At 42.3% G+C, this 144,179-nt stretch overlaps 1 protein-coding gene across 1 annotated transcript; it reads right to left on the reverse strand.

Moving 5' to 3' along the window:
* Positions 1-19,115: 19,115 nt before the first annotated feature.
* Positions 19,116-97,514, reverse strand: LOC132835685 (adhesion G protein-coupled receptor F5-like). The gene is made up of 7 exons (XM_060854842.1): positions 97,388-97,514; positions 91,633-91,905; positions 88,212-88,318; positions 81,144-81,202; positions 24,905-25,880; positions 22,119-22,160; positions 19,116-19,148 (listed from the first exon to the last, which is right to left on the reverse strand). Exons 1-7 carry the CDS (start codon positions 97,512-97,514, stop codon positions 19,116-19,118), a joined length of 1,617 nt encoding a protein of 538 aa, XP_060710825.1.
* Positions 97,515-144,179: the final 46,665 nt, after the last annotated feature.

Consider the following 144,179-nt stretch of genomic DNA (forward strand, 5'->3'; position numbering starts at 1 on the left):
TGTGAAGGAATGGAAGGCATAGTGGGTGAATTTGCAGATAACATAAAGATAGGTAGGAATGAATACAGTGAAGTTGGCACAACAAAGATGTAGACTGAGTGAATGAGGACAAATCTGACAGATTAAGTATAATGCTGAAAAATATGAAGTTGTTCACTTTGGTAGAAAGAATTATTATTTAAACAGAACAAGTGCAGAATTCCAAGGTGCTGAGAGATCTAGATAATTGAATGCATCAGTCACAAAACATTAATATGAGATACATCAAGTCATTAAGAAAGGTGATGATGTGCTCTCCTCTATTATAACAGAAATTGAACATAGAGATGTTATGCTCAGTTATATTTGCTGATTGTGAGTGTAGTTTTGGCCTCTTTATTTCAGGAAGAATGTAATTGTGATGGAATCAGTCCAGTTCAATGATACCTGGAATAAACAAATTGTCTTATGTGGAAAGATAGGATACACTGTGTTTATTTCCACTTGCGTTTAGAAAAGTGAGGGGTGATTTGATTGAAGCATGTAAGATCCTAAATGGTCTTGATAAGGTGGACTCAGAAAAAATATTCACTCTTGTGGGCAAGTCCAGAACAATGAGTCACTATTTTAAATTTTCCGTGGTAGAAGTAGATAGGTTTGTGTTAGGTAAAGGCATCCAAGGTTATCAAGGGATTAATGGGAATATGGAATTCAGAACTCAAACAGATTAGTCATGATCTTTTGAATAGCAGGGCTGGCTTGAAGGGTCAAAAGGCTTACTTGTGCCCCTAAGTCATATCTTTCTATGAAACACCCTGAACGAATGACAGGCATATTATAATACTGGTGCAGTACTGCTTGTGCACCCACTGATACCCATGTTTTGTATCTGCAGCTACTCATAGCAAGACCCTGATTTGGTTTAATTTTTAGTATAGGTGTTGCATCCACACCATTTAAGATTTTAAGAAATATCAGGCGATTGACTGTGTGGAGTTTGCACGTTCTCCCCGTGTCTGCGTGGGTTTCCTCCGGGTGCTCCGGTTTCCTCCTACAGTCCAAAGATGTGTGGGTTAGGTGAATTGGCCATGCTAAATTGCCCGTAGTGTTAGGTAAGGGGTAAATGTAGTGGTATGGGTGGGTTGTGTTTCGGCGGGTCAGTGTGGACTTGTAGGGCCGAAGGGCCTGTTTCCACACTGTAAGTAATCTAATCTAATATGTTAAATGGAAATTTCTACTTTAAAATTAGAACAAGAGACACTAAATGAAACAAAAATATCTCTTCCCTAATCTTGGTGCAACTCCTCAATTGTCTTAACACTAAGCTCTTGATTGGTTAAATTCCATCTGCAAGACTGGTGTGGCCCACTCCCTGGACTGTAACGAGATAGATCCTAGAATCCTAGTTGCACAAGAGGCCAGCTGTCCACGTCCAAAGCCTGGACTGAGACTTCCTGCGACTGACTGTGACGGCATTCCCTGACTGACTATCGTATGCCTTGAATAGATTAAGGACTATTCTCCTTGCAACTTCAGACATGGCCATTTAAAGCACTGCTTTGCATTTGCAGCCCAAGCTATTGAAACATGTTGGTGTGACTTTGAAGTAGCACATTATCCTACAATCACATGTCTATCCTCTTTCCTGTACATCATTGACAAACACGCCATACTGCTTTGCTTTCTGATTGCACTAAAATGCAAGTCAAAACAGAACTACAGTGATTTGATGAGTTCTGAATGAGATGGCAATGCATAAAAACATAAAACAATGTAGAAATGCTGTGATTATCCAAGTAGGTATAAAGTGAGTGAATGTTAAGAAAGTCAATTAACAGCCTCGAGATGCACACTAATCCGACGCATGAATTGGTTGCCAAGGCCTGTCTACAGAGTTGCCTGCCTGCAGCATTACAATGTAGGGTGTCGGTGAGCTTCAAACTGGAGTACCGAAGTGCTGGACTGTATTATAAGTGTGTCTGAGATGTACCATTATGATATGGTGAGGCTGGTGCTTTGCTGATGCCAACCTTCGTGGATGGAGGGGGCAATTGGTTGCTGCCCTTGAATTTGCCCTGAGACGTTGGACAATTGTTGAACAAGACCGGTGATGGATGAAGCACTAATGAACTGCAGCCATTAGGTAACCACACTGGCTTTTATACTGAGAATTGTTGCTGTCTCGTTTCTTTCTACTATCTGGAAAATAGCAGCCTGCATATAAATGACTTGAGATTAACTAATAATGAGATGCTAAGGTATGCAAATAGGCACCTTGCCACTCACCAGCAAGTTTCTCATCTACCTATTGAAAGTTCATGTGGAAAATCTAGATTTTTCCCCTCGATTTCAAAACTCTCTTTTCCTCTCTCACCACATTTTCCAACTGTCTCACCATTGCTCACACCATTCAGAGTCTGGCAAAGTTGAATCTATTGGATGAACTGTTAATTTCATATCTTTATTTACATTCACCATGAACTCATGTACCTACAAAAATGGTCCAGGACTCTAGTTACCAGGCTAGTATACTATAATCCACCATCCCACATGCCATCACTCCCAAATAAAATAATTGCCTTTCCCTTCACTTTGTTGTCCCATTGTCAACTCAAGACTTGCAGAAACAATGTGAGTAAAATTGTTTGAGCGGGAACAAATGGAACGTACATTGGGCAACATTAAGGTCCGGCAAATTCTGAGCAAGTGAAGGCAGTCAGCCTGTGTTGTTCGTATTACTTATTAAAGAAAATGCAGCTTATGCTCTTAAAACCAAAATGTAAACAGAGGATGCTGGAATTGTTTTAGCAAGTCATCTAGCTAATGTAGAGGGAGAAACGGAGTTAGTGTTTGTTTATTTATGGTTGTACTGTCATGATCCATGTGCAGTAATTTTTCTGTTATTTTACGAGGTGTGAATGTCACTGTTATGTAAGTATCTGTTGCCTATTTGTAATTGCCCTCAAGAAAATAGCTAACCAGCAGCATTACATGTCAAAGCCCTGTAAAAGCCATTCTTCTGATGGTGATTGGTACTATATTCGAATTATTCACAATGAGTAAAGATGAGACAGTTAAAATTTTCGCATCTAGGATGCAATACAGGACAGCAATGAATTTGAATCACCAGGGATTAGAGACCTGCAGTTTTGTTTCCTGTACTGTGCATGAATCAGTGTGTAGTGTTCCTGTACTCTAACATGTTTCATATCAGTTGGTCTTGAAGCCTCCTCCCTCACAGGTCGAGACATTTGCCCCAATTGCTGCAGGTGGGATTTCCTTCCATATTGTTTATGGAAAGACAATGTCAACCAGGCCCCAAACATCAAATTCCCCTTCCTGACAGCCCTGTGAACCCCACAGGTTTCACACCTCCCCAGATCATAGCTCAACCCATCCACATGAGCTTGCACCTGCCCACCTTTCGCCATGCCAGGTACCCTTGCCGCTAGGGTGTTCCTGGTTGGGGATGTGGATGAACCCTCCTCTTACATTGCCCAGTTTTTATCCATATTGTACCAAATTGTTCCTTTACAAATACTTCACGATTGTAATCCCCCTCTTGCCAGAGCCTGAAGCCCAATCTCACAAACTGGTTCTCAGTTCAGCTTCCTACAACAATAACATCTCACTTTGTTCTCCCACACCATTCCTCCTCTCCCCCATTTTCTCTGAATGGACCCAACTGATAACCATGGTCCACCAACCTAGAAAGACTTCTCCAGCTGAAAAGTACCTAGACCCTTGAATGATTGCTGGACATCTCCCAAGAGTGGCCGCTGTGGAACCACAGCACTTACTATGATGTATTTTTGAGACACCAGAGGCGCAGACCCCTGACCAAGGTCATCTCGATTGGACACTGAACATGGCCAATCCACTGGACTGATACTGGGGACTGTCCTTGACTTACTGATGGCTGTCTCCATGGATGTCGATAAGAAATATCTCATAAGATTTTCAGACATGGCTACTTACTTACCATGTATTTGGCACATTAGCTGCAGGCATGAGATTGGCATATAGATTGGCATACACTGCTGTACAGAAAGATACCTGTCCTCATGACTGAAGACTGCTGACCAGCAAAGTAAGCCACCTGGTTGCTTGACTGCACTAATTGGCTCGTTAGGCAGGGATGCTGGATACTTGCAATAGATACCAAATGAGCAACAGCAATGAGTGTGAGCGAGCCACCCTCAGATACAACCTGGTTCAATCTATGAGCTGGATGTCTGCCCCGTACACAAAGTGATCATGCAGCAGCCTAATGCTAGTTGTTGATGTGCCCTGAAATGCAGGTGTCAACTTCCTAAGCATGTGTGGATCAGAGAGGATCCTGAGTGACTGACAATTATCAAATGCCAATATCTGGGGTCGGTGTGGATGGAGGGGATGGTTGTGGAGCTGGTGCCCATGGATTATGCCCTGAATTCTTGTTGTGCGTTGAGCGCCATGGAGGCTTCTCACACCCTGTGGTGAGCTGAAGTTGCCAGATGCCTGCTAAGACGTCCACATTGAGAATTCTCAGCATCTAGTTTGCTTGGGGCAGATGGAAAGATAAGAAACTGCTTATTAATAAGGTGAAGTGCACAGTTAGTAAAGTTGTTAACAATAATTTCCCCGTAATAGGACACTCACTACTGCCTGGTGAGGATTTTGCCTTGATGCCCTGAGCACAGTTAAAAGAGGCAGCAAGTTGCTCCCAACAATGAGTTAGGCCTCTCTGTCTTCCTTGAATGATGCTGTGATATTTCTTGCTGTTGTTCATGTCATTCAGACCTCAATGATTCTACACCCAAAAAGATTACAACACTGAAGGATATAATTGGTCCAATGGATTTGAACTAATGCTTTATTTATTCAGGGTGTTAATGACTAGCCGAGCATTTATTGCCCATAAAAAGGTTATGGTGAACTTCTGTCTACAACCACCGTATTCCATCAGAGCTGACACACTATTAGGGAGGGATTTCCAGCATATTAATCCAGCTAAAATGAAGGAACAGAGATACAGTTCCATATTGGGATAATATGCAGCTTGGAGTGGGTTCTGCAGCAATGCATCTTGTAGAAGATACTCAGTGCTGCCCCTGTGTTTTATTGTGGGACAGAGTGAATGATTAAGATCGTGGGAGGAGTGGCAAGCAAGTAGTCTGCTTTGCCCTGGATGTTATTGAGCATCAAGTGTTGTTGGAACTGCATTCATCCAGTCAAGCAGAGAACATTTCATCACAGTCCTGACTTCTGCTATGTTGATAGTGGAAAGGCTTGAGGAATATGGAAGATTTGCTTGTCACAAACATTCCAACTCCTGTCCTGCTCTTATAGCTTAGATTAGATTAGATTCCCTACAGTGTGGAAACAGGCCCTTCGGCGCAGCAAGTCCACACCAACCCTCCAAAGAGAAACCCACCCAGACCCATTCCCCCTTGACTAATGCACCTAACACTATGGGCAATTTAGCATGGCCAATTCACCTAACCTACAGGTCTTTGGATTGTGGGAGGAAACCAGAGCACCCAGAGGAAACCCACGCAGATGCAGGGAGAATGTGCAAACTCCACACAGTTGCCCAAGGTGGGAATTGAACCTGGGTCCCTGGCGCTGTGAGGCAGCAGTGCTAATCACTGAGCCACCGTGCCACCCTCTGAGTGAAGTTACGTAAGCACCATATCAATTGATATTTTTCAATTACTGATACTTATACAATTACGTTCTGAATTATGTTATAACCTCCACTTCAATATCTATTTGCAGTAAACAGTTCCTTGTTTTATCATCTCTCTTTTAATTTCTCTTTACATTCATCTAGTGATAATCCTATATCTATGATGAGGTTGCAATTTTACCACCAGTGGAAACAATACTTTCACTGTTCATCTCGATTAACCTTGTGCAATTTCAGAAACTATAGTGTAATTGGATTTTGCCTTAATCTTCTCTTTTCCAAAAAGGAGAAAAGCAAAACAAATGAAACTTCTTATTCCTGGTTTATCCAGTGAATCTTCATGATGCCCTTTTGACAGCTTAGAAATCTGACTACAACAGATATTCAGAATACCCACACAGTGATTTGACTAAACTCTTGTAAAAATTCTATGTCAATATTGTGTTTCTACATTCGAGCACAGTTATTTTGTTCTCCAATGCAATTATTACCATTGAATTTCCCTCTTATTTGTTTTTTAAACCATCCTCAGGCTCACTATTACATACTATTCCATTCCAACTAGAGACATACTATTCCATTCCAACTTCTGTTGAATTTATTGATGGGCAAATTGAACTTTATTACAGTACTTCATTGTTATCAATTAAAACATCTGCAACACAACATAATTATAGAAATGGTAAGTATAGAATAATACAGAAACATCTATATATTACATAATCATGCTACTCAAATTACAGTTTTTAGGAGGTGATGGCAGTGTGGTAATGTCAATGGGCCAATAACCAAGATCCTTAGGTTAATTTTAGATTAGATTACTTACAGTGTGGAAACAGGCCCTTCGGCCCAAGTCCACACCGACTCGCTGAGGTGCAACCCACCCAGACTCATTCCCCTACATTTACCCCTTTACCTAATACTATGGGCAATTTAACAAGGCTAATCCACCTAACCTGCACATTTTTGGACTGTGGGAGGAAACCGGAGTATCCGGGGGAAACCCACGCAGTCACGGGGAAAATGTGCAAACTCCACGCAGAGTCGCCTGAGGTGGGAATTGAACCCAGGTCTCTGGTGCTGTGGGACAGCAGTGCTAACTACTGTGCCACCATTAATGAGTGGGCACAGGGATTCAGAATCTGATCATGGCAGATGATGAAATATGAGTGTACCTTATATAAAAACTAAAATAGAGAGCTGGCTTAATGACAACTATGTGTAACCATTGTTGAAAAAATCCATCTGATTCATTAATGTCCTATAGGAAAGTAAATGTGCTGTCTTACGTGGTCTAGTCTACAAGTGACCTCAGACTCACAGCACTATATTTGACTCTTAATTGTCTATGGGACGTAAATACTGGTTTAGCCAGTGACTCCCACATCCTGTGAAAGAATAACAAAAGTATTGCATTCATGTGGCAATAATTACATTTAGTGCATTAAATGCAGTTTTTGTTTATTTATCTATGCCACTCCTTCCATACTCAAATCATCAATTAAGTCTTCACAAAGGGTTGTATCTTGTAAGCTTCATCAGAATGAACAAAGAAAAATCACAATTGCATATGATGATAATTTCTAAACACCAATTGTACACAAACAACTTGTATTTCTGTCAATAATATACTCACAATCTTTAAACCAAAATTACTTCTCAAAATCCTTTCCTAAGGCTTAATGTGTTGTTTAATTTTTTAAAAAACCATCCAAGTAAGAAATACATTATAACAATCCACAAATGATTTTTACACAGCAACATGCAACAATTTTACAGCAAACTTATCACGTTAATGATTTATTGCATTGAAACAGCATTTAAAATAGCCATAAGTCTTAGTTACATTATCTGCGAAAGAGTTGAAATTCTTTCTAATATATGGCCTTTAATAAAACATTTTACCCAGTTTTCCTGTGTTTTGAAGTTCATTGAGTATTTTGTACTGACCCAGAGACTATGTAAATCCATTTGATTGATAAACAGCAAGATTTTTTTTAACTTTCCTATTTTAGAACAGAGAACATAGAATAGTACAGGTTCTTGATGTTAGATTACTTACAATATGGAAACAGGCCCTTCGGCCCAACAAGTCCACACCGACCCTCTGAAGAGCAACCCACCCAGACCCATTCCCCTACATTTACCCCTTCACCTAACACTACGGGCAATTTAGCATGGTCAATTCACCCAACCTGCACATTTTTGGATTGTGGGAGGAAACTGGAGTGCCCAGAGGAAACCCACACAGACACGGGGAGAATGTGCAAACTCCACACAGACAGTTGCCGGAGACGGGAACTGAACCTGTGAGGCAGCAGTGCTAACCACTGTGCAACCGTACGGCCCAATGTTGCGCTGACCTTTCATTCTACTCTAAGATCAAACTAACCTATGTACCTTCATTTTACTATCATTTATGTGCCTGCCCAAGAGACGCTTAAATGTCCCTTATGTATCTGACTTTACTACCACTGTTGGCAATGCATTCCCCACATTCACTACTCTCTGTGTAAAGAATTGACCTTTGACATCTCCCCTAAACCTTCCTCCAATCACCTTAAAATTATGTCCCCTTGTGATAGCCATTTCTGCCCTGGGAAAAAATTTTCTAACTATTCACTCTATCTATGCCTCTCATCATCTTGAAAACCTCCATCAAGTCACCTCTCATTATTCTTTGCTCCAATATGAAAAGCCCTAGCTCCATCAACCTTTCTTCATAAGGCAAGGCCTCCAGTCTGGCAGCATCCTGGTAAATCCCCTCTGCAGCCTCTCTAAAGCTTCCACATCCTTCCTAGAATGCGGCGATCAGAAATAACACAATATTCCAAGTGTGCTCTAACCTGGGCACTGTAGAGCTGCAGCCTAACCTCATAGCTCTTAGATTCAATCCCCCTGCTAATGAAAGCCAATACATCAAACACCTTCTTAACAACCCCATGAATTGGATAGCAACTTTGAGGGATGTATCGATGCGGACCCTAACATCCTTCTGTTCCTCCACACTACCAAGAATCCTGCCTTTAACCTGGTAATCTGCATTAAAATTCAACCTTCCAAAGCGAATTACTTCACACTTTTCCAGGCTGAATCCTGTCTGGCACTTATCAGTTTTGTTCTGCATCCTGTCATTTTTCCCATCTTAACTGAAGAAGGTTTTGTTGTAAAGGTTCAAGGATAGAAGGGATGTCCCCAAATCAGCATTTTTCCTCCCCAAAAAAATGAAAGAACTGCAGATGCAGGAAACAACACCTCATTTACCACTTGGGAACACACTTTCTCCCATGACCTTACCCCAACCCTAACAAACCAGGCCTTGTCATCACATGGGCTGCTACTACACACAACCCATTGTTAGCCACTAATAGTCCCCACTAGTAACTATTCATTCTCCCAGGCTGACCTTTACCCACTCCTTTGTCTGTCCAAATGTTTTTCTCTCTCTTTAGGATTTACCTCCACCTATTGTTTACTCCTCCATTCCCCGACCCGGTCTGCTGCATAAAAACCATCCTTTTCCAAGCGACAACCAATGTGAAGAAGGGTCACTTGACCCAAAATGTTAACTCTGATTTCTCTCCACAGAAGTTGCTAGACTTGCTGGGTTTTTCCAGCAATTTCTGTTTGTATTATTGCTTTTATGGAACCTAGTGAATATGTCACATCAAGCTACACAAACATGGAAAGGAGTGTCTATCTGCAGAGATTGGGGGCAGCAGAGTTCAGGGACAAAAGCATTATCATGTGTCCTAAGAAGCATCTTTGGCAGTAGGAGTCAGTAAATGGTGATCAAACTTTGCAGTTATTGCCCCTTCCTTCAATACCAAGGTTTACTCTTATTAACAATTGAATTGCTCCATGCTCACCTGAGTTATGACAGGAAATCAACCCAGTCTATTCATTTCCTGAGGAAAACCTTTGCAAAGGTTTCTATACTTTCAATAAAGTCAAGCAAAATTTCAGTGGCCTAGAGTCATTGAGGCATATAGCATGTAACAGGCCCCTCCCGTCCAACTCATCCATGCCCACTAGATAACCTAAATTAATCTAGTCCCATTTGCCAGCATTTGGCCCATATCCCCCTTAACTCTTTCTGTTAATGTATCCATCCAGATGCCTTTTAAATATTCTCATTGTACCAGCCTCCACCACTTCCTCTGGTAGCTCATTCTAGACACGCACCACTCTCTGCATGAAAACATTGCCCCTTAGGTCGCTTTTATATCTTTTCTCTCTCACATTACACCCATGGGCTCCCCTACCTTGGGTAACGAAGTTGGCTATTTACCCAATCCATGACTCTCATGATTTTATAAATCTCTTTAAGGTTACTTCTCAGCCTCCAATGTTTCACAGAAAACAACCATATTCTATTCAGTCTCTCCTGATATCTCAAACCCTCCAACTCTGGCAACATCCTTGTAAATCTTTTCTGCACCCTTTCAAGTTTAACAACATCTTTCCTATAGTAGGGAGACTAGAAGTGAATGGAGTATTTCAAAAGTGGAGATTAGAGTCGTGCCAGAAAGGTAAGTCAGGCAGCATCCGAGCAGCAGGAAATTCGACATTTCAGGCATAAGCCCTTTATCAGGAATGAGGCGTGTAAGCCAAGGGGTGGAGAGATAAATGGGATGGAGGGTGGTTTGGGTGAAAGGTAGCTGAGAGTGCAATAGATAGATGAAGATGGGGTAAATGGTGATAAGTCAGAGAAGAGGGTGGAGCGGATAGGTGAGAAGGGAGATGGATAGGTAGGACAAGTCATGAGAGTGATTGGATCTGGGATAAGGTGAGTGGAGGGGAATTGAGGAAACTGGTCAAGTCCACATTAATCTCTTGTGGGTGGAAGGTGCCAAGGCGGAAGTTAAGATGTTCCTCCTCGAGGTGTCAGATGGTTGAGGTTTGGTGATGGAGGAGGTCCAGTACCTGTATGTCCTTGGTGGAGTGGGAGGGGGAGTTAAAGTGTTCAGCCATGGGGCAGTTAGGTTGCTTAATGCACGTGTCCTGGAGATGTTCTCTGAAACGCTCTGCAAGTAGATATCCTGTCTCCCCAATATAGAGTACTGCTCCTCAGATGCTGCCTGAACTGCTATGCTTTTCCAGCACCATTCTAATATAGACTCCCCAATGTAGAGGAGACTACATCGGGAGCAATGGATATAGTAAATAACATGTGGAATTGCAGGTAAACATATGATGGATGCGGAAGGCTCCTTTGGGGCCTTGGACGGAGAAGTTTTGCAATTCCTGCAGTGGCTGAAGAAGATGCCGGGAGGAGGGGATGGATTGTTGAGGGATGGGGAGGGGGGTGGGGGGGGGGGGGTCATCCTGACAAGAGAGTCACAGAGGGAATGGTCTTTATGGAATGCAGATAGATGTGGGGAGGGAAATATATCTCTGGTGATGGGATCCATTTATAGGTGGTGGAAATGGTGGAGGATGATGTAGTTGGATGGGTGAGGTTCAAAGGCGGAGGTGTGGGAAGTGTAGGAGATGTGCAGGAGGGCAATATCAACCACGTGGGAGGGGAGGGGAGGGGAAATTGTGGTCTTTGAAGAAGGAGGCCATCAATCCTTGTGTTTCCAAATACATGTACATCCTGTCCCTCAGAAACCCCTCCACAAACAACTTACCCACCACTGATATAAGTCTATAGTTGCCCGCTTTTCTCTACCACCTACCTTAAAAAATGGTACTACATTAGCTATTCTCCAATGTTCCAGGACCTCCCCTGTGGCTATTGATAATATAAGTATTTCAGCGTTGGGTGGGGGCAGCAATCACTTCCCTAGCTTCCTACAAAGATCTCAGATACATCTCATCAGATCCTGGGGATCTATCTCCCTTTATAGTTCAATCTTACATTGTTGGAAACATTTGAAATTCACAAAGACATGAGTACCTAGCAGACCCAAAGCAGGAATTGGCTTATGCGGGGGATGGAAGGAGAGAAAGAAAGAATTTCACTCTAAAAAATGAGCTAAGATACAAAAACACCCTCCGACAATTTATAATGATATTATCTGCAAAACCAGATGATCTGGTTTACTTACATACCGAGGAATGAATAATTCCATTACTATTAACACAGCGTTAGAATGAACTGAATGATCCTGCAACCACTTGGGTGGTATTGTGGCTCAGTGGTTAGCCCTATTGCTCTCCATGTCTGTGTGCATTTCCGTCGGGTGCTCTGGTTTCATCCCATAGTCCAAAGTTTGTGCAGGTTAAGTGGATTGGCCATCCTAAATTGTCCACAGTGTCCAGAGATGAGCAGGTTAGTTAGACTAGCCACAATAAATTCAGGCTTATAGGGATAGGTGAGGGGCTAGGTTTGAGTGGAATGATCTTCAGAATATCAGTACAAACTCAATGGGCCAAATGGCATCTTTCTACATTGCAAGGATTCTATGATTATGCTAAATGTTCTGTTTTTAAGTTGATGTGAACTATAGCCCCAATGAACAATGAAAACTTTGTTATCCCCATTCAATAAATTAAAGGTGTTTATTAGGTGCTTAATGCCACAATTCTTATATATTTCTAAGAGGAACAATAATTTCTTCTCAAATAACTTTTAAAATAGCTTCATATACAGTAAATTGATTTTTGTTTTCTAATTTCTTCTACAGACGAAGAGCAGCAGTATTATCTATTGCGCTCCGGTAGTTAATTCAGAGTGGAACAATAAATATGGGTTTTTATTGTTTGAGCGTGATTCGTGTGTTAAGTTGTAGCTTTCTGAAAGATTGAAGCAGAAAAATTATCAATAAATTTGATACAACTTAGCAACATTATCTGCATTAACTTATAGATTCAGCCATTTACAACACTGAAGGGGGTTGCTCAGCCCATTATGTCCAGCTGGTCAACAAAGGTCTGTCTGTACTAATCTTATTTTCCAGTTTTGGGCACATAGCTCTGGATCCTATGGCAACAATGACTTAGTACCTTTAGATAAAAAGAGGAGTATTTTATGTTGTTTGAGAATAGGACACTGTAACTAGTGGCATGCCTGAGGGAACAGTGCTTGGGCCACAATCATTGACAATATATTAATGACTTGGAAGGGGAAAATGAATGTACTAGCACCACGTTAGCAGATGACATAAAAATAGGTGGGAAGACAAGTCATGAGGATGACAGAAAATGTCTGCAGAGCGATATAGACAGGTTAAGCAAGTAGGCAAAAACTTTGCAGATAGAATAAAATGTGGGAAAATTTGGGGCGATGAACTTTGATAGGAAGAGTAGAGGAGCTCGACTCTTAAGTACTCTTATTTAAGTAGGGAAAGGGAAGGGAGAAGAGGAGCAGAGCAATAGTCATTGGGGACTCCATAGTTAGGGGGACAGATAGGAGGTTCTGTGGGAACGAGAGAGACTCATGGTTGGTGTGTGCCTCCCAGGTGCAAGAGCTCATGATGCCTCTGATCATGTTTAAAGGATCCTTTAGGGGGAGGGAGAGCAGTCCCAAATCATGGTCCAGATAGGCACCAACAACATGGGTAGGAAAAGGGATGAGGTTTTAAGGCAGAAATTCAGGAGCCAGGGTGGAAGCTTAATGTTCGAACAAACAGAGTTGTTATCTCTGGTTTGTTGCCCATGCCACATGCTAACGAGGCGAGGATTAGTGACAGACAGGAGTTGAACATGTGGCTACAAGGACGGTCTGGCAGAGGGTTTTGGATTTCTGGACAACTGGGATTCTTTCTGGGCTAGATGGGATCTCTACAAAAAGAATGGTTTTCACCTGAACCAGAGGGGTAAAATATCCTGGAGTTGGGAGGAGGGGGGGTGGAATTTACTAATGCTCTTCCGGAGCGTTTAAACTAATTCAGCAAGTGAGTGGGAACCAAAATTGTAGTTCAAGTATAAGGGAAGTTGACAGTAGTGATGTTAGAATTAAGATTTCAAGATCGCAAGAAAACACCGGCAAGCAAGAAGTTGGTTTGAAGTGTGTCTACTTCAATGCAGGAGCATCCAGAATAAGGTGGGTGAGCTTGCAGCATGGGTTGGTACCTGGAATTTCAATGTTGTGGCCATTTCAGAGACATGGGGGAGGGCACGGACAGGAATGATTATTACAGGTTCCAGGATTTAGATGTCTCAGTAAGAACAGAGAAAATGGTAAAAAAAAAGGGGGGGTGCAGCATTGTTAGTCAAGAACAGAATTACAGTTGCAGAAAGGACATTTGAGGTCTTGTCTACCGAGGTAGTATGGGCTGGGGTTAGAAACAGGAAAGGAGAGGTTACCCTGTTGGGAGTTTTTGATAGTCCTCCGAATAGGTCCAGAGATGTAGAGGAAAGGATAGCAAAGGTGATCCTCGATAGGAGCGAGAGTGATAGGTTAATTGTTAGTGGGAACTTTAACTTTGAAAGTATTGACTGAGAATACTATAGTTCAAGTACTTTAGATGGGTCAGTTTTTGTCAAATGTGTGCAGGAGGGTTTCCTGACACAATATGTATGCCCCAACAAGGGGCAAGGCCACATTAGATTCAGTACTGGGTAATGAACCCGGCCAGGTGTTGGATTTGGAGGTAGGTGAGCACTTTGGTGATAGTGACCACAATTCTGTTATGTTTACTTTAGCGATAGAAAGGGATAGGTGCATAACTCAGGGAAAGAGTTATAGCTGGGGGAAAGGCAATTACAAAGCGATTAGGCAAGATTTAGGATGCATAGGGTGGGGATGGAAACTGCAGGGGATGGGCACAATTGAAATGTGGGGCTTATTCAACGACTAGTTACTGCGGGTCCTTGATTACTTCCTCCTCGTCAAGCAGGGAGGAAGTTGTCGAGCGTGGGAACCATGGTTCACAAAGCAAGTTGAATCGCTTGTCAAGAGGAAGAAGAAGGCTTATGTTAGGATGAGATGTAATAGCTCAGTTAGGGTGCTTAAGAGTTACATGTTATCCAAGAAATACCTAAAGAGAGAGTTAAGAAGAGCCAGGAGGGGACATAAGAAGTCATTGGCGGATAGAATCAAGGAAAACCCTAAGGCTTTCAACAGGTATATCAGGAATAAAAGAATGACTAGAGAAAGATTAGGGCCAATCAAGGATAGTAGTGGGAAGTTGTGCATGGAGTCAGAGGAGATAAGGGAAGTGCTAAATGAACACTTTTTGTCAGTATTCACACTGGAAAAAGACAATGTTGTCCAGGAGAATACTAAGATATAGGCTACTAGACTAAATGGGATGGAGGTACATAAGGAGGAGGTGCTAGCAATTTTGGAAAGTGTAAAAATAGATAAGTCCCCTGGGGCAGATGGGATTTATCCTAGAATTCTCTGGGAAGCCAGGGAAGAGATTGCCGAGCCTTTGGCTTTGATCTTTATGTTGTCATTGTCTCCAGGAATAATGCCAGAAGACTGGAGGATAGTAAATGTTGTTCCCTTGTTCAAGAAGGGGAGAGAGACAACCCTGGAAATTATAAACCTGTGATCCTTACTTCAGTTGCGGGTAAAGTGTTGGCAAGTGTTATAAGAAATAGGCTTGATAATCATCTGGAGAGGAATAAGTTGATTAGGGATAGTCAGCACTGTTTTGTGAAGGGTAGGTCATGCCTCACAAGCCTTATTGTGTTCCTTAAGAAGGTGACCAAACAGGTGGATGTGGGTAAAGCAGTTGATGTGGTGTATATGGATTTCAGTAAGGCATTTGATAAGGTTCCCTATGGTAGGCTATTGCACAAAATATGGAGGCATGGGATTGAGGGTGATTTAATGGTTTGGATCAGAAATTGGCTAGCTGAAAGAAGACAGAGGGTGGTGGTTGATGGGAAATGTTTATTCTAGAGTTCAGTTACTAGTGGAGTACCACAAGGATCTGTTTTGGGTCCACTGTTGTTTGTCATTTTTATAAATGATCTGGATGGGGGCGTAGTAAATTTGCAGATGACACTAAATTCAGTAGAGTTGTGGATAGTGACAAAGGATGTTGTAGGTTACAGAGAGACATAGATAAGCTGCAGAGCTGGGTTGAGAGATGGCAAATGGAGTTTAATGTGGAAAAGTGTGAGGTGATTCACTTAGGAAGGAGCAACAGCATTGCAGAGTATTGGGCTAATGGTAAGATTCATGGTAGTGTAGATGAGCAGAGAGATCTCACTGTCCCAGCACATAGATCAATGAAAATTGCCACCTAAGTTGATAGGGTTGTTAAGAAGGCATATGGTATGTTAGCTCTTATTGGTAGAGGGATTGAGTTTTGGGACAATGAGATCATGTCCAAAACTCTGGTGTGGCCACATTTGGAATATTGCGTACAGTTCTGGTCTCTACATTATAGAATAGATGTGGAAGCTTTGGAAAGAGTTCAGAGGAGATATGCCAGGATGTTGCCTAGTATGGAGGGAAGGTCTTATGAGAAAAGACTGAGGGACTTGAGGCTTTTGTCATTATAGAGAAGAAGGCTGAGAGGTGACTTAATTGAAACCAGAGGGTTAGATAGGTTGGACAGTGGAAACCTTTTCCCTCAGATGGCAATGGCTAGCATGAGGGGACATAGCTTTAAATTGAGGGGTGATAGATATAAGACAGAGGTAGTTTCTTTCCTCAGAGAATAGTAGGGGTGTGGAATGTACTGCCTGCAACAGTAGTAGACTCGCCAACATTTAAGAGCATTTAAATGGTCATTGGATAAGCATATGAACGAGAATGGAATAATGTAGGTTAGAAATTTATGCAAATCAATGTCCTGCCACATTAATAGGATTGAATACAATTTAGACTAGACTGTGCTTGACAATTGAAGTAGGGGAGCTGAAGCAGCGATAGGTAGAAACACATTTAAGGACAGAGACACTTTTGATGTGAAGTGTAAAACATTTCATTTGAGATGGTCAGGAAAAGCTGGTGTGCTGCAGACTTGTGACTGTCACCCCTAATCCTTCTCAATCACAGGAACCCTCAGAAGATGAGTCTGAGAACAAAGTATGAACCTGCTGAGCATTAAGGGCACTTTCCTTTAGACTTCCACTCAGGAAAAAAGTGAGTGTTTATACGAGGCTTCTCCATTAAAAACTGCCGGGTTTTCAAGTTGGCCCAGAATGAACTCAAATGCAGTTTCCCACCAGATATCTGTTAGCAGTTAAAATTCAGGCTCAAGCTGATCATTTATTATCCAGAACATGAATCCCTTCCCCTCAGTAATAGCCATTAAGTTACAGATAATGACACAGAATATTTCTTTAAAGTAACTTTCATCAAGAAACTATTTCCAATTTTGCTCAGCTTCATTAATATACTTACTCTTTCTAGAATGAAACCAATGATAGGATTTTGGGGGAGATTTTGCATTAGAAGTGCTCTGTAGAGTTTGAAAAGTACAAAGAAAATCATGTGTTAATGTTTGAAGCTGTCCTTGATTATTCATTTTCTTTCTGTACTTCCTATTTCTATGAAGAGTGATTGGATAAGGATCGGTGATCACTGAGACACATGACAAATAATTATCAGCAACCTGCCTGGGGATTCTTGTGACTTGTCTCTAAAAGCACAGTTGCTTGCTGGAGACATAAGATTATGACAATTATTTTTAAAATGAATGATATTCCCAAAGGAAGCCATCAGCAGACAGCTTGTCTCCATGTCATTTTGGTCCAACACTTAGAATTTGAGAATGGCAAAAGTAATTCATTTTTCCTTGCCCTGATAGAAACAGTTCCATTTTCACTTGACTTATCATTCTGGCCAACCAAGATTAGCAAGTCATCATAAAAAGAAACAATAATGTTGTGTCTTTCGTTTATCACTATATAACTTCAACCCATTGTAGTATCTATGATAGATGGAGAATACTTGGAATGATTTCAACATGTAGTAGGATGCTTTAGTACTGTCAGAGGTAATGTAATAGTCGCTAAGTTGCAGTCTCCAGTCATCAGCAATGTTAGGAATTGTATCCACCCATACCTGTTGAATACAATTTGCCATTCCAAACATAATTTAAGATTCAGAACAGATAAAATAGTTTCCATTGGCAACAGACAGAATTCTTTTAATAACTTTCACTTTCTAACTTAAAGTTAGAAATATTACCAATAGATGAAGGTTTCACTCTAGTGCAAAGTACATTTAAACATTTACTTCATGAAATTAGACAGTAATAATATTAAATGACTTATTAGACCTATAAACAATTATATTGGAATAAACATTGTTCAGACCATAAGACATAGGAGCATAAATTGGGCCATTCAGTCAATTGATTCTGCTCCACCATTCAATCATGGCTGATACATTTCTCAACCCCATTCTCCAGCTTTCTCCCCGTAACCCGTGATCCCCTTGATGCTCAAGAACTAATCTATCTCAGTCTTAATCAAATTCAATGATCTGGCCTCCACAGCTTTCTGTGGCAATGAACTCCATAGATTCACCACTCTCTGGCTGAAAAGGTTTCTTCTAATCTCTGTTGTAAGAGGACTTCCTTTTACTCCAAGGTAATGCCTCTGGATCCTAGTCAGTCCTACCAATGGAAACATCTTCCCGACATCCACTCTGTCCAGGCTATTCAATATTCTGTATATTTAAATTAGATCCCCCTTATCCTTCTAAACTCCATCAAGTATAAACCCAGAGTCCTCAAACATTCCTCATTTGTTAAGCTTTTCATTCCTGGGACCATTCTTGTGAACCTCCTCTGAACACACTCCAGGGCAGAACATCCTTCGTGAGATATGGGGCCCTAAAATTGTGCAAAATACTCCAAATGTGGCCTGACTAGAGCCATATAGAGCCTCAGAAGTACATCCCTGCTTTTATATTCAAGCCCTCTCAAAATGAATGTCATCATTGCATTTGCCTTCCTAATCACAGACTCAACCTGCAAGTTTACCTTGAGATAATCCTGGACAGAACTCTCAAGTTTCTTTTCACTTCAGACTTCTGACTTTCTCCTCATTTAGAAAGCATTTGTTTCAATTTTGTGCTACATGATTAATTGAAGTGGAAAATGCATTCCTAATTAAAGTTGCAAACTTTGAGTGACAGATAGCACTTGAATACAGAACAATAAGTTAAGGTTCAGTAAGAATAAGAGAGAAATTCACACTTTCTAAACCAGAACACACAGAGTATAAGTAAATAAGGTTGGCAAGTTACAGGCAGATTGCCATGCGAAATTACTGTGTTGTGGCTATAACAGTAAAGGAAGAAAAGGAAGAGAATTGGTGGTAGTGATAACGGAGAACAATATAATGCTGTAGATAGAGAACCCAAAGGCTCAGGGCCAGAATTAAAGGAACTGGTAGGAAGGATGTACAAGAACAAGTGAGCAAAGATATTAAAGAGATATGCAAACATTATGGAAAATTTATAATGGAAGACTTTAATTATCTGAATATAGACAGGAACAGTGGCATGACTTCAATGAAGCAATAGAGCTGGAAGCCAGCAGTTGGCAGGAGAAACTGTAAGTGAACAGTAGGCTATTTTCAAAGAAGGGATGTTTGGATATCATCAAGGCAGTACAGCAAACACATTCAGAGTTCCCTGGATAAAAAAGGAGATAGAAATTAAGATTTCAAAAAGTGACCCAGAATGATATCCAAAAGGCTAAAATACTTAACTGTGCAACAGAGGTTCACTCGGTTGATTCTAGAGTTGATTGGGTTGGCTTATGAGGAGAGATTGAGTAGACTGTAACTATACCCATTGGAATTGCAAAGAATGAGAGGGGAATCTTACAGAAACATATACAATTATGAAGGAAATTGTTAAGCTCAAAACAGGAATGCTGTTACCACTGGCAGGTGCAACTAGAACTAGGGGGCATTGCCTCAAAGTAAGGGGGAACATATTCAGGACTGAGTTAATGAGGAATTTCTTCACCCAAAGAGTTGTGAATCTGTGGAATTCCCTATCCAGTAATGCAGTTGAAGCTACCTCATTGTATGTTTTTAAGACAAAGAAAGATAGATTTTTGAATAGTAAAGGAATTAAGGGTTATGGTGAGCGGGTGGGTAAATGGAGGTGAGTCCATGAAAAGATTATCCATGATCTTATTAAGTGGTGGAGCAAGCTTGGCTGGCCAGATGGCCTACTCCTGCTCCTATTTCTTACGTTCTCCAAGAGTGCATGTTACATCTTCAAAGAAATTTTAGCAATTTAAGATCTTCTCTAACCAGTCCACGATTTGGACATCCCACTAGTGAAAATCAGATCAGTTGATTGATTGCATATTAACTTATGCTGTTGCTTCAATGAACCACAACTAGCAAATCAGAAATATCCCCATTTGCTCCCTACAAAGGTGGCAGGTGGGAGATTCAGACAATAGGTTTCTGGATTCAAGCCTCTGGAGCAACTTTAATAACAACTAAGAATTTCTCTTCTTTTACAAAAATGATGGAGGAAAATAAACTCCCAAAATTAACTTCAAGGAATTTCAATTTCCCACTACAAATTCCATGTCTGCCTCTTTTCTGATGTGCCCCCAATCCACCTTCATCACTAGAACCTGATCTCCCCTCTCCTCTCCAGATCCTGTGGAATTGAATGCATGGCAAGTTTTGTGAGTGTTGGTTGGAGCTGCACCCATCATGGCAAGTGATGAGTATTTGATCACACTCCTGACTTGTATCTTGTAGATAATGGACAAGCTTTGGGTGTCTGGAGGTGAGTTACTTTGATTCCTTTGACCTGGTGTTATAGTCAATTTATTTATATGTCTAGTCCAGTTCAGTTTCTGGTTAATGGTAATGCCCTGGAAATTGATAGAGGGTGTTTCAGCAATTGCAATACCATTGAATGTTTATAAGACCATAAATGGAGATGGTTCAATCTCTTTTTGTTGGAGATGGTCATTCCCTGGCACTTGTGTAGTGCAAATGCATATATATGCTATTTGCCACTTGGCAACCCAACCCAGATGCTATCGAGGTCTTGCTGCATTTGGAAAAGGGCTGTTTCTGTGTCTGAGCATTTGGAAATGATGCTGAATATTAATGCATTCATCAGCACGCAACTGCACTTCGCACCTTCCGGAGGAAGGAGTGGCTTGGTTTGAGGCACAATAAGTTTTGGAGCCTAAGTCTTCAGTACCAATGCCAGAATATTGTTCGGGTCCACAGCCTTTGATGTTTTCAGTTGCTGCATCCTCCAGCCATTTTTTGATAACATGTGGAGTGAAACAAATTATTTGAAGACCGGTATCTGTGATGCTGAGGATCTCTGGAGGAGGCTGAGATGGATCATCCACCCAACACTTTTGCTGAAGATTGTTGCAAATGCTTTAGCCTTTTCTTTTGCGCTAATATTCTCGTTTTCTCCCATCATTACAATGGGAATATTTGTGGAGCCTTCTCCACCTGTGAGTTAATAGCCCACCACTATTGACAATTTGATGGGTCAGGATTGTCGCGTTTATCTGATCCCTTGATTGTAAGCTTTGCCATCCTGCCACTTTACTTTTGGGGTTCACAACATAGATTGTGAACATTGAATCCATTTCCTTGTTTTGGTTTAGAATAGTCAGGGATTTAACTTAGCTTTGAAATCCTATAAATTGAAAGCTTTTTAGGGCAGTTTTGAGGGAGACCTGACTGGGTCAAAAGCAAATACACTTTCCCTCTTATAAAGGAGTGCCAGGCCTTGATGTAAAAGTTTAGTTTGTTAATTGCAGGCCAGGACTATTAGTTAGAAACCGGTTGATTTCTATAAGACTGAGAAAGTCTAAACTTTCAGTTTTCTGAGTATTCTTGTAAGAAAACTATACAGAGGACAGGAAAGATTTGGGGAGAAGTCGTTAAATTGAATCTAGAAGTTTAGTATAGAACAGTGATATTTCTAGATTTGAAATATTGTAAAGTGATGGTGTTGGGAAACAGATGAAACTTTGTTTAGCTGCGTGGTTTAAGATTTTCAATCTGTGTTCTATTCTTAAATAGCTTGGTTTGCTTTACTTTATCTTTTTATTTCATGTAATGAAATCTATTTTATTGTTAAAGAAAATCTGCAGCTTTATGTACTTTGTGTTGGGGAATGATCACCATGTTAAACGAATATCTGTCAAGCCAGATTATGTTGTGGAATCTTGTCCAGTAGCAATATCGGTTGGGATCAGAATAATGCCACAACACTGGTTGCAGCATTCTTTATATATGACCTTTAACCAACCATTCGTCTTGTTAATTCTCTGAACACTACCTTGGGACACCATGAACATTGTTATTGTCCTTCCATTCCCATTGATTTATTCACTCTGACCAACCAATTCCAACCAATTCTGAGGAAAGGTCTTCCCATCTAAAGCATTGATGCATCTTTTCTTTTTCAGATGGTAACATTGTGTCATGCTCAATTTTATTAATCTCACCTGTGCTTCGGAAGAGGATTGTGACAACATAGACTTCTTCATCAAGGAATGCCGTACCTAAATTAGTAGTGCAAGAAAACAAATTGTTAGATGTTGTGAAAATAGAACATGCCAGACAACTGCTCAAAATAGCATCTGCAGCTTACCTTATTATCTAGCAACACTGCAAAGACCAAAATAAAGAGTCCCTAAAAAAATAAAAAGCAGTTAACCAATGGATCTTTAATTAATTGCAACCACTTATTTAATAGCCCATTAATTATTCCAAATTGACCATTTGTAAATAATTTAATAGAAAATAAAATCCAAGCTTTCTTTAAAGTACACTAACATGTTGATCAAAGCAAAGTTTTGGTGGGTCTGGTGGTCCTTCGGCCACAATGTTAAACATATTTTCACAACATCACTGGCAGCCACGTCTTCATGCTGCCTGAGCCCTAGAATCTGGATTTATCTTCCTATAAGTTCCTTGCTCCTGCTTTTTACCATGAATGGTTATTGAGGAGAAGAGCAGTGACTGGGAAATAATGGGGAGGTAAAGAACATGGCAACTGGCCAAATTGAAGGGTATCCCTACAAGAGAGTAACTGGAGAGCGGAGACAATGTCTGGAGATTGAGAGGGGGAGTAATCGTTGGGAGTGATTAATATTAAGATTGAGGAAAGCAATTATGAAATTTGAATGCACTCTGAGATCACATAGGAGACACTGAACAACGGTGTCAGGAGATGATATGGGGTGAGGGGAGTGGGGTGGGGTGGGGTTAAGGTGTAGATATGACAAGAGTAAAGTTTTGAAGTGAGTGGCTGCACAGATCAGCAATGGAGAACTTTCACTATGGAAGTAGCTGAATATTAGAGTCATAGAGATATACAGCATGGAAACAGACCCTTCGGTCCAACCTGTCCACGCCGACCAGATATCCCAACACAATCTAGTCCCACCTGCCAGCACCCGGCCCATATCCCTCCAAACCCTTCCTATTCATATACCCATCCAAATGCCTCTTAAATGTTGCAATTGTACCAGCCTCCACCACATCCTCTGGCAGCTCATTCCATACATGTACCACCCTCTGTGTGAAAAAGTTGCGCCATAGGTCTCTTTTATATCTTTCCCCTCTCACCTTAAACCTGTGTCCTCTAGTTCTGGATTCCCCCACTCTAGGGAAAAGACTTTGTCTATCTACCCTATCCATGCCCCTCATAATTTTGAAAACCTCTACAAGGTCACACCTCAGCCTACGACACTCCAGGGAAAACAGCCCCAGCCTGTTCAGCCTCTCCATGAAAAATCGTCCAAGCCTGGCAACATCCTTGTAAATCTTTTATGAACCCTTTCAAGTTTCACAACATCTTTCCAATAGGAAGGAGACCAGAATTGCACGCAATATTCCAAAGTGGCCTAACCAATGTCGCAACATGACTTCCCAACTCCAGTACTCAATACTTTGACTAATAAAGGAAAGCATACCAAGCGCCTTCTTCACTATCTACCTGCAACTCCACTTTCAAGGAGCTATGAATCTGCACTCCAAGGTCTCTTTGTTCAGCAATACTCTCCAGGACCTTACCATTAAGTGTATTAGTCCTGCTAAGATTTGCTTTCCCAAAATGCAGCACCTCGCATTTATCTGTGTTAAATTCCATCTGCCACTTCTCAGCCCATTGGTCCATCTGGTCAAGATCCTGTTGTAATCTGAGGTAACCTTCTTCACTGTCCACTACACCTTCAATTTTGGTACCATCTGCAAACTGACTAACTGTACCTCTTATACTCACAACCAAATCATTTATGTAAATGACAAAAAGTAGAGAGCCAGCACCAATCCTTGTGGCACTCCACTGGTCACAGGCCTCCAGTCTGAAAACCAACCCTCCACCACCACCCTCTGTCTTCTACCTTTGAGCCAGTTCTGTATCCAAATGGCTAGTTCTCCCTGCATTCCATGAGATCTAACCTTGTTAACTTTTCTCCCATGGGGAACCTTGTCAAACGCCTTACTGAAGTCCATACAGATCACATCTACCACTCTGCCCTCATCAATCCTCTTTGTTACTTCTTCAAAAAACTCAATCAAGTTTGTGAGATATAATTTCCTATGCACAACACCATGTTGACTATCCCTACTCAATCCTTGCCTTTCCAAATACAAGTACATCCTGTCCCTCAGGATTCCCTCCAACAACTTGCTCACCACCGACATCAGGCTCACTGGTCTATAGTTCACTGGATTGTCTTTACCACCCTTGCCAGCAGGGCAACACATACAAGAGATGGTGCTGAAGTCATCTGGGATTTTGTGCATAAGGAATGATTCTATAAGTATAACTATGTCAGGCTTTTGTGTTGACTGGTTGATCGGACAGTTCCTCCAATTTTGGCACAGCGTACCAGATGTTGATAAGGAGAACATTGCAGGATCAACAGGGCTTGGGTTTTGCCATTTTGTTTCCGTACCTAGGTCAATGCCAAGTGACTCATCTTGTGTCATTTCTTTGTTCAGACTTTGTCGCACTTGATACAACTGAGTGACTTGCTGGGCTATTTCAACAGTTTTTCAAGAGTCAACCACATTTCTGTGCATCTTGGGTCATATTAGGCCAGGCCAGGTGAGAATGGTAGATTTCCAGGTAGGTATTAAGGACATTAGTGAACCAGATTGTTTTTACAACAATGATTTCATGGTTATGATTATGCTAGCTTTTAATTCCAGATTTACCAATTGAATTTAAATTTCACTGCCTGCCTTATGAGATTTGAAGAGCGTCAGTTTGGTACTCTCAATTTCCAATGCAGTGACAATATCGCTATTCCACTGTCACTCCTAATCTACATGTTCAGTTGTTGGTAATGCTTTTTGTGAATTCTATTGCATATTTTGAGCTAACATAAGAGAAGTCAGAAGTTATGAAACATAATTGACACATACCTGAAAAGCATTGAGAATTGTAAATATATAATGGAAAGCAACGGGGGAACCTTTTTGAAAGGCTGGTATTCCAAACGCCCAGGTGAGTCCAAGGATTGGGGTTAGCACAGCAACGCATCTCGCAATCAGTTTGAACACTTCTCTTTCCTGATTATTGGCTCTGGATCCATCCCCAATTGTTGGTCGCAGCAACTTAAAAATGACTATAATCAGAATGATGACATTGATTGCGATTATAACCAATGCAGGTATAACAAATGCAAGCAGAGGGTATTCCATCTCCCAGCCAAGCCAGCAGGCACGTTCTCTGGTGTAACTGTTTCTTGGAAAGGTAACTCCGATTGTGATGATTGAGATTATCAATGGAGGCAGGTAACCAATGGCAAATGATATTCCCATCATAACTGATCTGCTGAGATCATGGAAAGGGAATAGTAAACGATAGACAAGCAGCAGGCCCAGGGTTAACATCCAGAAGAATAAGGCAAGATAGAAAAAATGAGTGAAGAAAGTTGCAGCTGTGCAAGCCTGTGTTCCTGGTTCTACAGCTGAAGCCACAATGAACCATATGTCAGCGACCAGCAGATTTACTGCAATATTCAGAATTCCAACATGGCGAATATACGAGGTTATATGTTTGGTCACATGCTTCCACATTATGGCTTCTATAATAATACTGATTAGTAAACTTCCGATTGAGATGGCAACCCCGATACTGGTGATATAATTCAAAGCTGGGCTGTCTTTGGTATCAGGAGACATTAAAATCGAAAATGATGTCAAGTGGTCACAGTGACATGTAATATTTTCTTCGTTGATTTCAGGCTCACAGCCAGTATCATTCCACGCACCCCTGCCTGTAAAATCCCAAAAGCCACACACTGCAGTGTTGAAAGCTAGTGTGCGATTTCTTAGTGAGAAGGTCATCTTGACATTAATAGGTTCCTTAATGTTTATTACTACTGTCAGGACGAGACTATTAATCAAAAAATTTCCATCAAAAGTTGTGGTATTGGGTAAAATATCAATCCAGGTTGGATATGCAATACCGATAACTGTGACATTTGGTGCCTCATTAGGTTTTTCAGATGAAATGAATAGAGTTGCACTTAAATTGACATATTCTGCAGTGGAAATATTATCAAAGTTTAAATTAATAGATGTTTTATTATCTTGATGGACATTTCTACGAACTTTGAATATAAGATTCTCTTCTTTGATATCTAAACTATTATTCTGCATATTGAAACGAGTGGTAAAATTTTCCACTGACTGTAGTAATCCAAAACTAGGGTTGCGAATATTTTCACTTGAGTCTGATAGAATTTCCCATGTACCCTTTGATGAAGAAGAGATCATTCTGCTCACTGTTTGCAAGAAATTCTGAAAAATACAAGTAGTCTTTATTACTCAACTACTGATTTGCAAATTCGCAGAAATCAAATATTCTTAGCATCTGAAAATTGCTAAAAGATACATATTTGAACATATATAAATTGAATGCATGGATAGAACACTGTCCTTTAAACTTGTTTCACATTCATAAAGGTGGAAAAAAACCTTATTGACACCACCTCCTTGCACAATTATATATATCCTCTGAAAAAAAAGAGACAAACTAAGTGAAGTAAAATCAATTGAGGAAGAGTTTCTTTGAACCCTTCAGGTGATCAAATCACTTCCAGCTGGCCATCTTGACCATATGTACATTAACTATAAATCCACATCTATAGAGAATCCAAAGGTTCACAAACCTTTGAGTGAAGCGATGTCTGTTCTATATGGCTACCTGCCTTGTTTTAGTATTCTTGATCCCCAGCTTCTAGATTCTCTGGTCAGAAGGAATATGGGAGAGTGTGGTGCTGGAAAAGCACAGCCGGTCAAGCAGCACCAGAGGAGCAGAATAATTGACGATTCGGGCATAAACACTTCATCAGGAAGGACTCTGATCTCCAGCATCTGCAGACTTAACTTTCTCCCCAAGGGAATATATTCTCAGCATCTATCTTGTCAAGCCCTTTAAGAATTTTGTATGTTTCATTGAGGTCACCTGTATTTCCACCAAACCAATAAATGCAACCTGTCACTCATCACTTATTTTAAGAGCCAGGGATGAAGTTCATCAAGACCTGGGCACTTCTCAGCCTGCAGCTCCAACAGGTTGCTCAATCTGCTTCCTTGATGATAACAGATTTCATCAGTTCCCCTCTCCCGTCAAATTCCTGATTTTATATTTCGGCTATTTCTCCAATATTTCTTGTACACTTGTAATAGTGGGTCAGATGAATGCTCAATTCATCTACCATCTCCTGATTCTTTTTCCCATTACTGATGGACACATTTTTATAGGTTCAACACTCACTTTTCTTCTTAAGGATCTCTAGAAACTCTTTACTATATGCTTTTAAAATGTTTTTATATTTCTAGCCAGCCTACTGTTCAATGTAAATATTTGTTTAGCCATTATGTTTGTTTTGCTTTTTGTACCTACTTAGGATTCTGGGTAATCCAAGATGTAGGACAGGGAAAAATTGTGGCTGTGAGAACTGCTCCTTTTTTGAGGTATTTTTGATGTTGGAGCTGATTTCCTTGAATACCAGGAGCATTAATGCAGGTTTTATAAGCTGTTTCATTGTTTTGGAACTTTGGGGTCACAAGACCAAAACAACAGCATTTTAAAAAAGAGGAAGACAGACAAAGGCCGAGATTGCATGGGCAGTGAGGGTGAGTGAGATAGAGAGAGAGAGGAGAAAGAAACCCACAGTGCTGACTGACACAGCAGTGAATCTGCACAGTTACTACCTTTGCTGTTTGACGTCAAGTTTTTCTGGACATTGGAATGTGTCTAAGAAAAATTAACAAATTGCGAAATTCACAGCTGACCTTGTAGGAACTTGAGAGGGGGAGCTCATAGCATAGGAACAGATAAGAACATAGTTTTTAAGTGTAACCTTGGTGTCTTTTTTAAATAGTGAGTAGAGTTTTTTTTTGGTTATATATTTTATTGAGATCTGTCTCTTGATTAAAATTTTAAAATATTAGACATAGGCACTAAGTTAGTCTGGAGCAGCAAGAAGTTATAATGGTGTATTGCCTCCCTGGTGCCAGGATTAATTATGTCTCAGAGAGGGTGCAGAATGTTCTCAAAGGGGAGAGGGACCATCAGGAGGTCATTGTACACATTGGAACCAATGACACAGGAAGGGAAAAGGATGAGATTCTGAAGGGAGAATACAGGAAGTTAGGCAGGAATTTAAAAAAGGTCCCCAAGGGTAGTAATATCTGGATTACTGCTGGTGCTGCGAGCTAGTGAGGGTAGGAATAAGAGGATAGAGCAGATGAATGTATGGCTGAGGAGCTGGTGCAGGGGAGAACGGTTCACATTTTTGGATCATTGGAATCTCTTATGTGGTGGAATTGACCTGTACAAGAAGGACGGATTGCACCTGAATTGGAAGGGGACTAATATACTGGCAGAGAGATTTGCTAGAGCTGCTCGGGAGGATTTATACTAGTAAGGTGGGGGGTGGGTGGTGGGATCTGGGGAGATAGTGAGGAAAGAGATCAATCTGAGACTGTTACAGTTGCGAAAAGGAGCAAGTTAAACCGTCAGGGCAGGCAAGAACAAAGCAGGGAACAAGGTAGAACTGATAAATTAAACTGCATTTATTTTAGTGCAAGATGCCTAACAGGGAAGGCAGTTGAACTTAGGGCATGGTTAAGAACATGGGACTGGGATATCATAGCAGTTATAGAAACATGGCTCAGGGATGGACAGGACTGGCAGTTTAATGTTCCAGGATATAAATGCTACAGGAATGATAGAAAGAAGGGGCAAGAAAGGAGGGGGAGTGGCACTTTTGATAAGGGATAGCATTACCGCTGTACTGAGGGAGAATATTCCTGGTAACGCGCGAGGGAAGTTATTTTGTGTGTAACTAAAAAAAATGAAAGTTATGATCACCGTATTGGGATTGTACAACAGACCCCCAATAGTCAGTGGGAAATTGAAAAACAAATTTCTCAGGAGACCTCACTTAAAAACAAGAATAGTAGGGTGATTATGACAAGGAATTTAACTTTCCAAACATAGGCTGGGACTGCCATAGTGTTAAGGGTTTAGGTGGAGAGGAATTTGTTAAATGTGTACAAGAAAATGTTCTGATTCAGTGTGTGGATGTACATACTAGAGAAAGTAGAAAATCTGATCCTACTCTTGGGAAATAAGGCAAGGCAGGTGACAGAGATGTCAATGGGGAAGCACTCTGGGGCTAGCGACCATAATTCTATTAGCTTTAAAATAATGATGGAAAAGGAGAGACTGGATCTAAAGATTGATGTTCTATATTGGAGGAAGGCTAATTTTGATGGTATTAGGTTGATTTCATGTGAATATTCGCAGGTAAAGGGACAGCTGGAAAATGGGAAGCCTTCAAAAATGATATAACAGGAATCCAGAGATGGTATATTCCTGTTAAGATGAAAGGAAAGCCTGGTAGGTGCAGAGAATGCCAGCTGACTGGAGAAATTGAGGTTTTGGTTAAGAAAAAGAGGGAAGCCCATGTCAGGTATTGACAGCAGAGATCGAGAGAATCCTTAGAAGAGCATAAAGGAGTGGGAGTATAGTTTAGAGAGAAATCAGGAGGGCAAAAAGGGCCATGAGATAGCTTTGGCAAATAGGGTGAAAGAGAATTCAATGGGATTTTCTAAATACACTAAGGACAAAAGAGTGACCAGGGAGAGAATAGAACCCATCAAAGATCAGCAAGGTAGCCTATCTGTGGAACTGCAGGAGATGGGCGTGATACTAAAGGAATATTTTACATCAGTATTTACTGTGGAGAAGGATATGGAAGATACAGAAGGTCAGGAAATGGATGGTGAAATCTTGAAAAATATTCATATTACAGAGGAGCAGGTACTGGATATCTTAAAATGCATAAAGGTGAATGAATTCCCAGGACCTGATTAGGTGTACCCTAGAACTCTATGGAAAGCTAGGGAAGTGGGATTGCTGGACCTGTTGCTGAGGTGTTTGGATCATCAATAGTAACAGGTAAGGTACTAGAAGACTGGAATTTAGCCAATGTGATGCCAGTATTTAAGAAAGGTGGTAAAGAAAAGCCAGGGAACTATAGACTGGTGAAACTGACATTGGTGGTGGCCAAGGTGTTTGAGGGAATCCTGAGATACAGGATATACGTGCATTTGGAAAGGCAAAGACTGATTAAGGATAGTCAACATGGTTTTGTGTGAGGGAAATCACATCTCTCCAATTTGATTGAATTTTCAAAAGAAGTAACAAAGAGGACTGATGAGGGCAGAGCGGTGGATGTGATGTATATGGGCTTCAATTAAGAGTTCAACAAGGTTCCTCATGGTAGACTGATTAGCAAGGTTAGATCATAGGGAGAACTAGCCATTTGGATATGGAACTTGCATGCCTGTGACCAGTGGGGTGCCACAAGGATCAGCATTGGGTCCACTGCATTTCGTCATTTATATTAATGATTTGAGTGTGAACATAGAAGGTATAGTTAGTAAGTTTGCAGATGACATCAAAATCGGAGGTGTAGTGGACAGCGAAGAAGATTATCTCAGATTACAACAGGATCTTGCTCAGATGGGCCAATGGGCCAAAGAGTGGCAGATGGATTTTAATTCAGATAAATGTGAAGTGCTGCATTTTTGGAAAGGGAAATCAGAGGCAGGCCTTATACACTTAATGGTCAGGATCTAGGGAGCATTTCTGAATGAAGAGACCTTGGTGTGCAGGTTCATAGCTCCTTGAAAGTGGAATTGCAGGTAGTTAGGATAGTGAAGAGGGTGTTTAATATGCTTTTCTTTATTGGTCAGAGCATTGAATATAGGGATTGGGAGATCATGTTGCGGCGGTAGAGGGTGTTGGTTAGGCCTCTTTTGGAATATTGTGTGCAATTCTGGTCTCCCCCCTATGGGAAAGATGGTGTGAAACTTGAAAGGATTCAGAAAAGATTTACAAGCATGTTGCCAGGGCTGGAGGTTTTGAGTTATAGGGAGAGGCTGAGTAGGATAAGGCTGTTTTCTCTGGACCATCAGAGGCTGAGAGGTGATCTTATAGAAGTTTCTAAAATCATGATGGGTTTGGATAGGGTAAATAGACAAGGTCTTTTCCCTGGGGTGGGGGAGTCTAGAACTAGGGGTCATTAGCTTAGGGTGAGAGAGGAAAGATTTAAAATGGACCTAAGAGGCAACTGAGCCGTCAGAGGAAGTGGTAGAGGCTGATAAAATGACATCATTTAACAGACATCTGGATGGGTGTATGAATAGGAAGGGTTTAGAGGGATATGGATCAAGTGCTGGCAAATGGGACTGGATTAATTTGGGAAATCTAGTCAGTGAGTTGGACTGAAGGGTCTGTTTCCATGCTGTACATCTCTACGTGCAGGGTGGTGGCTTGGTGGTTAGCACTGCTACCTCACAGCGCTAGGGATCCAGGTTCGATTCCAGCCTTGGATGACTGTCTGTGTGGTGTTTACACATTCTCCCTGAGTCTGCGTGGGTTTACTCCCACAGTCCAAAGATGTGCAGGTAAGGTGAATTGGCTGTACTAAATTGTCTGTAGTGTTAGGTGCCCTAGTCAGGGGTAAATGTAGGGGAATGGGTCTGGGTGGGTTACTCTTTGTGGTCTTGTTGGGCTGAAGGGCCTGTTTTCACACTGTGGGTAACCTAATCAAATCGGACTCTACTGCCTAATTTTCTGGCCTGCATAATGCATGCAGTTTCTTCAATTTAATATAATGGTAACAACTGTTTAATGAAGAAAGTTTGAATAATCAAGCCCCACAACTCCAACAATTTCACCACTGGTGTAAGTCTGTTAATTCAATTATTGGAATGACTAATTGCATCTCATTGGTGCTATTATCTAGAATAAAAGGAAAGTCTATCAGGCTTCTTTAATGATCAACCTATTTTCACCAGTCCCAAATACTCTGTGATATATGAATGACCTCAGTATTCATAGATTGTATAGACAACTCCAACCTTTAATTTCTTTGTCAATTCAACTAGTTTAGTATCGGTTGAACTGGGAGAAAGTGAGATCTGCAGATGCTGGAGATCAGAGCTAAAAATGTGTTGCTGGAAAAGTGCAGCAGGTCAGGCAGCATTCAAGGAACAGGAGATTCGACGTTTCAGGCATAAGCCCTTCTTCAGGAATTCCTGGAGAAGGGCTCATGCCCGAAACGTCGAATCTCCTGTTCCTTGGATGCTGCCTGACCTGCTGCACTTTTCCAGCAACACATTTTCAGTATCGGTTGAACTAGGGAAACCAATCCAGGATACCCCCTTCATCTGCTTCCAATGTCACCCTGATCTAATAATATGACGAACCTGATATCTAGTTTTTTTTCACATTGCAGGATTCAATATCCCAGACTAACCCTTAAACTGCACTAACACTGTGACTGGGGAATGCACTGATAACCAAAACGTAATATTCCACCATTTCCAAAGATGGGGAGGTTAGGAGGATTAGCCGTAATAAATTGCGAGAGTGTCTAAGGATTTGCAGGCTAGGTGGATTTACCATGGAAAATGCAGGGATACAGAAACAGGATAGAGGGATGGATCTGGGTCGGATGCTCTTCGAAGGGTCAGTGTGGACTTGATGGGCTGAATGGTGGGAATTTAATGAATCTACAATTCTATGATTTCCATCATTAGGACAAATAATTTGATTTATTTGCCAGCATTGACAATTACTTTTCTTTAATGCTACTATATAACATAAAAGAAAGAGAAAATAGGAACTACAGTAGGTTATTTTCTGTCCTATAGCCTGCTCTACCATTCAATATGATCATGGCTAATTATCCCAACTCAGTCTCCTGTTCCTGCTTTCTACACAGACTCTTTGATCCCTTTAGCTCTAAGAACTATATTTAATTCCTTCTTGAAAACACTAAATGTTTGGCCTTGATTGATTTCTGCGGCAGAAAATGCACAAATCTCTGGTAAAGAAATTTCTCGTTCCAGTCATAAATGGCCAATCCCACATTTTGGACTGTAACACCTAGTTCTGGACTTCTCAGTCATAGAGTCAGAGAGTCATAGAGATGTACAGCACGGAAACAGACCCTGTTCATGCCGACCAGATATCCCAACACAATCTAGTCCCACCTGCCAGCACCCGGCCCATATCCCTCCAAACCCTTCCTATTCATATACCCATCCAAATGCCTTTTAAATGTTGCAATTGTACCAGCCTCCATCACTTCCTCCAGCAGGTCATTCCATACACATACCACCCTCTACATGAAAAAGTTGCTCTTTAGGTCTCTTTTATATTTTTCCCCTCTTATCCTAAACATATGCTCTCTAGTTCTGGACTCACCCACCCCAGGGAAAAGACTTAGTTTATTTATCCTATCCATGCCCCTCATAATTTCGTAAATCTCTCTAGGATAGCCCCTCAGCCTCCGACGGTCCAGAGAAAACAGCCCCAGCCTGTTCAGCCTCTCCTTATAGCTCAAATCCTCCAATTCTGACAACACCCTTGTAAATCATTTCTGAACCCTTTCAAGTTTCACAACATCTTTCCAATAGGAAGGAGGGAACACGCTTGCTGTCTCGTCCTGTTAGAATTTTGTAGATTACTATGAGATCTTTCCTCATCCTTCTAAACTCCAATTAGTGTAATATAACTGATCCAGTCCCTCTTCATATGTCAGTCCTACCAATTCAAAATCAGTCTAGCAAATCTTCATCGCATTTCATAATCAGGACATCTTTCCTCAGATAAGGAGACCAAAACTGCACGCAATACTTGAGGTATGGTCTCACCAATGCCCTGTACAATTGCAGGAAGACATCCTGCTTTTAAATTCCGATCCTCTCACTATGAAGGCAAACATACCATTATACTTCTTCACTGACTGCTGCACCTATTTTCAGGGACTTGTGTATGAGAACACCCAGGTCCAGTTATCCCTTCCCATATTCCAATGTGCCACCATTTAGCTAATAATCTGCCTTCCTTCTTTTACGACCAAAGTGGAAAAGTCTCACATTTATCAACATTATCTTTCAGCTGCCAAGCATCTGCACACTCGCTCAACTTGTTCCTATCACACTGAAGCATCTCTGCATCCTCCTCACAGTTCGGCCTCCCACCCAGCTTAGTCTCACCTGCAAATGTGGAAATATATTTGGTTCACTTAATGAAATCACATGGGCAGCACGGTATCTCAGTGGTTAGCACAGCTGCGTCACATCACCAGGGTCCTAGGTTCAATTCCAGCCTTGAAATGTGTTGCTGGAAAAGCGCAGCAGGTCAGGCAGCATCCAAGGAGCAGGAGAATCGATGTTTCGGGAAGAAGGGCTTATGCCCAAAACGTCGATTCTCCTGCTCCTTCGATGCTGCCTGACCTGCTGAGCTTTTCCAGCAACACATTTTCAGCTCTGATCTCCAGCATCTGCAGTCCTCACTTTCTCCTCAATCCCAGCCTTGGGTGACTGTCTGTGTGGAGTTTGCGCATTTTCCCCGTGTCTGCGTGGGTTTCCGCCCACAGTCCAAAGATGTGCTGGTTAGGTGAATTGGCTATGCAAAATTGCCCACAGTATTAGGTGCATTAGTCAGAGGGGAAAAGAGGTTTAGGTGGGTTACTCTTCAGAGGGTAGGTGTGGACTGAAGGGCCTGTTTCCACACAGTAGGGAATCTAGTCTTTATGTTGTAAATAGATAGGTCCCAGCACTGATCCCTGTGGTACTCACTGTCTGCTATTACATTTATTCATGTTATTTGTTTCCAGTCTGCCACCATCCCAGCTTTAACAAGGGTGACAAAACATTGGTATTTGGAAATCCTGCCCAGTTGAAGAAACTTGCACCTATATTAACAGTTCAGGATATACCCTTGTAGCTTCTAGCTTGTCTTCCTTATTCTGACTCTTGTGTTTGTCAAACAGAGTCCAGAGAGGGCTGCAAGGCAATAATTAACTCGACCTCTCAAAGCTAGATATTCATAATGATTAATGCAACACGATCCATGATCTGAATATGATGATGACTTTTAGCTAAGAGTGAGTTGCATTGAGCTCTTTGGAGGGTCTTTTGCTGTGCAGCCTAACAGGAATTCCGAGCATATCTTCCCAAATTCACCCCAATAATTAAAACCCAAAAGAAGGACAGATGCTGAAAATCCAAAACAAAATCAGAAATTGCTGTAAGACCACAGCAGTTCTAACAGCACCTGTGGAGAGACATACTGCAGAAGGGTTACTGAATACAAAATGTCAACGGATTTCTCTCCACAAAACAGTGTTGATGTTCGGATTTTGTGATCCCCTTCTTCAGAACATCTGTACACAGATGCTGTCAGACCTGCTGTGTTTTTAGAGCAATTTCTGTTTTCGTCATCCCATCACTTAGTTTTCCTCATCCCTATGGTGGACCTCTTGTTCGGCTTTGATCCCAAATTACCTTGTGGGAACAATTGCCACTCACCAGAAACCGGGCAAAAGGTTGATATCCTTGAGGCCTGCGCCATGTTTGACAGGTAATGTTGCACCAGGACGAACAGTGGCATGGCGAAGGTGTACCCTGTCAGTGATATACACAGTGTGGAGCTGCCCCTCCAAGTGACAGACACAGTGTGAAGCTGCCCCTCCCGGTGACATACACAGTGTGAAGCTGCCCTTTTCAGTAATATACACAGTGTGAATCTTCCCCTCCCAGTGATGTACGCAGTGTGAAGCTGCCACTCTTGGTGATATACACAGTGTGAAACTGCCTTTCCTGCTGATATACGAAGTGTGAAGCTAACCCTCTCAGTGATATACACAGTGTAAAGCTGCCCCTCTCGGTGATATACACAGTGTGAAGCTGTCCGTCCAAGTGATATACACAGTGTGAAGCTGTTCCTCCCGGTGATATACACAGTGTGAGCTGTCCCTCCCAGTGATATGCACAGTGTGAAGCTGCCCCTCCCAGTGATATACACAGTGTGAAGCCGCCCATCTCAGTGTGAACCTGCCCATTCCCATGATATACACAGTGATATACACAATGTGAAGTTGGCCCTCCCAGTGTTATACACAGTGTGAAACTGTCCCTTTCAATGATAAACACGGTGTGAATCTTCCCTTCTCAGTGATATACACAGTGTGAAGCTGCCCCTCTCAATGTGAAGCTGCCTCTTCCCATGATATACACAGTGTGAAGTTATTCCTCCCGATGATATACACCATGTGAAGCTGCCCCTCCCAGTGATATACACAGTGTGAGGCTGCCCCTCTCAGTGATATACACAGTGTGAAGCTGTCCCTCTCGGTGATATACAGAGTGAGAAGGTGCCCCTCTTGGTGATATACACAGTGTGAAGCTGCCCCTCTCAGTGATATACACAATGTGAAGTTGCCCCTCCCAGTGTTATACACAGTGTGAAGCTGTTCCTCCCAGTGATACACACAGTGTGAATTTGCCCGTCTCAATGATATACACAGTGTGAAGCTGTCCCTCCCAGTGATATACATAGTGTGAAGCTGCCCCTCCCAGTGATTTACAATGTGTGAAGGTGCCCCACCCAGTGATATACACATTGTGAAGTTGCCCCTCTCAGTGTTATACGCAGAGTAAAGCTGCCACTCTCGGTGATATAAACAGTGTAAAGATGCCCCTCCCAGTGATATACACAGCGTGAGGCTTTCCCTCCCGGTGATATACACAGTGTGAAGCTGCCCCTCCCAATGGTATACACAGTGTGAAATTGCCCCTCTTAATGATATACAGTGTGAAGCTGCCCCTCTCGATCATATACACAATGTGAAGCTGCCCCTACCAGTGATATACATAGTGAGAAACTGTCCCTCCCAGTGATATGCATGGAGTGAAGCGGCCGCTCTCGGTGATATAAGCAGTATGACGTTGCACTTCCCGGTGATATACTCAGTGTGGAGCTGCCCCTCTCAGTGATATACACAGTGTGAAGCTGCCCCTCTCAGTGTGAAGCTGCCCCTCTCAGTGATATACACAGTGTGAAGCTGCCCTTTTCAGTAATATACACAGTGTGAATCTTCCCCTCCCAGTGATATACACAGTGAAATGCTGCCCCTCTCGGTGATATACATATTGTGAAGTTGCCCCTCTCAGTAATATACAAAGTGTGAATCTTCCCCTCCCAGTGATGTTCGCAGTGTGTAGCTGCCACTCTCGGTGAAAGACACAGTGTGAAACAGCTTTTCCCACTGATATACAAAGTGTGAAGCTAACCCTCCCAGTGATATGCACAGTGTAAAGCTGCCCCTCTCGGTGATATACACAGTTTGAAGCTGTCCGTCCAAGTTATATACACAGTGTGAAGCTGCCCCTCTCAGTGATATACAGAGTAAGAAGCTGGCCCTTTCAGTGATATACACAGTGTAAAGCTGCCTCTCTCAGTGACAAACACAGTGTGAAGCTGCCCCTCTTAGTGATATACACAGTGTGAAGCTGCCCCCCCCAGTGATATATACAGTGTGAAGCTGCCCCTCCCAGTGATACACACAGTGTGAAGCTTTCCATCCCAGTGATATGCACAGTGTGAAGCGGCTGCTCTCGTTGATATACACAGTGTGAGGTTGCACTTCCCGGTGATACACAAAGTGTGAAGCTGCCCTCTCAGTGTGAAACTGCCCCTCTCAGTGATATACACAGTGTGAAGCTGCCCTCTCGGTGTGAAGCTGTCCCCTCAGCGATATACACAATGTGAAGCTGACCCTCCCGGTGATATACACAGTGTGAAGCTGTCTCTCCCACTGATATGCACAGCGTGAAGCAGCCCCTCCCAGTGATATACACAGTGTGAAGCTGCCCCCTCAGTGTGAAGCTGCCCCTTCCCGTGATATACACAGTATGAAGCTGCCCTCCCCCGTGATATACACAGTGTGAAGCTGCCCCTCCCAGTGATACACACAGTGTGAAGCTGCCCCTCTCGATGTTATACACAGTGTACAACTGCCCCTCCCAGAGGTATACACAGTTTAAAGCAGCCCCTCCCACTGATATACACAGTGTGAATCTGCCCCTCTCAGTTATATACACAGTGTGAAGCTGCTCCTCCTGGTGATATACAAGGTATGAAGCTGTCCCTCTCAGTGATATCCATAGTGTGAAGCTGCCCCTCTCGATGATATACACAGTGTGAAACTGCCCCCGCCCATGAATATACACAGTGTGAATCTGCCCTTCTCAGTGATATACACAGTGTGAAGCTGCCCTTCCTGGTGATATACACAGTGTGAAGTTGTCCCTCTCAGTGATATACACAGTGTGAAGCTGTCCCTCTCAGTGATATACACAGTGTGAAGCTACCCCTCTCGATGATATACACAGTGTGAAACTGCACCTCCCAGTGATATACACAGTTTAAAGCTGGCCCTCTCAGTGATATACACAGTGTGAAGCTGCCCCTTCCCGTGATATACACAGTGTGAGGTTGCACTTCCCGGGGAAACACAAAGTGTGAAGCTGCCCCTCTCAGTTTGAAGCTGCCCTCTCGATGATATACAGAGTGAAATGGTGTCCCTCTTGGTGATATGCACAGTGTGAATCTGTCCATCATAGTGATATACACAGTGTGAAGCTGCCCCTCTCGATGATATACAGAGTGAAAAGGTGTCCCTCTTGGTGATATACACAGTGTGAATCTGTCCATCATAGTGATATACACAGTGTGAAGCTCCCCCCCCCCACCCAGTGATATATATAGTGTGAAGCTGCCCCTCCCAGTGATACACACAGTGTGAAGCTGCCCCTCTTGATTTTACACACAGTGTACAACTGCCCCTCCCAGTGGTATACAAAGTTTAAAGCTGCCCCTCCCACTGATATACACCGTGTGGACCTGCCCCTCTCAGTTATATACACAGTGTGAATCTGCCCTTCTCAGTGATATACACAGTGTGAAGCTGTCCCTCTCCATGACATACACAGTGTGAAACTGCCCCTCCCAGTGATATACACAGTGTGAAACTGCCCCTCCCAGTGATATACACAGTTTAAAGCTGCCCCTCTCAGTGATATACACAGTGCGAAGCTGCCCCTTTCAGTGTGAAGCTACCCCTCCCACTGATATACACAGTGTGAAGCTTCCATTCTCCAGATATACACAGTGTGCAGCCGTCCGTCCAAGTGACATACACAGTGTGACGCGGTCCCTCTGGGTGATGTACACAGTGTGAAGCTGCCTCTCTCGATGATATACACAGTGTGAAACTGCCCCTCCCAGAGATATACACAGTTTAAAGCTGCCCCTCTCAGTGATATACACAGTGTGAATCTGCCCCTCTCAGTTACGTACACAGTGTGAAGCTGTCCATCCTAGTGATATAAACAGTGTGAAGCTGCTCCTCCCAGAGATATACATAGTATAAGCTGCCCCTCCCAGTAATATACACAGTGTGAAGCTGCCCCTCTCAGTAATATACACAGTGTGAAGCTGCCCCACCCAGTGATATGCACAATGTGTAGCTGCCCCTCTCAATGATATACACAATGTGAAGCAGCCACTCTCAGTGTGAAGCTGCCCCTCTTAGTGATATACACAGTGTATGCTGTCCCTTCTATTGATATATACAGTGAAGCTGTCCTTCTCAGTAATATACACAGTGTCAAGCTGTCCCTCTCAGTGTGAAGCTGTCCCCTCAGCGATATACACAATGTGAAGCTGACCCTCTCAGTGATATACACAGTGTCAAGCTGCCCCTCTCGATGATATCCACAGTGTGAAACTGCCCCTCCCAGTGATATACACAGTTTAAAGCTGGCCCTCTCAGTGATATATACAATGTGAATCTGCCCCTCTCGATGATAAACACAGTGTGAAGCTGCCCCTCCTGGTGATATACACAGTGTGAAGCTGTCCCTCTCAGTGATATACACAGTGTGAAGCTATCCCTCCTAGTGATATACACAGTGTGAAGCTGCCCCTTCCCGTGATATACACAGTGTGATGCTCCCCCTCCCCCACCCCACCACACTGATATACAGTGTGAAGCTGCCCCTCCCAGTGATATCTTCGAGGAGAAAGTGAGGTCTGCAGATGCTGGAGATCAGAGCTGAAAATGATGAAGGGCTTATGCCTGAACCGTCGAATCTCCTGCTCCTTGGATGCTGCCTGACCTGCTGCGCATTTCTAGCAACAAATTTTCACCTCCCAGTGATATACACAGTGTGAAGCTTCCCCTCTCCATGATATACACAGTGTGAAGATGCCCCTCCCAGTAATATACACAGTGTGAAGCTTCCCCTCTTGGTGATATACACAGTGTGAACCTGCCCCTCCCAGTGATATACACAGTGTGAAGCTGCCCCTCTCAGTGAAGTACATAGTGTGAAGATGCCCCTCCCAGCGATATACACAATGTGAAGCTGACCCTCTCAGTGATATACACAGTGTGAAACTGCCCCTCTCAGTGACATACACAGTGTGAAGCTGACCCTCCCGCTGATATACACAGTGTGAAGCTTCCCCTCTCCATGATATACACAGTGTGAAGATGCCCCTCCCAGTGATATACACAGTGTGAAGCTTCCCCTCTTGGTGATATACACAGTGTGAACCTGCCCCTCCCAGTGATATACACAGTGTGAAGCTGCCCCTCTCAGTGAAGTACATAGTATGAAGATGCCCCTCCCAGCGATATACACAATGTGAAGCTGACCCTCTCAGTGATATACACAGTGTGAAACTGCCCCTCTCAGTGACATACACAGTGTGAAGCTGACCCTCCCGCTGATATACACAGTGTGAAGCTGCCCCTCTTAATGATATACACAGTGTGAAACTGCCCCTCCCGGTATATACACAGTGTGAATCTGCCCCTCTCGATGATATACACCATGTGAATCTGCCCCTCTCAATGATATACACATTGTGAAGCTGTTCCTCCCAGTGACAAGCACAGTGCGAAACAGGCGCGCTCGGTGATATACACAGTATGAAGTTGCACATCCCGGTGATATACACAGTGTGAAGCTGCTCCTCCCAGTTATATACACAGTGTGAAGTTGCCCCTCTCAATGATATACACATTGTGAATCTGCCCCTGCCGGTATATCCACAGTATGAATCTGCCCCTCTCGATGATATACAACATGTGGAGCTGCCCCTCTCAATGATATACACAGTGTGAAACTGCCTCTCTCAATGACATACACAGTGTGAAGCTGCCCCTCCCAATGTTATACACAGTGTGAAACTGCCCCTCTCAATGATGTACATAGTGTGAAGCTGGCCCACTCGGTAATATACACATTGTGAAGCTGTCCCTCCTGGAGATACACACAATGTGAAGCTGTCCATCTCAGTGATATGCAGAGTGAGAAGCTGCCCCTCTCGGTGATACACACAGTGTGAAGCTGCTCCCAGTGATATACACCGTGTAAACCGGCCCCTCTCAGTGATATACACAGTGGGAGCTGTCCGTCCAGGTGACATACACAGTGTGAAGCAGCCCCTCCTAGTGATATACACAGTGTGAAGCTGCCCCTCTCAGTGATATACATAGTGTGAAGCTGCCCCTCCTAATTATATACACAGTGTGAAGCTGCCCCTCTCAATGATATACACATTGTAAAGCTGTCCCTCCCAGCGACAATGCACAGTGCGAAACAGCCGCTCTCGGTGATATACACAGTATGAAGTTGCACATCCCGGTGATATACACAGTGTGAAGGTGCCCCTCCCAGTGATATACACAGTGTAAACCTGCCCCTCCCAATGGCACACACAGTGTGAAACAGCATCTCTCAGTGATATACGCAGTGTGAAACTGCCCCTCTCAATGATATACACAGTGTGAAATTGCCCCTCTCAATGATATACACATTGTGAATCTGCCCCTGCCGGTATATCCACAGTATGAATCTGCCCCTCTCGATGATATCCACATTGTGAAGCTGCCCCTCTCAGTGATATACACCATGTGAAACTGCCCCTCTCAGTGACATACACAGTGTGAAGCTGCCCCTCCCAATGTTATACACAGTGTGAAACTGCCCCTCTCAATGATGTACATAGTGTGAAGTTGCCCCGCTCGGTAATATACACATTGTGAAGCTGTCCATCTCAGTGATATACACACAATGTGAAGCTGCCCATCTCAGTGATATACATAGTGAGAAGCTGCCCCTCTCGGTGATATACACAGTGTGAAGCTGCTCCTCCCAGTGATATACACAGTGTGAAGTTGCCCCTCTCAATGATATACACAGTGTGAATCTGCCCCTGCCGGTATATCCACAGTATGAATCTGCCCCTCTCGATGATATACACCATGTGGAGCTGCCCCTCTCAATGATATACACAGTATGAATCTGCCCCTCTCGATGATATACACCATGTGGATCTGCCCCTCTCAATGATATACACAGTGTGAAACTGCCTCTCTCAATGATGCACATAGTGTGCAGCTGCCCCGCTCGGTAATATACACATTGTGAAGCTGTCCCACCCGGATATACGCACGTGAAGCTGCCCATCTCAGTGATATACAGAGTGAGAAGCTGCCCCTCTCGATGCTACACACAGTGTGAAGCTGCTCCCAGTGATATACACCGTGTAAACCGGCCCCTCTCAGTGATATACACAGTGTGAAGCTGACCCTCCCGTTGATATACACAGTGGGAGCTGTTCGTCCAGGTGACATACACAGTGTGTAGCAGCCCCTCTTAGTGATATACACGGTGTGAAGCTGCCCCTCTCGGTGATATACATAGTGTGAAGCTGCCCCTCTCAATGATATACACCATGTGGAGCTGCCCCTCTCAATGATATTCACAGTGTGAAACAGCCGCTCTCGGTGATATACACAGTATGAAGTTGCACATCCCGGTGATATAAACAGTGTGAAGCTGCCCCTTCCAGTGATATACACAGTGTGAACGTGCCCCTCTTAATGATATACACATTGTGAATCTGCCCCTGCCGGTATATCCACAGTATGAATCTGCCCCTCTCGATGATATACACCATGTGAATCTGCCCCTCTCAATGATATACACATTGTGAAGCTGTCCCTCCCAGTGACAAGCACAGTGCGAAACAGGCGCGCTCGGTGATATACACAGTATGAAGTTGCACATCCCGGTGATATACACAGTGTGAAGCTGCTCCTCCCAGTTATATACACAGTGTGAAGTTGCCCCTCTCAATGATATACACATTGTGAATCTGCCCCTGCCGGTATATCCACAGTATGAATCTGCCCCTCTCGATGATATACAACATGTGGAGCTGCCCCTCTCAATGATATACACAGTGTGAAACTGCCTCTCTCAGTGACATACACAGTGTGAAGCTGCCCCTCCCAATGTTATACACAGTGTGAAACTGCCCCTCTCAATGATGTACATAGTGTGAAGCTGGCCCACTCGGTAATATACACATTGTGAAGCTGTCCCTCCTGGAGATACACACAATGTGAAGCTGTCCATCTCAGTGATATGCAGAGTGAGAAGCTGCCCCTCCTAGTTATATACACAGTGTGAAGCTGCCCCTCTCAATGATATACACAGCGTGAATCTGCCCCTCCCGGTATATACACAGTGTGAATCTGCCCCTCTCAATGATATACACCATGTGGAGCTGCCCCTCTCAATGATATTCACATTGTGAAACAGCCGCTCTCGGTGATATACACAGTATGAATTTGCACATCCCGGTGATATACACAGTGTGAAGCTGCCCCTCCTAGTTATATACACAGTGTGAAGCTGCCCCTCTCAATGATATACACCATGTGAATCTGCCCCTCTCAATGATATACACATTGTGAAGCAGTCCCTCCCAGTGACAAGCACAGTGCGAAACAGGCGCTCTCGGTGATATACACAGTATGAAGTTGCACATCCCGGTGATATACACAGTGTGAAGCTGCTCCTCCCAGTGATATACACAGTGTGAAGTTGCCCCTCTCAATGATATACACATTATGAATCTGCCCCTGCCGGTATATCCACAGTATGAATCTGCCCCTCTCGATGATATACAACATGTGGAGCTGCCCCTCTCAATGATATACACAGTGTGAAACTGCCCCTCTCAGTGACATGCACAGTGTGAAGCTGCCCCTCCCAATGTTATACACAGTGTGAAACTGCCCCTCTCAATGATGTACACATTGTGAAGCTGTCCCTCCTGGAGATACACACAATGTGAAGCTGCCCATCTCAGTGATATGCAGAGTGAGAAGCTGCCCCTCTCGGTGATACACACAGTGTGAAGCTGCTCCCAGTGATATACACCGTGTAAACCGGCCCCTCTCAGTGATATACACAGTGGGAGCTGTCCGTCCAGGTGACATACACAGTGTGAAGCAGCCCCTCCTAGTGATATACACAGTGTGAAGCTGCCCCTCTCGGTGATATACATAGTGTGAAGCTGCCCCTCCTAATTATATACACAGTGTGAAGCTGCCCCTCTCAATGATATACACAGTGTGAATCTGTCCCTCCCGGTATATACACAGTGTGAATCTGCCCCTCTCGATGATATACACCATGTGGAGCTGCCCCTCTCAATGATATACACAGTATGAATCTGCCCCTCTCGATGATATACACCATGTGGATCTGCCCCTCTCAATGATATACACAGTGTGAAACTGCCTCTCTCAATGATGCACATAGTGTGAAGCTGCCCCGCTCGGTAATATACACATTGTGAAGCTGTCCCACCCGGATATACGCACGTGAAGCTGCCCATCTCAGTGATATACAGAGTGAGAAGCTGCCCCTCTCGATGCTACACACAGTGTGAAGCTGCTCCCAGTGATATACACCGTGTAAACCGGCCCCTCTCAGTGATATACACAGTGTGAAGCTGACCCTCCCGTTGATATACACAGTGGGAGCTGTTCGTCCAGGTGACATACACAGTGTGTAGCAGCCCCTCTTAGTGATATACACGGTGTGAAGCTGCCCCTCTCGGTGATATACATAGTGTGAAGCTGCCCCTCTCAATGATATACACCATGTGGAGCTGCCCCTCTCAATGATATTCACAGTGTGAAACAGCCGCTCTCGGTGATATACACAGTATGAAGTTGCACATCCCGGTGATATACACAGTGTGAAGCTGACCCTCCCGTTGATATACACAGTGGGAGCTGTTCGTCCAGGTGACATACAGTGTGTAGCAGCCCCTCTTAGTGATATACACGGTGTGAAGCTGCCCCTCTCGGTGATATACATAGTGTGAAGCTGCCCCTCTCAATGATATACACCATGTGGAGCTGCCCCTCTCAATGATATTCACAGTGTGAAACAGCCGCTCTCGGTGATATACACAGTATGAAGTTGCACATCCCGGTGATATACACAGTGTGAAGCTGCCCCTTCCAGTGATATACACAGTGTGAACGTGCCCCTCTTAATGATATACACATTGTGAATCTGCCCCTGCCGGTATATCCACAGTATGAATCTGCCCCTCTCGATGATATACACCATGTGAATCTGCCCCTCTCAATGATATACACATTGTGAAGCTGTCCCTCCCAGTGACAAGCACAGTGCGAAACAGGCGCGCTCGGTGATATACACAGTATGAAGTTGCACATCCCGGTGATATACACAGTGTGAAGCTGCTCCTCCCAGTTATATACACAGTGTGAAGTTGCCCCTCTCAATGATATACACATTGTGAATCTGCCCCTGCCGGTATATCCACAGTATGAATCTGCCCCTCTCGATGATATACAACATGTGGAGCTGCCCCTCTCAATGATATACACAGTGTGAAACTGCCTCTCTCAGTGACATACACAGTGTGAAGCTGCCCCTCCCAATGTTATACACAGTGTGAAACTGCCCCTCTCAATGATGTACATAGTGTGAAGCTGGCCCACTCGGTAATATACACATTGTGAAGCTGTCCCTCCTGGAGATACACACAATGTGAAGCTGTCCATCTCAGTGATATGCAGAGTGAGAAGCTGCCCCTCCTAGTTATATACACAGTGTGAAGCTGCCCCTCTCAATGATATACACAGCGTGAATCTGCCCCTCCCGGTATATACACAGTGTGAATCTGCCCCTCTCAATGATATACACCATGTGGAGCTGCCCCTCTCAATGATATTCACATTGTGAAACAGCCGCTCTCGGTGATATACACAGTATGAATTTGCACATCCCGGTGATATACACAGTGTGAAGCTGCCCCTCCTAGTTATATACACAGTGTGAAGCTGCCCCTCTCAATGATATACACCATGTGAATCTGCCCCTCTCAATGATATACACATTGTGAAGCAGTCCCTCCCAGTGACAAGCACAGTGCGAAACAGGCGCTCTCGGTGATATACACAGTATGAAGTTGCACATCCCGGTGATATACACAGTGTGAAGCTGCTCCTCCCAGTGATATACACAGTGTGAAGTTGCCCCTCTCAATGATATACACATTATGAATCTGCCCCTGCCGGTATATCCACAGTATGAATCTGCCCCTCTCGATGATATACAACATGTGGAGCTGCCCCTCTCAATGATATACACAGTGTGAAACTGCCCCTCTCAGTGACATGCACAGTGTGAAGCTGCCCCTCCCAATGTTATACACAGTGTGAAACTGCCCCTCTCAATGATGTACACATTGTGAAGCTGTCCCTCCTGGAGATACACACAATGTGAAGCTGCCCATCTCAGTGATATGCAGAGTGAGAAGCTGCCCCTCTCGGTGATACACACAGTGTGAAGCTGCTCCCAGTGATATACACCGTGTAAACCGGCCCCTCTCAGTGATATACACAGTGGGAGCTGTCCGTCCAGGTGACATACACAGTGTGAAGCAGCCCCTCCTAGTGATATACACAGTGTGAAGCTGCCCCTCTCGGTGATATACATAGTGTGAAGCTGCCCCTCCTAATTATATACACAGTGTGAAGCTGCCCCTCTCAATGATATACACAGTGTGAATCTGTCCCTCCCGGTATATACACAGTGTGAATCTGCCCCTCTCGATGATATACACCATGTGGAGCTGCCCCTCTCAATGATATACACATTGTGAAGCTGTCCCTCCCAGTGACAATGCACAGTGCGAAACAGCCGCTCTCGGTGATATACACAGTATGAAGTTGCACATCCCGGTGATATACACAGTGTGAAGGTGCCCCTCCCAGTGATATACACAGTGTGAACCTGCCCCTCCCAATGGCACACACAGTGTGAAACAGCATCTCTCAGTGATATACGCAGTGTGAAACTGCCCCTCTCAATGATATACACAGTGTGAAATTGCCCCTCTCAATGATATACACATTGTGAATCTGCCCCTGCCGGTATATCCACAGTATGAATCTGCCCCTCTCGATGATATACACAATGTGGAGCTGCCCCTCTCAATGATATCCACATTGTGAAGCTGCCCCTCTCAGTGATATACACCATGTGAAACTGCCCCTCTCAGTGACATACACAGTGTGAAGCTGCCCCTCCCAATGTTATACACAGTGTGAAACTGCCCCTCTCAATGATGTACATAGTGTGAAGTTGCCCCGCTCGGTAATATACACATTGTGAAGCTGTCCCACCCGGATATACACACAATGTGAAGCTGCCCATCTCAGTGATATACATAGTGAGAAGCTGCCCCTCTCGGTGATATACACAGTGTGAAGCTGCTCCTCCCAGTGATATACACAGTGTGAAGTTGCCCCTCTCAATGATATACACAGTGTGAATCTGCCCCTGCCGGTATATCCACAGTATGAATCTGCCCCTCTCGATGATATACACCATGTGGAGCTGCCCCTCTCAATGATATACACAGTGTGAAACTGCCTCTCTCAATGATGCACATAGCGTGAAGCTGCCCCGCTCGGTAATATACACATTGTGAAGCTGTCCCACCCGGATATACGCACGTGAAGCTGCCCATCTCAGTGATATACAGAGTGAGAAGCTGCCCCTCTCGATGCTACACACAGTGTGAAGCTGCTCCCAGTGATATACACCGTGTAAACCGGCCCCTCTCAGTGATATACACAGTGAAGCTGCCCATGTCAATGGTAGACACAGTGTGAAACTGCCCCTCTTAGTGATATACACAGTGTGAAGCTTTCCCTCCCAGTGATATACACAGTGTGAATCTGCCCCTCCCAATGGTAGACACAGTGTGAAATTGCCCCTCTTAGTGATATACACAGTGTGAAGCTGCACTTCCCAGTGAGATACACAGTGTGAAGCTGCCCCTCTCGGTGATATATACAGTGTGAAGCTGTCTGTCCAAGTGACACACACAGTGTGAAGCTGTCTGTCCAAGTGACACACACAGTGTGAAGCTGCCCCTCCTAGTGATATACACAGCGTGAAGCTGCCCCTCTTGGTGATATACACAGTGTGAAGCTGCCACTCCTAGTGATATACACAGTGTGAATCTGCCCCTCCCAGTGATATACACAATGTGAATCTGCCCCTCCCGGTGATATAGACAGTGTGAACTTGCACCTCCTGGTGATATACACAGTGAAGCTGCCCATGCCAATGGTTGACTCAGTGTGAAACTACCCCTCTTAGTGATATACATAGTGTGAAGCTGCCCCTACCAATGGTATACACCGTGTGAAATGGCATCTCTCAGTGGTATACACAGTGTGAGGCTTTCCCTCTCGATGATATACAGTGTGAACTTGCACCTCCCGGTGATATACACAGTGTGAAGCTGCACTTCCCAGTGAGATACATGGTGTGAAGCTGCCCCTCCCAATGGTATACACAGTGTGAAACTGCCCCTCTCAATGATGTACATAGTGTGAAGCCGCCCCACTCGGTAATTTAGACATTGTGAAGCTGTCCTTCCCGGAGATACACACAATGTGAAGCAGCCCCTCTCAGTGATATACAGAGTGAGAAGTTGCCCCTCTCGGTGATATACACAGTGTGTTGTTGCCCCACTGGACGATATACACAGTGTGAAGATGACCTTCTCAGTGATATACACAGTGTGAAGCTGTCCGTCCAAGTGACCTATACAGTGTAAGCTGCCCCTCTCAGTGATGTACATAGTGTGAAGCTGCCCCACGCAGTGATATCCACAGTGTGAAACTTCCCCTCCCAGTGATATACACAATGTGTAGCTGCCCCTCTCAATCGTATACACACTGTGAAGCTGTCCCTCCCGGAGATACACACAATATGATGCTGCCCCTGTCAGTGATATACAGAGTGTGAAGCTGCCCCTCTCAGTGATATAGACAGTGTGATGTTGCCCCACTGGACGATATACACAACGTGAAGCTGCCCCTCGCAGTGTGAAGCTGCCCCTCTCAGTGATATACACAGTGTGAATCTGTCCCTCCTGGCGATATACACAATGTGACGTTGCCCCACTTGACGATATACACAGTGAAGCTGCCCCTCTCAATGTGAAGCTGCCCCTCCCGCTGATATATACACAGTGTAAAGCTTCCCCTTTCCATGATATACACAGTGTGAAGCTGTCCGTCCAAGTGACATATAGAGTGAGAAGGTGTTCCTCTTGTGATATACACAGTGTGAAGCTGCCCCGCCGAGTGATATACACAGTGTGATGTTGCACTTCATGGTGATATACTCAGTGTGGAGCTGCCCCTCTCAGTGACACACACAGTGTGAAACTGCCCCTCTCGATGATATACACAGTGTGAAATGCCCCTCTCAGTGACATACACAGTGTGAAGCTGACCCTCAAACTGATATACACAGTGTGAAGCTGCCCCTCCCAATGATATACACAGTATGAATGGCATCTTTCAGTGATATACACAGTGTGAGGCTTTCCCTCCCAGTTACATACACAGTGTGAAGCTGCTGCTCCCAATGATATACACAGTGTGAAGCAGCCCCTCTCAGTATATACACAGTGTGAAGCTGCACTTCCCAGTGAGATACATGGTGTGACTCTGCCCCTCCCAATGGTATACACAGTGTGAAACTGCCCCTCTCAATTATGTACATAGTGTGAAGCTGCCCCGCTCGGTAATATACACATTGTGAAGGTGTCCTTCCCGGAGATACACACAATGTGAAGCTGCCCATCTCAGTGATATGCAGAGTGAGAAGCTGCCCTTCTAGGTGATACACACAGTGTGAAGCTGCACCCAGTGATATACACCGTGTAAACCGGCCCCTCTCAGTGATATACACAGTGTGAAGCTGTCCGTCCAGGTAACATACACAGTGTGAATCTGCCCCTCCCGGTGATATACACAGTGTGAAGCTGCCCCTCCTAGTGATATACACAGTGTGAAGCTGCCCCTCTCAATGATATACACAGTGTGAATCTGCCCCTCCCGGTATATACACAATGTGAATCTGCCCTTCTCGATGTATACACAGTGTGAAGCTGTCCCTCCCAGTGACATGCACAGTGCGAAACAGCCGCTCTTGGTGATATACACAGTATGAAGTTGCACATCCCGGTGATGTACACAGTGTGAAGCTGCCCCTCCCAGTGATGTACAGAGTGTGAACCTGCCCCTCCCAATGGCACACACAGTGTGAAACAGCATCTCTCAGTGATATACACAGTGTGAGGCTTTCCCTCACAGTGATATACGCAGTGTGAAACTGCCCCACGCAGTGATGTACATAGTGTGAAGCTGCCCCGCTCGGTAATATACACATTGTGAAGCTGTCCTTCCCGGATATACACACAATGTGAAGCTGCCCATCTCAGTGATATACAGAGTGAGAAGCTGCCCCTCTCGGTGATACACACAGTGTGAAGCTGCTCCCAGTGATATACACCGTGTAAACCGGCCCCTCTCAGTGATATACAGTGTGAAGCTGTCTGTCCAAGTGACATACACAGTGTGAAGCTGTCCATCCCAGTGATATACACAGTGTGAAGCTGCCCCTCCTGGTGATATACACAGTGTGAACTTAGAACATAGAACATAGAACAATACAGCACAGAACAGGCCCTTCGGCCCACGATGTTGTGCCGAACATCTATCCTAGATTAAGCACCCATCCATGTACCTATCCAATTGCCGCTCAAAGGTCGCCAATGATTCTGACTCTACACTCCCACAGGCAGCGCATTCCATGTCCCCACCACTCTCTGGGTAAAGAACCCACCCCTGACATCTCCCCTATACCTTCCACCCTTCACCTTAAATTTATGTCCCCTTGTAACACTCTGTTGTACCCGGGGAAAAAGTTTCTGACTGTCTACTCTATCTATTCCTCTGATCATCTTATAAACCTCTATCAAGTCACCCCTCATCCTTCACCGTTCCAACGAGAAAAGGCCGAGAACTCTCAACCTATCCTCGTACGACCTATTCTCCATTCCAGGCAACATCCTGGTAAATCTTCTCTGCACCCTCTCCAAAGCTTCCACATCTTTCCTAAAGTGAGGCGACCAGAACTGCACACAGTACTCCAAATGTGGCCTAACCAAAGTCCTGTACAGCTGCAACATCACTTCACGACTCTTGAATTCAATCCCTCTGCTAATGAGCGCTAATACACCATAGGCCTTCTTACAAGCTCTATCCACCTGAGTGGCAACTTTCAAAGATCTATGTACATAGACCCCAAGATCCCTCTGTTCCTCCACCTGACTAAGAACCCTACCGTTAACCCTGTATTCCGCATTCTTATTTGTTCTTCCAAAATGGACAACCTCACACTTGGCAGGATTGAACTCCATCTGCCACTCCTCAGCCCAGCTCTGCATCATATCTAAGTCCCTTTGCAACCGACAACAGCCCTCCTCACTGTCCACAACTCCACCAATCTTTGTATCATCTGCAAATTTACTGACCCACCCTTCGACTCCCTCATCCAAGTCATTAATAAAAATTACAAACAGCAGAGGACCCAGAACCGATCCCTGCGGAACTCCACTTGTGACTGGGCTCCAGGCTGAATATTTACCATCTACCACCACTCTCTGACTTCGACCGGTTAGCCAGTTTTCTATCCAATTGGCCAAATTTCCCTCTATCCCATGCCTACCATGGGGAACCTTATCAAATGCCTTACTAAAATCCATGTACACTACATCCACTGCTCTACCCTCATCCACATGCTTGGTCACCTCCTCAAAGAATTCAATAAGATTTGTAAGGCAAGACGTACCCTTCACAAATCCATGCTGGCTGTCCCTAATCAAGCAGTGTCTTTCCAGATACTCATAAATCCTATCCCTCAGTACCCTTTCCATTACTTTGCCTACCACAGAAGTAAGACTAACTGGCCTGTAATTCCCGGGGTTATCCCTATTCCCTTTTTTGAACAGGGGCACAACATTCGCTACTCTCCAGTCCCCTGGTACCACTCCCGTTGACAGTGGAGACGAAAAGATCATTGCCAACGGTACTGCAATTTCCTCTCTTGCTTCCCACATAATCCCAGGATATATCCCGTCAGGCCCGGGGGACTTGTCTATCCTCAGGTTGCTCAGAATGTCCAACACATCTTCCTTCCTAACAAGTATCTCTTCTAGCTTACCAGTCCGTTTCACACTCTCCTCTTCAACAATACGGTCCCTCTCGTTCGTAAATACTGAAGAAAAGTACTCATTCAAGACCTCTCCTATCTCTTCCGACTGAATACACAATCTCCCACTACTGTCCTTGAACTTGCGCCACCCGGTGATATACACAGTGAAGTTGCCCATGCCAATGGTAGACTCAGTGTGAAACTGCCCCTCTTAGTGATATACACAGTGTGAAACTGCCCCTCTCAATGGTGTACATAGTGTGAAGCTGCCCCGCTCGGTAATATACACATCGTGAAGCTGTCCCGCCTGGAGATAAACACAATGTAAAGCTGCCCCTCTCAGCGATGTACAGAGTGAGAAGCTGCCCCTCTCGGTGATATACACAGTGTGATGTTGCCCCACTGGACGATATACACAGTGTGAAGATGACCCTCTCGATGATACACACAGTGCGAAATTGCCCCTCTCAGTGAAGTACACAGTGTGAAACTGCCCCTCTCAGTGATATACACAGTGTGAAGCTGCCCCTCCCTGTGATACACACAGTGTGAAGCTGCCCCTCTCAATGATATACACAGTGTGAACTTTCACCTCCCGGTGATATACTCAGTGTGAAGCTGCCCCTCCCAATGACATACGCAGTGTGAAACTGCCCCTCTTAGTGATATACACAGAGTGAAGCTGCCCCTCCCAGTGATACACACAGTGTGCAGCAGTCCGTCCCACTGACATGCACAGTGCGAAATAGCCACTCTCGGTGATATACACAGTATGAAGTTGCACATCCCAGTGATATACACAGTGTGAAACGGCATCTCTCAGTGATATACACAGTGTGTTGCTTTCCTTCCCAGTGATATACAGTGTGAAACTACCCCTCTCAGTGATATACACAGCGTGAATCTGCCCCTCACGGTGATATACACAGTGGGAAGTTGCCCCACTCGATGATATACACCATGTGTAGCTGCCCCTCTCAATGATATACACTGTGTGAATCTGCCCCTCTCAGTGATATATACAGTGTGAAACTGCCCCTCTCAGTGATATACACAGTGTAAAGCTGCCCCTCTCAATGTTATACACAGTGTGAAACTGCCCCTCTCAATGACGTATGTAGTGTGAAGCTAACCTGCTCGGTAATATACACATTGTGAAGCTGTCCCTCCCGGAGATACACACAATGTGAAGCTGCCCATCTCAGTGATATACAGAGTGAGAAGCTGCCCCTCTCGGTGATACACACAGTGTGAAACTGCACCCAGTGATATACACCGTGTAAACCGGCCCCTCTCAGTGATATACACAGTGCGAAGCTGACCCTCCCGTTGATATACACAGTGTGAAGCTGTCTGTCCAGGTGACATACACAGTATGAAGAAGCCGCTCCTAGTGATGTACACAGTGTGAAGCTGCCCCTCTCAATGATATACACAGTGTGAATCTGCCCCTCCTGGTATATACACAGTGTGAATCTGCCCCTCTCGATGATATACACCATATGGAGCTGCCCCTCTCAATGATACACACAGTGTGAAGCTGTCCCTCCCAGTGACATGCACAGTGCGAAACAGCCGCTCTCGGTGATATACACAGTATGAAGTTGCACATCCCGGCGATATACACAGTGTGAAGCTGCCCCTCCCAGTGATATACACAGTGTGAACCTGCCCCTCCCAATGGCGCACACAGTGTGAAACAGCATCTCTCAGTGATATACACAGTGTGAGGCTTTCCCTCCCAATGGTATACACAGTGTGAAACTGCCCCTCTCAATGATGTAAATAGTGTGAAGCTGTCCCACTTGGTAAATATACACATTGTGAAGCTGTCCTACCCGGAGATACACACAATGTGAAGCTGCCCCTCTCGGTGATATACACAGTGTGAATTTGCCCCTCTCGATGATATACACATGTGGAGCTGCCCCTCTCAATGATATACACGGTGTGAATCTGCCCCTCTCAATGATACACACCGTGTGAAGCTGTCCCCCCCAGTGACATGCACTCTTTTGGTGATATACACAGTATGAAGTTGCACATCCCGGTGATATACACAGTATGAAGCTGCCCCTCCCAGTGATATACACAGTGTGAACCTGCCCCTCCCAATGGCATACACAGTGTGAAATGGCATCTCTCAGTGATATACACAGTGTGAGGCTTTCCCTCCCAGTGATACACACCTTGTGAAGCTGCCCCTCTCAGTGATATACATAGTGTGAAACTGCCCCTCTCGGTGATATACACAGTATGAAGTTGCACATCCCGGTGATATACACAGTATGAAGCTGCCCCTCCCAGTGATATACACAGTGTGAACCTGCCCCTCCCAATGGCATACACAGTGTGAAATGGCATCTCTCAGTGATATACACAGTGTGAGGCTTTCCCTCCCAGTGATATACACAGTGTGAAGCTGCCCCTCTCAGTGATGTACATAGTGTGAAACTGCCCCTCTCGGTGATATACACAGTATGAAATTGCACATTCCGGTGATATACACAGTGTGAAGCTGCCCCTCCCAGTGATATACCCAGTGTGAACCTGCCCCTCCCAATGGCATACACAGTGTGAAACGGCATCTCTATAATATACACAGTGTGAGGCTTTCCCTCCCAGTGATATATGCAGTGTGAAGCTGCCCCTCTCAGTGTCATACACACAGTGTGAAGCTGCCCCTCTCAATGATATACACTGTGCGGATCTGCCCCTCCCGGTATATACTCAGCGTGAATCTGCCCCTCCTGGTGATATACACAGTGTGAAGTTGCCCCTCTCGATGATATACACCATGTGGAGCTGCCCCTCCCAGTGATATGCACAGGGTGAAACTGCTCCTTTTCGTGATATACACAGTGTGAAGCTGTCCTTCCCAATGGTAGACACAGTGTGAAATTGCCCCTCTTAGTGATATACACAGTGTGAAACTGCCCCTCTCAATGATGTACACAGTGTGAAGCTGCCCCTCTCGGTGATACACACAGTGTGCAGCTGCTCCCAGTGATATACACCATGTGAAACCGGCCCCTCTCGGTGATATACACAGTGTGAAGCTGCCCCTCCCAGTGATACATACAGTGTAAAACTTCCCCCTTCAGTGATATACACAGTGTGAATCTTCCTCTCTCGGTGATATACACAGTGTGAAGCTGTCCCTCTCTGTGATATATGCAGTGTGAAGCTGCCCCTCTCAGTGTGAATCTGCCCCTCTTGGTGATATACACAGTGTGAATCTGCCCCTCCCGGTGATATAGACAGTGTGAACTTGCACCTCCCGGTGATATACACAGTGAAGCTGCCCATGTCAATGGTAGACTCAGTGTGAAACTGCCCCTCTTAGTGATATACACAGTGTGAAGCTGTCCATCCCAATGATATACACAGTGTGAAGCTGCCCCTACCAATGGTATACACCGTGTGAAATGACATCTCTCAGTGGTATACACAGTGTGAGGCTTTCCCTCCCAATGGTAGACACAGTGTGAAATTGCCCCTCTTAGTGATATACACAGTGCAAAATTGCCCCTCTTACTGATATACACACTGTGAAATTGCCCTTCTTAGTGATATACAAAGTGTGAAGCTGCACTTCCCAGTGAGATACATGGTGTGAATCTGCCCCTCCCAATGGTATACACAGTGTGAAACTGCCCGTCTCAATGATGTACATAGTGTGAAGCTGCTCCGCTCGGTAATATACACATTGTGAAGCTGTCCCTCCCGGAGATACACACAATGTGAAGCTGCCCCTCTCAGTGATATACAGAGTGAGAAGTTGCCCCTCTCGGTGATATACACAGTGTGTTGTTGCCCCACTGGACGATATACACAGTGTGAAGATGACCTTCTCAGTGATATACACAGTGTGAAGCTGCCCTCCTAGTGATACACACAGTGTGAAGCTGTCCGTCCAAGTGACCTATACAGTGTAAGCTGCCCCTCCCAGTAATATACAGTGTGAAGCTGCCCCTCTCAATGATATACACAGTGTGAATCTGTCCCTCCCGGTATATACACAGTGTGAATCTGCCCCTCTCGATGATATACACCATGTGGAGCTGCCCCTCTCAATGATATACACAATGTGAATCTGCCCCTCTTAATGATATACACAGTGTGAAGCTGTCCCTCCCACCGACATGCACAGTGCGAAACAGCCGCTCTCGGTGATATACACAGTATGAAGTTGCACATCCCGGTGATATACACAGTGTGAAGCTGCCCCTCCCAATGGCACACACAGTGTGAAACAGCATCTCTCAGTGATATACACAGTGTGAGGCTTTCCCTCACAGTGATATACGCAGTGTGAAGCTGCCCCACTCAGTGATGTACATAGTGTGAAGCTGCCCCGCTCGGTAATATACACATTGTGTGTATATCCGGGAAGGACAGCTTCACAATGTGAAGCTGCCCATCTCAGTGATATACAGAGTGAGAAGCTGCCCCTCTCGGTGATACACACAGTGTGAAGCTGCACCCAGTGATATACACCGTGTAAACCGTCCCCTCTCAGTGATATACACAGTGTGAAGCTGTCCGTCCAAGTGATATACACAGTGTGAAGTTGCCCCTGCCGGTGATATACACAGTGTGAACTTGCACCTCCTGGTGATATACACAGTGAAGCTGCCTATGAGAATGGTAAACTCAGTGTGAAACTGCCCCTCTTAGTGATATACACAGTGTGAAACTGCCCCTCTCAATGATGTACATAGTATGAAGCTGCCCCGCTCAGTAATATACACATTGTGAAGCTGTCCCGCCTGGAGATAAACACAATGTAAAGCTGCCCCTCTCAGTGATATACAGAGTGTGATGTTGCCCCACTGGACGATATACACAGTGCGAAGATGACCCTCTCGATGATACACACAGTGTGATGTTGCCCCTCTCAGTGATATACACATTGAGAAGCTGTCCCTCCCAGTGATATGCACAGTGTGAAGCAGCTGCTCTCGGTGATATACACAGTATGAAGTTGCACGTTCCAGTAATATACACAGTGTGAAGCTGCCCCTCCCAATGGCATACACAGTGTGAAACGGCATCTCTCAGTGATATACACAGTGTGAAGCTGCCCTTCCCAATGGTAGACACAGTGTGAAATTGCCCCTCTCAGTGATGTACACAGTGTGAAACTGCCCTTCTCAGTGATGTACATAGTGTGAAGCTGCCCCGCTCGGTAAAATACACATTGTGAAGCTGTCCTTCCCGGAGATACGCACAATGTGAAGCTGCCCATCTCAGTGATATGCAGAGTGAGAAGCTGCCCCTCTCGGTGATACACACAGTGTGAAGCTGCTCCCAGTGATATACACCGTGTAAACCGGCCCCTCTCGGTGTTATACACAGTGTGAAGCTGCCCCTTCTAGTGTTATACACAGTGTGAAGCTGCCCCTCCTAGTGTTATACACAGTGTGAATCTGCCCCTCCCGGTATATACACAGTGTGAATCTGCCCCTCTCGATGATATACACCATGTGGAGCTGCCCCTCTCAATAATATACACAGTGTGAAGCTGTCCCTCCCAGTGACATGCACAGTGCGAAACAGCCGCTCTCGGTGATATACACAGTATGAAGTTGCACATCCCGGTGATATACACAGTGTGAAGGTGCCCCTCCCAGTGATATACACAGTGTGAACCTGCCCCTCCCAATGGCACACACAGTGTGAAACAGCATCTCTCAGTGATATACACAGTGTGAGGCTTTCCCTCCCAGGGATATACGCAGTGTGAAACTGCCCCTCTCAGTGAAATACACAGTGTGAAGCTGCTCCTCCCAGTGATATACACAGTGTGAAGTTGCCCCTCTCAATGATATACACAGTGTGAATCTGCCCCTCTCGATGATCTACACTATGTGGAGCTGCCCCTCTCAATGATATACACAGTGTGGAGCTGCCCCTCTCAATGATATACGCAGTGTGAAACTGCCCCTCTCAATTATGTACATAGTGTGAAGCTGCCCCGCTCGGTAATATACACATTGTGAAGCTGTCCTTCCCGGAGATACACACAATGTGAAGCTGCCCATCTCAGTGATATACAGAGTGAGAAGCTGCCCCTCTCGGTTATACACACAGTGTGAAGCTGCTCCCAGTGATATACACAGTGTAAACCGGCCCCTCTCAGTGATATACACAGTGTGAAGCTGTCCATCCAAGTGACATACACAGTGTGAAGCTGCCACTCTCAATGATATACACAGTGTGAATCTACCCCTCCCGGTGATATACACAGTGTGAAGCTGCCCCTCTCGGTGATATACACAGTGTGAAACTGCCCCTGTCAATGATGTACATAGTGTGAAGCTGCCCCTCTCGGTGATATACACAGTGTGAAGCTGCCCCTCTCAATGATATACACAGTGTGAATCTGCCCCTCCCGGTATATACACTGTGTGAATCTGTCCCTCTCAATGTTACACACCGTGTGAAGCTGTCCCTCCCAGTGACATGCACACTGCGAAACAGCCTCTTTCAGTGATATACACAGTATGAAGTTGCACATCCTGGTGATATACACAGTGTGAACCTGCCCCTCCCAATGGCATACACAGTGTGAAACGGCATCTCTCAGTGATATACACAGTGTGAGGCTTTCCCTCCCAGTGATATATGCAGTGTGAAACTGCCCCTCTCGGTGATATACACGGTATGAAGTTGCACATCCCAGTGATATACACAGTGTGAACCTGCCCCTCCCAATGGCATACAGAGTGTGAAATGGCATCTCTGTAATATACACAGTGTGAGGCTTTCCGTCCCAGTGATATATGCAGTGTGGAGCTGCCCCTCCCGGTGATATACACAGTGTGAAATTGCCCTCTCAGTGATATACACAGTGTGAAATTGCCCCTCTCTGTGATATACACAGTGTGAAACTGCCCCTCTCAGTGACATACACACAGTGTGAAGCTGCCCCTCTCATTGATATAGATTGTGCGGATCTGCCCCTCCCGGTATATACACAGCGTGAATCTGCCCCTCCCGGTGATATACACAGTGTTGAAGTTGCCCCTCTCGATGATATACACCATGTGGAGCTGCCCCTCCTAGTGATATGCACAGGGTGAAACTGCTCCTTTTCGTGATATACACAGTGTGAAGCTGTCCTTCCCAATGGTATACACAGTGTGAAACTGCCCCTCTCAATGATGTACATAGTGTGAAGCTGCCCTGCTCCGTAATATACACCATGTAAAACCGGCCCCTCCCAGTGATATACACAGTGTGAAGCTGCCCGTCCCCATGATATACACAGTGTGAAACTGCCCCTCTTGGTGATATACACAGTGTGAAGCTGTCCGTCCAAGTGATATACACAGTGTGAAGCTGCCCCTCCCAGTGATACATACAGTGTAAAACTTCCCCCTTCAGTGATATACATAGTGTGAATCTTCCTTTCTTGATGATATACACAGTGTGAAGCTGCCCCTCTCGATGATAAATACAGTGTGAAGCTGATCCTCCCGGTCATATACACAGTGTGAAGCTGCCCCTCTCGGAGATATACACAGTGTGGAGCTGCTCCTGACTGTGTGACGCTGCTCCTCCCAGTGATATACACAGTGTGGAGCTGCTCCTCTCAGTGTGAAACTGTCCCTCTCTGTGATATATGCAGTGTGGAGCTGCCCTTCCCGGTGATATACACAGTGTGGAGCTGCCCCTCTCGGTGTGAAGCTGTCCCTCCCGGTGATATACACAGTGTGAAGCTGCCCTCTCTGTGATATATGCAGTGTGGAGCTGCCCCTGCTGGTGATATACAGTGTGGAGCGCCCCTCCCAGTGATCTACACAGTGTGAAGATGGTGAAGAGGAGAATGATGGTGCAATGATTCTCTGACAGAGACTTGGAGGATCTGGTAGAGTTGGTTACCATCTTCCCAGAGAAACAGCGGAAGAGGCCATGACACCACACCCTGGCAGCCACCTCCAAGGTCTCCATCCAACTCAGTGTCATATCCACAGTGTGAAAGAATGGCCAGCAGAGCCACAAGATGTTCAATGACAATGCCACAATCATTATTGCCTGTAAGATTCTCTCTCACTTGCTGCCAAATGACCAACTTCCCACACCATTCATCCTGCATGGACATTCTGCTGGCTACTCATTCCTTCCAAAGACCTATCAGCTTTCTACCTGCACTAGCAATAACATCTGTATCATCCACTTTCATCTCACAAAACCCCTCCCCTACCCCCTCACCTTCTGTCATTGTCAGAGAAAACTGCTCACAATAGGGCAGAAATGGTCCCAATAAGTGGAGGGGTGCCAATATCAGATTCTTCACCCACTATCAGGAGAAAATTCAGCCCTTAGCAGAAGAAGACTTGGATCACTCTTGTGGAGATACAGAAACATCCACGTTCTGCCAATAGATTAAGTGCCACTCTATATTCCATTGCAACTCTTATATTATCCCCATTGTCAGTTGCATGCATTGCACACCACTTTCTAACCATTGTCAGCGACAAAGCCTTCTCTCCCTTTGGTCTTGAAGGTCTCTGGGGATATCTACCACCTAAGTTGCCTCTTATCTGTGTTTTCATATATGTGGACCTCTAACATTCATGCGCAACAACATCTTCAGAAACTGGAAGTTAATGCTGGGAACAACATTTGCACATCAGTGTGCCCGGGCTCACTGAGCAGCTGCATGGCCGCTCGGATCAGAGAAACAGTCTGCCTCTCCTGATGCCATCGCTTGATCTGTGAGGACAAGGGTATTGTGGAGGAAAGAGCTCAGAAAAGCTGCCTCATGTACCCCCAACCAGTTGATCCTGACTTCTTATTAGGAATGTCATACTTAGAAAGTTTTGGAGCACTTTCTTCTGAGTACCTCACTGTGACATTCCAGTCAGGCCACAGGAGAATGCCCCAACTCTGCTGGCACTCAAGAGGACCGATGGAGACCAGGCGAAAGTGAGGACTGCAGATGCTGGAGATCAGAGACAAGATTAGAATGGTGTTGGAAAAGTACAGCGGGTCAGGCAGCATCTGAAGAACAGGAAAATCGACGTATCGGGCCCTGATGTAGGGCTTTTGCCTGAAACATTGATTTTCCTGCTCCTCAGATGCTACCTGACCTGCTTTGCTTTTCCAGCACCACTCCAATCTTGACTCTGATGGAGATCAGGCACCTGCTCAGCCCCAATGCAATAGCAGGTCCTGCAGTATCAGTAATGAAAGACTTCATCCACATCCACAGGAAGAAGAGCAGCAGCAAGCAGGACTGTGGGATACAATGACCTTCATTGCCCAGAAGCTGCCTGAGTGCAGCTACAGTATGGAACACAGCTTTCTTAAGCAAATGATTGTCCGGGTGCCTCCTCGAATGGTTTGACAGCTGCCATAGACAGCCAGACCTTCAGGGTCTGCTAAAGAGGCATACATCCCTGCACTCCATCACTCCAGTACCAAAGGAATGATGACTGGGGACAAGGACCCTGGCTAGTTCTGTACAAACTCACTCATTGCGTATCTCTCATTCTCTCCATCTTTATTGATGAATGTCTGAGACTAAGAATGATTAGAAAATTGTTTGCTAGGGTCAGATCATTCACACTTGCCTTTTAAGCATATATCAAGCTGGGGGGGTTGGAGGGGGGGAGCAGGAATAATCTCTTTACCAGTGATATTGCATTAAGATGCAGCATTACAAAAACTTGGTTTGTTGCTCAGTACATAATGCTAATTGATTTGTTAATATGTTCCAGATATTCGGCTAAACAGTCTCGGCATAATTAGTAATGAATTGACATGGATCATTCCCATATAGTACATGTCTTGAAACAGTTTGCCTGCAGTCTATTGTCAAATGCTCTCTGTTCTGGAATATTAGTACTCATTGTATCAGCAACAGTCATGGTATTTGTATCAATGGAAACCAATGGAAAAGTTGAAAAAGTTGAAAAAGTAATCCATCACATTTTTCCCTGAGGACTGTGAATAGATCAGCTGCCATACTGATCCAAGGAATGGATGGAACATCGAGTGGTTAGAGTGGTTCCCTCTAATGCTGAGCTGAATTTGTTTAGTATGCATCATATTCAATCTTGACCCGCACACAGATTAGCGATCTTATGCATTCTATACCCAAGTTCCCTAGTGAAGCATGTATATGTTGGCATAATGCTTTTGGGACAACAACTTGTTTACCCTTGAAAATGACATGTTGTGATACACCAAGTTTGCTTCCTTATGGACAAAATGACTAATTAATCTCAGCTATTTTTAATACTGAGAGGCCATCCCTGGATAATAATCTTTTGCTGTCTTTTAGTTGCTAATCTTTGGCATTTGCTGATTATGGTTGCTCGTGCTGATTCTGGCCAAAGTATCACAGATTAACTTTGAGAATGCATTTAGCTTCGAAGTCAAGAGTATCAATGTGAAGATCAAGAGGAACATCTTAGTCTTTGTGTGGGTTGTAATGCATGCAGTATGTCAGATATAATCATCCCAAAGTTCTGAAGAACACTCGTACTGGGTTTAAAATATTAACTCTGTTTTTCTCTCTGCAGGTGCTGCTAGATCTGCTGAGTTTCTCCAGCATTCTCTGTTTATAATTTTATTGATATCTCATGTATATATTTCATATATATCACATACATATCGTACCTCATCAAAAATCACATCCTTGGTGATTGTTGACTGATTTGATTGTGTCATGTGTGATCTGTTCTGCCATAGTGAATGGGTTTAGAATATCATGAATTGTGGTGGTAGTGAGAATCTGTGCATACTGATGGTTCTGCTATTGCTGGACCATTGGTATCAACAAGATTAAAGATTTCAAGAAACTACTATAAGCTTAGGTATTGGTACTGTCATGATTTCTGTCAATGCACGGTGTTGATGATCTACACTGTGAAATGGTCTCTAGTAGGGTGTATAATGAGGCATCACTTGTTGAGGTACATATCTTTCAGGATGTGTACTGGTAATATGTTGGCACAAGCTCCCATGTTGTCCTTAGTTTTTAATATCTGTAGACTTGTTTTATCTTGATGGTGATATTGGTGGTTGTAAAAGCTTCTGATCACTTTATAGAACTTACATGGTGGAGGAGTTGAGAGTATAGAGGGGTTGGGCATCTTCTGAAATAGCCTTTCACTTGGTGAACTCTGAACTTCATTGAATGTTTTGTTTGTATAATTTCTTAACATTCCCTTTGCTGCTGATGTATTGGTGTTGTAGGGACTTTGTTGGACAATCTGTGTCTCGTTCTGGATTCACTTTGATCTCTTGAATGAGATTGCCTAGGTGCTCAATGCCTTTTTGTGCCAAATGCTTTACTGATAGCAAGAAAATCTGCACAGCTTCTGAATAGTTTGACAAATCACGTGTTACAGACTTTGCTGGTTTAATGAACTTCACTGACTGCAGCAATGGATTTACCTAAAATGTGATAATTGTTGTCAGTCTGCAATTCCAATTTCATATTTGTGTCTACCCTGAAGTAATGCGTGAATGGGAGGGCATTTTTCCTTACCCAACTAAAGGCTTAATTTAGTGTGCTGATGATGACCAACTCAATAATTCTCTCAGTTTACTTTTCAAAGAACAGTAGAAACAATGTTATGAAGGGGACACATGAAAATTGCATATACATATTGATATATTTGAGTGAAAGAGCAGAGACCTGGCAGTTTGAGTACTATATGGGAAGAGATCGAGTAATGTGAAATTGTTCACATAGTTGGGAAGAATAAAGTAAGTAGAATATTATCTGAAACGAAATGACAAATTCTGAGGTCTAAAGATCATCCCAGCAGGAATTTTATTTAATATTAACTTTCATCAAAGAATTGGAATTAAAATATTATAGCATTATACTGGAAATATGCTCCCTTTAAGTATGATGTCATACTGATACTGTGGACTAAGTGAAACTACACAGTAATTTCACACCATTCAACAACCCTCAGGAACTTTAACCAAGTTATTCTTCTTTACATTTAGTTGGAAATTGACCTTCAATAAGTATCTATTCGTTTGATTCCTGAGAGCTAAACCCAATGTGAATAGTAATGGTTCAAATCACTTGAAATAGACAGTTGTTGAGAACTCAATTAACTATCCTAAACAAAACCTACAATGCAGATGAAAATTAGTGTTAACTTAATTCTAATAACAGCATTAATTAATCAGTGGCAGCAAATCCCAAATGTGAATCACTGATTTTTTAGTTTCTTCTTGAAATTCCCATTGAATTCATGAGTGACCATCCTAAATTATTGTCCCTCTAAATTCATTCTCCCAACAAATGGAAGCATCTAATTTAAACTTACACTATCAAACCATTCAATTATCTTATAGATCTTACTTCAAATCATCCCTCACATTTTCTCAAGAAACGAGCTCTTCTCAGGTCAGTCTTTCCTGGCAGTATGCACAACAACAGATTGCAACTCACTTCAGTGTCATCCTTTTTCTATTTAAATCACACAACACCAGGTTATAGTTCACAGGTTTACTTGGAAGCACCAGCTTTCGCAGCACTGCTCTTTCATCAGCTGGTTGTGGAGCATAACAGCACAAGACACAGAATCTATAGCAAAAGATTACAGTGTCATGGAACTGAAATGATATATTGAACAAACCTGGATTGTTGTTTACTCTTTCATCTTTTAGAATGGGTTGCAGGTTTCAGTTCATTAATATATAAATCCCAGAACTTATTTTAAGTCACCTTCCCGAGATAACTTAAGGTTTTATAACAAAAGGTGACCTCACCGCTCAGATAATGCATTAAAGGTGTGAGGTTGGAGTCTGTCTGCATCCCAAGCCTAAGTCAGATTGGTTCTATTTCCAAAGTGGAATTTCCAAAATATTACATGTATTAACTGCCTACAGTGACTGCCTGCAGATTGTGCATTTTTTGAGCAAAATAGAATGTATCTGCAAATATAATGCTGCAAATACAAAATCACCCCATAGAATTATATGCATGTGCGCGTGCATGAGAGAGGGAGACAGAGAGAGTGAGTGTGTGCATGTGAGAGAGTGTGTGTTTGCATGTGTGAAAGCTTGGTAAAGTGTGTGTGTGGGTGCATTTATATGGGTTTGAAGATAGCACGCATTTGAGAGAGGGTCTGCATGAGTGTGTGCATATGTAAGAGTGTGTGCATATGTAAGAGTGTGTGTGTGTGTGTGTGTGTGTGTGTGTGTGTGTGTGAGAGAGAGAGAGAGAGAGAGAGAGAGAGAGAGAATGTGTAGTGTACTGGGGTCCCCTGTAGTGTGGCATGAACTCAAGGTCCCGGTTGAGGCCATACTCATGGGTATTGAACTTGGCTGTCAGACTTTGCTTGGTTGCCTATCCCAAATCCACCTTGGACATTGGTCACCTGAAGATCCGAAGCCAAATGTCCTTGACCGCTGAAGTGTTCCCCAACTGGGAGGGAACACCCCTGCCTGGTTGTTGTTGCATGGTGTACATCCATCCGTTGTCAAACATTTGCTTGGTCTTGCCAATGCACCATGCCTTGGGGCATTCTTGCCTGCAGCATATGAGATAGCCAACGTTGGCCAAATAACATGAGTACCTGGCGTGTACGGGGTGGGTGGTGTCCCATGGATAATGGGTGTATCCATGTTGATACCCTTGACAACAATCCAGGTGTATTCAATATATTATTTCAGTTGCATGACACTGTAATCTTTTGCTATAAATTCTGTGTCTTATGATGTCATGCTCCACAACCACCTGATAAAGGAACACCACTCCGAAAGCTGGTGCTTCCAATTACACTTATACCCTGATGTTGTATGATTTTTAACTTTGTCCACCTGGAAATTTGTATATTACAATGGAACAAAGCACAACCACCAAATCAGTCACGAGGGTCTGGATTGTCATTTGTGAGTTGCGTGCACAGAGTCAGGCCAGCTCTTGGCTCTGCAAACTCAATTTTTAAAAATTTCTGCCAAAGTCAGATTTTTAGCCCAGGTGAAGAGCTCTATTGGATGTCAGGGTGAGCAACCAAACAATACTGAGGACTACACCATGTGCAGAGGCAGACTGAGCAGAAGAGCTGCCTGTATGCATGGGTGCCATATTGAAGTTTAAATAAAGAATAAAACATAAAATGGCCCTCCAACTCTATCATTTATTCATCCTTAACCTCACACAAACACTCCATGCACCATCCATACTAAGCCATGCCACTACCCATCCCCACTGCTCCTCACATCTTCCATGCCAAGTTACATGCCTCATCTATTATAACAAGCCTTGGAATTCAAAGTCACATATCAAAGATTTATAACCACTCACAGCTGTCTTATGCATATTGAAATTGATTCAAGTGTAGTAATACTTGATTGCGAAATCAGTTATGTAGCACTAATCCAATAATGGAAGCTTTTAGGTTCATGTCAACAGACAGAGGAAGAAAACAAAAAACTATTTTTTAAACACTCCAGACGCTTTTTTAAAAGGCCAGGATTTCTATATACCTTAAATGCTTGATAATTCCCTTTGATGAGTAATTTTGAGCATTCTTCCTCATATCTTTGATAATACCCTTTACCAGGTTATTTGAAACAGGTCCTCTTGATAATTTTGGCAGATCTTCTTGTTATGGGCTCTAACAAATACTTTAGATATTTGTTTTTGGCTTCTTTTGACAGGTCCATTGACAGTTCATATGAACTTGATAATTATGCATAAGCTCAGGAACTATGCTCATTCATGCCTAGTTTTAACAATCCAAAAGTCAACCTTACTTCTCCAATAGCATACTGGAATTAAAGATGTCCAAGGACCATATGGAAGGGAACATAGCCATAATGCCCCTTTGGAAAGGTTATCTAACTAAATGTATAAAGGTCAGTTCAGACTTGCACTTGCCAAGCCTATTCTGTACACTTGCACTTCATGTTCTGGGGTTACTAAAATCTGCTTTAGGTGGACACAGTTGCTGATTGAAATAGCTATCTACCTCTATGAATCATGCATGCATGAATCATGACAGACTCTGACAAATAAAACGTTGTTGAGATGAAAGACCCCTCAGGAAAAGATGAAGAGTTTTGGCAGGTTGAATAAACCTTCATTTCAACTGGTCTCTTGGTTAAAAATTGAACAATCTTGACTACAATAGCACGCCTATGTAGTTTCTCTTAATTATGAATTAAACGTACATGCCAATCATCCTGGACTATATATTGTGAAAGTTAAAATATGTGACTTTCATTTAAACCTCAAAAGAATAATCCCAAAGCATCATTTGTGATCACATATTTCATTCTCTATACAAGCCAGGTAGTGTAAGCTCGAAATGGAATACTCATCCCCAATTTACGGACAGTTTCTACTACGAAAAAAGAGGTGTAATAATCTAAACTTAAGCAAAGTCAATTCTTTGCAGCCAAAAAAAGCACACCTTACTCTATCACATAGGCTCTGGACCAGGCCATTGAGGTAATAGATTAACTTAATGTGTTGTAATACCAAGAGAAGTGATTCTATAAGTAGCACATGCAACACTTCCCTTCCCAAATTTCACTTAATCACAAAACAAACATCATGTCAAAACATGCTATATTGACATTGTTTCTGGAAGATGTCAGTTCTTACCTTCATATCTGTTTCATTAACAGTGGAATTCACAGTAGAAATGTTTGACAGAATATCAACCACAGCTTTGACATTACCAGGGCTGGTTATATTGTCCCCACGTGTGGCACAGGAGAGTTGTTGAAGAGTACTGGGAAAAGTTTTTTCCAAGTCATTTGTTTTTAACTCCTAAAAAAAAGTGAATTAGGAAGTATTACAGAAATAAACACAGTTGGTAGACTAGGAGACAAACAACCTAAATAATAAAAGCAGTCATGGTGCAACTGATCATTATGATCCCTAGTGCACACTTCACTTCCACCCCACTATCTATTACACAATCTCCTCAAAAAGGGGGGAAAATGACTTTTTAAAGCACTGTGGAAGTTTGGGGGAAATATTTGGGAAATACTTCTCTGGTCCACAAGTTCAATCAAAATAATTTTTATTCATTCACAAGATGTGGGCATCACTGGCTAGTTACCCTTCCCTAATTGCTCAGAGGGTAATTGAGAATCAGCCACATTGCTGTTGGTCCAAGTCACATGTAGGCCATAGCAGGTAAGGGTGACAGTTTCTGACCCTAAAGCTCATTAGTGATCCAGATGAGCTTTCTCTGACAATGAACAACAGGTTCAATGTTAGATTTTTAAAAATTGAATCCTATTCCCCGGAACACTACCTGGATCTCTGCCTACCCATTAGAAGAGAGGACAGTGGCTTTGTGATATTTTGTCAAATCCTTCACTTTCTTTTGTTAGGCTGTTATATCAGCCAAAGATAAGAACTCATCCTATTTGAACATGTGCAACAAGTTCACTCGTAGTCTATATTGGTGGCAACATATTGCAAAAACTGATCTCTGTGTAGAAAGAAAGAAAACTCCTCATGTATGAACTAATTCCACTTTTATATTATGATATCTTACTTTCTAGTATAAAGTATAACATACCAATCATTGCCACAGAATTAGGCTTTGAGAGAAGAAAGGTAGTTTAGGGGGTTGTAGGTTGCTGAACCACACAGAACTTAAAGATCGAGACAAACTGTCCTGCACTTAGGCAGAGAAAATTCTGGACTTGTCAATCACCACACAAAATGCAGATGAGACCTCAAACTCAAGATTGAAGAGTCAAAGTGATGAGGATTTAAGCACTTCTGCCACAATTCATCAGTAGTAAAGGGGCTAAATACTGAAGTCATTGGCACTATGCAAGAAAATAATTTTTGTGTTTGGATGGAATTGGGTTTCTTCAAATCCCTGACGTGCAGCCTTCAGAGATTTAGTGAGACTTTGAGGACTCAGATGTAATCATCCATGACCCTGATCAGACAGCCACAATATTAATGCAGCTGGTTCAGTTAAACTTCAGATCAATCAGGAACATTGCAATGATATGACAACTGTCCTGCTCTTGAAAGAGAAAGGAATATAGTTGGCCTTTATTTTTTGACAATGATCATTGTCTAACGGGTGTCTAGCATCCAGATTTGGGCAGGGATGGTATGTTTTCTTCTTCTTAGGCACCCCTTGATTCTGCTCTAAATCAATGAGAGGGCTGATAAATACAATATGTGACCTTCAGCCTCTGTATTTACTTATTTATTCTACTTTCTCCATTTTTGTCAACCACAAGCCAGAGATTCCCATGAGTCAACATACATTTTTGACTTCCTCAGAGGTGCCTTGAGGACATCCCTAAAGCAGTGTCCTCCTTCCAGTTTACTGAAATGTGAGTTCGAAATACAGCAATTGCTTCAGGAACTGGAGTCAAGTATAAGAATGATATATCTTGCCCAGCAAAACAGGATTTGAAGGAGACAGTACTTAATGCTTGGTTTGGGAGAGGATGCTATTGTTGTATGTCTTTCCAGCCAATGGATTTGGGAGATCTTACAAAAGTACCACTGACAGGGTGTTTCTAGTGTTTGAGATGCTAAGTGTTAGATACTTTAAGTGCAGTGGTTATGTGAGCTCCGTCACTCTGTATTATGTAATCCACTGAACAAGGATAAATTGCGTTTCTGAGCAAAATTTGTTTAAATAACTAAAATAAGACAATGAATATATCGGTGCAAGTGCATTTTAAAAGAACAGCTCTGAATGCAGTTTCAATTCCCGTAATTAATACCTCACAGATTCTGTAGATTTCTTCCGATACACAGAAATTTAATTCCTGTTCATACAGTCCATTCTTTCCACATCTGCTTGTCTTCGTTCCCATCATATTTTCACACTGGAGTTTTGCAGCAGTGTTATAATTTGTTATGCCATATTTTTCATCAATGCATGGTATTTTATCATCTGTTTAAAGAAAGCAACATTCAAAAGCTACATAATTTAGTAATTCCTTGCTCGAATCTAGTAGCTTCCAGGCAGTTGGAGATTGGATGTACAATGGAAGATATACATCAGGGCCCCGCAGAAATCCTGATATGCAGACCAATGAGGAAATTGTATGAGAAGTTTCAATGTCCAATGGACTGGTTAACTATTTCCCGAGACCTTGTATGTATGAGTCTCTTTGAGCTCGAGTTGAATTCTTGGGCTTGATCTACATGCTTTGAAAGTTACTCCAGAATTGTTAGACAGTTGAAAAGCTAGATCATCAAATAGGTAACTCCATAATCAACCTTTGACAATCCAACTTATCACTGACTACTTACTCTCCCAATAAGACAAGACTACCCCAACCTAATTACACCGCTGATTGCCCTCAAACAGACACAGCTACTCCATCAACATAATAACCTGCCCAGTCCCTGACAATTAACCAATTAACTCCTGATCAATTGTTTATTCCTGACCTATTCGGACTAGCCACTAATCAGATTTGATCGCTGATCAAATCTTACTACTCCACAACTTCCTGACTAAACTGCACAAGCATCTAACTATCCTTCTGATCCCTAAACTATAGCTCCAACCACCCTCCCACTTTCAGACCAGACCCAAATGACCCTTAACGCTGAACTACTCCTGACCAAATGAATACCTAACCTCACCAACCTAACCTATCTAGCTCGCCAACATGACTACCCATTCACCTTACTCTGACCCGATCATCCTATTCATCTCACTCACCCATCCCTCTTTTCCATTTGCTACTTATGTAGCTACTAACTAATCCACCTCACCTGCCTATGCATCTCACCCACCTTCCCAGCTTACATGTACACTCACTCAGACATTCACAAATATATGATAAAACTGGAGCTTTAAATACTAACCAGAACATGGCTGATAGTACTGTAAAAGGCAGTTGTGTTCTATCCACCCTCAACTCTATTTGATCTGATGGGGTTCCCTGGGAGACACTGCAATGTGCATTTCTTCTTCAGGCGAGATCCGAATACCCCAGAGGAAGTGCACAGTAGCATCATGTTGGAAAATCTTCACTGGCAATAGCACAGAATTACCGCCGACCAGCAATTGTAGGTCATCTGTTCCATACTCACGTGCTCAATGCACATTCAACTACTGAGATGAGAATATGTGCCACAGCGTGAGATATGTTCAGAAGCAGAATGTGGAACAATTAATGATTGTCAAGCATTTTATCCATGAGTATTTTATGAACATCATATGATTCCTCTGGAATTGGAATGAAAGTTTGCCTTTAGGCAAAACTGGTCAACAACAGATGCCATTTCCCTAGCCCTACACTCAACCCTGGAACATCTGGATGACAAGGACATCTACGTTAGGCTCCTACTCATTCATTGCAGCTCCGCCTTCAACACCATAATCCTTTCAAGATTGATCTCAAAACTCCGAGATCTAGGTATCGGCTTCACCCTCTACAACTGGATTCTCACCTTCTTGGCCCACAGATTGCAACCAGTGAAGATAGACAACTGCATCTCCTCCATGATAATCCTCCACACTGATGCCCCCCAAGGATGCATCCTCAGCCCCCTATTGTACTCCCTGTACATCCACAACTATGTAACCAAATCCTGTATAAATGCCATCTCCAAGTTTGCTGACCACACCACTGTGGTGGGCCAGATATCAAACAACAATGACTCAAAAAAGAGAAAAGCAATAGAGTGCTTGGTGTCATGGTGCACTAATAACAATCTCTCTCTCAATGTCAGCAAAACAAAAGAACTGATCATTGACTTCAGGAAGAAAGGAGGAGGATGCACCCTTATCTACATCAACAGAGTTGAGGTGGAGAGGGTCAACAGGGTCAAGTTCCAAGGAGTGACGATAACTGGCAAACTTCCTGGACTTCCCATGTAGATGTGACGGTCAAGAAGGCACAACAATGCCTCTTCTGCCTCAGGGGGCTTAGAAAATTCGGCATGTCCATAAGAAACTGCACCATCTTTTACTGTTGTACCTCAGAAAGCATTGTATCCGGGTGCATAACAGCCTGGTATGCAACTGCTTTGCCCAGGATTATAAGAAACTACAGAAAGTTATGGGCACAGCCCAGACCTTCATAGAAACCAACCTTCCATCCATGGACTCCATTTACACTTCCTGTTGCCACAGGCTGCCAACCTCATCAAAGACCCCTCCCACCTCGCTAATGTTCTCTTCCAACCTCTTCAGGCAGAAGATACAGAAGTTGAACACACTCACCAGCAGGTTCAAGTACAGCTTTTTTCCTGTTGTTATTAGACTGCTGATTGGACGTCTCTAACTTCAAATAATGTTGATTTTGCTTTGTGCACCTCCTGTGCAGCCATAACCTTGGATGCTTCACTTTGTCAAAGCACCCTATGATCTATATATCCTTGTTTGCTATAATCTGCCTGTACTGTTCACAAAACAAAGCTTTTCACTGTACTTGTGTGCATGTGACGATAATAAATCAAATCAACTAAATCAAATCAAAACAGGGAAGAAAAACTAAAAGGAATGAAAGGGACAAAGCAGACTCAGGATACAATGTGAGTGATTTTGAAGTGTGTAATTCAAGGAAACCTTCCTGCCAACTGATGCAGTCAGGAGACATTTTATATCTTAGATTACTTAAACCATTATGGGTGAGCTGCTTGTGCAACAGTAAATGAGGAGAGATGACAGTTTACATTGTAACAAGGTAAATAGAAATAAGGGGAGATGTATATGACAGTTCTAACAGAGGCACAAGACAGAATCGTTTTGTTTTTGAGACCAGGCATTGTGGTAACTGGAAAAGTGGGGATGAACATGCAAGGTATTCATAATTTTGGTGGAACAGACAAAAATAAAAAGGCAATGGAGTTGCATTGCTCATTAAAGAGGAAATTAACACCAAAGAGAGTAAGTATATTAGCTCCAATGATGTGGAAACAGAAAAGACAGAGCAGTGAAACACCAAGGTGTAAAAAAACCTTGAGTGGAAGTTGCACATAGACTCTGAAAATGTAGGGGTGATATTAGGCATTAAACAGGAAATTAGAAACACATGCAGTAAAGGAACATCTGTAATTATAGCTAACTTTAATCTGTATATAAACTGGAAAATCAAATTAGTAACAATATTAATTGTAGAACAGTAATTCCTGGAATGTTTACACAATGGTTTTCTGGATCATGACATTGAGGAACTAATTAGAGAACAGACCATCCTAGACTGGGTGTCATGAAAAGACCTCTATGACTGTAGACTTAGGTAAAGCATACCTGGCAGCCATCGAACAGGATGTCTAGAAGGAAAATTCGTCCTCATAAAATAACAAACACTCAGAACTTAAGCGTCAGCTATTTGAACTGAGCTACCTTCAGCCACATGCATGTTTTAGCAAGAACAACTTCCAAACACCAAAGGAAAAAACAGTTGCACTTAGGAATACAAGTATATCAGTTATGGAAAAATGTGTATAGAGTAGTATTGGGCCAAAACCATTTGAGAGTGCATGTTCCAATTTATCCGAAATGACAAAACCTGAAAATTTATGAAAGTTCAGTTGAATTTCTTAACTTCTCATAACATCCAGCTCCAAAAATTCCCACAGCATAGGATTTTTTGGATATTCAATGTGCATCATAGCTGTTGTGACTCATACCATTCAGCACCCTAAATAAATAAATGTACTGACAATTACACAGTTGGCAAAGTGCTTTAACATGCGATGATACAAATATAGGCACTCCACTCAGCAGTACAACAGGTATTCAATTTCTACACATTTTTAAAATTAAACTCTCTCTAGTAAAAATATTTTATTATTCAAATAACCGCTTACCGGGTAAAAAGCTAATCTTGTAATGTTTTGACAGATTTTGACGGATTGTGGTGAATTGGTTTGCATTAAAAGTCTTTTTAGAGACTACTTGATGGAGTATAATTGTACTTCCCCGTCTAAATTCAAAAGATATGAAAAGGAAATTATTGCAAATATCTTTTAAAGTAAAAATCCCAACTAACTATTAAATAAAGGTGTAAATGAATAAGAGGTTCTGAATTTGTATAGCTAGGAGTAGTTAATGGTTAAAATATAGGCTGCATTTCTTTAACCAGCTTAAAAATGTGACATAAAAATTAAACTCGCCAGCTTGAACCTTCCACTGAAGGTCAGTTGTACTTTAGGCTATTGTCAGAATTCTTCAACCATAAGCAATAGGATATAGAATAAGTCTGCCCACATGTACAAATTATAAGAATATAACATTCCCGTAGTTGAATGCTAAGTGTTTATTTCTGGTTGAACTGGTTAACCAATTGGATCTCTGCCACCAGAGCCGTGATCCAGGATAAAGGCCTCTCAACTACCTGATCAATTCATAGTTCATGCCTTCCTTACATAAAGCTTAATAGCTTTCTTTCCAATCCTCCAGCCTTAGAATAGAAGGCAAAAGTTGAGAATAATGGACACTGCCTGTGATGTCAACTCTATGACGTAGGTTGGTATCTTCAGACCATGTAGTAACTAACACATTTCTCTAACTGCTTCAATATTGATTGAAGTGTTCAGAGCAAATGTGCTCAGTCATCACCAGTTCTTTTCTCTAATCCAGTACCTAGAAATTGGGAAACACACACTTTTGATAAAGTCTGAGTAATCTTGATGTTGGGCCTCACGTCTTACTAAAAGAAAACGTTAAGTATCAGCACAGATTTGGGTCAGTGTTAGGGTGTCGGCTATCCTCAGTTATTTACATCTAAGGGTCAGCCAGGAATGGAAGGTGATAGACTGAAAGAACTGTGGATTATCATCATTTCAGGAGGTCAACAACCTTGGGACAGGGAAATTAGGGCTGGAAGATTTGGATTGGGAGACTAGGGACCAGGACCAGGGGGAGGTCATGGGAAAAACAGGAGGTATGATTGTTGAAAGTAAAAACTGGACACTGTAGACTCTGATTCCATATTCAAATAAGCTATTTTTTTTGTTAAAGAAAACCTCGGTAGCTAATTCCTCCAAGTACAGCTAGCAACAGTGCTGCCTCCTTCAGCTGTTGAAGTTGGAACATCAAGCGGGTTTAAGTGCCTTGTTTGTTTAGGTCAGCCTCCAGCCTGGTTAAAGGGTCCGTCTTGTGTTCTATGAATGCAATATTGATTAGGAGAGTTCACATAGTATCACCCCACCATTTCAGAGTCTAGGTTGACTCAACAAGTTTTTATATATAGATTTTCTTAAATCTCAATACAGGTTCTTAAACTGTCATACTGCAACAGAACATGGCAAACAACCCTAATTTTCTGCATTATTAACATTCAAATACTGACACATTCCAGAAGTGCAAGCATGTCAAACAATGTGACTGCAGAGATCTGAAACTATGCTGACTCATCATTACTTTCCCATATGAAACTAAAGCTCTCACACACTTTACGAGAATACTTCAAACCAGTTTGACAGGTTAGCTTAAAACCCATGCATGACCATAATCGAAGAGAGACAAGTAAAAAGGATTCCTTGTCAGATTTTTCAGTCTTCAAAAACACATGACATACTAGTACCATAATACCTGTCAAACTGTAAGTAAATCATTGGAGGGATTTTATTGTACATTGTATTCCACACAAGTTCACAAAAACAACTTGTCGTATATGACTTGAAGAAATGCAAAGCAAGGGTCAAAACAGTAGAATTTTAGATTAGATTACTTACAGTGTGGAAACAGGTCCTTCAGTCCAACAAGTCCACACCAACCTGCCAAAGCACAACCCACCCAGACCCATTCCCCTTCACCTAACACTTCAGGCCAATTCACCTAACCTGCACATTCTTTGGACTGTGGGATGAAACAGGGAGAATGTGCAAACTCCACACAGTCAGTCTCCTGAGGCGGGAATTGAACGCGGGTCTCTGGCGCTGTGAGGCAGCAGTGCTAACTTCTGTGCCACCGTGCCGCCCATAAATGATCAGAGTAAACTTTGGAGATTTACAGGGGTGTTGATAGGAATGGAGAATTTTATTTGGAAGCAGATAATTGACAGGCTGGATTTGTTTACTGTAAGACAGAGAAGACTAGGTAGAAATTTAATTCAGTTATCTAAAATTATGAAGGGCTAGGGGATCGCAAAAACAAATAAACAGAGCACACAAATGTAAAGTGATTGACAGAATAATTAGAGAATTGATTTTTTTAAAAACATAGAGTTAGTTTGGGATATGAGACTTGCTGTCTGAAAAGATGATAGAGAAAAAGCTTTCAATGAATTTAAAACTATTTGGATATGCATTTTCCATGCTTATTTCCTTAGGGTACAGAACAAGGAATGCAAGTTGAAATTTGAAAATAATAGCTCTTTCCCAACTGACACAAAACATGGTTAATGGCCTCACTTTCTACTGTAATTCTTATTATGTTTTATCAGTATCAATAGCACATAGAGAGGTAGAAGGAATCCATTAACAGCTGCCTTGAAACTAATGCGCAAATTTAGTAAGGGAAAGTCTTTTATAAACTCTTCCCATGTCTAGCACAGCAACACTGAGGTCATGAAATATGCTACACAAATGCAAGCTGTTTCTTTTCTGTTTTCCAAAGACAATTAACAGAACAATTATTTACCATTTTTACTGCCTAATTTAGTACTGCTTTTATATATTAATAAATTATCTCTGTAATTTATCGGCTGCCCACTACATTTCTTATAGCAGTCTATGTGCTCATTCACAAGATCTAAACAATGTTCAGGATGATGATAAATAAGTGCCAAGAAATGAACATTTGCAACAGAAGGGATTCCACATCGGTGGCACAGTGGTTAGCATGCTGCCTCACAGCCCCAGGGACCTGGGTTGAATTCTAACCTCTGGTGACTGTGTGGAGTTGGCACATTGTCCTTGTGTCTGCAAGGGATTTCTTCTGGATGCTCTGGATTCCTGCCACAGTCCATAGATGTGCAAGTTAGGTGAAATGACCATGCTAAATTGCCCATAGTGTGCAGGCTATGTGGGTTAGCCTATGAGAAATGCAGGGTTACAGGGATAGGATTGGGTCTGGATGGGAGGTCAGCGTGGACTCAATGAGCCAAATAGAGTCAAAGAGTAATACAGCATGGAAACAGGCCTTTTCGCCTGCTGACCATGACGCTCACTCAACTAGTTCAAATTGCTGCATTTGATCCATATCCCTCAAAACCCTTCCCATCCATGTACCATTCCAAATGTTTTTTTAAATGTTGTAATTGTACCTGCCTCAACCACTTTCTCTAGCAGCCCATTCTATATATGCACCACTCTCTGCGTGAAGAAGTTGCCTCTCAAGTCCTTCCTAAATCTTTACCCTTTCACTTTAAACCTATGCCCTCTAGTTTTCAATTCCCTATCCCTCGGACAATGACTATATTCATTCATCCTATCTATGCCCCTCATGATTTCATTTACCTCAATAAGGACACCCCCTCATTTTCCTATGTTGCAAGGAATAAAGTCCTATGCTGACGAAACTCTTCTTACAACTCAGGCCTACTAGTCCTGGCAAACATCCTCGTAAATCTTCTTTGTGCACTTTCCAGTTTAACAATGTCTTTCCGAAAACAGGATGACCAAAATTGTACACAATACTCCAAGTGCTGCCTCACCAATGACTTACATGACTGTAACATAACGTCCCAAATCTGTACTTAATGACTCCACTGATGAAGACCAGCGTGCTAAATGTCTTCTTCAACACCCTGTCTGCCTGTGACGCTGCTTTCAAAAAACTATGTACTTGTACTCCGAGGTCCCTCTGTTCCACAACACTCCTCAGGGCCTTACCATTTGTTGTATAAGTCCTACCTTTGTTTGACTTTACAAAGTGCAACACCTCACAGTTATCTGAATTGCATTTACCAATCCTCAGCCCACTTCCCCATCTGATCAAGATTCCTCTGTAATTTTTGATAACCGTCCTCTCCATCAACAATATGGCCTATTTTTGTATCATTTGCAAACTTTCTAATCATGCCTAGTACATTCACATCCAGATTATTTAAGTAAATAACAGATATGTTGGTCCCAGCACCAACCCCTGTGGCACACCATTAGTCATAGGCCTCCAGTCCAACAAGAAACAAACTTCAACCATTACCCTCTGCTTCCTACCATTGAGCCAATTTTGAATCCAATTAGCTAGCTCCCCCGGATCCCATATGAGCTAACCTTCATGACTAACTTGATGTGCGGGACCTTGTCAAAGGCCTTACTAAAATCAACATAGACAACATCCACTACCCTACCCTCATTTATCCTCTTGGTTACCTCTTTGTCGACGATGCTCTCCACCACATCTCCTCCACTTCCCGCTCCTTTGCCCTTGAGCCCCGCCCCTCCAACCGCCACCAGGACAGAACCCCACTGGTTCTCACCTACCACCCCACCAACCTCCATACACAGCGTATCATCCGCCGTCATTTCCGCCACCTCCAAATGGACCCCACCACCAGGGATATATTTCCCTCCCCTCCCCCATCAGCGTTCCGAAAAGACCACTCCCTCCGTGACTCCCTCGTCAGGTCCACACCAACCACCAACCCAACCTCCACTCCCGACACCTTCCCCTGCAACCGCAAGAAATGCAAAACTTGCGCCCACACCTCCTCCCTTACTTCTCTCCAAGACCCCAAGGGATCCTTCCATATCCGCCACAAATTCACCTGCAACTCCACACACATCATCTATTGCATCCGCTGCACCCGATGTGGCCTCCTCTATATTGGGGAGACAGGCCGCCTACTTGCGGAACGTTTCAGAGAACACCTCAGGGACACCCGGACCGACCAACCCAACCACCCTGTGGCTCAACACTTTAACTCCCCCTCCCACTCTACCAAGGACATGCAGGTCCTTGGACTCCTCCATCGCCAGACCACAACAACACGACGGTTGGAGGAAGAGCGCCTCATCTTCCGCCTGGGAACCCTCCAACCACAAGGGATGGACTCAGATTTCTCCAGTTTCCTCATTTCCCCTCCCCCCACCTTGTCTCAGTCAAATCCCTCGAACTCAGCACCGCCCTCCTAACCTGCAATCTTCTTCCTGACCTCTCCGCCCCCACCCCACTCCGGCCTATCACCCTCACCTTGACCTCCATCCACCTATCGCATCTCCATCGCCCCTCCCCCAAGTCCCTCCTCCCTACCTTTTATCTTAGCCTGCTGGACACACTTTCCTCATTCCTGAAGAAGGGCTTATGCCCAAAACATCGAATTTCCTGTTCCTTGGATGCTGCCTGATCTGCTGCGCTTTTCCAGCAACAAATTTTCAGCTACCTCTTTGTCAGACATGACTTCCTGTGCACAAATCCATGCTGATTATTCTCAATCAGACTTTGACTATCCAAATGTTGGTTGACCCTGTCCCTCAGTATCCTCTCCAATAATTTGCCTACCACTGATTCAAGCTCACTGGCCTGTAGTTCCCTGGCTTGTCTTTGCTACCTTTCTAAAACAATGGAACAACATTAGCCACCGTCCAGTCTTCCAGAACTTTCCCAGTGGCTAAGTGTCCTGCTTCCACACTGTAGGGATTCTAACTATTTTCCCCTGTTTTAAAATGATATTTCCATTGATGGATCCATCACATCAACTTTCTAGAGGCTAATGGTGACCAGAAACTGATTGGGCCTTATGGTCAACCAAAAGAAAAATTAAATTACAGAAGCTGGGAATTTTTGAAGTGAGGAACTCACCTCCTGTCTCCCCAATGCTATCAGGAGAGTTATAGAATACTCTCCACTTGCCTAGATGGGTGCAGCTCCAACATTTAAGAATCTAACACACGAACATACAGAATAAGAACAGAAGTAGACCATCTGGCCTCTCAGCCTGCTCTTTTATTCAATAAGATCATACTTGATCTGTTTGTGCCTCAAATTCCACATTCCCATCTCCTCTGGAACAAGAATCTATTCACCTCCGCCTTAAAAATATTCAATGAATATTCATTAAAAAACATTCAAAAATAATCTTCGCTGCCTTTTGATGTAGAGTATTCCAAAGTAGCACAGCTCTCAGAAGAAAAATTCTCAGCTCTGTCCTGAAAAGGTGACCCATAATTTGAAAAAAATGCCCCATAATTCTTTACTGACCAACAAGGACATTCAAGATGATTTTTTTTTAATCTTTCACAGGACGAGGGTGTCAGCATTTATTGTCATCCCTAATTGCCCAGATGGTAGTTAAGTGTCAGCCATATTGCTGTGAGCCTGAGGTCACATGTAGGCCAGACCAGATAAAAATGAAAGCTTTCTCCCCTAAAGGACATTAGTGACCTGGGTAGGTATCATATATCATCCCATTAAAATAGCCTTTGATCAGATTAGATTCCCTACAGTATGGAAACAGGCCCTTCAGCCCAACAAGCCCATATTGACCCTCTGAAGAGTACCCAACCCACACCCATTCCCCTACATTTACACCTGACTAATGATATATCACTATGGGCAATTTAGCATGGCCAATCTACCTAACCTGCACATCTTTGGAGTGTGGAGGAAACCCACGCAGACAGGGGAGAATGTGCAAACTCCACACAGACAGTTGCCCGAGGCTGGAATCGAACCTGGGTCCTTGGTGCTGTGAGGCAGCAGTACTAACCACTGAGCCACCGTGCCACAGAAAGCTCTTTCAGAACCTAAATCGTAATCTAATACAGACTGCAGCCATGTTATTTCGCAGGGAACTACACTTCATCATAAATAACAAGATGCAACTATCCTAGACCTCTGTCACTGCTGCACCTCCATACTTCCTCCCTACTCGGTTCTACTTTATATCACATATTAATAATGAGTGGAGAAATCTCTCCTCAAAATACTTCACTTACGTGAATCCTAAAATGTTTACCACAGCATCACGGTGCACAATTCGGTAAGCATTTTCCAACTAGGCAAAGGGAGAGAATTAAATTAGAAATGTGACATTCTAAAACATAAATGCCTGGACATAACAAAACATTCAAATTCTACCAGAATATAGATATATAAATAAAATACTTATATCAGCACTCATCAATATTGAGACAAAGAGATTATAGTAGCATGGTATCTTTTGGTATCCTCAATGAGCTATATTTGCTTTCCTGGTAAATATATACCATAAGACCATAGGATGTAGGAGGGAAGTAGGCCATTCGACCTAATTGTCTGCTCTGCCATTCAATTATATCATGGCTGATTTGATTTGGAGATGCCGATGTTGGACTGGGGTGTACAAAGTTAAAACTCACACAACACCAGGTTATAGTCCAACAGGTTTAATTGGAAGCACACTAGCTTTCGGAGCGCTGCTCCTTCATCAGGTGGTTGTCGAGGACACAATTATAAGGCACAGAATTTATAGCAAAAATTTACAGTGTGATGTTGGTAATCCTCAACTCCACTTTCCCATCTTTGTCACATAACCCTTGATTCCATTACTCATTAAAAAGCTATCCATCTCAGCCAGAATACAGAGGAACCTCGATTAACCAGCATTCGATTACCTGAATTTCGGATTATCTAGCAAGACCGCAAGTTCCGGATGCTCGGCTAAACTATGTTATCCAGTATTCAATTATCCAGAATTTGATTAACCAAACAAAATATTCCCCGCCATGTCCTTCAGATAATCGAGGTTTCTCTGTATAGGTAATGACTAAGTCTCGACAGCCTCTGTGATAAAAACATTCCACAGATTCACAATTCTCTGAGAGAAGACATTGCTTCTCATCTGTGTCTTAAATGGGCACATAAATTCTAAAGGTATGCCCTCTGGTCCTAGACTCTCCCACAAGGGGAAACAATTTCTCTGCATCTACCTGGTCAAGTCCTCCAGGAGTCTTGTATGTTGCGATAAGGTCACCTCTCATTCTTCTATATTCCAATAAAGTACAGACCCAACTTAGTGAACCTCACCTCATAAGCTTGTCCCTTCATAACTGGGATCAGCCTAATAAATCTTCTTTGGACTGCCTCCAACATCTGTATACCTTTCCCTAGATAAGGGACCCAAAATTCTTCAGTGTTCCAGCTTGTAGTCTGACTAGTGCTTTATATAGTTTAAGCAAAATCTCCCTACTTTTATATTCAATTCCATTTGAAATAAAGGCAAATTTGCATTTGCCTTCCCTATTACCTACAGAAGTTGGATGTTAGCTTTTTATGATTAATGGACTACCAAATCCCTCTGTTCTGTAACTTTCTGCAGCCTTTAACCATTTAAGTAATATTTCGTTCCTCTATTCCTCCTGCCACTGTGCAAAATCTCACATTTTTCTACATTATATTCCCTCTGTCAAGTTTTGTCCATCCACTCAACCTGCTTGTATCTCTCTGCAGACTCTTTGTGCCAGCCTTACCACTTGCCTTCCAAACTATTCTTCAAAAATCTGCAAATGTGGCTATAATGTAGTCACTTTCCTCATCAAAGTCAATAATATTTATTGTAAATAATTGTGGCTCCAGCAATGATTCATGTGGCAAACTACTAGTTAGAGGCTTCCATCCTGAAAATGCCCCTTTTTGTCAACTCTGTCTTACATTAGGTACTCAATCCTCTATTCATGCTAATATAAAGCCTTCAACACCATGGACTCTTACTTTATTAGGGAGCCTAATGTGTTGTACATTATCATGTTCTTTTCCATGCCAAGTTGCTATATTTTAAATGCCACATTGTTGGTAGCATGACTTACTAACTGCATAGAAAGGTAAACCATTTGCAACCTGGAGCTGAATTTTACCAAAACTTGACCGAGTGTCAATTTCAGGAAGTTCCATTGAGGGTTTTGCCTCAGTGAGTTCAAACACATTTTTTCACGGAGGACCTTCCAGGATTTCCACCATTGGCACCATGTTTAAAAATCAGCTGTGTACTAGGTCAATCATTGCCAGCCATGAATAGCCCTTCACAATGCGCATAGTGGGAGGGCAATGAAATTGAACATTCTCTAAGGGCAAAAAGGTTGTATGAAATGGAAACAGAAACTCACATCTGTAAATGAATTGCTACTTTACATGATCACCTGTCTAAACGATTATCACTGTTACTGCAGCCATAACAATAAAGCAATGCTGATGGTCCATATCATGTTAGAGCTATGTCTAAGGGATTACTACTTTTTGCCAAATGTCACTGTAACATAATACCTTTTCATTGTTCAATGAGGAAACATTATATGTTGCAAAGTCTTCAAAGGGTTGAAAGACTTACTTTATATTGAACAAAAGGAAAAACAAAGATTAAAATAATGCATTTGCTTCTGGGAATAAACAGGGACTGCTTGCCTTTCGAGATTTATAGTTCTCATTATTGTTGCTCCTACTCAATCTCATCTTCCCCCTTAGAAATCTGTCCCAGAGTTTCAGCCCTCCATCCCATCCTTTTTTAACTGTTTCAACTGTGGAAGGATTATGCAGGACGTTCCCTCTGGACCATACTGCAAAGCCTCCCACACCAATCCATATGTCATAAGCTCATCTTCAGAAGGCCCATCATCATCTCCATGATGGCCCTAGCAGAAGACAAGGCTGCTTACTTGGACCAGGCAGAATCAGGGATTCCATGTCATTACGGTCTGGCTAATGGGTCACAGTCCGTCCTGGGGTGTCTGTTCACTCAAAGTCAAAGTTGTTATCGGAGCTGCTGCTGCATTAAGGAAGTTGGGCAAAATCAATTGTGAGGATTAGAAGCAATATGCTGTGATGCAGAATGAACAATGCAACACACATATAAGGGTAGGACAAATGTGCATTGAAAGTCAACAAAGAAACAGTGCATCATGAAAATTAGCATGATTAAGAGTTAGGTTTTGCCTGAGACGTCAATTTTCCTGCTCCTCAGATGCTGCCTGACCTGCTGTGCTTTTCCAGCACCACACTCATCTTGACTGCATTGTATCTACGTTATGCCTCAGTCAGAGGGTTGTGCAATGGCGTCATAAGCCATGGTGCAGACAACAGTCATTGTCTCCTTGGAACCATCCTCGTAAGAATTCCAGCCCCTGAAATGAAGCAGGAAGCTGAGGCTTCTCAAGGACATAGGCATCATGGCAGTTTCCAGGGTACCTGGTGCATTCTTCTAAACTGAGATCCTGATGATCACAGATGACTTGTACATTGGTTCTGTTGATAACAGCAATCACGCTGTATGTACATTACACATGTATACAATCTCAAGCTGGAGGAAACCAGCTATCATGGCAAAGCCCACTGCCCATCTGTAGCAAGGATCTCATCAGGTCAAAAGAGATGATATGGTGTGATCTGTCTCAAATTGTATGAATAACTTGCTTGCTACAATTGGGGCAGTGAGGTCAATCAAACATTCCCATCCAACTCTTTAACTTAAGCCTTCTTCTTCTAATAATACCCAAGCGCAAAACCTATCTCTTAATCATGCTCACTATCATGATGCACTGTTTCTTTGTTGAAGCCAGGATAGTAATGATTATCGATGAGCCTCCCTCCTGCAGTAGACTTTCAATACACATTTGTGCTACCCTTATATGGGTGCTCCAGTTTCCTTCCACATTCCACAAGGTGTGCAGTTCAGGTGAATTGGCCATGCTAAATTGCCCATACTGTTAGGTTCATTAGTCAGGGGTAAATGTAGGAGTGGATGGGTTACTCTTCAGAGGATCAGTGTGGACTTGTTGGGTCGAAGGACCTGTATCTACGCTGTAGAGAACCTAATTTTAAAAAAAGTACTTTGTAAGTCCTGAATCAGGCAGCAAAGTACAAAATGGCAAGACAGTGCAGCGATGCTGTGTGCATCGAAGTATGACCAAATTGAGTGGGTGCTAAGAAAACACATAAAGGGCCACAAGGTATATCCTGCTCCAATATATGAGGTTGGTGCCTGTCCGTCTGAATAAAGTGCCCTGTGGCAGCATTACAATGAAAGATGCTCCAAAGTGCACTACTGAAGTGGAAAATTGTATTCTAAATGATGTGACTAGGGTTATGGTTAAGGCTCGAGTTAGGGTTAATCTCTGTGGATGGAGGGAGCAGGCAGCTGCTGCCTGTGATAGGAGTCCATGGACAGTGGGGACTGCTGGTTAGGATGGAGGCCCAGAGGAGTAAGCAGCAAATTAGCATCACCATGTACCTGCACTGACTGTCATGATGTGAACTGACAGCATTTAGTTTCTCTCCGACATGTGGGGGAATAGGAAAGTGCAAATGAATGAGGTTAGTATAGGTGATGAGATTCAAATGCATATGAGTAGTCCATCTCTCTGTTTATCAGTGAGATTCTAAACTCACCATTCAAACTGGATGGAAAATTTGAATGTATTTATCCCCTTATGTCAAGACTCTCATTTTTCTGCTCTTGCCATATTTTCTCAACAACATGTCATTATTTATGTCATTTAGGGCTGGCAGGATTCCACTTGTGAATGAAATTTAAAGTTAACATTTTTAAAATGTTTGACAAGTATCAAAACTTGAAGAAATAAAACTCCCTAACTGGAATAACTAATCTTCAGTGGCATGAAGTTGATTGGCAATGATCTTGGCGGAAATACTTAGCATGCTATTTGAAGGCTACCTAGACTGGTATGAACAGTACTTAAACTTCTTGAAGAGATTAGCTTGTGTCTCAGCTACAGCTTTATATTATTCAATGAATGTCAGTTATGTGGCAGACAATGTCTTTTTTGCACAGCTAATGGAATAGCAGTGGATTGTAAACAGCAAGATTTGGATTTTTGAGTTTAACCCCTACATGATTCCTGTGCAAAATCATTGTCACATTTAAGCGTAAATCGCATATCCTCAAAGTTATTCTGACAGCAAATTTTAGCCCATTAAATTTGCTTTGTATGACACACACTCCTTATTATCATCCAGCAACATCACCATACATCGTAACAGCTTATCAATAGGATTTAGTATTTTAAAGCTGTTGCAGCTTGCGAAGTTCATATTTCCACCACTAGATGGAACTGCACAAACAGTACAAATTTCCCAAAACTATATCCTGAGCATTATTAATAGATTCTTGAGAATGGAGCAATTCATAAACATTAAGCTGATTTCAAATTTATATTTACACCACTTTGGCTGCTAAAAACATATTACCAATGGTAAGATAATGACCAGGAGTGATCCATTCTTCTGAAACACACTTAATGTACTGAGTTATTATCTAGAGACAAGAAGAACATCACCTGGATGTTGAATAATATCTCTTCATAAACATGAAGGTAGCAAAGGTTTAATGTCAATGGTTTTGATTGATTCACAGAACATGTGCATTGCTGGCAGGCCAGCATTTTTTCTAACAAACATGCTTGTACATATTACAATTCATCCCTATCACAGGTTCAGCCCTTCTGCCCCAAAGGTAGAGAAACTACCCCTGTGCCACAACACCATGTCAACATTGATTATTTTTCTTTTTAAAACTTGCTAGTCCTCCTTGTATATATCAATAAGATTGAGAAATGTAAAAACTTACATCCATAGCAGATGGGGCCCAAACTCTTATCCTCCAACCCAGTTACAGGCACAAAAACACTTAAGGCCAACATTGCTTTATTTATTTTCAGAAGCCAATTGTTTTTCTCCTCGTCACATCAGATATATTATGACACACCTCTGGAGAAGGTAGGACTTGAACCTGGGCATTCTAGCCTGAAAATAGGGGCACTACCACTGTACCACAAGTCCCGTCAAAGCAACGTTTTTGTTGTTATTTTAAACCGGTCAATATTTATTATTTGTCTTTAATTTTCCTTGAGATGTTCTTCTTGAGCAGACAGACAGAGAGAGAGAAAGAGAGAGAGACTAACATAATGAACTCGGGTCTCAGAGAGATAAAAAAAAGACAGATAAGAGGGATCAGGGTCACAGTGGGAGAGAGAGATTAATAATTTGCGAAACTGAATTACAGGACAGTCAAAAGTCAAAAACTTTGCTGTGGAGATGGGCTGGTTGATGTAAGGGCAGTGATTTTCTTCACTAAAGGACATGAGTAAACATGTTTTGGGTCTAATAGTTTCAAAATCACCTTAATTAACACCAGCTTTTTATTCCAGATTTCTTAAATTGATGAAATTTGAATTTCCCAAATGCTGCAAGACACTTTGAATTTGTGTCACCTGATTATTGGTCCAGCCTCTGAATTACTCGTTCAGTAACATAACCATTTTAGTAAAATAATCCCTTACGGCAGCTAATAAAGACACGCTTCAAATAATTAAAGCAACATAACCTGAGAAGGAACTATTGCAAGAGCAATTTACTAACAGTAAAAAAGAAAACTAGCCCTGGGTTTTGATTGGACCTCATGGTTCAATTATCCACCATATTAATGACATAATCAAAGCAGAACAGGGCCTGGGTACCTGAGTGATCAAGATCTATCAGTTTCTGTGCTTCAGCAGAAGACTGCAAACCACTTTATACAAATATTTCACAGTTAGCAAGTCAGATTCATTTCTATATTAAAAACATGCTTTGCTTGTGTATCATTTTAAAATCTCAAACTGTATTCAGGGTGCTTTGCATTAGAAACATCACTTTCTGCAAGACTTCTCATTTGAACACTTAAAGTGGAAGCCATAAGGAAACTTTTTTAAATGGAAAAATAACATGAAACGTATTATTGGCACAATTGTGTAGAGAAACTACTGATGCCCTCAAAATGTTTTGTGAAAAAGGTTTGCACTAAGTCAATGAATCGTTTGTTTCTTAGACTAGATGCTAAACTAATTTTTACAGTAATTAAAAACATCAGATCTGCACAGTGGCAGGCTTACATACTCCCATTTGAAAATTTTAAGATCTCAAACAATGATTTTCATTTACCGAATCAGACATTTCTGAAATGCAAGATTACCTACCAAAAGCAGACAGTAACAAATAAAACACTTTTTGAGTTTATAACTTTACTCATTATTACATACCAACTCCTTAAATCGTTTCGAGTGATTTTTAAACAAGGACGAGGACCGATTACTTAATTCTTCTACGAAGGCCAATTTTCCATCTCTGATCGCATGATTCTGACGTACTGCAAAATAAAAATCATTTTTATTTCAAATAGTAATAATACAAAATTTGTCAGGACTGCACACATCTATCTCCTTCTCAGCACATTGTAATGTAGAGTGCACTTGTAACAGGATTATGTAATCTTGGGGTTGAATTACAGTTTTTGGCTTATTTTATGACCTTCATGTTGTCACCGTTGAGACACAAATATGTTACGAGTAGGGTGAAATTTCTGTGCATTAACTTTACCTGCTTTCTTATATTGTTGGGTTCTAAAAGAGAAATCTATAGCACTGGAACATGCACTAGACCTGATTTTCCAAACTCCCCTGTATTCTGGAACTGTCACTGCAAATCGAAAGCTAGCAAATATAACACTGCTATTCAAGAAAGAAGGGAGGGGATAAAGCAGTGAACTACTGGCATTGACTTGACTGCAGTCAAGTGATGAAATTTATTATTTAAAAAGTCTTAACAATGTACCTAGAAGTTCAAATTATACTCAGAAAAATGAAGATAGTTTTGCAAAACCCCAATTGTTCAACATTTTTCTGACATGTTTTTGAGGATTAACTGATTTGATTGACAAAGGGAAACTTGTAGATAATGGTATGCCTGGATTTCCAAAAGGCATTGGATAAAGTGCTATCCAGAAGTTTTACACACCAGATAAGGAGGTCATGGTGTAGAAGGTGATATAGCAGTGTAGATAGAGGATTTGTTAACTTATAGGAACTAAAATGGACATAGTAATTTATCATTCTCAAGTTAATAGGCTGTGACAAGTGGAGTGTCACAAGGGTCAGCGTTGGGGTTTCAACTAGTTATAATCTGAAGCAATGACCTACAGAGAGAGAGAGAGAGAGACAAACATCTACGTGTCTAAATTTAATGTTGTTACATGGAAATATAAAGTGCGAGGAAAACATAGAATGGTTATAAAGGCACTCATTAAATTGAGTGCTGAGCAAAATGACAGATTGAGTATAATGAGCAAGGTTGTTCAATCTAAATGCAAGAGAACTAGAATACAGGAATAGTATTCTAGCATGTAAATAATTGGAATTGAGATGAGGACAGATGTCTTCAATGCAAAGAGTTGCAAATATTTAGAATTCTCCACTTTGTGGTTGTGGCTGTTTCACTGATGAATTTATTTAATTCTGAAATAGAGAGATGTTTCTGAAATAGAGGGATGTGATGACTGGGCAGGAAAGTGGAGTTGAAGTTGAAGATCAGTCATCGGATTGGTATTGAATAGTAGAGCAGCCCCCAGATGCCCGATGGTTCCTTCCTGCTCCCTCCAGCTTCTGATCTATAAGGACTGCATTCTTATCCAATATTCAGTTTCTAATTTCATTCCTGAAAACTGACCTTCGGTATTCTGGTATAAAAAGACTTGCTCCTAGTTAATGAAATACAGTCAAAATTCAATGGAAATGAAAATGGAAAGTTGCATTTGGCCTGGTCAGAACTTTTCAAATTACATTTCACTTATCAGGTCCCTATATATATCTTGTTCTTTCACTGGATGCAGACATCACACAGTAGTCCAACATTAATGCCCAACCCTTATAGCTCTAAGGATGGTGAACTGCCTTCTTGAACCATTGCAGTCCATGTGGGATAGGCCATTAGGAGTCAGGTAGCTATAATAATGGAAATTTACAAGACGGCAACCTGTAACTAGTAGTGTGCCACAGGGATCATTACTGGGGTCACAATTATTTACAGTAAGTATTAATGATTTGGATGAGGAAAATAACTACTATCGCAAACATTGCGGATTACTCAAAATAGGTGGGAAGGCAAATGATGAAGATGCGACACAGAGTCTGCAGAGGCATACAGATGGGTTAATTGAGTGGGCAAAAACTTAGCAGAAGGAATATTGTGGGCAACTGTGAGGTAATGCAGTCTGGCAGGAAGAACAGAGGTGTTGAATAACATTTACAGTAAATGGGAAAAGGCTGCAGAATACAACAGCTTGGAGTGGAGTGGTGGTTAGTTCAGTGGGCAGGATGGCTAGTTTGTAGTACAGAATAATACCAACAACTTGTGTTCAATTGCCACAGCAGCTGAAGTATCATGAAGATATCTCCTGCTCCACCTCTCCCCTTGTCTGAGGTGTGGTAACCCTCAAGTTAAAACCACCATAAGTTGTGTCTCTTTCTCAAATGGGAGAGCAACTCTATGGTCTGGTAAGAGTATGGTGACTTTACATCACAGAGCAATTTGGGAGTCCTTCTGCAGTCAAGTTCAGCAAATAAAATGTTGCCTTTATTTCAAAGAGAATAGTGTATAAAAGTAGGTAGGTTTTAATAAAACTGTACAAGGTACTCATCATATTACAGCTAGAATACTGTGGACAGTTTTGGCCTCCTTATCTAAGGAAAAATATACTGGCATTGGAGATAGCCCAGAGAATGTTATAAAGAATATGGAGGAACTGTCTTGTGGGACAGGTTAAGAGGTTATCATTTCAGCTATGATCTCATTGAATGGTGGAGCAGATGGGCTGAATGGCCTTCTTCTACTCTTATATCTTATGGTCTTAGGTAAAACCAGAGTGCTATTAGGAAGGGAGGCCTTGGACTTTGACCCCATAAAAGAAAGCTGCAGCGATGTAGTACCAAGTCAGAATGGTGTGTGCAATGGACAGGGACTTGCAAGTACTGTTATCTAATGCATCTGCTGCCTTTGTCCTTCCAGATGATGAAGGTCATGGATTGGAAGATGCTGTCAAATGAGCTTAGGTGATCTGTTGAGCTGCATCTTAGAAATAGCAAACATTGCTAAAATTGTATCCCGTAAATTGTACAGGATAATTATCAAGCAGCTTGCTTTATCCTGAATGATATTGAACTTATTGTGTGCTGTTGGAACTGCATGTGTCCTAGCAGTAGACAATATTCCATCACGTGTATGTTTCGTTTTCCCTGGAATCTATCAGAAGTGGGGGCAGGATTTCTAGGTCTAGGTTCCCAGAGCTATTGGTTCTCCATGCCTCCATAGAAATCTAGGCCTAAGTATCAATTTTCAATTTTTTTTCTGCAAATAAACTGTTAATATAGGTTTGTTACACAGCTCAACATTGTCACTGTTTATTTCTTTGAAATAAGCTTCGCCATAAGGCATTCAATTCATGCATAATATTATATAACTGCAAAATACCACTGCTTGCTGGAGGTCTGAAATATAAACTGAAAATATTGGAGAAACGCAGCAGCCCTGGCAGCATCTGTGGAGAGAAAAATAGTTACAATTTTGAATACAGTATGGCTCCTACTCAGAACTGTGTAAGTGAAAGGAATAAATGTTTTTTCAGTATACCTAGGTTATCCTGTGGGGTCATTGTTGTTGTTGACACAGTTGTGGGTATTGTACTTCTTGGTGTAGATGTGGACATAATGCTTGGTGTAGTGGTTGTCATTGTGGCAGTGGGCTCACAGAATGTCCCTTCTGTTGGTTCACTCCTGATGCAGTCACAGGTCTGACCCGATGTGAAATTCCCACTGCAAGGCTGATATTTACTACAGAACGCAGAGTTCCAAGTAAATCCCTCTTTGCACATGCACTGAAATTCATTGTTCACGTTCTGACAAACTGGTGAAAGAAAAGAAAATTGAAAACTTCTAGTGATCTATGGGGGGAGATTAGTTTGTATAGTATGTTTTGGAGGGAAGAACATGATTAGTGTTAATATCATTGGACTAGTAATTCAGAAACTGTTAGAATTTAAATTCAATTCATAAATATCTAGAATATAAAGCTAGTTCAGTAATGACAACCATGAAACGATCATCAATTTTTGTAAAAAAAATCTTATTCAAGAATATTCATTCAGAAAATAAATTATTTTGAAAAACTCATAGATCTCTCTTAAATTCAAGCATTTACCATTCTGCAAAGAGGTCACAGTTTGTTATGATAATAGCTGATGGTGTGGCTGGAGAAGTCAGATCGTAAAGTGGTACGTAGCAAAATAATCTCTAAAGTTTTTTTGTTTATTGCACAGGTCAGTCACTGAGGGTAGTATTCAAAACAAAATAGATGAATTAATGACACAAACACATTTAACTGGGTATAATATTGTAGCATTAACAGGGACATGGTTACAAAGCAGTATGTGACTTCCTTAAATATAGGAAGGATCTTTTCAGCCCGAGTGCTATTTCCAACTCATTCTTGAAGTCATAAAATGTTTTGGCCTCAGCTGCTTTCGGTGGTAGTGAATTCCAAAGGTTCACCACTGTCTGGGTGAAGACATTTTTTCTGATCTTAATCCCTCATGGTTTGCCTTGTATCGTTACACTTTGAGTTGGAAAGTGTGGCGCTGGAAAAGCACAGCAAGTCAGGCAGTCTGACTCTCCAGTATCTACAGTCCTCACTTTCTCCTTAGATTGTGACTCCTATCTGCATCTATCCTGTCTAGTGCTGTTAGAATTTTACAGCTTTTTATGAGATCCTCCTCATTCTTCTCAGCTCCAGTGAAACATGTTCTAACTAATTCAACCTATCCTTGTTCATCAGTCTCATCATCCCAGGAATCAGTCTAGTAAGTCTTCACTGCAATCCCTCTATAGCAAGAATATCCTTTCTCAGCTAAGGAGACCAAACCTACACACAATATTCCTGGCACAGTCTCACCCAAATAACTGCAGCAAAGCATCCCTGATCCTGTACACAAATCCACTATGGGTAGTACTGTCTACAAATTTACACTTTGAAGGCCAATATAATATTTGCGTTCTTGACAATCAGGGAATGGGCATCCAGGCTTATTGTAAATCTTTCAATTTACAGCCATTCACAAGATAATCTGCCTTCGTGTTTTTGCTCTCAAAATGGAAAACCTCACATTTATCCACACTGAGGTCCTAGGGAGTGTTGCTGAACAAAAAAACCTTGGAGTGCAGGTTGTAGTTCAGAATTCCTTGAAAGTGGAGTTGCAGGTAGATAGGATAGTGAAGAAGGTGTTTGGTATGCTTTCCTTGATTGATCAGAGTTGGGGGGTCATCTTGCAACGATACAGGACATTGGTTAGGCCACTTTGGAATATTGTATGCAATTCTGGTATCCCTGTTGGGAGGATGTTGCAAACGTTGAAAGGATTCAGAAAAGATTTACAAGGATCTTGCCAGTATTGGAGGGTTTGAGCTATAGGGACAGGGTGAATAGGGTGGGGCTATTTTCCCTGGAGCATCAGAGGCTGAGGGGTGACCTTATGGAGATTTATAAAATCATAAGGGGTTTGGATAGGATAAAAAGACAAGGTCTTTTTCCCTGGGGCGGGGGAGTCTAGAACTAGAGGGCATAGGTTTAGGGCAAGAGGGGAAAGATTTAAAAGGGACCTAATGTGCAACTTTTTCATGCAGAGGGTGGTATGTGTGTGTGTGGAATGAACTGCCAGAGGAAGTGATGGATGCTGGTACAATTACAACATTTAAAAGACATCAGGACGGGTATATGAATAGGCAGGGTTTAGCGGGGTAGGAGTCAAGTGCTGGCAAATAGGACTAGATTAATTTAGGTATGGATGAGTCAGACCAAAGGGTTTGTTTCCATGCTGTACATCTCTATGACTCTATGACTTTACACTGTACCTGCCAGGCATTTTTTCACTCAACTTGTCCAAATCACAATGAAGTATCATCGCTCACCCTCCCACCCAGCTTTGTATCATCGTGAGGGTATGTAAAGAAAAGCACTAGAAATCATGCATGGTTTTAATCTTCACATAGCCATTACTGAGATGTGGCTTTCGGATATCAGGATTGGGAACTAAATATACCAGTTATAAAATTTACAGGATGAATTGGGGGGATAACAGAGGATATGGTGTAACCTTACTGATTTTTTAAAAATCTTCAATAATGAGGGGGGATATAATGAGGAGAAAGCAATCACTGGAGATCATATGGGTAGAACTAGGAACTGTAAAGGATTTTAAACTCTACTAGGTGTTGTATACAGATCCTGAGTAGCAGCTCTGAAGTATAAGTGCACAAAGAGGAAAATGTTAAGCAAACCAAAGTAATGGGGTTTTTAAAAATTTTAACATAGATTGGGAGAGGCAGACAAGCATCTGTCAGAAAGGCGGGAATTTCTGAAGGTGTCCAGAATACTTTCTTACGGTCATATGTCATGGATGCAACAAGGGACAAACAACTTTGGTTTTAGTAAAAGAGTCAGATTTAATTAGAAACCAAATTGGGTGTGAAAATTAAACAAATGATAATCGTATTCAACATAGTATTTGAAAGCAAAAAGCATAAATCAGCTCCTAGAGTTTTAGATTTAATGAAATAAGACAGAGAGTGTCCACAGTGAATTGGGAAAATCTGCTAATGGATAAAACAACTAATGGAGTATGTTTAAAGAAACATGTAACACAACACAAAACGCGTTTACACATCTGAGAGAGAAAAGCTCCACTTCACAGTAAAAACAGCTAATGAAATATAGATCCTGTTTGGGAAAAGTACAAACACCAGGAAAGGGCCACAAAGTAGCTTATTAGAGCTGTGAGAAGGGATTAATATAAAACCTTGTCAGGGACATCATAATCAATGAGCAGAAATATTATAGTTATGTAAAGGGAAAGCAGGCGGTCAGGAGTAATGTTGGCCCACTAAAAATCTGAACTGCGAATATTGTCAATGATTATGAAGAAATGGCAGACATGTTGAATAATTACTTTGCCTCAGTATTTACAGTAGGAAAGGAGGATAGCCTGCCAGAAGTCCTGAGGAAATTAATAGTGGATTGGGGACTAAAATTAACATAAGTAAAGCATTGACAATGAGGAAAATAGTGGAACTGAAGAGGAACGAATCCCCAGGACCTCATGATTTTGATCCAAAAGTTAAAAGGAAATAGGGGAACATATTATCAATGCCCTCTTTCAGAGTTCCCTAGATACAGGAGTCATCTCTCTGGATTAGAAAATTGCATGTAACTTTTTCAGAAGGATGGAAGAGGAAAACCAGTAATTTACAAACCAGTTAGCCTGGCATCTGTGATGTGGAAATTGTTGGAGTTTACAATCAAGGATGGGGTAACGGAACATCTTGAACATTCTCAGATAATCAAGGAGAGCCAGCAGGGATTCATGACAGCTGGATGATACTTGACAAACCTAATTGAATTTTGAAGAGGTAACGAATGTTGTGGACCTTAGTGTTGTTTATACTGCTTGCAGAGAAACCTCGATTATTCGACATTCGATTAGCCGAATTTCAGATTATCCGAACAAGATCGCAAGGTCCCGATGCTTGGTTAAACTATGTTATCCGGCATTCGATTATCTGAGCAAAATACTCCCCGCCCATGTTGTTCAGATAATCGAGATTCCTCTGCATATAGATTTTCAGAAGCAATTTGATAAAACACCACATAAAAGGAATTGAAGGGAAATTATTGACATGGGTTGAAAATTGGTTTGAGTGGAAGATGACAGAAAGTAGGGAAAAAAAGGAGTAGGTATTCAAATTGGCAGGATGTGACCATTCGTGTCCAATAAGGATCTATGTTAGTGTCTCAGTTATTCACATTATTTATCAATAACATGGATAATGGCATTGAAAGCCAGATATCCAAATCTGCTGATGACACAAAGTTAAGAGACATTGTAAACGGTCGAGATGATAGCATAAAATTACAGAGGGATATTGAGAGACTAAATAAATGGATGAAAGTGTGACAGATGGATTTCAGTGTAAGCAAGTGTGAGGTTATCCTTTTTGGACCAGGAAAGGATAGATCGGGATACTTTCTAGATGGTGTGAAATTAGGTACCTAAGGAGTCTTGAGTTACAAGTGTATAAATCTTTAAAATGCCATGAACAGGATCAGAAAATAATCAATGGAATGCTGACCTTTATATCTAGAGGACTGAAGTACAAGAGTGCAGAAATTATGCTGCAGTTATACAAAACCATGGTTATACCCCACTTGGTGAACTGTAAGCAGATCTGGGCATCATACATTAGGAAGGATATACTGGCCTTGGAGAGAGCACAACAAGGGTTTGCAAGCATGTCACTGGGCTTTAGGAGGTAAGTATGAAGACAGATTATACAAATCAGGCCTTTTTTCTCTAGAATTTCAAAGGTTGAGGGATGATCTGATTAAGTCTTAAGATGTTGACACGAAAAGACAGGATAGATAAAGATATTTTATTGGTTTGAGATTCTAGAATTAGGGGACATGGTCTTAAAGGTTAGACCCAGACCACTCAGGAGGTATTTCTACGCAAAAGGGGTGGTGGACATTTGGGCCTCTGTCCCACAAATGACATTTGACAATTGATCAGGTTGTTAATTTTAAATCTGAGACAGATAAAATTTGGTTAAGCAAAGGTATTAAGGGATGCAGACCAAAAGCAAGTATATGGAGCTGGGTTACACAATAGCCATGATCTCACTGAATGGCAGAACAGGCATGAAGTGCTGAATGGCCTAATACTGTTTCCGGGTAGATTGGGAGAATCAGATTGGCTAAGGCAACCACAAAGAAGAATTCATAATGTATTTGGGTAGTTTCCATGAACAATATGTTCATGGATCCTATTAAGTTTGGGATATTTTGGATCCAGTGATGTGTATTGAAGCATGTTTATTAAATGATGTCAGAGGAAAAGATCCCCTCAGAAACAGTGATCAAAACATGTTAGAATTTAGTATTCAGTTTGAGAAGGCAAAAGTTAGAACAGAAACAACTGTTAAATAAGAGTAATTACAAAGGTGAGGGAAGAGCTAGTTGGAGTGAACTGGTAAAGGATTTCAGCAGTAAAGACAGTTGAGGAACAATGGCAAACATTTAAAAATATAGTCAACGGCTCACAGATAAAGAATATATCCCACTGAGAAATAAGGATGTTAGGAAGGAGATAGCCAGCCATGGTTAACTAGGGAAGTTAAGGTTAACGTCAAATTGAAAGAAAAATATATGATTGGTTATAAGCCAGAAGATTGAGAAAGTTTTAAAGAACAAAAAATGACCAAAAGAAAGGAAGAAATAAATGTTGAGGGTAAACTCGCAAAAGCAAGACTTTCTTGAGTGAGTCACTGAGTTAAAAACTTACCTCCTGAATAGGTAGAGCGCACGCTAAGCAGGAGCGGCCACGGGACTGCAGAGTAAGTGAAGTAATATCTTTGGGTGGTTGCGTTACCAAAAACACTACTCGGGTAGTGTCTCCCACCCATCCTCATGCTCCGCCAAAAAGCAAGGTTCTGTACGCCGGATTGATAAGGTATCTAGTTTTTTTTACTGTTTATTTTTCTACAGTCTCTTTGGGAATTTAGGATAGTGGGGATGGTGGTTAGGGTAGTTGAATGTTCCTCCTACAGAATATGGGAGGTAAGGGTCACCACTAGTGTCCCTGCTGACTTCATCTGCAGTAAGTGCAACAAAACCCAGCTCCTCGAAAACAGTGTTAGGGAACTGGAGCTGGAGCTAAATGAACTTCGGATCATTCAGGAGGCAACATATTAGAGGTGTTACAGGGAGGTAGTCACACCTCAGGTGCAAGAAAGAGGCAGATGGTGCTAGCGAGGCAAGGAATAAGGAAGAGAGGAGTTGAACACATGGCTGCAGGGATGTTGCAGGAGGGAGAGTTTTGGATATCTGGATAATTGGGGCTCATTCTGGTGTAGGTGAGTCCTCTACAAACTGGAAAGTCTACACCTGAACCAGAGGTTACAATATCCTGGGGGGGGATATTTGCTCATGCTTTTCCGGAGGGTTTAAACTAATTTAGCAGGGGGATGGGAACCTAATTAGTAGCTCCAGTGTCCAAGAGATTGAGAGTAGTTGGGTCAGAAATGAGGTTTCAAGGTCACAAGAGGTCACCGACAAGCCAGAAGGTGATTTGAAGTGTGACTACTTCAACACCAGATGCATCCAGAATAAGGTGGGTGAACTTGCAGCATGGGTTGGAACCTGCAACTTCAATGTTGTGGCCATTTCGGAGACATGGACAAAGCAGGGACTGGAATAGTTGTTGCAGGTTCAGGTATTTAGATGTTTCAGTAAGAATGGAGAAGAGATTAAAACAGGAGGAGGTGTGGCATTGTTAGTCAAGGACAGCATTACGGTGGCAGACAACTTGTCTACTGAGGTAGTATGGGCTGAGGTTAGGAACAGGAAAGAAAAGCTCTCCCTGTTGCAAGGTTCTATAGGCCTTCAAATAGGTCCAGAGGCAAGGGTGGCAAAGATAATTCTGGATGGAGCAAGTTTAACGGGGTATTTCTTATGGGGGACTTTAACTTTCCAAATATTGACAGGAAATACTATAGTTCAAGTACTTTAGATGGGTCAGTTATTGTCCAATGTGTGCAGGATGGTTTCCTGACACAGTATGTAGACAGGCCAAAAAGGGGCGAGGCCACATTAGATTTGGTACTGGGGAATGAACCTGGCCAGATGTTAGATTTGGAGGTAGGTGAGCATTTTGGTGATAGTGACCACAATTTAGTTATGTTTACTTTAGCAATGGAAAGGGATAGATATATAAGACAAGAGTTATTGCTGGGGGAAAGACAATTATGATGTGATTAAGCAAGATTTAGGATGCAGAGGATGGGGAAAGAAACAGCAGGGGATGGGTACAATTGAAATGGGGAGCTTATTCAAAGTACAGCTACTATGTGTCCTTGATAAGTATGTACTTGTCAGGCAGGGAGGAAGTGGTCAAGTGTGGGAACTGCGGTTTACTAAGGAAGTTGAATCTCTTGTAAAGATGAAGAAGAAGGCCTTTGTTTGGATGAGTCATGAAAGCTCAGTTAGGGCTTTGGAGAGTTACAAGTTAGCTAGGAAACACCTAACTAGAAAGCTAAGAAGTGCCAGGAGGGGACATGAGAAGCCATTGGCAGATATGATCAAGTAAAAGCCTACAGCTTTCCATAAGCATGTCAGGAATAAAAGAATGACTAGAGTAAGATTAAGGCCAATCAAGGATAGTAGTGGGAAGTTGTGTGTGGAGTCTGAGGAAATAAGGGAAGTGCTAAATGAATAATTTTTGTCAGTATTCACACTGGAAAAAGACAATGTTGTCAAGGAGAATACTGAGATACAGGCTACTAGACTGAACAGGATTGAGGTTCACAAGAGGGAGCTGTTAGCAATTCTGAACAGTGTGAAAGTAGATAAGTCCCCTGGGCCAGATGGGATTTATCCTAGGATTCTCTGGGAAGCCTGAGAAGAGATTACAAAGCCTTTGGCTTTGATCTTAATGTCATCATTGTCTACAGGAATCGTGCCAGAAGACTGGAGGATAGCAAATGTTGTCCCCTTGTTCAAGAAGGGGAGTAAAGACAACCCTGGTAATTATAGACCAGTTAATCTTACTTCAGTTGTGAACAAAATTATATGAGATAGGATTTATAATCATTTAGGAATAAGTTGATTTGGGATAGTCAATACAGTTTTGTGAAGGGTAGGTCATGCCTCAGAAACTTGATTGAGTTCATTGAGATGGTGACCAGGCAGGTAGATGAGGGTAAAGCAGTGGATGTGGTGTATATGGGTATCAGTAAGGTTCTCATGGTAGGCTTTTGCGTAAAATATGGCGGTTTTGGGATTGAGGGTGATTTGGCAGTTTGGATCAGAAATTGGCTAGCTGAAAGAAGACAGAGGCTAATGGTTGATGGGAAATGTTCATCCTGGAGTTCAATTACTAATGGTATACCACAAGGATCTGTTTTGCATCTACTGCTGTTTGTCATTTTTATAAATGACCTAGATGAGGGCATAGAAGGCTGGGTTAGTAAATTTGCAGATGACACTAAAGTCAGTAAAGTTGTGGATTGTGCTGAAGGGTGTTGCAGGTTACAGAGGGAACACAGATAAGCTGCAGAGGTGGGCTAAGAGGTGGCAAATGGAGTTTAATGCAGAAAGATTCACTTTGGAAGGAGTAAAAGGAATAAAGAGTACTGGGCTAAGGGTAAGATTCTTGATTTGGAGATGCTGGTGTTGGACTGGGGTGTACAAAGTTAAAAATCACACAACACCAGGTTATAGTCCAACAGGTTTAATTGGAAGCACTAACTTTTGCAGCGTTGCTCCTTCATCAGGTGGTTGATTTTTAACTTGGTAAGATTTTTCATAGTGTAGGTGAGCAGATGTACGTTTGATCACTGAAAGTTGCCACCCAGATTGATAGGATTGTTAAGAAGGCATATGGTGTGTTAGCTTTCAATGGTCGAGGGATTGAGTTTCAGAGCCATGAGGTCATGCTGCAGCTGTACAATACTCTGGTGCGGCTGCACTTGGAGTATTGCATACAGTTCTGGTCACCACATTATAGGAAGGATGTGGAAGCCTTGGAAAGGGTGCAGATTAGATTTACTAGGATGTTGCCTGGTATGGAGGGAAGGTCATATGAGGAAAGACCGAGGGACTTTAGGCTGTTTTTGTTAGAGAGAGGAAGGTTGAGAAGTGACTTAATTGAAACATACAAGATAATCAGAGGGTTAGTTCGGGTGAATAGTGAGAGCCCTTTTCCTTAGATGGTGATGTCTACCACAAGGAGACATAGCTTTAAATTGAAGGGTGATAGACATAGGACAGATGTCAGAGAGCAGTAGGGGCATGGAACGCACTGCCTGCAACAGTAGTAAACTCACCAAATTTAAGGGCATTTAAATGGTCATTGGATAAACATATGGATGAAAATGTAATAGTGTACGATAGATAGGCTTCAGATTGTTTCCACAGATTGGTACAACATCAAGGGCCGAAGGGTTTGTATTGTGCTATAATGTTCTATGCCCTATGTTCTTCAAATATATGAAAAGAAAGAGATAGACCATCTCAAAGGTCTGCGCATTACAGAAGGAGGCTGGCGAAATAATAATGGAGGAGAAATTGAATTAATACATTTTTTTTTAGATTACATTACAGTGTGGAAACAGGCCCTTTGGCCCAACAAGTCCACACCGACCCGCCGAAGCGTAACCCACCCATACCCCTACATTTACCCCTTACCTAACACTACGGGCAATTTAGCATGGCCAATTCACCTGACCTGCACATCTTTGGACTGTGGGAGGAAACCGGAGCACCCGGAGGAAACCCACGCAGACACGGGGAGAACGTGCAAACTCCACACAGTCAGTCGCCTGAGGTGGGATTGCATGAGTCTTTGAGGGAAAACACACATAGCATTCCAAAAAATATTAAATGATCTCAGGGCAAAAGGAAGAGAGGAAATAAATGCAATACCTAAAGCTTGAGAAAATGTGGTAGGGAAAATAATTGGTCTAAAGATGGATAAGTCCCCAGGACCTGATGAAATACACCCTCGGTTATTAAAAGGAGTAGTAACAGAGAAAGTGGATACCCTGGTAGTAATTTTCCAGGAATGGTTAGATTTCTGGAAAAGTCGCAGAAAATTGGAAAACTGCCAATGTAACATCTTTATTTGGAAAGGGAAAGAGATTTTAAAAAGCAGGTAACTATATATTATCTTAATATTTGTTATGGAGAAAATGTTAGAGTCTTTTATAAAGGCTGTGAAAGGGAAAATGTCCAAGAAAGTTTGGAAATAGTTCTAAGACAAGCTGCTGGACCTTATTAAGACCAATACGCTATCACTTGTCTGGATTGCACAAATATGGCTAAAAAGCTGCAAGGTCAGTAATCAGTACCTCTGATAGAATACGGAATGAAGTAATGATATCAGTGGAATGAAAAAAGCACTGACAGGTAAAATTAGGGAGGATCCTAAGATGTTCCATAAGTACATCAAGAGAAAGAGGATAACCAGGAATACAGGAGGGCCCATTAGGGATCAAGAGTGCCCCCTTGTGCAAGGATCTGCAGTACATTGGTAGGGTTTTAAATGAGTATTTCATTGTAGCTACTTTGGACAAGGAGACAGGGATACGATTGGAGAAGTGTTTGGAGAGGCAAGGTTCAATCAGTGATAGTCAGCATGGCTTTGTTAGAGAGAGGTCACGTCTAACAAATTAAATTGAATTTTTCAAGGAGCTGATCAGGTGTTTAGACCAGGGTTGTATGATGTTATAGTTTGGATGAATTTTAGCAAAGCCTTAGGCAAGGTAAAAGTATATGGGACACTGATAAAGAAGGTAAAAGTGCATGGGATCTAGGATAGCTTGGCAAGTTGAAGCTACAATTGGGCTAGTGGTCAGAGAGACAGGGCAGTGCTAGAAGGATGCTTGTGTGTCTAGAAGCACTGGGCTGTAATTATATGTAACTACTTGACAAATAGCACAGCCTGAAATGGTTAATGTGGCCTGTAAGGTCTATGGAAAAACTGACCTTAAAACGTTTAGAATTGAGCTAAACACATTGACAGAGCAAAGTTAAAGTAAAAGGAGAAAAAAAGCTTTTGAATAATTACAGGTTTGGGATTAAGTTATTAAGAAGTATCTACAAGATGCAAACAATGAAAGCCCAGCAGAGAATTTTAAGGTATGTGCATGACGTTATTTTAATATTATGTAGTGAAGTGATCTGCAGGTGAGGAACTGAAGAACACCAAATTGAATTAAGGAGCATAAAGTTGACCCCACATTATTTAGAGATTACAGACCATGGAAGTGCAGAAATTAAAATCTAAAAAGAAATGCAGACGATTTAAGAAGATCACCACACTCAAAGGTTAAAGAAAATGATCTTGAATAATGTTGAGACCTGGGATGAGAAAGTTGAAGATTACAAAAAAGGTTTTTGTTAATGACTCACCCACGTTGTAAATAACATTTATGACATCAAAAATGATTGAATTCTGTAACCACATCTTTTGCACCTGCTCTTCCAATCTTAATTAAACCACACATGTGAGAATGTCTGAGTCACCATTCTATGAAATGAATATGCTAATATAATGTAAGATTAAATCTACCCTTCCCTTGTCAGGCAGGCAATCTGTGAAAAGTGTCAAGTCATCACAAGTTAGTAAATCATTTGAACACAATGGAAGACATGCTTGCTTCCCCAAATGGCTGAATTTCTGTAGTCAGAAGTAATGGCAGTAACGCTTCAGATTTTATGAATATAGAAGGACAGAATCAAGGAGGAAGCCTTTGTGGTACTGGATCTGACCTAATATGTAGATGGATCACAGATAATAGTGAAGGGAAGTTCTTGAACTGTGATGGGCAATATTAGAGAATAAAGGAAGAACAAAAGCCACATCAGGGCAAAATATAGCTCAAGTAGCAGAATGCACAACGATAATTGAGGCTTTAAAAAAAATAGAAGATGATAGAGTGAATAATTATATTGACAGTTGGTGCACACCTGGAGTAGTGCACAATTGCAGTGGGCCATGGAGCCAAAGGGAATACATGACATCTAGTGGCCATACCATTCAACATGAAATATTCATCAAAGTTTTGTTGGAGGCTGTCCAGCAACCACACGAGCTGTCAGCAATTAAAACCAAGGCATATAGGACAATAAAGTTAGGAAATAGCCAGTCTGCTAAGGTTACAAGGGATATAATGGGCGGCACGGTGGCACAGTGGTTAGCACTGCTGCCTCACAGCGCCTGTAGACCCGGGTTCAATTCCCGACTCAGGTGATTGACTGTGTGGAGTTTGCACGTTCTCCCCATGTCTGCGTGGGTTTCCTCCGGGTGCTCCGGTTTCCTCCCACAGTCACAAAGATGTGCGGGTCAGGTGAATTGGCCAAGCTAAATTGCCCGTAATGTTAGGTAAGGGGTAAATGTAGGGGTATGGGTGGGTTGCACTTCGGCGGGTCGGTGTGGACTTGTTGGGCCGAAGGGCCTGTTTCCACACTGTAAGTCTAATCAATAATGGACAATGAAGGAGAAAAACATGTAGTGGCAGTGAAAGACCTACTCATGGGATCAACACAACCTGGCTTCAGGGAGTGACCGAGGGAGAGTGATTAATTGAGAAAGCCGGGAGCACAGAAAAAACCCATGGCAATATGGCTAACTATCGTTAGGAGGAACTTGAAAGTGAATTAAGAAGCCAAATGTTTGGGTACCGGACAGGGTAACTCCCATCTGTCATCAGACTCAAGCTGGTAAAAGTAATATGACCAATGAACGTAACTTATACTAAATCTGGAAACCAGTTAGATTCATCAATCCAGGATTTGGATGGACTGGGACTATACTCTTGAATGGTACGCTGCCCTCTTGAAAGCAATTCCAGCTTGTGCTTACTCCCGAGATGTCGATTTCCCTGCTCCTCGGATGTTGCCTGACCTGCTGTGCTTTTCCAGCACCACGCTCTGGACTCTAATCTCCAGCACCTGCAGTCCTCACTTTCTCCTCCTGATTCACTGGTGCTTTATATCAAGTGAAATGCAATCATGATTGCTAATTTGATGTGTGTGGTGTATGCATGTTTCTTCACCCAGATTGTTGAACTTTTTTCGGTAGTGACTAGGACCAGGTTGACCTTGTTGACTACAATGTCATTTATTAAGGTTGTTAACCTGGACCACTCAGGAAAGCCCTGAATGACCACTCTAACCAGGATATTAGATCTCCTCAGTTCACATGACTGACTCTGAGCTGGCTAGCCACAGGCAGTGTAATGTGCACAAGCAAATAAAGGGTGACTTGGTGATGGGATTCTGGCCTCTGTGCAGTTATTTCACTTTCCAAGGAAACTTCCACTTACCTAGAAGGACAGTAGGATTCCTGTTCAATTCAGACAATAATCAATCTGAAGAAGCGAGAGGAGTTCTCAACATAAACGGATGGTATTATTGGGCTTTGTCAATGACCAAAAGGGGGAATGAAAGGGAAAAGTACAGTGAAGTTCAGAAACATAAGCTGCGAGAACTGATTAAGACCAGTCAGATATGACTGTCAGAGTTGGCATAAAGACTGAGTGATAACACAAGAATATAGTCAATAACTTTTCATGGAAAATGTAATGATGTTATGATGGAAGTGCAATGAATTGTGATAGGATAGTATAGCAAGGTTGTGTAAAAACATTTAATTGGATAAGTGTACCAGCCTTGGAAAGCTGAAAATAGTATAACCATAACCCTGTGTAATTAACGAGTAAAACTGTTTATTATCTTGTGATGTGGATAGTCTCCATTACATACACTAAAATAAAGAAATTTGAGTCTTGTTGACCAATATGGTTATGGGAGGTCGGGGAATATCTTTCAGCTTCTGATGTAGCAGCAAAGCATTTGGAAATACATAATATGATTGAAGAGTTGCAGAATAGTTTCAGGAAGGAGGAATCATGCTTGATAAAATTATTAGATTTTTTTGAGGAAGTAACAAACAAGATAGATAAAGGGAAAATAGAAGATGTAATATATGTGGATTTTCAGAGTTTGACAGATTATCATACCTTAGACTATTTAATAAGAGTCCCTGATATTCAGGGTTGTATATTAGCACGGACAGAGAATCAGCTAGCAAAAAGAAGAAAGAGATTTAGGACAAGTGGGACATTTTCAGAATGGCAACCTGTAACTAGTGGAAATGTCACAGTGATCAGTGATGGAGATACAAATATATGCAATATACATGAATGACTTGGGTGAGAAGGGTTAATGTACTTACAACCAAGTTTGTGAATGACACACAAATGTGAAAAAGCAAGTAGTGAGAATGAGACAAAGAGTCTGCATAGGGATTTAGACAGATTAAGAGTGGGCAAAGCTTGTCAGATTGAAAATATGAGGTGATTGGTAAGAAGAACAGACGAGTGGGATATTACTTAAATGGAGCAAGACTGCAGAAAGCCACATCACAGATGGATTTGGGTGCCCTCGTACATAAATCACAAAAACTAATGTACAAATCCATGAGGTATTACGCACTAAAAACAAAAAGTTTAAAACTAGGGAATTCTAGCCAAAATTAGACAAGGCACAAGTCAGACCTGGAACACAGTAAACAATTTTGATCATGTTTTTCAAGGAAAGATATATTTGCCATCCAGAAAAGTTTCACCTAGGCTGAAGCCAGGTATGGAGGGTTTGAGGTTGAGAGGGTCTATACTAATTGGAATTTAGCAGAATGCGAGGCAAAACATATTGAAATATATACATTTCTTACGTGACTCTCAGGTAGATGTGGAAAGATTGTCTCCCCTTGTAGGAGACTTAAGGACCAGCGGGTGTAAACTTGGAATAAGGAATCACCCATTTAATGCAATGGCGAAGAGAATTTTTTTTTGTTAGAGAGTACTGGATCTGTAGAAATATTTGCCACAGATGTCTGGGTGATTAACAATATATGTAAATATATACAAAATATAAAGTAAGACTGAGATAGAGAGATTTTTAATCAGACTGGGAATCAAGGGTGAGATAGCAATGCCATGAAAATGGACTTGAGGATTCTCAGTTTAGCCATGATCTCATTGACTGGCAGAGCTGACTCAATAGGATGAATAGCCGTCTGCTCCAATGTCTTTTGGATTTAACAAATTCATACTTACCTCCATGCTAAAGGTTCCTGCTCAGCTTGCATGGCTGTAATCAATGTACTTTTTGTTAAATTTCTTTGTATGAGTCATTACTTTTTCCCTCCCCTGATGTCTCTCCCTGATATCTTTTATCAAGTTGGAAACTTGTGCTAATGCCTCTTTGAACTCAAGTTTTCAACATCTTTGTAGGATATCAACCTCAATGAAATTTCTTCAGTCCTCTGTTTTTGGAGTCTTGTTCTCAACAATTGTCTACCTCCTCCTGCCTTATCTGGACTGTTTTGTAAAACTCACGTCTGCAAAATACTAATGAAAAGCAAGACCTTCACAGGCAGGTCTGAAATCTAAAAATCAATTTTCCTCCATTTTATAACCTAAGTTTATAAATAACAAAAATATTTTATCTGCCTTCATCACAAAACATACCATTTCTACAATACTCTTTATTTTTTCAGGTTTTTATTATATATTGCAGTCACACTCACCTGTTGTCAGGGTGATGTCAGTGATATTAAATGTGCTTCCATCAGGAGACAATGTAATGGGATTCATAAAACCTTCCAACATTAACGTCAGGTCATTATCAGACAAATTATTTTCTGATATCGGTAATGCAATGTCCAGTTCATATTTACGTTGTTGGTTGACTATAGCATTTAACAAACAAAATAAACAGTTGGCTCAATGTCAAACAATGAACAGAATATTTTAAAGGAAAAATATCAAATCTGGTGAATAATTTAACCTCCTGGAAGTATCAGCTTCAATAAAATTTGTAACATCAATGAAAATTGGATACAGCCTTATCTGGTGCTCATGTTCAGACAGTGAACAAAACAAATGCAAGAAACTATGGACTGACTCTTCATGCACCAATTTTATGTTAACTAATGAAATTGTTTACCTGGAGAAAACATGAGAAATATCTAGACAACAACAACCTAATAGTGAACATTTGATATAGATTCACATATAAAAGCAACTGCCTATTGAATCACCTCAAATTCTTTCAAGACTAGACACCCTTGGTCAATTATATAAATTCTGCAGCATAATGACACTGGACTTTGAAAAGACATTTCATAAAGTTCCACTTTAATGATTGTGTCACTTTTAACTTCAAATTCAGCATTATAAATTAAGATCCAAAGAAGAGTCAAATGGACTCAAATCATTAACATTGTTCCTCTCCTTACAAATGCTGCTGAGTTTAATTGTGATCTAGAACATTTCAGTTTCCTCTGGATATGAATGACTGTTCCACAACCTGAGAAGTTTTAAATGAAATAAAGAACTTAGATGGTTGGTGGCTACAGTGGCAATGATAACCAACAGACAGGGGCAGCGCATTCAATGTTAATCAATGTTATTATTTTCTAAATGTCCAGTTATCACATTTTTAGTAATAGATTCCAAGATTTTCCTTAGAAATGGCAAGATAACATGTTTGTAGGTTCACAATTTCTCTCTCCCTTCATCCTTCCTTAAATAGTGGGTTTAACCTGTGATCTCCCATTCTGCAGGCACTATTCCAGAATCAATTGATATTTGAAAAATGATTAGCAATATCTGTATTGCCATCATAGCCATCCATCTCAACACTCTAGGATGCAGATGATTGAGTCCCAGGGATTTATGTTTCAGTCACATTAACTTGTCCAATTCTACTCTTTTTTACTAACAGTAATTGCTGTTCTTCATTTCTACAAGAGCAAAACAAAACTAACTTTCAAAATATATATGATAGTTAGAACGATCTCAAAACATATGGCTAAACAAAGTTCTAACTTGTTTCCCAAGCTATTGGTTACTGAGAAAGAAGTTTACAATCTGACAGCTGTAACTCTGAGTTCTAATCATCTGCAGGTTTCAAACAAAACTCTCCAAGTTTGGAAGTTTTACAAACTAAACTCTTGCGGAAATAATTGACCCCCAAATTATTCCTAGGAGATAAACTAAAATGGCTTCTAGACTCAACATTGATGTATTCTGAACAAAGAACACATGAATTAAAATGAAAAACTTGCTACTGAACTAGTTTTAAAAAAATAATTGTTCATCCTTGATTTTCTGAACTGAAAACAAAGCTACTCCAAACTGTCATAAAAAACAATAATATTAATATTCCATTAACACCACAAGGGTTTGCAGTTACCCGTTCTCTTCTGGAATATTAAATTTAAATCACATCCAAATCTCGTACTTCCTTGAAAGAAAACTCTTCACAGAGTAAGTAACACCCACTAACATACAAACTTTACAACTTCTCACGCTACAACAACCCAAGATTTCCTATTGTAACTTCTCCTGTCCCAATCTGTAATGAACCTGCACCTCTTTGCAAAGCTTAGCATTTTACTTACCTATAGAAGCTCCTACAGCTCACTTTTTATGTTTCTTATTAGTTTACACGCAAATTTTATTCTACATTTCTTCATCAGTTTCTTGGTGCTCCTCCTTTGAATTCTGAAATCTAATTTTCTGACTCTGAGAGTGTGAACTTGGCTCCATTAGGCAGAAGATACAGAAGCTTGAACAAACACACCAAAGGTTCAAGAACAACTTCTTCCCTGCTGTTATTAGACTGCTGAATGCACCTCTCTAACTTCAAATAATGCTCAGCTTGCTAATGTTGATCTTGCTTTGTGCACCTCCAATGCAGCCCTAAACTCGTACACCGTGCTCTGGCAAAGCACCCAATGATCTGCATATCCTTTTTTGCTATGATTTGCCTGTACTGATCGCAAAACAAAACTTTTCACTGTACTTAGGTACATGTGACTGGAATAAATCAAATCAATTCTGATTTACCTTGCCTGTAAGCTTGAAAAACAAAAGCTCCCTAGCAATTTGTAACAACTCTTCCTGCCATTTTATTGACTGTGGTCTCAATGTAGGTTTCCTTCTGCATCAACATATTGTCTTAATTAAAAGCTTGGCCTGGATTTAGTTGTTCTTTAGGCCTCCTATGACAATACTTCACAGATCAATTTCTAACTTTGTATCAGAGAATTTCTTTAACTCAGGAATGTAAGTTGCTACAGTCTCACTTGATGATAGGTATAATGTTTGTACAATGTTTGTAAATTAAATGCAATAGATCTGATGTTTACAAACGTTTGCACAACAAGAGAAGTGGAGCAGGGCTTCAACCTATTGCTTTGTCAACATCCTCAACGTGATGATATAACATACGTATCCACTCAAAAAGATTGTGGAGATAATCTGCTAAATCTCCTAGAGCATGGGAAACTGAAAATATTTGAAAACTGTTTTTCATATGAGGTTAACTAAAGACCTTGTAAACTACAAGAGCATAATATTTGATTAATTACTTATTACTGGCTCAATGTTTCCTCGGAATGAACGTCACTCTGCTACATTATTAATCAAACACCAATTCCCAAAAGCATTGGAAAGACTCCATGGAGTGACTTTTATGATACTCTGTTGAGTTGATTGCCTGTCTTTTATAAACAAAACAAGTTTAATGACAACAAATCAACCTTAAATGTTGCCGGTGGAAGATTGACAACAAATTATTGTGCTAGTCCTCCTAATGCAATGAAGTTCAAACTTTAGTTACCTCAATCATGCATTATTTTTGCATTAACTAGCAAAATCAGAATGTCATTACTGCAAATTCAATTTGACAATATTAAACAAATATTTAGTCTGAAAAGACAAATTAAGTTAGGAAACCATTTTTACATGTTACCTTAATCGTTATGAACACCACAGAAAATCCAACAATAGTAATGCATTAATTTCTTACCATTTCTTTTCACTCTGTTGTGATGGATTTGAATCTCATTGTCTTCTGTTAAGGAAGACCTATCTGCCTAAATTAGAATATATAAATGTTATTTGATTTGATAAAGAGCTGCTAATTCACAAAACTCACTGTTTCTTCAGAAACAACAGTAAAGATGTAGTGATATTTAATTCATGCATCCAATTTCAGGATGTTTGTCTTATTAAATAACAGCAGTGGTGATCAAGAAAATTAGCATATATTTGCCTTCAGAATCTGACTTTAAAATAAGACATTAACAATAAGACATTAATGATGTTCACTTTTTCTAATTTTCTACTTTCTTCTTTTCATGGCCACAGCTCTCTGTTATCATTTATCCACAAGAATGTAAATATCTGAGAAGATAGTGGAAATCGGCAGAAATTTACTGTAGTGCTACTTACAAAAATTATTAAAAAGTGTAGTTGATATCAATTGCTCCTCTACAGACCAATGATTTATTCACAATTCCTCTACTGTTACTTCGCCTAGGCTAGCTGAAGTGATGGGAATGCAATTACATTAAAGAAATCTAGACATGAAAAGCAGAGTACTTATTAAAAGTTGAAGTTTGGAAATTATTGTGAACAAGGCTGGAGGAAAGAACTGTCACTGTAGTCCCACCACTCCAGGATTGCAACCTCAAAATAAATATACCTTTTCCAGTTACCAAGATAGCCAAATAAATACCTTGTCTACGTAAGGTTTTATATAAAGGAGATTAACCATGTTTCTTAATAAACATAATTATGGGCTTATCAAAGCAACACTTATTCAATAATGCTGCTATATTTTATCAACAAACTCATTCAGTAATGTAAAAAAATCCGTATCTTTGTATCCCCAACATGCACATGTAAATACACATGCATATCTTTCCAGAATAGAGGGTGATAGAAAGAAATCTTTCTGCAAAGGTTGGCTTTATGTAAAAGAATCATCTTGGCCAACAGGTCATTCTTGATGGCAAAAGGATTAAGTATAGGATGTTCCAGAGTCTGTGGCTTCGATGTTCTGACATGGGCGGTCACTAATCATGCATAATTATCATTGAGCTGTTGACACAGATTTCTCAGGGCTTACAATCTTAAGATGTTCTTCTGTCACCCTTTCAAAAGAATAAATATGTTTCACCTTAAACTGATATGGAGCATATATTTTCAGATGTAGGACTGATAAGTGTGCTCTGATTAATATTCCTTCCAACAGAGCTTGTTTTAATTGGCTTTCGTCCAACTCACTGAGCTAGTCATTGTTCAAAACAGCCCCAACAGCGTTTCACAGCACAGCCAAAGGCTATTCACCCCATCTTATCCACTTTGTCTGTTATCACGAGTCACACAATTTCTGGGAAGCGTTGTTGAAATAAACAACTCCCAATGTTTACAGTGAAGTTTCAATGACCTCTTTTAAAGAAACCACTCCAGGAATGTCCACAAACCTTGAAACAGACTCCTTTTTCCATGGTCTTTCAGATCCATTGACCCCCAAGCAATATTAAACATAAAATGTCTTTGTAACAAAGTTTATTAACCAACATGATCAGCTGAATGCATCCATACAATCCTACTTTGAAAGAATTACTCAGTCTGAAGCCCTACTTGATTGTATTCAAGCAACGTTTGACATAATTTTGAAATTTCTTGGGGCCTGGAATAAATGTAATCATGTTTTCAAGGCTCAGCTTCATGTGATATGGGTCCCTTAATGGCGTTCTCTATACTCAGCTTCAAATTGAAGCTATTTGGGTGGATTCCTGAGGCGAAAGGCCCAATGGAAAACCCTGCAGCACTGGCTTGTTGACAAAGCCAACAAGCAATCTGATGCTCCCTAGGCTGGAAGGGCAAGGCTAAGACCAGGTGCTGAGTTTTTAGAATGTTTCCATGACAGTCTCTTGCATCAATATATTGTGGAAGAAATTAGGGATAGAGTTATCCTCAACATAGTATTATTTAATATGGCAGGGTTAATTAGTAATCTCATAGTAAACAATTCACTGGGAAATATTGATCATAAAACCTTTACATTTCAGAAGAAAATTTGAAAATGACATATGTCAATCAGAAACAAGAATCTTAAACAAAGTCACTGACATATTGATGAGCAGACGGTTGGTCAGTTGAACAATTAGATTGTCAGACATGATGGAAAATATCAGTGGGGAACAATTTAAGAAACAATTTACACTGTTCCACATAAGAACATTGCATTGAGAAACAAAATCTCAATAAATGATGTCTGTGTCTCATCTTGAAATCAACAATACCCTATTAGATTGATAAAAGAGGTTCATATGAATGAAAGAAAGCTGGTCTCAGAATTTAAAATGTTTTAGAAATAAGAAAAGGGTTTGTAACAACTGGATAAAAAGGATAAGAATGGAATGAGAAGAAATTAGCCAAAAGCATAAAAAGAAAATGCAAGACCTTTTATTTAAATAATAAGGGGAAGAGAACAACTAAAGATAATATTAGTCCCTAAGAAGCAGAAACAGGAAAAATAAAATGGAAATAGAGGACATTGCAGAGGCATTGAACAAATGTTGTGTGAGTCTTGATAGAAATTGCAGTCCCGAACTTAGGGGTAGCATAGAGCCTAAGATGTGTCGAAATTATGGTAAGTAATATCTGCAGTGAAGAAGTATTGAAGAAATTAAGAGAAAATAAAACAAAATATGATCGAGCCATATAAAAAGTTCTTAAGGCAGATGACCAAATGGTTGGTCAAAATCTTTTTAAGTAGGTAGGAGAGAGAAACTAAGAACACAAATCTCAGGACTCAAGACCAACCCACATGTAGGTATGGCCATCAATCCTGAAATAATGAAAATCAAGAATGCAGAAGAGATCAGAATTCAACATATGCGATAACTCAGAGGGTTGTGCATCTGAAAGGGAGTACAGTGATATGATGCTTGATGGAGGAATTTGAACAGGTCTCTGTAAGTCTGGAAATTGGCTACAGAGTTTTTTTATGACATCAATTTACGGAGGGTAGATTCTCGGAGGTCAGCCTGAAGTACATTGGAATAATCAAACCTAATCATCCGCCTCATTGCTTGTTCCAATTGTACAGAGAATAGTAATCCTGGAGAATGTGGCACACTCTGGACTATACTCCCTCCCACAGTAGCTAAGTTTCGCGCTGATGGTATAATAACTTCTGACACAAATTTAAATTGCCCATGGTGTCCAGGGATCTGCAAGCTAGGTGGATTACCCTTGGGAAATGCAGAGTTACAGGGATAGGATAGGTGAGTGGGTCTGGGTGGGACGCTCTTCAGTGGGTCGGTATGGACTCGATTCTATTCTACAGTCCAACTGTATATAAAAGTTGAGTTCCCTTCTGAGATTCCAAATTACGCAGATACCATTGATAATTTTTCAATTTAATAATGGGACATGGGCATCACTGGCTGGCGAACATTTCTTGCCAATCCCTGACTTCCCTTGAGAAGCTGGTGGTGAGTTGCCTTTTTAAGCTGCTGCCATCTTGAGCTGTAGGTAGAGCCACAATGCCCTTAGAATGGGAATTCCAGGATATTGATCTAACAATACTGAAGAAACAACAATATATTTCTAGATCAGAATGGTGAATGAATCGGAAGGAACTTGCAGGAGGTGGTGTTTCCACGTATCTTCTGGCATTGTCCTTCTCGGTGCAAGTAGCCATGGGTTTGGAAGGAGCTGTCTGGGGTGAATTTCTGCAGTGCATGTTGTAGTTAGTAGGCACAGCTTTATCATAAATGATGTCAAGCTTCTTGAGTGTTGTTGAAGCTGCACTTAACCAGGCAAGTGGAGAGTATTCTATCACACTCCAAACTTGTGTCTTGTAGGTGGTGGATAGGTTTTGGGAGTCAGGAAGTGAGTTACTCACCACAGTATTAATAGCCTTTGACCTGCTCTTGTAGCCACTGTGTATATGTGGTGAGGCCAGTTGAGTCTCTGAGCAATAGTTGACCCCAGGATGTCGATAGTGGGGGATTCAGTGATGGTAACACCTTTGAATGTCAATAGTTGGTTGTTAAATTGTCTCTCACTGGATATGGTCATTGTCTGGCATTTGTGTGGCTCAAATGTTACTTGCAACTTACCAGCCCAAGCCTGGATATTGTCCAGATCTTGTTGCATTTGAATATGGTCTGCGTCAGTGTTTGAGGAGTCGTCAATGGTGCTGAATATTGTGCAATCATTGGCAAATATCCCCACTTCTGACATTACAATGGACGGAAGGTCATTAATGAAGTAGCTGAAGATAGTTGGATCCAGGACACTCCTGAGGAATTCCTGTAGAGCTGTCCTGGAGCTCGAATGACTGATCTCCAACAAACACAACCATCTTCTTATGCCGAAAAGTGTAGCACTGGAAAAGCGCAGCAGGTCAGACAGCATCCGAGGTGCAGGAACATCGATGATTTGTGTATAATCCCTTCATCAGGAATGCTGTGCTCTTCCAGCACCACACCTTTTGAATCTGACTCTTCAGCATCTGCAGTCCTCACTTTCTTCCATCTTCTTATGTGCCAGGTATGACTCCAAGCAGAGGAGATGTTGACCCTTGAAATCCATTGATTCCAATTTTGCAAGGACTCCTTGATGCCTCACATAGTTGAATGCAGCCTAAAGTCAAGGCCTGTCACTCCCACCTCTTCTCTGGAATGCAGCTCTTTTGTCAATGTTTGATCCAAGTCTGTAATGAGGTCAGGAGCTGAGTGATCCTGCAGGAGCCCAAACTGGGTATCACGGAGTACTTTTGTAAGAAAAGTGCAGATCAGGATTATTTCATGCTTTTGAATAGTCTTTGCTCTATTTAAATAAATAGCCAAAATACACCTGTTCCTTTCAAATAGGACAAAAATACTGTTTCATTCTCTGTGTACATTCCAACTACATTTCCAGATAACAGGCATAGACACTTAATATATGGGCCTAACTTGCTTGATCTATTGTTTCAGCACGGAAGCAGACGCTTCAATCCAACTCATCCATGCTGACCAGAAAGCCCAACCCAATCTAATCCCAGCTGCCAGCACCTGGCCAATATCCCTCCAAACCCTTCCTATCCAGATGCCTTTTAAATGTTGCAATCGTACCAGCCTCCACCACTTCCTTTGGAAGCTCATTCCATACCCTTACCATCCCTGTGCATGAAAAAATTGCCCCTTAGGTCTCTTTCACATCTTTCCCCCCTCACACCAAACCAAAGCCCTCTAATTCTGGATTCTCCCACCCCAGGGAAAAGACTTTGTCTACTTATCCTAGCCATGCCCCTGATGATTTTATAAACCTTTATAAGGTCACTCCTCAGCCTCCGACGCTCCAGTGAAAACAGCCCTAGCCTATTCAACCTCTCCCACTAGCTCAAATCCTCCAACCCTGGCAACATCCTTGTATATCTTTTCTGAACCCTTTCAACTTTCACAACGTCCTTCCAATAGGAAGGAGACCAAAATTGCACACAATATTCCAAAAGTGGCTTAACCAATGACCTGTATAGCCACAAAATGATCTCCCAACCCCTGTACTCAATACTCTGATCAATAAAGTAAAGCATACCAAATGCCTATTCACTAGTCCCGTTAAGATTTGCTTTCCCAAAATGCAACACCTCACATTTATCTAAATTAAATTCCATCTGCCACTTATCATTGGCCCATCTGATCAAGATCCCATTGTAATCTGAGGTAACCTTCTTCGCTGTCTACCACACCTCCAATTTTGGTGTCATCTGCAAACGTATTGACTGTACCTCTTCTGCTCACATCCAAATCATTTATATAAGTGATGAAAAGTTGTGTACTCAGCAGCAATCCTTGTGGCACTCCATTGGTCACAGGTCTTCAGTCTGAAAAACAACCCTCCACCACCCTCTATCTTCTACCTTACTGAGAGTTTCTATTACTTACTACCCTTAACTGGCAATCAATATGCCAAACAATCATCCATTACTTTTCAATTAAGTTTTATTGTCTCAGCATTAAGCTCAAGCTTTGTTTAGGTTTGCTGCAATAAATTTGCAATTGTTGTTAAGGAGTTTATTTTAGGAACATTCAGCACGGTGTTTTTCATAGCTCATGCTCTGAAAAGACATTTTCATGTCCATAGCCTTAAAAGCCAAAACATTCTGATTAAGGTGAAGAGGCAGAGTTCACTAGCACAATTTTTTGTTTAACTTCTGTGGTGGAGAATGTGTAAATCCTACCAGAAGGTTCAACAGTTTTAAACTGTTTTGGTACCTGACTTCCTTGACCATAGAATGTGCAAAGTTTGATTCTGACAATCTCTTTTAAATGGTGATCTTATTGATAAGTGACATCTTTTGTGGGGTTGCTAGGAGCGTAATGATTGACCCACAAACCAGCCTTAAATTGCACACAGGATCTGTAAGACCATAAGACATTGGAGCAGGCATTAGACAATTCAGCCCATCAAGTCCACTCTGCCATTCAGTCATGGCCAATAAGTATTTTAACCACATTCTCCCACTTTCTCCCCGTAATCTTTGAACCCCATGGCAATCAAGAACTTATCTATTTCTGTTTTAAATATACTCAATGACCTGGCCTCCACAGCCCTCTGTGGCAATGAATTCCACAGATTCGCCACTGTCTAGGCAAAGACGTTTTTCCTTATCTCCATTGTAAAAGGTCTTCCCTTTTTTCTAAGGCTGTGCTCTCGGGTCCTTGTCTCTCCTGCCGCTGAAACTTTGGTCCATAGTCGCATGGTCCACTCTGTGCAGGCCATTCAGTATTCCATATGCTTCAATCAGGCACCCCCTCCTCATCCTTCCAAACACCATCAAGTACTGTCCCAGAGTCCTCAAACATTCCTTCTAGGTTAAGACTTTCATTCCTGGGATCATTCTCATGTACCTCCTCTGGAACCGCTCCAGGGCCAATACATCTTTCCTGAGATATGGGGCCCAAAACTATTCACAATACTGTAAGCGTGGTCTGACCAGAGCTTTATAAAGCCTCAGAAATACATCCCTATTTTTATACTCTAGTCTTCTTGAAATGAATGACAGCATTGTATTTGCCTTCCCAACTACAGACTCAACCTGCAAGTTTACCTTAAGAGAAATCCTGGACCAGGATTCCCAAGTCTCTTTGCACTTCAGATTTCTGAATTTTCTCCCCATTTGGAAAATAGTCCATGCTTCTAATCTTCCTCGTAAAGTGCATGACCTCACAACTTTTCCATATTGTATTTTATCTGCCACTCCTTTGCCCACTCTCCTTACCTGTCCAAATCCTTCTGCAGTCTCCCCACCTCCTCAATACTACCTGTCCCTCCACCTATCTTTGTATCATCTACAAGTTGAGCCAGACTGCCTAAGAATGCCATCCTGGGATGGCATAGATGGGCATTCTATGTTTGAGTTCTCTGGCAAGGTGGAGGCCTTTTGAATGATGGCATATGTTGCCACAGTATTCTGAGACTTGGTGTCAGTTGGCAGAGAGGCAATTCAGTCTTTGCTAGTTACAGACATACTGACATTGAAATGTTGAGTCATTATCAGCTAGACATGCAAGAACCCCTTCATTTAGGCGTTGCCTGCCAGGGCCCTGGTCCTTCATCCCTTTGTTTCAGAATAGATGGAGCTGTTGAGATGGAAAATGCATGAATGAGCTTCTTAGCTATAATATGTGATCTTTGCCATGAGGCACTCTCTGAAAGTAGCTAACTTGCAAATGGTTCTAATAAGGATATAATAAATTAATAATATAATAACTATATTATAACAAGTTAAATAATTGCTGTCATTCTTCGAATTAAGCTGCACTGCACTTCATGTACCTATCAGGGGAGGGGTCATTCAAGAACTGCTTATTTCCAGGACAAGGATATATAACCAGATTCCAGCCTGACATTTGGTCACTGATGAGGGTATTGTAAGAAGGAACCAGAGAGGCTGTGGACTCTAACTGCATACAAAGTTGAGTGAAAGATGATTGAAAACGTCTGGCACAACATAGCTGCTTCCATGACCTTGATAGTTTGATTATGCATGAGGCAAATTGCACCAACTAGCCCGAGGTATCTTTCACTTATGAAGTACAGATCAAATTTTGCATTGATTGTTTTTGTTTGAGGGAAGAGTAGTCCTCTTTGTCATAGTCATTGAGATGTGCAAGATAGGAACAGACCCTTAGGTCCAACTTGTCCATGCCGACCAGATATCCCAAATTAATCTAGTCCCATTTGCCAGCACTACAAATCCTTCCTATTCATATACCCCTCCATATGCCTTTTAAATGTTGTAACTGTACCAGCCTCCACCACTTCATCTGGCAGCTCATTCCATAAACACACCACACTCTGCGTGAAAAAGTTGCCCATCAGATCCCTTTTTAATCTTTTCCCTCTCATCTTAACATAGTCCCTCTAGTTCTAGACACCCCCATCACAGGGAAAGTATCTTGTCTATTTACCTTATCGATGCCCCTTACAATTTTATAAACCTCCATAAGGTCATCCTTCAGCCTCTGACGTTGCAGGGAAAACAGCGCCATGATATTCAACCTCTTCTTACAGCTCAAACCCTCTAACCTTGGCAACATCTTTTATCAACCCTTTCAAGTTTCACAACTGCCTTCCGATAAGAGGGAGACCAGAGTATAAAAATATGATTTGAAAGCTTGTATTTTAGTGTCCTCTTTGTTACAAGAAAATAGTTACTCACCAAAAGAGAAGCATTTGAATTATGTGGCTGATCAACTTCAACTATTGCATGTTGACTGGCAAGCAACAGCAGCAGACAATGTAATATAATCTTATGTTGCCTCATCATTGCAAGTGTCCAAAACCATAGAGATATTGATATACACTGGGAAAAAAAAATAAAAAGACATGATTAGAATACAGCAGCATAGTCCCAAAAGCAAAATACTGCAGCTGCTGGAAATCTGACGTAAAATACCTAACACATAAGACCATAAGACACAGGAACAGAAATTAGGCCATTCAGCCCATTAAGTCTGCTCCACCATTTAATCATGGCTGATATGTTTCTCTATCACATTCTCCTGCTTCCACTCCATAACCCTTCATCCCCTTGTACTTGAGAATCTATCTACAGAGGAACCTCGATTATCCAAATAACAATTATCTGAAAATCGGATTATCCGAAGGAGATCTCAAGGACCCGATGGAAACATTACATCAAAGACGTGTTTCCAACACTGATCACATCTTTTGTTTACAGTGATTAAACAGGCACCGGCTCCAAATGACTGATCTCCCGCCCTCTCTCTCTCTCCACACTTTCCCTGGAGTTCTACACAGGGGGGTACCCTAAACCCACCTTCTCCACATAATCTCTCCAACATTGTCCTGTACAGGGCAAAGGTGGAACCTGTCAAAATGTTGCAGTAAAAAGTTACATGTGTAGCTATGTGTGTTCTATTTGGAGACTTACCCCACAAAGGCAACTGCGGCAGTCATTGTTAGTGTCCAGTCCAGCTGCCCCAGAGAGGGGGCGGTGTGTATGGGGTTGGGGGGGTGAATGGGGGCATGTTGGATGGGGCAAGGGGCAAGGAGGGGTTGGGGTTGAGGGTGAGGGATGTGTTGCACAGGTTAGGGACGGGCGACTGGCATTGGGGGCGGGGAGGTGTTGCAAAGTGTTGGGGCAGGGCTTGGGGTGGGAGGAGGTGTTGCACGTGGTTGGGGTGAGGCTGAGGCCGGAGGGAGGTGTTGCACGGAGTTAGTGGCGGAGTTGGGGGCGGGGGAGGTGTTGCACGGGGTGTGGTCCAGGGAGAGGTGTTGCACGGGGTTGGGGGCAGGGTTGGGGCCAGAGGGGGGAGGTGTTGCACAGGGTTAGGGGCTGATTTGGGGATGGGGGAGGTGTTGCGCGGGGTTGGGGGTGGGGGGTGGTGTTGCACGGGGTTGGAGTGTGGTTGGGCCGGGGGTTGCTGTTGCACGGGGTTGGGGGCAGAGTTGGGGCTGGGGCAGGTGTTGCATGGGGGTGGGGGCGGATTTGGGGGCAGGGGTTTGTGTTGCACAGGTTTGGGTGGTGCTGGGGCCGGGGAGTGGTGTTGCACGGGATTGGGGACGGAGTTGGGGCCGAGGGGAGGTGTTGCACAGGGTTAGGAGTGGGGTTGGGGGTGGGGGGTGGGGGGTGGTGTTGCATGGGGTTGGGGTGGGCTGGGGCCAGGGGTTGGTGTTGCACAGGTTTGGGGGCGGAGTTGGCACCAGGGGGAGGTATTGCACAGGGTTAGAGGCGGGGTTCGGGGCGGGGGAGGTGTTGCGCGGGGTTAGAGGCAGGTTGGGGGCGAGAGAGGTGTTGCAAAGGGTTGGGGCTGAATTGGGGACGGGGGGAGTGTGTTGCACGGGGTTGGGGTGGGGCTGGGGCCGGGGGGTGGTGTTGCATAGGGTTGGGGGTGGGGGATGTGTTGCACGGGGTTGAGGGCGGTGTTGGGGCTGGAGGGTGGTGTTGCACGGGGTTGGGGGCAGGGGAGGTGTTGCACGGGGTTGGGGGCAGGGGAGGTGTTGCACGGGGTTGGGGGCGGGGTTGGGGGCAGGGGAGGTGTTGCACAGGGTTGGGGGCGGGGTTGGGGGCAGGGGAGGTGTTGTACAGAGTTGGGGGCGGAGTTGGGGGCGGTGGGAGGTGTTGCACAGGGTTGAGGACGGAGGAGGTGTTGCACATGGTTGGGGACAGGGGCGGTGTTGCATGGGATTAGGGGTGGAGTTGAGGCCGGTGGGAGGTGTTGCACAGGTTTGGGGGTGGGGCTGAAGCCGGGTGGAGATGTTGGAGCGGGGAGGTGTTGCACGGAGTTGGGGGTGGCGGGGCAGGTTTGAGGTGATGGGGTTGGGGGGAGGTGTTGCACAGGGTTAGGGACGAGGGGCCATTGATGGGGGCAGGGGAGGTGTCTGACGGCATCGGGGGCCCGGCACCTTTGCGCCCGGTGTGCTGCTGCCTCGTGTCTTGAACGGGGAGCAGACTTTAAAAAGTCCGAGGCCCACAGGAAAGGCATTTAATCGGTTCACCAAATAATCGATTATCCAAATGAAATAGTGCCTGCCCATCACATTTGGATAATCGAGGTTCCCCTGTCTTAAATATACTCAATGACCTGGCCTCCACAGCCTTCTGTGGCAATGAACTCCATAGATTCTCTGGCTGAAGAAGCTTCTCCTTATCTCCATTCTAAAAGGTCTTCCCTTTACTCTAAGTCTATGCCCTTGGGTCCTCATCTCTCTTACCAATGGAAACGTCTTCCCAACTTCTACTCTGTCCAGGCCTTTCTGTGTGTTTCAAATAAATCCCCCCTCCATCCTTCTAAACTCCATTGAGTATAAACCCAGAGTCATTCCTGAAGAAGGGCTCATGCCCGAAACGTCGATTCTCCTGCTCCTTGGATGCTGCCTGACCTTCTGCGCCTTTCCAGCAATACATTTTCAGCTCTGATCTCCAGCATCTGCAGTCCTCACTTTCTCCTATAAACCCAGAGTCCTCAAACGTTCCTCATATGTTAAACTTTTCATTCCTAGGGCCGTTCTTGTGACCTTCGTCTGAGTACACTCCAAAGCCAGTACATTCTTCCTGAGATATGGGACTCAAACCTGCGCACAATATTTCAAATGTGGTCTGACAACATTGCAGATGGAGGAACAGAGTGTATGTTCCAGGTAAGGAGATCTGTTGTTAAAAAGCAGTTTCCTGTTTTTTGTTAAAGTAGTGTATATTTGACAAAAAAAACCAAAAGAACTGTGAATGCTGGAAATCAGAAACAAAAACAGAAATTGCTGGAAAAGGTCAGCAGGTCTGAAAGTATCTGTGGATAGAAATCAGAGTTAACGTTTCCTGTCCAGTGACCTTTCCTCAGAACGTTCCCATTACATATTGATCTTGAACATATATTTTTAATGAAGAAATTATTCGAGCCTCCAACAATGTGCAGTCAGGCAGTTCTGAAATATAGTTGTTAGGAGTTCCACATGTGATCATGGTGGGGATGGTAGACCAGGTAGTAAAGCAATATGATGGTCTAGATTAGAGTGGTGCTGGAAAAGCACAGCCAGTCAGACAGCATCTAAGGAGCAGGAAAATCGACGTTTCGGGCGAAAGCCCTTCATCAGGACTGTATGACAGGTCAAGTCGTATGAAGTTTTCAAACTGAGCTCTGACCCCTTATTTCCTCTCCTGCCTCAAAATTAAAGTATTGCCTCAGATGTCCACAATCCTCTGTAGCCCTTTGTCAAGTTTTTGATCTTCATTCATAAGCTTACAACTCCTCTCACCTTCTGTTTGTTCGAAATTGCCAGTGAAAAGCACATTTTTAAACCAAGAAAAAGTGGTTGATACTCTAGTGCTTGTCAATGCTGCGAGCAGACTATAAGAATGAATAAATATTCTTTTCCAAAATCTGGTAAAAAGAGCCACAAGACCTAATTTTCTTTGGTACTTCTCCTAGACTGCAGTCACAATTGGAACTTCAACGTAGTTCTGCCACTGCACGACTACCTAGTGAGGATCACTATTGTAAATTTCCCTATTTAGCAATATGTCACTTTTGGGTCAGCTCATCATGTTATCTTTGGCACTGGGTAGATATTTATTACCCCTTGACAACTGATTTTTTTACAATTTTACAATATTTTGTTAGTCAAAATTATACTGTTTCACCTTTAAGAACACTTGTAATTATAGTGGATATAATCCAATCCATCAAGTACACCTTAAGACTGACAGACAAATTATTCAATTTCATCAAACAATGACTATCAGCTGCCCAGAAAGAGAATAGAATTCCAGTTGTGACGATACTGTGACTTTAAGAGGTGTGTCTTTTCTGGTTTCTTTCAAAGAGAGAGATTGGGGGACAGGAGGCGGCAATCTCTGAGAAGATTAACAATTTGTGAAACCTTGGGGTTTTTAAAAATTGCAACATTAGAAGCAACCTGAGTGGGTGTGGTCATATTCTCACCAATCCAGGATTTGTTGTTAGCTTTCAGCAGTTGTTGTTGCATTCTCAGCAGAGTTGGAAGGCAGTGAATCTCTCCCAATGTGTTACATTCTCTCTCTGAGTTTTCTCTCAGGATTAACTTTTGATGTTCTTTCTTCCTTGAGCCAGGAGGCCAGTGTCCAAGTCCCACCTGCTTCCAGGGAGTGTAACAGCAACTTGGAACAGGTTGGTTAGAAAATATGTTTAAAGAACTGAAACTAGGATGAAGTTTCATGTGTGTATCTGAGAGTTCCAGCTGTTGGTCCTAGTACTAAATCCAGGTAGTGAATGGTAATGTGTCCTTACTCGAGCCTGATTTCTCACAATAGATGCAATGTAAAATGAATTCCAAGAGTTCCATTAACCTCTGAGTGAAGAATTTCCTCCTTGTCACAATGTAAAAGAGCCTGTCTCTTATTCTGACAATTTGCTCGCTCGTTTTAGGTGCCCAGAGAAAGGAAATATCATTCCTGAGTCTACCCTTCAAACCTGGTAAGAAGTTTGCATGTTTCAATGAGATCGCCTTTGATTGATCTATATTCTAGAGAATGTGGGCTCAGTCTCCTCAGTATATCCTTAGAGGGCAATCCTGCCATTTCAGATGAATGAGTCAGATGAACCTTCATTTTCTGGAGAAGTTGTGCTTATTGAGGGAACATGAGACTCCCTCTGTGCTGCCTCTCTGTCATAGTACAGGCCTCAAGCCATGGCAGTTACTGCTTCCCTACCTTTGCTGCCTGTGTGAGAACAAGTCATCAGATTTTCTGCTGTACCTGAAAGGATGCAACAAATCAAACTGAAAAATAGAGCAAGTCACCAATACATGCCCAAAGTGCTTTCAAGAATATCAAAATGTAACTTATCTGTGATCAGGGTACACAGTCTTCTAAATGGTGCTACTGCAGAATCTATCTTCTTTCATCAAGTTTTTTTTTAAATCAGATTTTGCCAGGACCTACAAAGCCCGATTATGTGTCATCCACAAATTTGGCCATAGTATATTCACCTTCTTTAGCCGAATCATTAATATATTTTGTATATAATTATGGCCCAACACTGATTCATCTGGCATTTCACTAGTTACTCTGAAAATGCTCATTATTCTCTGTCTTTAATTTATTAGCTAATATTCCATGACCTCATTGAATGGTGGAGTAGATTCAATTCCTTGAATGGGTCACTTCTGCTCCTACATCTTATGATCTTTCTAATTTTTTTTAGAAATCCAAACATGTTACATCTACTGCCTCCCCTTTATCTATACCCCTCACGACCTTCTAATCAATTTGTCAGGCATGATTTCACATTTTAGATGCCATGCTGACTCTGCTTGATCATGTGATGTATTTCTAAATGTTCTGCTGTTACATCCTTCGAAATGGATTCTAACACCTTCCCAGGAGGTGTAGTGGACAGCGAAGAGGGTTACCTCAGATTACAACAGGATCTGGACCAGATGGGCCAATGGGCTGAGAAGTGGCACATGGAGTTTAATTCAAATAAATGCAAGGTGCTGCATTTTGGGAAAGCAAATCTTAGCAGGACTTATACACTTAATGGTAACATCCTAGGGAGTGTAGTTGAACAAAGAGAGCTTGGAGTGCAGGTTTATAGCTCCTTGAAAGTGGAGTCGCAGGTAGATAGGATAGTAAACAAAGTGTTTGGTATGCTTTCCTTTATTGGTCAGAGTGTTGAGTGCAGGAGTTGGGAGGTCATGTTGCGGCTGTACAGGACATTGGTTAGGCCACTGTTGGAATATTGCGTGCAATTCTGGTCTCCTTCCTATCGGAAAGATGTTGTGAAACTTGAAAGGGTTCAGAAAAGATTTACAAGGATGTTGCCAGGGTTGGAGGATCTGAGCTACAGGAAGAGGCTGAACAGGCTGGGGCTGTTTCCCCTGGAGCATCGGAGGCTGAGGGATGACCTTATAGAGGTTTACAAAATTATGAGGGGCATGGATAAGAGAAATAGACAAAGTCTTTTCCCTGGGGTCGGGGAGTCCAGAACTAGTGGGCATAGGTTTAGGGTGAGAGGGGAAAGATATAAAAGAGACCTAAGGGGCAACTTTTTCAGGCAGAGGGTGGTACGTGTATGGAATGAGCTGCCAGAGGATGTGGTGGAGGCTGCAACATTTAAGAGGCATTTGGATGGGAATATGAGTAGGAAGGGTTTGGAGGGATATGGGCCGGGTGTTGGCAGGTGGGTCTAGATTGGGTTGGGATATCTGGTCAGCATGGACAGGTTGGACCAAAGGGTCTGTTTCCATGCTGTACATCTCTATGACTCTGTGATTCTTAAGTACAAATTTAAGCTAACTGGCCAATATTTTTTTTAATATTTAGCCCCATTTCCTTTTTGTAGAAAGGTGTAACATACCAGAAAGTATAGAATAAGGTAGTTTCAGACTCACAAGTCTAATCAGATGCGAAGAAATATAAATATAGATGTGATTGTACTTGAAACACTCCAATATTTGAAACTATAATATAATGAAAGAGATCTCAAAGGCATTTAGCACTCTCCGCTGCCTTCGGATTTAGCTTCAGGGTAAATCAGGCAGTTTCTTATTGATTTATCATCTCAATCAACCTTTTGCAGCTTCTAACAATGCTGACTTAGTTAATAAATATATTTTCATGTGAAGTCAAATGTGTAGTTTGAAACACAGCACCTCCTTGAGGTCGCTGTTAAATAAAATCTCTACCCATTGAAAAGATTTGCACAAGTCGGGACTGGAGTATGTTTCAGTGACTAGGAGAAAGTCAGGACTGCAGAAACTAAAGATCAGAGATGAAAAATGTGGTGCTGGAGAAACACAGCAGGTCAGGCAGCATCCAAGGAGCAGGAGAATCAATGTTTCAGGCATGTGATCTTTATTCCTGCTCCCCCCTCAACATTCCTGATGAAGAGCTTATGCCAGAAATGTCAATTCTCCTGCTCCTCGGATGCTGCCTGACCTGCTGTGCTATTCCATAGCCACATTTTTTGACTGTAATGTGTTTAGTCATTCATTTCAGTTCAACATAATATTCATCTTAAGCCCCCAACGTTACAGACAGCATTGTGCATATTTTTCCTGTGTCCAAAACATGCTGTGCATGGAGTTAACATGGTCACATGAAGATAAATTCTCCAAGCCCAGGATCAGAAAGGTAGGAGGGATCTTTTCAACTGTCAAAGCAAAGGACATCTGTCTGACATTATTATCTTTTATAGTTTTCTTTCTGTTGAGTGCAATCTATCTGGTGCTTTAATACATTTCCTGCAAAATAATAATGCCTCCACTTTAAAAATACTTAATTGGTTTTTAAGTGCTTAATGACATCCTGAGTTTGTGAATGGTACTATGAAAATCAAATCTTTCTTTATATCTAACCAATGCTCTAATTGATTGCTAAAAGAAATAGGCTCCATGTTTGCTCATGATATTGCATTTCTACTCACAAGCCATAGCTTCGCTGTAAATTGCTGATAACACATACATTCTTAACAGTTTATTGCCTATCATATTAAAGCAATCTCCTGACTGAACATTACCCCTGCCTGTGTTTCCAAAGTTTGTGTGTTGTCTACACCATTGTGGAGGAATGACTGAGTTTTCAGAAACATCATTTAAATCAAATTTCTATATATTACTGTTAGGACTTTCATAAAAAGTAATAGTAATATTTTAAAAAGTGCCATTAGGGTGTACTTGTGCATTAAGCCTTTCCTACAGGTAACCAAAGGTTGTTTTGCACAAGCTCATTGGGCCATAGCAAATTGCCAGAAGCTCTCAGAAAGGGAAGAGATTGAAAGAACAGCTCATAAATCAAGTTGTATCTTTTCTTGATTAGGAGTCATTCTGGTGCTAACAATAGCACAGAGTTATCTATGAAGGTTTAAGACAAGTTGTCCTGTCGAGGAATTGAAGAATTGTCTTCCCTACAGCTAAAAGCTCACCTCAAAGAAGAAGGTGCTTCAAAAGTCATCTTGGCTGACGATTACAAATTAACACAAAGCTCTAAGCCAAAATAAATTTAGATTTGGTGACTCCTGCAGATTGGAAATGATATGGAGGCAGCTGGAATGGAGATAGACTGTAAAGATTATTCAAATATACCTTTCTTGAAAGATGGACAAACCAAAAGGACAATGGAATCTTCAGTCTGTCTGTCTCTAGGGTTCAGTCTGAACAAAAGGATAGATGGCAAACCAGTTAGCGTGATTGAATATTATCAACTTTTCTTTGTATCAAGATGTTTTTCTTACCCAAACTAGATGGATTGACTATCAAAGACAGTAAACCATAACATAGAGTATTTGAATCAATTGAAATACTGCCCCTTACTTGGAAAGGACTCTGAATTGGTGGAAGTCCCATGATGAAACTGGCCAATTAGGGGTTCATTTTCACGCGCCTGCAGCTGTTACTGTGTTATGCAGTTAGCAATTCTACTGTTATATAACGAGGATGATGCTAATGCATACAGAATGGGTGCAACATCCTGACTGTGGTCATCGCCATCCTTCTTAATAATGCACACTCATGACTGTCCTGGGGTCAAAGGACAGCTTGGTAATAAAGTTAGTGTTTAATTGCCAAGACACATGTTACTGAGCATCACACTAGCTCAACAATTACATTTAAAAAAGGAAAGCCACTGATGAAGTTCGTGGACTTACAGTAGTCAATAAAGAATAGCAAAAACACATTGTAAATGCTGCAACATTGCCTCAGTAAATTTAGAAATTTAAAGTATCTTACATCCATATTTGGTCCTGGTCAAAGAGGAAGCATGCAAAGTAGCACACAGCAGGTGCAGCTGACAATGTTCTGTTGTTGGTCAAGTGATCGTTCCTGATACTTGTGCTTTTTGCTGAAAACAGAGTTGCTATCTCATTCAGTAGAGAGCTTCAGGTATATCAAAAATATATAGTTTCTTATATGACTGAGATTCCCGACAACATTCTGGCAGGTACATGGAAGGTCCCACTGATGCAACAATGCAATGTAGTGATTTGTAGCTTGATTTTTCAATGGGCTGTAAATTACCTCACTGATAACACCAGGGGTCTTTGTACAGCCCTAAACCTTCTTATGTATTTTCTGTTACTTATTACCTCTTTGCTGATCTCCAAAGAGAAATGCATCAGCATAGAATGACCAACAGAATAAAGTGTTCAGCATTTCATTTCTGAATCGTCCATCATCTGATCACAATTCACAATCGATGTTGCATCAAAGGAAGAGCCAGTACATAATGCGAAAAAATCTTTGATTTCAGCTTATAAAACTACTTTCTTACCATCAAATGTGCACAAGCCAGATGACCACTACAAAAATAGGTTAATGTCTGGTAAGTGCAAGGATAAAGTATGATCAGTGTTTCTATTAGCCAAACTAAAAGATAAGGTTTCTACATAGTGAAATACAGGTGGAGTGGTGAATTTATTTGACTGTCTCCTCAGGAAAAGCTAGAAAGTGCATACAGATTTTTCAGAAAATGAGAAAGATCCTGATCCATAAATCCAAGAATATATGCAAACCTATTGTGAGGACAGATCATCGGTCACTTCATCATTGACTTTTTAAAATCAAAACTGAAGAACAGAAATTGAAGAGCATCTGCATTGTTTTGTGGACCCTTCTACAAAGCAATGCTAACAACAGATTGTTCCATTTCATGAAAGCCAGAAAACTATTTATTCTGGATGTAAGTTTGCTCGCTGAGCTGCAAGGTTCATCTCCAGACATTTCGTGACCCTACTAGATAATATCTTCAGTGGGCCTCAGACGAAGCAATACGGAAAATTCCTGCTTTACATTTATATGTTTGGGTTTCTTTGGGTTTGTGACGTCATTTCCTGTGGTGATGTAATTTCCTTTGGCAAAGTCACTTCCTGTTCCTTTTCTCAGGGGTGGTAGACTGCCAACTACTCAGATCCCTTGACATCATGGTAGCCCACAAACCCACCAGTCACACTAAAACAGCAGCTAATGAACTTGAAAGACCCTATTCAGACAACAAGCAAAACTAATGTCATTTACAAAATATTGTGCAAGGACTGTAACAAACACCAACATTGGACAAACAGGCAGAAAACTAGCCACCAGGATACATGAACGCCAACTAGCCACAAAAAGACATAACCCTCTCTCACTAGTATTCTCATATACAGAGGAGGAAGGACACCACTTCGACTGGGACAACACATCCATCCTAGGACAAGCCAAACAAAGACACGCACAAAGAATTCTTAGAAGCATGGCATTCCAACCAGAACTCTATCAACAAACACATCAAGTTAGACCCCACCTACCACTCCCTGAGAAAAGGAAGAGGAAGTGACTTCACCACATGAAATAAAATCACCACAGGAAATGACATCACTGACCCAAAGAAACCCAAACATATAAATAGAAAGCCAGAATTTTCAGTATTGCTTCACCTGAGGCCCACTGAAAATATTTTAATAGGGTAACAAAACGTTTGGAAATGAACCTTGCAGGTCAGCGAGCAAACCTACATCCAAAACCTCAAACTGAGCTACAAATCTTCTCAAAACTCACTATTTATTCTATTTAATTGACAATCACCAGAAAACTTTCCAAACTGCCCTTTTGAAAAATGAAACACAAGCAATAGCCCAGGCTGAATCATAAATAAATGAATAAGATATGAAGGTCTGGGTTGATAGGTAGGACAGGTAGTTAATGGTGAAAGGAATATCAAATGTATATGGGATAAACCCAATACGGAATCCCATGATTAGGTCACAGCATGTTATAAACATGTGGACTGTGAACCAGGTTACAATAATTGATTCCATTTTGCAACATAGCTTGCTGTCAAATCAGGACCAACTCAGAAAAGGACCAAAGAAACTTCTGTTTATACCTGCTATCTATCTTAATGGAATGGCTAGTTATTTTGCCTTGACCTCTTGAATCCTTGTTACATTCCAACTTATATTCACTTCAAGATGCAAGTGCACTCTGTTCCACATGTATTAATTAATTCAATGTTCTATTCTACAATATAACTGACAATCAGATAATGCAAATTTTACCCTGCTGGATACACATCCTGGAATAACCTACCTCAGGCTAATAACACAATATTACTTTCATCTTTGAAACAGTTTGAAGGTGAGATTTTTTCAATCAGTCAGACCTAACATTAATTTACAAGCAAACAGATTATCAGGAGGTAAAGAATCAATAGTAAGAGCAATTGCTCTAGCAGAGCAATTCAAGAATTCTGTGCACTTTGCTGTCTTTCAAGTGCAAGGTGAAGGACATTTCCAAGTGACTAGAAAAGATTCTGAAATGTAAGAGAGAACAGCATGTCATCATCGGAGCTGACCTTAAAGAAAGACAAAATTAGTTGCTATATATATAGTAAGGCAAAACTGAAAGTGTGAAGGAAAATTTGACTGGCATGTAAATGTCATACTCCAGTAACAAAATTAATTTAATTTACATGTAAATGTCATAGTCAAATTTAGAACATTGTAAAAGAAATTTGACTTGCATGCCATTATTAGAGTTTGAGTATTCATGTCATTGTTTGAAAAGCTATCATGTAGAATAATGAGAAAAGTTTTAATGATGAAGAAATAAAAACAAACAAAGATGGTGGCTTTCCAATTTGGTAAAGGAGGGATATTATGATGATGACTGATGGTGTGTTGATTATTAGATAATATAATTCTAATAATGGCATGCAAGTCAAATTTCTTTTATAACATTCTAAATTTGACTATGACATTTGCATGTAAATTAAATTTATTTTGTTACTGGAGTATGACATTTACATGCCAGTCAAATTTTCCTTCATCACATTCAGTTTTGCCTTACTATATATACAGCAACTAATTTTGCAAGCAAACATAAAACTATTATTTGTCTACCTGAGTAACTTCAACTCTGAATGGCATTATATTCCAATATAGCTTCAAACCCTGAAGTGGTATTTCACTTTACTGAACTTAGAAATCAAAGCATGTTCGACATGCACCCTCAACTTTGAAAAATCACAGTACAGAGATCTTCATTCTGGATTAGTGGTGCTGGAAGAGCACAGCAGTTCAGGCAGCATCCGAGGAGCAGTAAAATCGACGTTTTGGGCAAAAGCCCTTCATCAGGAATAAAAAAAATCTTCATATCTAAGCACATGTTTTGTGTCAATAACTACTATTTTCCAACTTCAGATCACATTGTTTTCAACCACTAATCATTGCACCAAACTGATTTCCAATTTCATATCTTGTCATTAAATCACATAAATCTTCATATTGCTTTGGTGGTCTCCTCTCTCATTGAGGATTGCCTTGCTGTCTTTGGAACACTGGTTATCACGTTAGGATTACAATGTTTCATCGCCTTCCTGAATCCTATGAGCAGAATTATTTACTAACCTGATGTTGGTAATGACAGTAATGGTTGGAAAATATGGTGCAAATGGATAAAGCAGTTTTAAACAGTGAATTCTGAATCTCACTCATGAGTGGCATCTACATTGGTTCCATGCATTTGTATTTTATATTGAGCTCATCTTGCCTCATTTCTGTGAAACTTCCAATTCTTTTCCTCTTTCCCTAAAAACTGAGGCACCAATTCCTGCCATACATGTCAGTGTGATTCCTTGGCAGTGGCAGTTTGCTGTTTATTTTCTGTAGACTTTCAGACTGTTGTGTTTTCACTACAATGTCCCTGCAGGTTCTATAGACATGGTCATATTTCACCCACAATTTGGCAAGTTGGCATCACCAAACCATCAGCCTCACTACATCATCATGGCTGCATTGGACAATTCATGCAATAACTTCAGGCCTACACCCTGGATTCTGCTTTGTGGTCACTTTGTGTTTAAGGGAACATGCGTGTAAGAAATCTACACAGAACGCATCTTGTGGCTATTAGCTTACATCCAAAGATCTTGCTACTTTGCACTTAGTGGGTGCAGCAGGAGTTGCTGGTGTTACAGGAGCAGGAAAGGAGTTACAGTGTCCCCACTGAGTGAATAGGAAGGGCAGAGGGTCAAAAAGGTTAGTAGTTTAGGAGGATTAAGTGGATGAGAGCCAATGATGAATGGAATAGTGAGAACCACAGTCGATGAGCCATGGTGATAGGTATGTGTGGCTCTGTGAAGGTTGTTACCCTTCTTTTAGCACTGTTGTGTATTTCTTTTAACTCATTGCAGTGTCCAAAGCCAATATCTTGGCGGAAGCTGAGTGAGCCTGGTTGGGGGACCTCCTTTGCTGTCACTGCCTGCCTTTCCACTCTTCTGTCCACCAGCATTTGAAGGCCTGTATTGGTAAACCAAGAAGCTAACCTGCCGTTCTAATTCATTTCCTTCAGGAAAGTGGGTCCAGGACCACAATGAGAATGGCATCTCTTGGCTTGTAGCTGCTAAAGTACTGTGAAAACGGGATTTAGGTTTTTTGTCACTGGCCTGACATCGTAAAATCCTGACAGTGGCTAGCACCTCCACCTCCCCTGTTCATGATTCCATAGGCTGGGAGGTAGAGAGTCCAACTGCATAATGAACAAGCTGAAGGGCAGAAGATTATGTGAAAGAAGGCAACAGAGACTGAGGGCAGACCAGCCACCATGAAGCTCACCCAACAATAATCTGATGCATTTTTCCCTCTGGATGGTAAACCATAAATTGTTGCTTATATTTCTGGTCTCTTGGATGTCAGCTTTTCCTCAGCTCTTATGGATGGTGCATCTGCTGCTATGTCTTTGTCATCATGATGCTTTTTGAACATGACAAATTTGTCATACGACACTCTTTTCGCTGACTATGCAGTCACTCTGCTTCCCTTCTTAGCAATGAGCTACTTCAGATACCCAAAGGTTAGGTATCAACCTGGTGAAGCTCAAACCCAGGACTGTTTGCCAGCCAATCTGTGTAAGCAACCTACAACAGGCAGCTAAGAGATCTCACTGCCAACTGATCAGATTGTAGGTCTGCATACTGCGTATCTAGCCATGAAAGATTGTACAAACTTGAACAACTAAAAAAAATGATGAAATGCCATAAATATCCCCATCCTTAATGATGGTATAGTCCTACAGATCATTGTAAAAGATAAGTTTCACAAATTGGCAACCATAGTGAGCCAGCCATGTTGAGTGAATGATCAATTCTCCTAACATCTGCAGTACAATAGATGCCATGTCTACATCCAATTTGATTCACTCTCCATATGATGTCTAGAAATGGTTAAAGGCACTGAATACAACAAAGAATTTGATTCTTGACAATATTCTGACAATCGTCATGAAGACACATGCCCCAGACTTGACCGTGCCCCTAGATAAACTAATCCAGCACATTACTAAATTGGCATCTAACCAAAATTATGATATATAGTTTGCATTTGTTGATTTATACAAACCAACCTAGTTACCGTCCATTTGTTCTTTCTTGATCACCAGCAAAATGATAGAAGGGATCAGGGACAGTGTTACAAGGTGGCATTCACTCAAAAACAACCTGCTCACTAACACTCAATTTAGGTTCTGCCAGGTTGAAAGCTCCTGACTTCACTACAAACTTGGCTCAAACATGGAAGGAAGCACTGAACTCCCAAGATGAGATGACATCAAGGCTGCATTTAACTGAATGTGCAGTTCAGGAGCTTCAGCAAAATATAATTTTATGATGCATCAAATCTGTAAAATAATCATTAATATAATTTGGAAATTTGAATTTTTAAAATAGAGCCAGGTTTCAATTTAAGATTCCTGAAGTGTCTTTAAAGATCAGCTTTTTTAGGAGGTAAGAAAGTAATTTGGAAAAGTGATCCTAATACTTAATTTCCAACAAAGCATGTGACATGATACTAGTGTTATTAACTGATGAAGTTTTTATGCTACTGAGTTTATGACATGTGGAAAAACAAATGGAAGGGGACACTGGTAGTTTAGTTTGATTCTAATTTAGAAAAATCTTTTTTTCATCCCAGCAGATGAACAGGGCTTTTAGTACAGCAACAGTTTCACAGCAAAAGGGCAAGTCCATTTGCAAAGTCACAAGCTATAAGAGTATGTAAAGAAGTGATCAAGCTGCCAGAATGGAAAAGTGGTTTATGTCACTGGAATTGGAATGAGATTCAAGCCATTCTAATTTTAAATGAATGTTAAACTGTTTTAGCAGTCCCAGCAGGAATGCTAAGTAAGAAATTAAAGAGCTTAAACAGGAGTGACATTTCTCTGGGATGGAGTATCTGGAAAAGATACTGCTGAGGAAAAGACTGAATCAATGTTTTTGGTGTTTCTATTTAGGTTTTTCAAATAGCTATTTTTGTTTCTTTTTTGTAACAAACATGTTCTTGTATTAAAAGAACTTTGGCAATTTCCTGTCAATATATTCAGTGATTGCCCACCAGTGTAACTAAATGCAAAAATCAAACTCTTGGTCTATCAATCCAGATGATTCTGGTCCACTATTAACATTATGGTCAGAATCACAAGAAAATCCTCCAATAGTTGTGGTCATACCTGGCACAAATGAAGTTTTGTTTTCTTTATGGAAGTCATTTATCTCAATCCCAGGACATCACTGCAGAAATTCCTCAAGATGATGTCTTAGGCCCAACCATCTTCAGCTGTTTCTTCAATGACCTTCCTTCCATTGGAAGTAGAGAGTGAATGTTCATTGTACATTGTATAATGTTTAGTTCAGTATGAACTTTCAAAAACTGAAGCAGTCGTGTCAATATGCAGAAAGATCTGGACAATATCGAGGCTTGGGCTGATAAGTGGCAAATAATGTTCACACCATGCAAATGCTAAGCACTGACCATCTCCACAAGAGAAAACCTAATTATCTCGCTTGACATTAAATGACCTTACCATCGCTGAATGCTCCATTACAAATATCCTGAAGGTTTTCATTGACTAGAAGTTGAACTGGACTCACCATATAAATATTTTGACTGCAAAAACAAGTCAAAATCTAGGAAATTTGCAGCAAGTAACTCAGGTTCTGACTCACCAAGCCTATAAGATGCAAGTCAGAAATGTGATGGAATATTCCCACTCGCCTGAACTAAAAACCCTGTTCTTCTGCTGGGATGAAGAAACAATTTTTCCAAATTAAAGTCAAACTAAACTCAAGAGCACTCAAGAAGCTTGACACCAACCAGGCCAAAGCAGCCTGCCTTCACTACCAACACTAAGTTGCAGCAGTGTGTATCATTTATAAGATGTACTGCAGAAATTCCGCAGGATCCCCAGACAGCACCTTCCAAACCTCTACCTCTAGGTCAAGGACAACAAATGCATGGGGAGGCGATAGCCAGTGGTATGATCATGGCAGATGGTGGAATTTGAATTCAATAAATATCTGGAACTAAGAATTTGAAGACTACTATAAATTCATTGCCAATTGTTGGAAAAACCCATCTAGTTCACTAACGTACTTTAGAGAAGGAAACTGCCATCCTTACCTGTCTTGAAAAGAGTGGTGCTGGAAAAGTGCAGCAGGCCAGGCAGCATCTGAGGAGCAGAAGAATCGACGTTTTGGGCATAAGCCCTTCTTCAGAAATGAGGCTGGGGTGCCAAGCAGGCTGAGATAAATGGTAGGGGGGGAGGGATTTGGGGGAGGGGTGGTGGGAATACGATAGGTGGAAGGAGGTGAGGGTGAGGGTGATAGGCCGGAGAAGGGGTGGGGGCGGTGAGGTCGGGAAGAAGATTGCAGATCAAGAGGGCAGTGCTGAATCCGGGGGTTGGGACTGAGATAAGGTGAGGGGAGGGGAAATGAGGAAGCTGGAGAAATCTACATTCATCCCGTGTGGTGGAGGGTTCCTAGGCAGAAGATGAGGCGCTCTGCCTCCAGGCGTCGTGTGGCTAGGGTCTAGCGATGGAGGAGGCCAAGGACGTGCATGTCCTTGGCAGAGTGGGAGGGGGAGTTAAAGTGTTCAGCCATGGGATGGTTGGGTTGGTTGGTGCGGTGTTCAGAGGTGTTCCCTGAAACGTTCCGCAAGTAGGCGGCCTGTCTCTCCAATGTAGAGGAAGCCACATCTCGTGCAGCGGATACAGTAAATGATGTGTGTGGAGGTGCAGGTGAATTTGTGACAGATATGGAAGGATCCATTGGGGCCTTGGAGGGAGGTGAGGGAGGAGGTGTGGGCACAAGTTTTGCACTTTGGTTGCAGGGGAAGGTGCCGAGAGTGGAGGTTGGGTTGATGGGGGGTGTGGACCTGATGAGGAAGTCGTGGAGGGAGTGATCTCTCCAGATCGCTGATAGGGGTGGAGAGGGAAATATATCTATTTGGAGGTGGCGGAAATGACGGAGGATGATACGATGTATCCGGAGTTTGGTGGGGTGGAAGGTGAGAACCAGTGGGGTTCTGTCCTGGTGGCAATTGAAGGGGCGGGGTTCAAGGCTGGGATTGTGGGAAGTGGAGGAGATGTGGTAGAGAGCATCGTTGACCCCGTCGGAGGGAAATTGCGGTCTTTGAAGAAGGAGGCCATTTGGGCTGTTCGGTAGTGGAATTGGTCCTCCTGGGAGCAGATGGAGCGGAGGCGAAAGAATTGGGAATCCCTGGATTCAGCACTGCCCTCTTGACCTGCAATCTTCTTCCCGAACTCTCCGCCCCCACCCCCTTCAGGCCTATCACCCTCACCCTCAACTCCTTCCACCTTTCATATTCTCAGTGCCCCTCCCCCAAATTCCCCCCCCCCCCTTTTATCTCAGCCCGCTTGGCACCCCAGCCTCATTCCTGAAGAAGGGCCTATGCCCAAAACATCGATTCTCCTGCTCCTCGGATGCTGCCTGGCCTGCTGCGCTTTTCCAGCAACACACTTTTCAACTCTGGTCTCCAGCATCTGCAGTCCTCACTTTATCCTTACCTGTCTGACCTACATGTGACTCCAGACCCACAGCAATGTGGTTGACTCTTAACTGCCCTCTGGGCAATTAAGAATGAGCAATAAATGCTGCCTAGTCAGTGACGTCCTCATCCTTTTACAGAATAAAGAATAAAGGGAAAAGAATACCATCATCTGCAAGTTCTCCTCCTAGATGCATGCTATCTTGGCTTCATTGTCTCAGGGTAAAAATCCTAGAAGTCCTTTCTAACAGCATTGAGAGCATGCCTACGCCAGATGAACTTCAATGATTCAAGAAAGCAGCAAGCAATGCTTATATCCCAAATGAATAACAAAATAGATGCCAGGACATAATGTGAAGTAATCTGCACACAAGTCGGTGAAAATAGAATGAACCAACATGAAATGGAAGTTTGCTGAGAAATGAATACTATAAGAAATAAAGAAGAAAATTGGCTGATTTGTAAGAAATATGCAAGAGTCACTGACTGGGCCAGCATTAATTGCCCATCTCTTATTCAACTAACTAGTTTTAGAGGGTTGTTAAGAGTCAAGCTGCAAATGTGTTGCTGGTCAAAGCACAGCAGGCCAGGCAGCATCTCAGGAATAGAGAATTCGACGTTTCGAGCATAAGCCCTTCATCAGGAATAAGAGAGAGAGCCAAGCAGGCTAAGATAAAAGGTAGGGAGGAGGGACTAGGGGGATGGGCGATGGAGGTGGGATAAGTGGAAGGAGGTCAAGGTGAGGGTGATAGGCCGGAGTGGGGTGGGGGTAGAGAGGTCAGGAAGAGGATTGCAGGTTAGGAGGACGGTGCTGAGTTGAGGGAACCGACTGAGACAAGGTGGGGGGAGGGGAAATGAGGAAACTGGAGAAATCTGAATTCATACCTTGTGGTTGGAGGGTTCCCAGGCGGAAGATGAGGCGCTCCTCCTCCAGCCGTCGTGTTGTTGTGTTCTGCCGGTGGAGGAGTCCAAGGACCTGCATGTCCTCGGTGGAGTGGGAGGGAGAGTTGAAGTGTTGAGCCATGGGGTGATTGGGTTGGTTGGTTCGGGCGGCCCGGAGGTGTTCTCTGAAGTGTTCCGCAAGTAAGCGGCCTGTCTCACCGACATAGAGGAGGCCACATTGGGTGCAGCGGATGCAATAGATGATGTGTGTGGAGGTACAGGTGAACTTGTGGCGGATATGGAAGGATCCCTTGGGGCCTTGGAGGGAAGTGAGTGTGGAGGTGTGGGCGCAAGTTTTACATTTTCTGCGGTTGCAGGGGAAGGTGCCGGGGGTGGAGGTTGGGTTGGTGGGGGGTGTGGATCTGACGAGGGAGTCACGAAGGGAGTGGTCCTTGCGGAATGCTGATAGGGGAGGGGAGGGAAATATATCCTTGGTGGTGGGGTCCGTTTGGAGGTGGCGGAAATGGCGGCGGATGATACGTTGTATGCGGAGGTTGGTGGGGTGGTAGGTGAGAACCAGTGGGGTTCTGTCTTGGTGGCGGTTGGAGGAGCGGGGCTCAAGGGCGGAGGAGCGGGAAGTGGAGGAGATGCGGTGGAGGGCATCGTCGATCACGTCTGGGGGGAATCTGCGGTCCTTGAAGAAGAAGGCCATCTGGGCTGTGCGGTGTTGGAATTGGTCCTCCTGGGAGCAGATGCGGCGGAGACGAAGGAATTGGGAATATGGGATGGCATTTTTGCAGGGGGCAGGGTGGGAGGAGGTGTAGTCCAGGTAGCTGTGGGAGTCAGTCGGTTTATAATAGATGTCTGTGTTGAGTCGGTCGCCCGAGATAGAAATGGAAAGGTCTAGGAAGGGGAGGGAGGAGTCTGAGACAGTCCAGGTGAATTTCAGGTCGGGATGGAAGGTGTTAGTAAAGTTGATGAACTGTTCAACCTCCTCGTGGGAGCACGAGGCAGCGCCGATACAGTCATCGATGTAGCGGAGGAAAAGGTGGGGGGTGGTGCCAGTGTAGTTGCGGAAGATGGACTGTTCCACATATCCTACGAAGAGGCAGGCATAGCTGGGGCCCATGCGGGTGCCCATGGCAACTCCTTTAGTTTGGAGGAAGTGGGAGGATTGAAAAGAGAAGTTATTCAGGGTGAGGACCAGTTCAGTCAGTCGAAGGAGGGTGTCAATGGAAGGGTACTGGTTGGTGCGGCGGGAAAGGAAGAAGCGGAGGGCTTTGAGTCCTTCGTGATGGGGGATGGAGGTGTACAGGGACTGGATGTCCATAGTGAAAATAAGGCGTTGGGGACCGGGGAAGCGAAAATCCTGGAGGAGGTGGAGGGCGTGGGTGGTGTGGGGAGTTCTTGGACTAAAGGGGACAGGACCGTGTCGAGGTATTGGGAGATGAGTTCGGTGGGGCAGGAGCAGGCTGAGACAATGGGTCGGCCGGGGCAGGCAGGTTTGTGGATTTTGGGCAGGAGGTAGAAACGGGCGGTGCGGGGTTGTGGGACTATGAGGTTGGAGGCGGTGGATGGGAGATCCCCTGAGGTGATGAGGTCCTGGATGGTCTGGGAGATGATGGTTTGGTGGTGGGAGGTGGGGTCGTGGTCAAGGGGGCGATAAGAGGAGGCATCCGCGAGCTGGCGTTTGGCTTCAGCGGTATACAGGTCAGTGCGCTAGACTACCACCGCGCCTCCTTGTCTGCGGGTTTGATGGTGAGGTTGGGATTGGAGCGGAGGGAGTGGAGGGCTGCACGTTCTGAGGGTGAGAGGTTGGAGTGGGTGAGAGGGGTGGACAGGTTGAGTCGGCTAATGTCACGGCGGCAGTTGGCTATAAAGAGGTCGAGGGCGGGTAGGAGGCCAGCACGGGGTGTCCAGGTGGATGGGGTGTGTTGGAGGCGGGAGAAGGGGTCGTCAGAGGGTGGGCGGGAGTCTTGGTTGTGAAAGTAGGCACGGAGGCGAAGGCAGCGGAAGAATTGTTCAATATCTCGCCGCGTGTTGAACTCATTAATCCGAGGGCGTAGGGGAATGAAGGTGAGGCCCCTGCTGAGGACTGATCTTTCATCCTCAGAGAGGGGGAGATCTGGAGGGATGGTGAAGAGTCAACAACATTTCTGTGTGTCTGGAGTCACACATAGGCCAAGCCAAATAAGATTTCCCTCCCTAAAAGACATTAGTGAACCAATGGGATTTTTTACCACAATCATTATATGGCTGCCATTGGCTTAGCTTTTAATTCCAGATTTTTATTGATTCAAATTTCACAATCTGTCAAGAAGGGATTCAAACTCATATTCCCAGAACATGAGCCCAAGTCTTTAGATTACTATTCCAGTGACAATGCCACTGTGCCATCACCTCCCCTTGATATGTAACAACCTTGCATCATTATTTATAAGGAAAAAGACAATAAGGAGGAGCCAAAATATTGACTTAAAGCGGAGGTAAGATATGATAATAAGGGCACAATATTAGATATGGTAAATTAAAGGATGAAAGTTCAGGTATGACATAACAAACCTCTTGGGGAGGTACTGAGGTGGAAAAACAGAGTCTTTACAAATTTTTCAGGTTATATGGCCTCTTCTCCACATACACATATCTCTGTCTTGAAAGTATGCTACCCACAATATTTGACATAGAATCGCCATTCGCCTGACCGAGTCCACACTAACCCATCAAAGAGCAACCCACTCAAAGCCACCATCCCATCCCTATATTTCCCACAGCTGATTCACTGAGCCTGCATATCCCTGGAAACAACAGGCAATTCATCATGGCCAACCAACCTAACCTGCACATCTTTGGACTGGGAGAAAAGCAGAGCACCTGAAGGAAATCCATGCAGACACCAGGAGAATGTGCAAACTCCATGCAGACAGTAATCCAAGGCTGGAATTGAACATAGGTCACTAGTGCTGTGAGACAGGAGTGCTAACCATTGTACCGTTATGCTATCCTGATGGAGTTAGGAAGAAACAAAATGCATAATTTAGCTATGCCAGTAGGAATTTGGACCTTTATATACGGAAATAAAAATCCTAATGTTTACTTGGAAGTTCATGTGCCCTTAGTCAGCCAGCACCATCACAAGCTGCAGTCAGAGAAATCAGTCCAACAGAGTACCCATCACCAAAAAGGCAAGTGCTGAATATGAAGTTGTGAAGAGCAAGAATGCCAGTTACTTAATGTACTGGACCATCTGATATAGAACTGTACTCCTTTGTTGTTTCATAAATGTTGTGAAAGAATTATCTAATAACTATTTTGAAATCAGTACTTAAAGCAATATGCTTCTTTTCAGTTTTGAAGGCTATAGAGACAGATTGCCTGTCACTTGTATGAAGCTTTGTATTATATAAATTAAACAAAGTTCCTTTTAAAATTGCTATTGCAGTTTTTGGTATTCACAGACTCATAGAATTGTTACAGCACAGAAGTAGGCTAATTGGCTCATCATGTCTATGCTGGCTGTCCAATTAAGCATCTCACTTAGTGCCTTCTCCCTATAACCCTGCAAAATTTCAAAAGGCATCCAATTCCCCTTGAATACATTGTTTGAACCTGCTTCCACCAGACACTCAGGAAGTGCATTCCTGACCCTAACCACTGGCGATGTGAAAAGGTTCTCCTCAAATCATTTTTGTTTATTTGACTAATTTTTTAAAACACTTGTGCCCATTCATTCTCAAACTGGCCACAAATGGGAATGCTTTGTGTTCAGACATTTCATGATGTTGACTTCTAATAGTTCTCCTCTCAGTTTCATCTTCTTCAAGGTCAGCAGTTCTAACTTAATTTGTCTTCATAATTAAAATTCCTTACCTATTGAACTATTCCCAAAAACCTCTTTTGCACTCTGAAATGCCTTTACATCCTTCTTAATATGGTACTGACCTAAGGTTAAACTAGTGACTTATTCAAATTCAACATAACTTCCTCGCTTTTTTTACTCTATGTACCTGTTAATGAAGCCTAGGATATTGTATGTGATATTAACTGCACTCTCCACCTGTCCTGCCTCCTTCAAAGAATTATATGCAAATACCCCGAAAAAAGTGTAATTATTAGAATGCCAAAAGCATCAACCCCAGGGTCTCAATTATTTACTATCCATATTAATGATTTGCAGGAGGGTGTGGTGTGTAATCTATTCAAATTTGCTAATAGGTCAGAGAGCACATTATGATGGGGACATAAGGAATCTGCAAGAGAATATAGATAGGTTGAGTGCGTTGAGCAAAACTTGGCAGATGGAGTTTAATGTAGTGAAGTGTGAGGTCATGCAATTTGGCCGGAAGAATCAAAAGACAGACTATTACGTAAATGGAGAGTCTCCAGCAAAGGATATGGTCCGTGTGAAGAGACTTCAGCAGAGTGAGATGAAGGCCAAATGAGTATGCCTGCCCACTGCAAGAATTAAGGATACGTCCTTGGAGCTGAGAAGGACTTGGAGTTCTTGGACCTTGGGGGCAGGGAGTTGGGATCCAGTTGTCATTATCCACATTTGCACCAGAGATCTTGGTTGGACTAGAAAGGAAGTTCTGTTGAAAGATTTTTGGTTCACAGTAGGGCTTAAATGAATATATCCTTTCCAAATTCAATTTTTTTTGTTAAAGTCCAATTTAGACAGTTGCCTTTAATAAGTTAAGGGCTTGTGCTCGAAACGTCGAATTCCCTATCCCTGAGATGCTGCCTAACCTGCTGTGCTTTAACCAGCAACACATTTTCAGCTGTGATCTCCAGCATCTGCAGACCTCATTTTTTACTCTAATAAAGGAAGTAGCTGCCTGATGGTAGCAATTCGAATTTAAGTATCTGAATTGCTTTGTTTAAATGAGGTGTTGATCAGTGTAAGTATGACTTGATCAAATTCATATAAGAAAGAGAATTCTTACACCACACAGTCAGTGTGCAGCAGTTTTCAGTAGAGTGAGATGGAGGTTGAGTAAATATACTCTTAGAAACGTTTGTGCAGGAAGGGACAAAGGTGCTTTCATGAATGTTTACTGCAAGAAGAAAAGTTTTCAGTGAAAGAGTTGAGTAGCAGCGGATAAAAGATGTGGATTTAGAGTTCAACCTGCAGTGAGGCCAGTGGAGTGACATCACCCACCTCAGCATGACATGAGTGCCAGATTGATGAGTAGATTATTGGTGAATTTTTCTAGTTTTTAAAGTAAGGTGCTCAGTTTGTGCTTAGATCGCCAATGTGTTTTCCTTCTCTCTTTCCTTAAAAATAGATGCTCAAATATAAGACTGACACTGTGATTTAAAAATACTAGTATATTTTTAAAAAGCAGGCAATCTAGATGTTTTAAAGTAAATCAATTACAATAGTGATGACAGGACAGATGATGTGTAGTTGCTGAAACATGTGGAAGCAGTTGGATATCCAAAGTGATCCATCTGTAGTTAGTGTTTGCAGTTTCAGGAACTTCGGATCAGAGTTGAGGATCTGGAACGAGAGTTGCAGACATTGTGACACATTAGGGATGGAGTAAGTTACCTGAACATTTTGCTCCAGGACATGATTATACAGCATCGATAAAGTAATTCAAAATTGGTCTGTGACCAGGGACAGGTGGGTTTGACTGCAAGTGAGCCAAAGAGGTTACAATTGAGGACCCCCAGCCCTTGCAACTGGCCAAAGGTCACAAGGTTCTTGAAAGCTGTGTGGACAAGAATGGGCACTACAGGGAGGATAAGAGAAGTGACACAACACCTTGGGACAGAGAACCATTAACGTGGAAAGTGGAAAAAGGAATGTAGTTATGGTAGTGGACAGTTTAAGTTGAGGAATAGATACTGTTCTCTGCAGTCATGGTTAGGACTCCTGAAGACTGTGTTGCCAGCTCAGTGCCAGGGTTAAGGACATGTCTTTGGAGCTGAGAAAAACTTGGAGTTGGAGGAGAATCCAATTGTTGTCATCCAGATCTTTACCAATGACTTTAGTAGGAGTAGAAAAGAG

Source organism: Hemiscyllium ocellatum, chromosome 3 (assembly GCF_020745735.1).
Source record: "Hemiscyllium ocellatum isolate sHemOce1 chromosome 3, sHemOce1.pat.X.cur, whole genome shotgun sequence".
Classification (NCBI taxonomy): domain Eukaryota; kingdom Metazoa; phylum Chordata; class Chondrichthyes; order Orectolobiformes; family Hemiscylliidae; genus Hemiscyllium; species Hemiscyllium ocellatum.

Excerpts from the sequence above, each read along its gene's own strand:
- LOC132835685 (XM_060854842.1), bottom strand. The coding sequence starts at position 97,514 with ATGAGGATGGGTGGGAGACACTACCCGAGTAGTGTTTTTGGTAACGCA. Across the intron at positions 88,319-91,632 it reads GACCCCACAGGATAACCTAG|TACGTCAGAATCATGCGATC; the intron begins GTATACTGAAAA and ends TTTATTTTGCAG. Across the intron at positions 81,203-88,211 it reads CGAAACGATTTAAGGAGTTG|TTGGAAAATGCTTACCGAAT; the intron begins GTATGTAATAAT and ends CCCTTTGCCTAG.